The sequence below is a fragment of the Bufo bufo genome, chromosome 3, assembly GCF_905171765.1.
Source record: "Bufo bufo chromosome 3, aBufBuf1.1, whole genome shotgun sequence".
Lineage (NCBI taxonomy): Eukaryota > Metazoa > Chordata > Amphibia > Anura > Bufonidae > Bufo > Bufo bufo.
In genome coordinates, this window is record NC_053391.1 from 599,350,005 (window position 1) to 599,494,183 (window position 144,179).

The 144,179-nt window shown below is 42.8% G+C and overlaps 3 protein-coding genes across 3 annotated transcripts; all 3 read left to right on the top strand.

The window, feature by feature from the left end:
• The first annotated feature begins 6,328 nt into the window (after nucleotides 1–6,328).
• LOC120996162 (chymotrypsin-like elastase family member 1) lies at nucleotides 6,329–32,243 on the top strand. Its single transcript, XM_040425915.1, has 8 exons — nucleotides 6,329–6,368; nucleotides 6,815–6,918; nucleotides 19,642–19,742; nucleotides 22,316–22,441; nucleotides 24,726–24,862; nucleotides 29,742–29,887; nucleotides 31,513–31,662; nucleotides 32,180–32,243. The coding sequence occupies exons 1-8, from the start codon at nucleotides 6,329–6,331 to the stop codon at nucleotides 32,186–32,188; spliced, it is 813 nt and encodes a 270-aa protein (XP_040281849.1). The 3' UTR covers nucleotides 32,189–32,243.
• An 8,321-nt stretch (nucleotides 32,244–40,564) lies between these two features.
• On the top strand, nucleotides 40,565–50,926 carry LOC120993953 (chymotrypsin-like elastase family member 1). Its single transcript, XM_040422415.1, has 8 exons — nucleotides 40,565–40,604; nucleotides 40,923–41,020; nucleotides 42,149–42,249; nucleotides 43,723–43,848; nucleotides 49,176–49,312; nucleotides 50,051–50,196; nucleotides 50,424–50,595; nucleotides 50,841–50,926. The coding sequence occupies exons 1-8, from the start codon at nucleotides 40,565–40,567 to the stop codon at nucleotides 50,924–50,926; spliced, it is 906 nt and encodes a 301-aa protein (XP_040278349.1).
• Nucleotides 50,927–73,222: 22,296 nt separating this feature from the next.
• BIN2 (bridging integrator 2) lies at nucleotides 73,223–125,636 on the top strand. The gene is made up of 11 exons (XM_040425916.1): nucleotides 73,223–73,354; nucleotides 81,269–81,349; nucleotides 84,745–84,799; nucleotides 86,832–86,926; nucleotides 94,377–94,472; nucleotides 96,854–96,961; nucleotides 105,871–105,956; nucleotides 110,543–110,618; nucleotides 115,627–115,709; nucleotides 118,774–119,948; nucleotides 125,347–125,636. The coding sequence occupies exons 1-11, from the start codon at nucleotides 73,277–73,279 to the stop codon at nucleotides 125,376–125,378; spliced, it is 1,965 nt and encodes a 654-aa protein (XP_040281850.1). The 5' UTR covers nucleotides 73,223–73,276; the 3' UTR covers nucleotides 125,379–125,636.
• Nucleotides 125,637–144,179: the final 18,543 nt, after the last annotated feature.

Genomic DNA, 144,179 nt, shown 5'->3' on the forward strand with positions numbered 1-144,179 from the left:
GGGTGCCAAATTTCTTAAAGAGCGAATTTATAATCTTTCTAAGGGCTCTTTCACACCTGCGTTCTTTTCTTCCGGCATAGAGTTCCGTCGTCGGGGCTCTATGCCGGAAGAATCCTGATCAGTTTTATCCTAATGCATTCTGAATGGAGTGAAATCCGTTCAGGATGCATTAGGATGTCTTCAGTTCCGGAACGGAACGTTTTTTGGCCGGAGAAAATACCGCAGCATGCTGCGCTTTTTGCTCCGGCCAAAAACCCTGAAGACTTGCCGCAAGGCCGGATCCGGAATTAATGCCCATTGAAAGGCATTGATCCGGATCCGGCCTTAAGCTAAACGTCGTTTCAGCGCATTGCCGGATCCGACGTTTAGCTTTTTCTGAATGGTTACCATGGCTGCCGGGACGCTAAAGTCCTGGCAGCCATGGTAAAGTGTAGCGGGGAGCGGGGGAGCAGCATACTTACCATCTGTGCGGCTCCCGGGGCGCTCCAGAGTGACGTCAGGGCGCCCCAAGCGCATGGATCACGTGATCGCATGGCACGTCATCCATGTGCATGGGGCGCTCTGACGTCATTCTGGAGCGCCCCGGGAACCGCGCGGACTGTAAGTATACCGCTTCCCCGCTCCCCGCTCCTACTATGGCAACTAGCGTCCTGGCTGCCATAGTAACACTGAAAGCATTTTGAAGACGAATCCGTCTTCAAATGCTTTCAGTACACTTGCGTTTTTCCGGATCCGGCGTGTAATTCCGGCAAGTGGAGTACACGCCGGATCCAGACAACGCAAGTGTGAAAGAGGCCTAAGCCCGAACGCAAGGCTATGGAAGATTATATTAAGGAGAGCCTTGCTAAAGGGCATATTAGACCTTCAGTCTCTCCTATGTGAGCAGGGTTTTTCTTTGTTAAGAAGAAGGATGGTGGTCTTAGGCATGGTATTGATTACCGGAGATTAAATAAAATCACTGTCCAAAATAGATACTCTCTCCCATTGATTCCGGATTTATTTAACCAGGTTCTAGGGGCATATCATTTCCAAGATTGACCTGAAAGGGGCATATAATCCGAATCAAGGAGGAAGACGAATGGAAGACAGCGTTCAATACTCCAATAGGACACTTTGAATATCAGGTGATGCCTTTTGGACTCAGCAATGCCCCAGCTGTGTTCTAAAACTTAATGAACAATATTCTTACAGAGTTCTTAGGTAAATTTATTATTGTCTATCTTGACGACATTTTGATATTCTCTCCTGATTTCGAATCTCATGTGTCTTATGTCAAACAAGTATTAGAGGTGTTGAGGGAGAACCAGCTATCCGCTAAGCAAGAGAAATGTGTCTTTGGTGTACAGGAGATACTGTTTCTAGGGCATGTTCTGACTTCTCACGGCTTTAAGATGGATCCTGGTAAGGTTTTGGCAATTAAGGAATGGGTAAGGCCTTCATCCTTAAAGGCCTTACAACGGTTTTTGGGTTTCACTAATTACTATCGTAAATTTATCATGAATTTTTCTATAATTGCTAAACCATTGACCGACCTTACTAAGAAAGGGGCGGATTTGGAGAATTGGTCTATCAAGGCCATTTCTTCATTTGAAACATTAAAAAAGACATTTAGTAGCGCTCCCATTCTGATCCAGCCTGATCAGGAGAGACCCTTTATTGTGGAGGTGGAGGCGTCTGAGGACGGCGCAGGAGCAGTCCTTTCACAAGGTCCTGCTAGCCTCACTAACCTGAGACTGTGTGCCTTCTTCTCCAGGAAATGCTCTCCCACAGAGAAACTACGACATAGGGAATAGGGAGCTGTTGGCTATTAAATGGGCATTTGAGGAGTGGAGACATTTTTTGGAGGGGGCAAGGCATCGGGTAACTGTTGTCACTGACCATAAAAACCTAATGTTTCTCGAGTCTGCTAAGAGGTTGAATCCCCGGCAAGCCCGATGGGCTCTGCTTTTTACCCGTTTTGATTTCTCCATTACGTTCAGGCTGGGAAGTAAAAATGTGAAGGCAGATGCATTATCTCGGAGCTTCCATGCTTTTCAACCCACTGAGGCACCGCCTGAATCCATCCTACCAGCCAACATCTTCTTAGCGGCTCTAACCCAGGATATCTCGGCTCGCATTAAGGCTGAACAACATCTGGCACCGGCATCCACCCCAACAGATAAGTTGTTTGTTCCCGTACAATTTCGTCTCCAGCTGTTGGGGGAGTGTCACGATTCTGCCTTTTGTGGACATCCGGGTTTTGAGGGCACTAAGGATCTGGTTTCTAGATCTTATTGGTGGCCCACTCTGACCAGGGATGTCAAGTCCTACGTGTCAGCCTGTGAGGTTTGTGCCAGGTCCAAGACACCTAGGACTCGCCCTGCTGGTAACCTACGACCCCTACCCATTCCCAGTAGACCCTGGTCCCATATCTCGATGGACTTTATAACTGACCTACGGCTGGTGGAGGGTAAGACTGTGGTTTGGGTAGTGGTCGATAGGTTTATCAAGATGGTTCATTTCATTCCCCTGTCTAAACTTCCGAATGCAAAAACCCTGGCGTCTATTTTTGTGAGAGAGATTGTTCATTTACATGGCATCCCGGAAAATATTGTTTCTGACAGGGGTGTGCAGTTTGTGTCCAAATTCTGAAGGGCCTTCTGTCAAAGATGTAAAATTTAATTGTCTTTTTCTTCCGCCTACTATCCTGAGAGTAATGGGCAGACTGAACGCCTTAATCAGTCTGTGGAACAATTCTTGAAGTTGTATGTTGCTGATGACCAGCAATTATGGGTCAAATTACTTACGTTGTGTGAATTTGCTTTGAATAACCATGTCAATTCTTCTGCTGGGGTCTCCCCTTTCTTTTGTAACCATGGTTTTAATCCCCGTTTTTATTCTGGGTCGTCCGTCTCCTCCTCTAACCCTGAAGCTGATAAACTCTCCTCCGAACTGTGCACAGTTTGGGCCCGGGTTCAATCGAACCTAGAAAAGGCTCAAAGTTCTCAAAAACTCAAGGCCAATAGGAGACGTTCAAGGGGGGTGAACTTTCAGGTTGGGGATAAAGTATGGTTGTCCTCCAAGAATCTATCTCTCAAGGTAGCTTCTAGAAAATTTGCTCCTCTTTTTATCGGACCGTATAAGATCACGGAGGTGATTAATCCGGTATCGTTTAAGTTGGAGCTGCCCGAGTCGTTCCACATTCATAATGTATTTCATAAATCTCTACTTAAAAAGTATTTTGAACCTGTTGTACTGCTGAAAGCCTCGCCTCCGCCGGTTCTTGTTAGTGATGCTGTCGAGTATGTGGTGTCTAAGATAGTAAATGTCAGGAGAGTGCGTAATTCCTTACAGTACCTGATTCACTGGAAGGGGTATGGACCCGAAGAGAGATCTTGGGTACCCGTCAGGGAGGTTCATGCTCCTAGACTTGTTTGAAAATTTCCTTTAAAACACCCTGAAAGGCCATCGCCTGAAGTCTTGGGTCCGGTGGCCCCTCGTAAAAGGGGGGGTACTGTCATGGGGTGCCAAAGGCGCACTCGGTCTCCCATCAGCCGCAGACCTGCTGCTTAGCTTCGGGAGCGAGGATCTGTGTTTGGCCTCGTTCCCAGGGCGGTTTTGCTAGCTAGGAGGCTCCCTGCTCCTAGGTCTGCTTTGAGCGCCGAGCTGATCACTCGGTGCTCGACTTGTCTGTCTGTCGGTCATGTGACGCTGGCCACGTCACATGACCCTCAGACCCCACTATAAATACAGGCAGCCTGCTGGCCACAGGTTGCCTGTTAATTCTAGGTTCCTGGCTATTTGTTGGACTACTGAATACTCACCTGATCCTGTTCCCTGACGATCCTTTGCCTGCTCCTCCTGTACTGCGCATCCCTCCTGGTATTGTGACCTCGGCTCCCACCTGACTACTCTTTGCGGACTCCTCTGGTACTTCTCTACTCTCCTGGTATTTGACCCCGGCTTCTCCTGACCATTCTTTGCTTAACCCTTTGTACTGCGTAGCTCTCTTGGTTTTGACCCGGTCCGTTCACGTTCCGTATTTTGTCTTGTCTGTCTTCCCTGCACATATCCTAAGTAAGGGACTGTCGTCCAGTTGTCCCCTGTCACCAGGACTCGTGAGGCAAGTAGGCAGGACCAGGGGTGAGGGTGGAGCGCAGTGGTCACTATCCTTCCCCCTGTGTGTGTGTGGACGTGACCATTACATCCAGTTTATTTGGTATGCAAATGAGCCAGTAAGGTGCCCAGAAGGGCATCATTTTTAGCAGGAAGGAGCCCAGACTTAAAACCCCGCCCCCAGGGCATTCTAAGCCATGCCCCTGGTCTAGTTAGGCCACTCCCTCTCCCACTCCTGAGCCGACGGGGATTGAAAAAATGAAGTTAAAAATCAACTTCTGTCAGCTGCAGGGGTGGGAGGGAGGGTGACTTTCTCCCTGCAGCTTTGACTCAAACTGCACAGTGCTGCTATCTTAGAGTGAGCTATTCAAAAGAACATGTCACCGATCTGGTTTGGCCACGCCTTCTCACACTCCTTAGCCGACTGAGATTGAAAAAATGAAGTTAAAAATCAACTTCTAGGTCCCAATAAGCCATGTCCGTATCTGGTTAGGCCATGCCCCCTCCCGCTCCTGAGCCGACAGGAATTGAAAAAATGAAGGTAAAAATCTACTTCTGTCAGCTGCAAGGGTGGGAGGGACGGTGACTTTCTTCCTGCAGCTCACACTCAGTACAGTGCTGCTGTCTTAGAGTGAGCTGTTCAAAAGGACACGCCCCCTATCCAGTAAAGGCCACTATTAAGGGGGCGGGCCCCTGTGGAGGTCACTGTCAAGAGGGTGGTATGCTGTGAAAGTCACTGTTAAAGGGGAAGGCTGCTATAAAGGTCAAAGTTAAGGGGGTGGGCTGCTGTGGAGGTCTAATTTTAAGGGACAGGTCACTGTGGGGGGGGCAGTGTTAAGGGGTGGGGGCTGTGGAGGTCACTGTTTTGGGGGTGGGGTGCTGTAGATGTCACTGTTATAGTGGATAGTGTTGATATAATTTAACGACACACACAAACATTAAATGAAATAGATTAAATATACCCCAGCGAAGACGGGTTTTTTAGCTAGTATGAATATAACTTTCAGTAAGATCAGAATCTCAGCACATCTGCTTCTGGCTTTCTTCTCTCTCAGCTCTCTCTCTGTACTTGTGCAGCAAGTCTTCCCCCCTCCCTGCCTCCCTGTGCACTAACTATCACGGCCCATCACCCTGCCTATCTGACTTGTTACACACAGGCAGAAGACTAAAGACATACTCTCCTCAGTTATGCTCAGTAACAGCTTTGATGGAAGACTCTTTAAAACGAAGTGACAGTTACACTTTACGCATTATTATTATTTTTTTTATGCATACTGTGTTATTATTATTAAACTGCTATGTACAGTACAAAGGGCGAAGTCTCTCTCCCTCATATTACACCAACAATTGCAAGAACCTTTGAATGAAGTACTGTAAAACTCAATGAGAAAATGAGTATACCATATACAGGATGCACAAGTTCTTTTAGTGTCCATGGCAAACCTGGCAATCGTTCAGGGTTGCCAACTACCCAGAAAAAAAGGCATTTTTCCTTCTGCCTGCGTTTGGACTGCACATGTGACAGTTTGTAACATGCACAGTACAATCTGAAGCAGCTTGAGCCAAATCATGTAGGGAAGGAAGTGGGATGATGCAATGCAAGGAACAGAGGATAGAGAATACAGATGTTGTAGAAACACTTAGTCGGCACTCTGGTTACAATAGTGTGTTAGAGCCGAAACGCGTCACACGTTGGATGCATATTTAACAATAAATTGAAAATGTATTGAACGATACAGTGTCAGTCTTTTTCCGCTAAGGAGAATATAGATGTGTCATTCCGTACCTTTCCTCTTGACTAGACATGTCCTGATATGTGTCAGGAGATGACCAGCTTTTCAAACAACATGATTTTTCAATATTGTGTTACAAGATATCTAGCATGTTGTGATATTGTATTGAATTTGTTTCATTAGAGCTAAGGTAAGATTGCACAAATCTGTATATCATCCTCCAGTCCTCTTTCTATGGCTGCAACAGGGTGACTGAGTCAATCCCACGCAGTGTGGCTAATTATAGTCAATGTTAATAAATGTATATAACATGCTTTGGAAACTAAAAACTATACTTATAACAGCATATTTATAAACTGCTTGTCCTTGTGAAAAACTCGACCTAAATGATACCTACAACACCTGGCAATATTCCCACTGTCAGTTAGCATTTCTCAATGGTATATAAGGAGACGCCATCGATGGGTTTTCACTGCAGAGTTCTCAGGAATCATCTCACAATGCTCAGGCTTCTCGTGCTTACTGCTCTTGTCATTTGCGGTAAGTTCTTCCGTATTTTGCCATGCCATGTTGGATTTTTTTATGTGTAAGACAACGTACTGATCATTAGCAGTCGTTCACACGTTTGCACATGCACATTATAGCCGGCGCACCCTGCCATGTCGATGGGGGGAGCTCTCTATCTAATATGTGTGTATGGATATCATAAGTTTCCAAAAAGTATTGAAACTAATTTACACTGATCATTTTCACTTATATACTGTAAATTGACAATGTCATTTTAAATGTAGATTCTTCTTATTATAAGTAACATTATAAGTAACATTGTGGATATATTGTTTACATCTGAACTCTCTCCAAATACAAAACCTCTTTTAGATAACTACTGTTGATCCACAAACCTAGAAGATATGCAGCATGCCCTTAAATTTAAGAAAGGCTTAAAAAATGTTTTCCAATTTTCATATCTATAATTCTGGCCATAGGACAATGTCACGATGATGACATCCGCTATTTAGAAGACATTGACAATGAAAATGGACGTGTAGTAGGAGGAACTAACGCAGGAAAGAACGCCTGGCCCTGGCAGGTCTGTGTTCATTTTTATGTACTGAAGGATTTGACATGCTATATATATAAAACTATACTGTTAACCAATATTCACTACAGTGATTAGAGAAAGAAGAATCATGGTTTTCCATATCCATATTACACCTTTTGTAGGCTTATTTCTGTTGTCTGATGACCTAATAGTGGTTTAATTGCTGCTAATTTTCATTAGTAGTAACTGAAATAAATTATTCACATGCTGACTTCCTGGTGAGCTTGCGCATATACATAGCAGCCAATTAGAACGGGGCGAGCTAATAGAGTAAAATCTATAGGGGCAACAACAAAGAATCAACAGCAGCATTAATTTCCTTCGTAAGCAAACAGGTAGGGAGACTCTTACTGCCAAAGAAACTGATAGAAATTGTAAATATGCTGCAGTCGCCAATCAAAACTGTGTTCTATTAGAGCTAAGAAAAAAAGCAGCTCTATTGGTGTTGGAAACTCCATTCAGGGCTTCCTTCACACAGGCGGCACTCCAGTGAATGATCCTTTATTGCACCAAAAGTGATGTTTCAGCTCTCTGTAAGTTTTTTTCAAGATAAAAATTTCAAAGTGAATGTTCGAAATCTTTGCTAATTTATTGAAAAGGAAAACATATATATTTATAATATATAAAATATTGCCTTGACATAAATATTTAGACCTTTTACTCAGCACCTTTGGCAGTGATTTCAGCCTCCGGTCTTGGGTATGAGGCCACAAGGTTTGCACACCTCAATTTGCAGATTTTTTACTCTGCAAATCTACTCAAGCTCTGCCAGTTTGGATGGGGCCCATCAGCAGACAGCCATTTTAAGGTGTATTCAGAGATGTTTGATTTGGGTTCAAGTGAGGACTGTGGCTGGGCTATGTGCTTAGGGTCATTGTCTTGTTGGAAGATGACCTTCAGCCCAGTCTGAGGTCCTGAGCATACTATCTCTGCACTTGGCTCCATTCAGCTTTCCCTCAACTCCCACAGCATGATACTGTCACCACAATGATTCGCTGTAGGGTTGGTAATGGGCAGGTGATAAGTGGTCCCTGGATTCCTCCAGACATGATGCTTAGAATTGAGGCCCAAAAGTTTAATCTTGGTTTCATTAGACCAGAAAATCTTGTTTCATACAGTCTGAGAGTCCTTTAGGTGTTTTTTGCAAACTACAGATGGGCTATCATGTGTCTTTTACTGAAGAGAGGCTTCTTAGGCCATTCTGCCATAAAGCTCAGATTGGTGGAATGCTGAAGTGATGTTTTACCTTCTCGAAGTTTCTCCCTTCTGCACTGAGGATCTTTGGACCTCAGCAAGAGTGATGATTGGGTTCTTGGTCACCTATCTTACAAAGGAGCTTCTCCCCCAGTTACTTAGTTTGGTGGGGCAGTAAGCTCTAGAATCTTGGCTCTTCCAAACTTCTTTAATTTAAGAATTATGGTGGCGACTGTGCTCTTGGGAACTTTCAAAACTCTATCCCTGAGCTCTATAGGCAGTTATTTCCTCCTCGTGGCTTTTTTCTTTTTATTGCTTTGATTTACATTGTCAGAGCAAATAATACTGTATATCAGATCAGGAGAGAAGACCAGGATATCGTCCAGAGATAAACCACAAGACAGACATACAGTAGGTCACAGAAGAAATTGTGAACAAATTCTTGGAAAACTGCAAGAGCATTGCAGAGGCCAAAGGGCATCACAAGGTACTGGTAGTGGTTGTCATAGGTGTTAAAATTTGTTTTCTATTCATCACTTTCACAGATAGGCATCAAGTTGTAAGCCCCTCGGAGATCCAATCTTAAACGTCCTGGCAGATGATATTTGTTCTTCACTGTGATATTAGTCAGACCACAGTATTCAATACATAGCTGAACAGAATCATTTCTTCCTGTTCACAAATGAAAATCTAGCTACAGCTGGTGAGGAGGATTTCCAGATTAATCCACTGTCACGGTTATCCTTAAAATAGACAGACATAGCCTGGGTCTCAGGCAAAGATAGAAGGTGAACATAAACATGTGAGGGTGTGGTCAATCACAGGAGCATGGAGTCAGAGCCACGGCAATCCCAGCAGGAGAGAACTAATAGACACTGGCAGTATATAGAAGGTGATCTTCTCCAAAAACAGAACTCCTACCTGGAGACTGTGAAGGTGGTACCACCGCGGAGCCCAGCAAAGCAGGGATAGTGTTTAAATATTGCAGGAGTTGCTCTTTGTATACTTTAGGCAAACCCAACTTTAGTGGGGCAGTGGTTCCATGGCCTGAGCAAACTTTAACTAAGCGGATATGGATTAATTGTGTAACATGAACACATAAGGGTGTTATCTAAATGGCTCCCCAGGTCTTCACTATTTAGCCCATGTACAGGGATCTGGACTCTGCTGCAGGGGAACCACCAGGCGGCTACCTATTGGAGTAGTCTCTCTTTGAGTGACTGCTGATCCTATGGGGGTCAAAAGACACCACTGAGGGGCACCAAGGGATCAGACAAAAGCATATTCAGGATCAGGCTAAGGCCAGGGAAGACAGAGTACAGGAAGTTGACTAAACATTTCGAAGTCAGGGCTGGTAGCACAGGAACAGTATGGAGATTAGGCAAAGGTTAGAAAAAGCAGAGATGGTTCAAAATCCAAACATCAAGCAGAGGTCAGTACACAGAACAATCAAACAAATTGGCACACCTTCACAGGAAACTAGCAAACTAGAACTAGGCTGCAATCTTCCCACTGGGAAAATTCTCTAAGGTGGCCATCCATAGGCTGGAGAGAAAGATGCTTTGTACCTGAATTGATCCTGCAGAGCGATTTTCTTGAGTCTGACCTGAAACTAATTTAATCTCTAATATTCTCCTTTAAGATGAGTATGACAAAAATGATTCACTGACGTAAGTGAACCTTAAATGGATGCTAAAAGTAAATAGTAGCTAATCTTGTCTTCATAGTTTGTCAGTCTGCAGGATGTTTGAATGTCTGTGAAGCAAACAAAAATCCTGCAGAAAACAGGAATTAATCTAATGCTGATATGTTGACATATTCAGCTGATAAACTGATGAAGAGTGGTGTATAGCTAAAGAGATGTGGCTTAAGAATCTTTATGCCCTACTGAAGAAAAAATATGAAAATTATCTCATGTCAGCCAAAGAGACTCCTCTTGTGTAAACAACTGTTTTGGAGTTCTTGTCCCTCATCATTACAGAGCAGGGCCCTGTTTGGACGCATGAGATTGCCTCTATGGCATGTCCATCCAGCCAACCAGAACCCTGATCTACACTGCCAAGAAGCAAGCACCCCAACACGGCTCTCTACACATAAGTAGCTCTTCTCTTTTTTTTCAAAGGAACCTCTTTTGGTTGACATTAATTAATTTGTATCAGTTTCCATTGCAAGTGTCTAAAAATAGTATCAAATGCAAGCGTGAGAATAACCCCTTACAAACTGTTGCATGAATATATACATTGTGACTGTAGGCTATTAACTGTAACCTGACATATATGTAAGTGACAGGTTATAGTACGATCTGTTGGCGCCACCTACCGCTGTTAATACACAGCTTCAGCCTCAGTAAAGTTCTCAAGAACCAATGAAAGTGGTTCCCAGGCTTTTGATCTAAAGGGGCAGTCTAAAGTTGAAAAAATGTAACCAAAAGAAGGCTATAAAACTCAGCAAGGTCCCTTTCTCTGCTGTATTCATTTTATTGCTTGGAGTGAGAGGGACCCTGCTGAGTTACATAGTTACCTCACGACACAGTGTAAACTGTTCCTGCTGTCATTACATTAACTCCCTTCCTGCCCTGAATCTAAAAAATCCCCACATCTCATATATATATATATATATATATATATATAAAATTAATATATATATAATATAAAAATATTTAAAAAGTACATTTGAAAAGTTAAGCTAAGATATAGTTAGTGTAGGTAATCTTTTTATGTGTATAAAATATACAAAATACATTTTCGTCATTTAAAAATTGTTTTAAAAATAGTTATAGTTATTAGTTTTAGCTGTAGTTAATATACCATATTTGTTGCCCTATGAGATGCACCTGTCCACAAGACGCAACTAGGTTTTAGAGGAGGATAACAAGAAAAAACATATTTTTCATTAGACCTCAGATCAGAACCCTAATCAAACCCCCAATGTTAATCTGACCTCCGATCAGACCCCCAATGTTAATAAGCCTCCAATTAGACCCCCGCTCAGATCTCCAATGTTAATAAGACCCTCAATCAGACCTCAGATCAGATCCCTAATGTTCAAAAGAGCCCCAATTCAGACCTTGGTCAGACCCCCAATTTGAATGACCCCCAATCAGACCTCAAATCAGACCCCCCCCAATGTGAATGACCCCCAATCAAACCTTAGATCAGAGCACCAGTGTGAATAAGAGCCCCATTTAGACCTCAGATCAGACCCCCATGTTAATCAGAGCCCAGAGCAGAAAAAAAAATTCCTGCAATGGATGCCCCCACGCCTAACATCAAGCGCTCTTCCTGGTCTTCCTGCCACGCTGTGCTGGGACCTGACGTTGCACAGTGTGAGGTCAGAGAGCACGCCGATGTCTTCACACTGTGTGCAGGTGACAGCACAGTGTGCGGAGACCTGCAGAAGACCAGGAAGAGCTCCTGTACTAATGGAAGCGCTCATTAGTATTTGCTCCATAAGATGCACTGACATCTTCTCCCACTTTGGGGAGAAAAAAGTACATCTTATAGAGTGAAAAATATGGTAAAGTCTTTAAAGAGGCCCTTTCACCTATCCTTAATTTAAGTTGGTTCAGGTATTTTCAGATACATTGAGCACTTTTTAGTGTAAAAGAAGCTCTATTGTTGGAGATAGACACTTCTTCACCTTTGAATGTTGTGATAGAGAGTCTAGGCCAGAAGGGCAAGATCTCCTAACTATATAAATTATTGGTTAAGGCACTATTTAATAAGGCTGTCTCCCTGGGTCAGAGGGCTTGGGGAATTGATTGTCCAATGGTTACGTTACAGGAATGGGGAAAGATATTTGCTTATTTAAGATTAGTATTGTATAATTCGAATCACATATTGGTACATTTTAATATTTTGCACAGAGTGTATATCACGCCGAGTTGGCTCAATAAATGTGGTTTAAGAGAAACTTCAAATTGCAGATTTTTTCCACATGCTTTGGTTGTGTCCAGATCTTAAAGTTTACTGGGGTTCAATACAGAATTTTATCACCCAAAACTGAGGGTAGTAATTCCGTTTACACCTGAGTACTGGATATTGAGTGACCTAGCTAAGATAAACATCCAAGTACAAAAAGATTCTTTTTATTAGAATTATGTTTTTAGCCAGACTGTTGCTTATTAGTCTGGACTTCAAAAAATACTCCAAAGCTCAATGAGTGGTTATATTTGGTTAATAAGGTCAAGAGATACAAGAATGTTTTATATAACCAAAGAAATTCTGAGGAAAAATGATCTAGGATATGGGGAGATTGGAAGTGGTAGCTTTTTTTTTTATTGTTCTTCCCCCACACACACACAACACTTTCCATATCTATTTTTTCTTTTTTCTTTTTTTTTTCTTTCTTTTTTTTTGCCTTCATTCTTGAGGAGGGTTTAGAGACGCATCGCAAGAGAGGGAGGGTAGGTTTGGGAATAGAGAAAAAATGAGAGACAATAATTATAATGCTATTGATTAATTATGCATTCGTTTTAACTTTGTTGTTTCTTAAATAAAATGTAAAAAAAAAAAAAAAGAGAGGACCTTTCACCACTCCTGACATGCCTGTTTTAATAGCTTCATGCATTCCCCATGTAATAACAATTCTGGAGCATCTACACTTATGACTCTATGTTATGCCATTCCTTTATTATTTCTACTAGAAGTTATAAATTAATTGCTAGCAGTCTGCAGTAAGGGTACAGAGGGGAGGTAACCAGTTGGGGGGGGGGGGGGGTGTACCTGCACAGTCTCACTCTATCCAATCAGTGCTGCCATTTGAAGACTGTGCAGGTACACACGCCCAACTGGTTACTATCCCCATGTACCCTTACTGCAGACTGCTATCAATTCATTCATAACTTCTGGTTGAAAAAATAGTAGAATAGCACAACACAGAGCCGTAAGAATAGATGTTCCAGAATCGTTATTATATGGGGAACACATGAAGCTATTAAAACAGGTATGTCAGGAGTGGTGAAAGGTCCTCTCTAAGTCTTTTGTGTGTTACTTTCTTAGCATTGTTTCTTTACAATCATTATTGTATAGCAGTCTTTTATGTATTATATAACTAGAACTGAGCGGGCCCCATAGCTGTCACTATATATAATGTGATTGTATAATACTGTTGAGGGGGCATTGGCACTAAAATCTTTTAGTCCTCCTCCTTGGCAGGCCCCTTCTGAGTTCAGGCCCAGTAATCAGCTGCTTTCTCTATAGAAAAAAACAAGAGGCGCAAAATTTTAAAATTTTCCCAAGATAAATACCTCAGTGGGTCAACACCTTAACATCTTGTTGGTGTTTCTAAAGTTTTGGTACTGTACACCATCTGTTCTGGCAGTGCTCCAGTTATTTGAAGTCTTCAAGTCATTTTAAAATATACAGTTGAAACCAGAAGTTTACATACACTATATAAAAAGACACATATGCATGTTTTTCTCAATATCTGACATGAAATCAGAATTCCTGTTTTTGGTCAATTAGGATTACCATAATTATTATTATTTGCCAAATGCCAGAATAATGAGAGAGAGAGAATGTTTTAAGGCATTTTTATTACTTTCTGCAAAGTCAAAAGTTTACATACATTTCATTAATACTTGGTACCATTGCCCTTAAACTGTAAGACTTGAGTCAAACATATTGGATATCCTTCCACAAGCTTCTCACAATAGTCGGTCGGAATTTGGGCCCATTCCTCCTGACAAAACTGGTGTAACTGAGCCATGTTTGTTGGTCGCCTTGCTCGCACCTGCCTTTTCAGCTTTGCCCATACATTTTCAATAGGATTTAGATCAGGGCTTTGTGATGGCCACTCCAAAACATTCATTTGTTATCCTTAAGCCACTTTGTAACCAGTTTGGCAGTATGCTTCGGGTCATTGTCCATTTGAAAAACCCATTTCTGCTCAAGCTTTAACTTCCTGGCTGATGTCTTGAGATGTTGCTTCAGTATTTCCACATAATCTTCTTTCCTCATGATTCCATCTATTTTGTGAAGTGCACCAGTCCCTCCTGCAGAAAAACAACCCCACAACATGATGTTGCAACCCCCACAGTTGGCATGGTGTTCTTAGGCTTCCAAGCTTCTCCCTTTTAACTCCTCACATAACAATGGTAATTATGGCCAAAAAGTTCCATTTTAGTTTCGTCAGACCACAGAACATGTCTCCGAAAATGTAGGTCTTTGTTCCTGTGTGCATTTGCAAACATTAATCTGGCTTTTTTATGTTTCTTTTGGAGTAATGGCTTCTTCCTGGCAGAGTGGCCTTTCAGCCCATACTGATACAGTACTTGTTTCACTGTGGATATTGACACAATCTTACCAGCTTCCTCTATCATCTTCACAAGGTCTTTTGCTTTTGTTCTTGGGTTGATTTGCACATGTCGGACCAAAGCACGTTCATCTCTGGGACACAGAACCCGTCTCCTTCCTGAGCGGTATGATGGCTGGACATTCCCATCTTGTTTGTACTTGCGTATAATTGTTTGTGCAGATGAACGAGGCACCTTCATGTATCTTAAAATTGCACCCAAAGTTGAGCCAGACTTGTGCAAGTCCACAATTCTCTTCCTGATATCTTGTTTGATTTCTTTAGACTTTCCCATGATGCTACACCAAGAAGCAGTCTGTTTCAGTTGTGCATGTAAATACATCCACAGGTGTGTCTCTAATTAACTCAGATGTTGCCAACAAACCGCTTCCAAACACATGACATCATCATATGGGCAGTCCAGAATTGTTTAAAGGCATAGTAATCTTAGTAGGAGTTGAAGACGTGGTGGGACTGCACATCCCTGAAAAAATACCTAGACAAAAATATGGTGCCAAGGGGATTGCGGCTAAGAAAGCAACCTACCACGACTTACTCTGATTCTTTTACCACACAATGGTATAACACTCTATCTGAATGTTCCATCAAATTAATGGAGTTAATTATCTCACATGAAGAAACCGCTCTAAAAGAAACCCATGATGAAATCAAAGTATTGCAAGACGACTTGAAACAACATGAATTAAATGAAAGCTTTCAGGACATGGATGCCAAACTGAATGAAAACCTGAATAAATTGGAGGACATGCTTATTGAGTTCAAACAAAATAAATTTAATCGAGATCTCCTGGACTACAGTACTAACTGTGTATATACCTGGCCTAATAATAAATCAGGAACTCCCCGTTCCATTCTCAAAAAAATGAATCGGTCCAGGTCAAGAGCCAAACGCAACACAGGTGTGTCATTCAGTTCCACGGACATGGACTCTCTGGAATCTAATTCAGACAACGCGGAAAGCTCCAGCACCCATATGGAGGCCTCAGCAACAGGAGGTTCTACTCACCGCAATCAGGCAAAAAACGCAGGGCGGGGAGAAAGCACCGAAAAAAGCAGGCGATATCCGAGCCGCAAGAAACAGCCAATGACATACAGGTGATCAACCTTTCCTCAAGGCCTATCTCCCTGTTCCAGGAGAGGGTTTTGAGAAAGGGTTTTACTTTCTCCCCCTCCTGCAGTTTTGACTTGTATCATACAATAATTGATGTTAACAAACTTGCTAGGAAATTGACACTAAAGAAACATTTCTCGTCTATGGATGAGGATATTAGTGTTATAACAGAGAATACATCAAATGTTAATTGTGATGTTATGATTGAAAATATGTGTCCATGTTTTACCTTTGCAGACCTGGTGCAAATTGCCTCACTCCAGGAGATGTGTGGGGACCCGGATGGGGACTGTTTGTGTAATAGATCTACTACATATAAAATCTCTAATAGGAGCTTTTACCCTATACAGTCCCGATCCGAGGTCCTTGACAGATTCCAGGATTTGATCCAGCGGGATCTATGTGCTTTGAAAGCTATGTCAAATGAGAAAGTGTTGAAAAATAATCTGACAAAAAATGAACATAAAGCCTTTCTGGAATTACAAAATATGCAAGATGTTGTGATACGGAAAGCTGACAAGGGAGGAGCGGTCGTAATCCTTGATAGTGAGCTTTATAAGAATCAGATTCTGGAATTATTGAATAACTCCAACATTTATCTTTCATTGGATTGCAGCCCTCTCCTCCCTTGTCAGAAAATACTCAATACTATTTTGGATAGGGGTCACTCTCTAGGCATATTATCTAAAAGAGAAGTTGAGTACATGTATGTGGAACATGCAATTACACCCATTTTTCACGCGCTCCCCAAAATCCATAAACCAGGTTTCCCTCCTCCACTACGCCCAATTGTGGCTGGTATCAGCTCATACTCTGAAAATTTATCGGCGTGGGCTGATTCCCTGTTACAACCACTTGTGCCTTTAATACCGGGGTATCTAAGAGATACTGGCACAGTCTTGGGAAATTTTCTCTCTTTTGACTGGCATAAAAATTACACATGGGTAACAGCAGACATCTCTTCATTATATACAAATATTCCTCACCAATCTGCAATTGTTGCTTTAAAATGGTTTTTGGAACATTACAGTAATTATACTTTGGAGCTGCAGGAATTTTTATGCTCGGTTATTGATTTTTTGATGAGACATAATTTTTTTATGTTCAACAAAAAATATTATTTACAACAGTCAGGAATCCCTATGGGAGCTAAATACTCACCGTCAATAGCAAATATATATATGGCGTGGTGGGAAAATAATTTTCTTTTTTCTGACCACAATCCCTATAGAGAAGATTTCAAATGGTATGGTCGTTATATCGACGATATGCTGTGGGTGTGGCAGGGGGACACAGAGAGAATAGCTGAGTGCATAGAATATTTCAACAATTGTACTACATCAATAAAATTCACCTTCTCCAGCGACCCAGGGAAAATTGTTTTTCTGGATTTATGTCTGGAGGGTGACAATCATACCAGCAGGGTGGTTACATACACCCATAGGAAGTCTACAGCTGGTAACACTATTCTCTCTGCCTCCTCCTGCCACCCACCACACATCCTGAAAAATATCCCAAAAGGAGAAATGATAAGGGCCAGGAGGAATTGCTCTACTCATGAGCTTTTTGAAAGAGAGGCTGAAAATATTGCAGTAAGATTAAAAATAAGAGGTTACACCCAAACGAATATCAATAGAGGTATTAATTTTGCCAAATCAAAAAACAGAGAAACCCTCATTTTTTCAAAAAGTAATAAAAATAAAAATAAGAACATGGACAATGAGAACAAAAATGAGAATGGGGATACAGATGATAGGGAGTGTAAAAATACATTGAAAAAAGAAGAAAAAAACACTAATAAAGAAAAACCTATCATTTTCACCACTAATTATAGCAGAGATTATTTTAAGATCTGCAAGATCATACGCAAACATCTTCATGTTCTAAATTATAATGAAGAATGGCATAATATAGTATCCACAGGGGTAAAATGTGTAGCAAAAAGAGCCCCCACAGTGGGCCAAAAAATCAGCCCCAGTCTGTTTAGGGAAAATTTTCCCAGAACAAGCATTTGGCCTAAAATAAACGGGAACTATAAATGCGGCAGCAAAAAATGTATCTGCTGTCGACATATGTCCATTTCAAAAGAGGTTACATCCATGGCAAACAATAAAAAACATCTGCTGAAACAATATATAAACTGTAAAACAGATCATGTGGTATATGTTATAACGTGTAAAATATGCAATTTACAATATGTTGGTTGTACCACTAATGAACTGAAGGTGCGTATAAGAAAACATTTGAGCGATGTCCCTCATTTCATGTCTCGTAATGTCTCAGCGGCAACAAGACATTTTGCCACTGTTCACAAGGGCGATACCTCTGCGTTTTCTGTACAGGGAGTGGAGGTGGCCTCCACACCTGTCAGAGGAGGTGATCGCAAACAAAAACTTCTAAGTAGGGAAACATACTGGATGTTCATTTTAGACACTTGCATACCAAAGGGTTTGAATAGAAAGCATGATTTAACCCTGCAGTACATGTAGTGCACTATTATATATATATACATTTATTGGCTTCTTTGTATGTGAAAGTTTTGTTTGAAGTACTGTGTCCCCACCCATGTGTTCCTGGGAGGTTCTCCTAATCTAGTAACACCTGGGTCTGGGACACAGTCTCCAATCAATTCAGAAATTGAAGAAGGAGGAGCATATCCATTTGTGTGGTATATAAAGCTTTTGTTTTTAGTACACCATTGTATTGTCTTGAAGAAGGGCTCAATACCATAGCCCGAAACGCGTCACAATCTATCTGTGTCTCTCCATGTGACTTTGTGTCGTATTTTATACTACAAGCTGAATAAAGAAAACTTTTATACGCTGAAGCTGGAATCAACCTTTTCTTTTGCTCTTAGTAATCTTAGTGTATGTAAACTTTTGACATTGCAGAAAGTAATAAAAATCCCTTAAACATTCTCTCTCTCATTATTCTGGCATTTGGCAAATAATAATAATTATGGTAATCCTAACTGACCAAAAACAGGAAAGGTTTGTTCTGATTTCATGTCAGATATTGAGAAAAACATGCATATGTGTGTTTTTATATACTGTATGTAAACTTCTGGTTTCAACTGTATGTAAAAAGCACATATAGGGCATCATTCCAAATGGCAGGAGTATATGAATGTGTGGTAATGTGTGTTGTTTTTTTTTTTTCAAGGCCACCAAATCAAAGCATTTCTAAAAAAAAATGCTATTTTAATTTTCGCCTCCTTTTTGCTTAGGCAAAAGTATACAATGTCCAAATTTCCCGAAGATAAATAGCTTGGGGGGGGGGGGGGAGGAGGGGGGTCAACATCTTAAAATGTCATCACTTTATGGGTGTTTCTAAGGTTCTGGTACTGTACAACATCTGTTCTGGCAGTATGGTGCTATAAAACCAGCAATAGAAAAGTAGGCCTCCAAAATCCAAAATGTGGTCCCAGGCTTTAAAGCCTTTCAACCTTTTATGTGAAAAGCATATATATGGTATTATTCCAAACAGCAGGAGTATACCTGTGTGAATGTGTGGTACTATGGGCCAGATTTACCATTACACTTACGTCTTACTCCACTTTTACACATGTCCAAAGTCACTTTTGGCTAAGTCAGATTTATTAATGGTCTTTGTGATAAATGTGGTTTGACGATAGCAGTTTATCCTTCAGTAAGAGGCTTTACAAAAGTCGCACGTCTTTACGAAAAGGTCGCATGTTCTATTATAAAGTCGCATAAGATAAACATGGTCCTCACTGGAGTGAAATTGCGCAATTTTTTGCGACTGTTTTAAATTGTCGCAATAGTAATCTGTCTAAAGATTAATTTACATAAGAAAACACGCCCACTTTCAGAAAACTGGCGGGCATAGCGCAGAGCCAATAAAAGTCGCAAATTTTTGCGCAGTTTTAGCGATTGCGCAAAAATTTGCAACTTTTTCACTCCATTTTTTTGACTTGAGCTAATGATAAATCTGGCCCTGTGTCTTTTTTCAAGGCCAAATGGTGAATGTGAAAAATAGTCCACTAAATCAGAAACATTTTAGAAAAAAAATTATATTTTAATTTTCTCCGCATATTTCCATTTAATTTTCCTATTATTGGCTTTCTCCAGGTTTCTCTTCAGTATCAGTCTGGCTCCAGCTGGTACCACACCTGTGGAGGCTCCCTGATCCTTGCTAACCGCGTGCTGACCGCTGCTCACTGTGTGGACAGGTAATCATGTCGTTTTTTATATTTTCGGGGGGATAGATGATAACTGATGTAAAGGAAAATTGTCTTCGTTGCCCACAGCAACCAATCAGATTCCACCTTTCATGTTCACAGCTCTTTTGGAAAATGAAAGGTGAAATCTCATTGGTGGCTATGGGCAACTAAGCTAGTTTCACACTATCATCAGACATCTCTGGCAGGGAGCAGCCTGCTGGAAATGTCTGGATCCACTGGCACTGCCAGATGTTACTTGATACCTGCCGGCTCATTTAACTATAATGGGGACCAGTGTAGATCTGGCTACTACCCGGCAAACATGGCAATACTCGGCTAGACAAAAAACTCTGTGCAGGTTGCGGCCGGATCTTCACTGGTCCCTATTATAGTTAATGGGGCTGGACGGCAATGCAGTAGCTTCCGGCAATGCCAAAATCCCCAGAGATCCAGCAGGCTGTGCCCTGCTAGAACAGCCTGCCGGATCTAAAAGCGCTAGTGTAAAACTAGTCAAAGCCAGTTTTCCTTTATACCAGTTTGATAAATCTCCACCATTATGTTATATTTTTCTGGGGTATAGTTCAGTGTTGGGGCTCATGCACACGACAGTATGGCTTTTTCAGTGTTTTGCGGTCTGTTTTTTACGGATCCGTTGTTCCGTATTTTGTTTCCGTTGTGTTTCCGTTTCCTTTCCATTTTTCTGTTCCGTTTTTCCGTATGCCATATACAGTATACAGTAATTACATAGAAAAAATTGGGCTGGGCATAAAATTTTCAATAGATGGTTCAGCAAAAACGGGATGGATACGGAAAACATACGGATGCATTTCCGTATGTGTTCCGTTTTTTTTGCGGACCCATTGACTTGAATGGAGCCAAGCACCGGAAATACTGAAACGGAATGCACACGGAGACACTTCAGTTTTTATTGCTGAACCATTGAAATGAATGGTTCAGTATATGTACCGCATACTGAACTCAAAAAACGGCCAGTGTACTTAACGCAAAATACTGTCGTGTGCATGAGCCCTTAGTGAAACTGCTGGAAGCCCTGGTAGTATGGCCAAAATACATACATGTATGTCATGCACTTAAAACTTAAAACTAACCTGATACATATCAGCCCCTGAAGTGAAGTGTTTTTAAATTATGCACCCCACTTTATCTAGGTCTGCTTCTCTTTCTTGAATGTGATGTTTGTGAGAAAGACAGAACATACAGAGAGATATGGAAAATACTGAGAGATACATAGTGAAAAACATACAGACACATTGTAATAGCAGATGAAGCAGATAGGGATAAACCAAGTGCATACCTCCCAACCTTTGAAAATTGTAAAGACGGACAATATATGTCGGCACGCATCGCAGCAATTAGTTTCCGTCTAGGCCACCCCCCTAACTCCACCCAAAGCAAAATTACTGACTCCGTCAGAACTGGAGCAGCTGGGGATCGGTGAGTTTAAGTTCATTCATTTTTTTAAAGCATGTAAAGCCCCTGGGACAATTTTTTCCTTGCGCTTCAATACCCATTTAAATGTTAGCATATAAGTCATCGGATTATTGATATTTTAAGAGCCATATTGCACAAAATTATGAAGTTATGGTCTAATATACAGGTACAAGCCATATAGATAGTTTAGTAGTGATCAATTTAGTAAATGTATTAATGCAGATTTAAGCATTAATTCCCCAGGTCAAAAAGAGGGACTTTTAAGGTTCAAAGAGGGACAGAGGGTGAAAAAGATGAACCATCCCTCCAAAAGAGGGACAGTTGGGAGGCATGCAAGTGGCACTGAGCAGGATCTACACAGGCAAGCTAAAAAAAAGAAACAGAAAAAGCTACAACAATACCTCGGCTTCCTGCTACATGTCTGGGTGATTCAGCAAGCCAGCTTCAGGTGATGTAGAGCACCGCTCCCTTACTTGCCTTGTGGAATCAGCAGACAGCTCCCCCTCTCGGCAGACAGGAAGTTCAGAGCAGAGAAGCCCCGACCAGAGCTAGTCCCAGGTGCACACGGAGTGCTTTAAGTATCTTTTGCGGCCCCATTGAAGTAAACGGGTCCACATCCAAGCCGCAAAAAATATGGCTCGGATCCGAACCCAAACAACGGTCATGTGAATTAGCCCATAAGCAGATATTACTAGACAGTGCAAAAACTTTTATTACAGTATAATAGACATTTCGACCACCCTGCAATCCATCAGCGGTGGCCATGCTTGCACACTATAGAAAAAAGCATCAGCTTATGCGTGCTCCCACGGTCCCAGCCACCAAATAGTCTGGATTGCAGGGTGGCCATAATCCATGGAAACGAGCAGTGTATAATGAGATGAATCCAGCCAGCAAAGGAAGCAATACAGATAATAACAATATATTAGTGAGTGCCTTGTATTAACTTCGACCACATGATAAATACCTCACTAGAGGGAAATACGTGTGGTATTATGCAGCACACCTAGTAACCATGATTCTGCAGCATGCAATGTGTTATTGCTCAACAGAATATGGAAGTGGTTTTCCATGACTGAACATATATTCTCTATATGGTTTATAAATGTCATTCTTGTTTTCCTTCAAAGGGTTCTTAACTTCCGTGTGGCCCTTGGAGAACACAGCCTTAGTGCCAGCGATGGCACTGAACAGTATATTTCCGTCTCTTCTATCAAGCAACATAATAGATGGAACTCCAACAATGTTGCTGCAGGGTAAGAAATTGACATGCAAAAAGTTTTCACAAGCAAATAAATGGACTTACATTAATATATAATACAAACTTTACTATTAGACTATTATTAAATAAATAGTGATGCAAAGTTATCAAAAATTCTGCATATTATTAAAATGCTGTTTTCTCTGCAATGCGGCCATGGACAGAGATGAGACCAGCGCCATTAGATTCAGCTGAAAAGGGCACATCTTCCATGTTAGCTGGTGTTCTTGGTATTTAGTGAGAAATTCCCTTCAAGGCCAATAGATTGAAGCAAATTGTATAGTAGTTGGTGGTCTACAGTGTCAAATACTGCAGAGAGATCCAGAAGAATGAGTTGAGAGTGCTTACTATTAGATTTAGCCATCAGGAGATCATTGACACAGAAAAGAGCAGCTTCTGTAGCGTGTAGGGAAACCAGATTGTAAGGGGTCAAGGAAGGGTTAATAGAGAGATAGCAGATAGTAGCCCAGGCATTTCAGAACTTTGGAGATGAAAGTGGCATTACAAACAGGTCAGTAGTTAATAAGTATTATTATTATTATTATTATTATTATTAACACTTACACTACTATACTGTTTTTATTACTACTATTATATTGAGTGCTGTAGTTATTTTTATCTTTTTTTATTAATCGTTGTTTATTTAGCGCCCACCGTCACATAGGCTGCAGCAATGTACTTGTAACACTCACCCTCTGTAGGCAGTGTAGGGTGTAACTCACCTCACTATGGTACAGTGCCTCCACCCGAATCTTGCTGGGAGCTCTGTATGAATGCATGAGTCTTCTTTTTCTGCCATGGGCCGACTCAGGAAGCCCCCAGTTAAATGAATAAACTAATTTATTTGGGAAGAGTAAACAATGTGAGCTGAATAAGAATGATGGAAATGACGAAACCGAGCACAGAGCACATAACAGCACAGTTACAGTTCTGTAGGATGGAGCCCCATAGTGGTGGGAATGGACTATATGCCAGGTCTAACTGGTATAACTAATAGTAATGTTATCTGAGATAATATGGAAGGATTACAAAGGGTTAAGATACTGGGGGGGATTTATCAAATTGATGTAAAGGAAAACTGGCTTAGTTTCTCATAGCAACCAATGAGATTCCACCATTCAACTTAGGCAGTTTTCCTTTAAACCAGTTTGATAAATCACTCCCACTGTCTTTAAGGTGGAACTTAGACTGCCCAATTTTTGGGCAGATTATCGAGAACGACTGTTCTCGATAATCTGCCCATCTACATGTGCTGTCGATCACTTGATGAACCAGCGAAACGCACGTTCATTGGGTGATCCTGTCGTTCGTGCAGGCACCACCAATCATCAATTCTGGGCAGGAGATCGTGAGGTCTAAACAGCGATCTCCTGCCCAGAAACAATTATTCTGTATGGGGATGAGCGATAGTAATAGCCACCCCTCGTCCTCATACCGTGAAGGAGATTGCTTCTGATTGTGTCCAAACATTGGGATCCTGTTGCGGTGGACATTGACACACTTTTTTTTAGAAACCATTGGTGCACTTAATTACTGCTGGTGAACAGTTCTCTCACTAAATCCTCAGTAGCAGTACAATAAGTTCCAGAAAGGTGCACTCATGGGTTCTTGCAGCTAACACAATAGTACCCAAGCATCCAGCTAGAGGCCACAGCATTCAGAAGTGTGGACACAAATGGAGTGAGGGGGGCAGAATCCTCCTGTGATGCAGACCAAGACCTCCTTAGAATCAGATTGTTTTGCAGAGATTGCTGTTTCAGGATCCCCTCCTCTCTCACAAAGAGCCGGTGGGCCGTCATGGCTGTCTTTTGGTCTCTGTGCTGTGTGCCCAAGTACAGGAATCTCTTCTCTCTGTAATGCACTTAAAGTCTACTCTCCATGCAGCTGCTTTCAAGATGACCCCTGCGTCTCTTCTCTCTCCAGCCTTGTCCAACAATCCCCTGCTCAGCCAATCAGTCCTCCCCCCTGCTACTCCTCCTCTAGGCTGCAGGGGCTGGAAGGGGAAAGTATTTCTGAAACGTGTAGTCCATTTCAATTCAGAAGAAGAGCTAATGTCTGCTTATGTGAGTTCATGCTTGGAGTCAACTGCAGCATTCACTGTATACAATGCTTTATCTGCAGGGGTTACAACCAAACATTTCAAAATCTGCACCAGTAAAGAACGTCATATGACATGAGAAACAAAGCTAATATAGTCACAATGCCTTGATTATATTTCAATGATTAAAACTCTCAATTATGTCCATGAATATTGTATGTTTGTATCATCTCCCATACAGATTTGATATTGCTATCCTGTGGCTGGCCTCCAGTGCTACCCTGAACAGTGCTGTGCAACCGGCCACTCTGCCAGACAGTGGAGCTACCCTGGCCCACAACTACGACTGTGTTGTTACTGGATGGGGAAGAACCAGCAGTAAGTTCTTTGTATACACTGACTTCTAAACAAGGAGGTTGACTATATTTTAAGAAATCAAAGGAGTTGTCCAGGATTTTGATAATGATGGTCTAGTCTCAGAATAGGCCAGCAATATCAGATTGGTGGGGGTCCAAAACCCCACACCACTGCTGATCAGCTGCTTAGTTGTAATTCCTGTGCCAGATGTCAGCACCACAACTAAACAGCTATATCCATTCTGTAGTGAGTAAACAGAGCTGGTATCTCCACACTGCTCTCATTCACTTCAATCCATCTCATCCCACTACACAATGGAAGGAGCTGTGAAGGTCCGGTGCAGAATTCCAAAGCTGAAAGGTAACAGTTGATTAACTGGGGTGCAATATGTTGAACCCCCATCGATCTGATATTGATGGCCTAACCCTGCATCACATTCATCATCCAGCCTGAGGCCCTGTGATAAATCTGGTGGAGGTCTAGACAGCCTAAGCTTATGTTGTTCATAGGATTAATGTCACGGGTGAAGTTTGCAGATAGCTGGAACTTATGAATAAACGAGCGACTGGCTTGATCCCAAACTAAGGAGCTTATAGGTGAGCCCTATACAACCCTAAGAGCTCTCCCTGACTGCTATGCACATGCAAGGGTCTCGATGGTAGACTATTGTATGCCCACGTACCTAAGTCTGTGTGACACCTGAAAACCCTATAATAGTGAGGGGACACGACCACCGGCTCCCTGCACTTAATACGGACGGAGTCAGGGTCACCTAGAATCAAGCCAGCAAGGAAACACAATAAATAAAGTAAAGGACTTATCTGAGTGAGGCAGTATGAGAGGGAATATAAAGGAAGACGATTAGTCTAAATAAGTGACACCTGGCAGAAGGAAAGGAGATGAGAAAGTAAACCCAAAACAATGAACATCATACAAGAGGTAGAGAAGAACGTCTGCCAGACCTTCTCACAGAACTGGCGGTGACAATTAATCTGGGCCACACACTATAGATTCATATACTCGGGTGAAATGGCCAAGCGCAGTGCCCCTAAGGACAACGTTGTGATTTCCTGTTAAAGCACTTATTTCTTTATGCACTATGCGTACCTAATAGCAATATATGGAAAATATATGGTTAAAACTGGCAGACTGGTTAGGTTACCAGGGTGATAGACTGGGTCAGCCTCTTGCCTAATTAGAGTATAGTCTTAGCAGAGCTACAGATAAGACCTACATGTGCAAATTAGGCCCAAATCCAGAGAACCTTTCTTTCTTCGACTACAGCTGCCGAAGAAGCAACTTTATCATCAGTGTGCCCTTGAAGGAAACAAACCAGCCATCTTAAAAGGTCCAGAACCCCAAAGCTGTGTGAGATAAAAAACACCAAGGTAGTTGCTTGTTTATGGCAGAAAGACTTTGCTACTGTGGAAAAGTTATACTACCTCCAGTACTCACACTTTGGGATGGACTGGCCATCCAGATCTAAATTAAGCACCCCTTAGCCCAGGAATTGCAGAAGGAGTTAACATGTACAGTATAGCATACCTATGGTTGCTTGGAGAAACTGCAAAGTTTCCTTAGAAGGAGAGTCAGGGATTACTACTGCCATCATAGTTTCGGCCCACACACATCAAGTGGATGGAGACCGTGATATACTTTGGAACTGAACCTTTTGTGACTATATGTACTACAACTCTCATCATCAATTCAGTAGAGAAAGAGCCTAAGCCTAAGGGCCTGATTATCAACTCCATCATGATTCCACTAGCCCTGCATCCATACTTCTGCCTTGCACCCTGCCAACCACCTAAAATCAAGGGCACTCCAACTACCATCAGGCAAGAGCCACAGAAAGTCTGGGAATGCCCTGAAGGAAGCAAGGGTGCCCCAGCAAGTGCCAAAGTGAGGACTACCACTACCCATCTCAAAGCCACAACTACCACTCTCATCCTCTCTGCCCTGCACCTCACCTGTTGCTCACTCCACAAGTTATTGCAAAGTGGTGAAAATTTGTAAAGCTCAATATCATATTAGATACTGACCTGCAAATGACATAGAACCTAGGTGCCTGTGGACCACCCAAACTCAAACTCTGACACACGTTATGCATCCATGCTTCATCTGGAAGTTTTTAGGTGGGTCTTCAAATATACTTGAAAATATTTATATCCTTTCACTTTCCACCCATGTTGAATAAAGCTTAGCACAGTTACCACCACTGCTAAACAAACCAACATTTATTGGCTTAAGGCTACATGCACACGACCGTGCCGTTTTTTGCGGTCCGCAAACCGCGGATCTGCAAAAAACGGAAGCCGTCCTTGTGCCTTCCGCAATTTGCAGAATGGAATGGGCGGCCCATTGTAGACATGCCTATTCTTGTCCGCAAAACGGACAAGAATAGGACATGCTATATTTTTTTTGCGGGGCCACGGAACAGTGCAACGGATGCAGACAGCCCACGGAGTGCTGTCGGCATCTTTTGCGGCCCTATTAAAGTGAATGGGTCCGCATTCGAGCCGCAAAAACGGCGGCTCGGATGCGGACCCAAACATGAGGCCTTAGGCTGTGATAGCTAACCTTGCTTGGCTGTCCTCAGAACTCCATTGAAATGAATGGAGCATGTTGGGAGTCGTAGTTTCACCACAGCTGGAGTTCCGGAGGTTAGCCATCACTGGCTTAAGGTGTAACTGTCATTGAATTTTTTTGTAACGTGTAGGGGCAGTAATCATGACCATTTTTGTATTATACCTGCGCTCCCTGGACTTTGTGTGGCTATCATGGCCCATAACAGGTAGGTACTAGTGTTAGGGACCACTCATAGAGGCGACCTTGACGTGGTGAGTGGCTTATTACGCTTTGGCCAAAATGTACAACAATGCCTCATTCAACATCCAGCATAGAGACAGGGCAGAATGCTGGTTGCAGAGTGCTATTGCATTTGTGTTTTTGCGTTTGTATGTGTATTTCGCCATAGCGATGTGCACCTGCATACAGGGTTGTGCTGACTGAACCCCCCACATTTTTGTATTATACTTTAGTTACTGAAATTGTACATTTCAATTAGAAAACTAGTCTAGTTGCAAATTTTCTACTGTTAATAAGAGTACAAATAAGTGTATTTTCCTGCGTCACAGCCAGCGTATTTGTTTTGTCCTATTGCACCTTTTTTTTCCGAAAAACTGTTGCCAATTTTCCTCATTTACTAATCAGTATACCAAACCTCTGATTTCTTATTGTTTAAATAATGAAAAATGAAAGACCAGGGCCACATGAATAAGAATGTGGGTGGCTATAGTAGTGCAGACATCAGTGGCACTGTTGTCACCAGCTGTCCAGCCAGTAGTAGTAGCAGCAGGCCACATTTCTCCCTCACTTCCACTAGGCAATAGATTATTATTAAGGACAAAGAAGATGACATTGTGAACTGGATGGCTCTCTTGTCATTTCAGTCACAGCAGGATGATGTTGATGATGTCTGAGTCTGACACTGTGCCTTTTAGCCAGGGTTCAGCATATTCCTCCTGCTCCTCCTCCTTGCAGACCCCAAAAAAACTTTCATCATACCTGGCTTTACTGCCCCCTCCTAATGGGGAGCCTTGTCTTGTCTTAAGAAGAGCCAACAACACCCTATGTGCTATGGAAAATATTCAAGATAGTCTTCCTGTTGAAGAGTTGTGTGAGAAAAGTCATGGTTTGGACTACCATGAGGAGGAGGTTCAGGAATTCATAGCTGTGTTGGTGGTGGCAGCAGTGGCCCTGATAGCCATAGTGACAGTGGCACTCAGGGCAAATACAAAGGATAGAATTGTGAGGGGCACCAAGAAGCTGATGAGGAGGAGATGACATCCGAGGAGGAGAGTAGTGGTGACGGCAATAAAGAGTAGAGCCAATGTGCAGCTAAAAGCTCCAAAAAAACGATTATTGTTGTAAGTTTGGGAACAGGTAATAACGCTGATACTGTTAATGCAGACTCAAAACATGTCGGACCTAGACCAAGCTTGCCTGCTACAAGCTCTTTGTGGATATATCCTGTATGGCAACTTTTCTCCACAGTGCCTGCAGACTAAACTATTGCCTTACGTAAGATCTGCAGGATGAAAATAAGCCATAGGTGTTCCAACACAGCATAGGCACCATGGCTCTATTGCAACATATGAATTAGCATGAGAATTAGACCCAAATTGAATTTCAAGAAATACACTGGTTTCTAGTTATGCATGTTAGGTTAGAGATGGCTACATTTATAACGAAATGTAACTTAAACAAGAGAATCACATTTTATTGCAATGATTATAATTAGAGATGATCAAAGTATTGAAAAATTCGATAAGGCTGCTTCGCTAAATTTTACAGAAGAATTCGCTTCACGACGAATGACTTTGTCACAAAGCACATTTCTTTGTAAGTAGTCGGTGGAATGACAGGAAGTGACGATTGCGCCACTCCCTATCATTGTACCCCTCAGATACCACATTCATCGCTGATCGGGGGCATCTGACATTAATGTTAACGTGTAAAATAAAATAAAAAATAAAGAAAATCATACTTACCTCATTCATTTGATCATGAAAAACCAGCCGCCGCCATCTTGATTGAAGATCCAGCATGAAATCTTGCACAGCCCATGATAATGTCACCACGTCAGCCTGCATGGTGACATCAATAGTCACCGCGCATGGGATCTTCAATCAAGATGGCGGCGGCTCTTCGCGCTTAAAAGGATGGTTTTTTTTTGTTTTTTTTACTGCCATTTCAGGGAAAATCGATTCGTTACCATGAAGCATTAGGAAATTCGGCTGTGCGGCGAATTGAATTTTCCCCGAAATTTGTGCTTCTTCAATTCACTCAACACTAATTATAATATATAATAATAAAATAAATTATAATTTCCTTACAGCTGGTGGACCTCTTGCTACTATTCTCCAGCAAGCCACCTTGCCTGTCGTTGCCCACTCAACCTGCTCTCTCAGCTCCTGGTGGGGCACCAATGTCAAGACCACCATGATCTGCGCTGGTGGAGATGGGGTCAAGTCTGCCTGCAATGTAAGTTGCATCTTCTTACAATGTTTACCTTTTACAGATGTAGTAGAGTTAAAGGGGTTGCCTCACTTCACCAAATAGCATTTATTATGTAGAGGAAGTTAATACAAACCACTTACTAATGTATTGTTATTATCCATATTGCATCCTTTGCTTGCTGGATTAATTTTTCCATTTTTATTATACAATGCTCGTTTTCAGGGGTTACGGCCACCCTGTAATCCAGCTGCGGTGGTCGTGCTTGCACACTACAAGAAAAAAGCACTAGTCTATGTGTGGTCCCACAGTCCCGACCAGAGAAGCCAGAGCTTTTTCCTATAGTGTGCAAGCAAGACCACCCCTGATGGAATGCAGTGTGGTCGTAACCATGGAAACGAGCACAGCATAATGTGAAGGGAAAATGACAGCAAAGGAAGCAATATCCACAATGCATTAGAAAGTGGCTTGTATTAACTTCCTCTACATAATAAATGCTATTTGCTGAAGTGAGACAACCCCTTCAACACACATGCTCAACCCTTGGGCTAATCTTTAGTTTTTATTGATGCCATTTTGTTTTTTGTTTTTTTTAAGGGTTAATTGTGTGGGGTTTTTTACATGATGATCTTTAGTTTTTATCGATATCATTTTGTGTTGTTTTTTTTTCCCATTATGTGGGGGATTTTGCAGGCTGATCTTTAGTTTTTATTGATACCATTTTGGAGTGTGTGTGTCATTTTGATCATATTTTATAAAATTTTGGGGGTAAGAGAAGTGATGAAAAACTGGTGAATCGGACATTTTGATACTTTTTTCCGTTACACCATTTGCCTCATTGAAAAAAAAAATAGATTTTAATATTACGGGCATTCAAACGTGGTATTTATTTTTTTATTCTAGGGAAAGGGAGGTGATTTACATTTTTATATTTTTTTAATGTTTTTTTTACTTACTTTTACTATACTCCCATAGGAATATAGTAAAATCTCTAGTTGCTGATCTCCTATGTTGGCCTGCCACCTTCTGTCCAACATAGGAACTGCAGCTCTTATATGCTGGGTCTATTCAGAGATACTCAGCGTATTAGAGTTAATGACTGGCCGCAAGGGGGGGGGCGCTGGTTTTTCAGCGTTTAGATGGCGTGGTTGTGCTTGACCAGGCTTTAATGACTGCGATCAGCATTATTGTAGGTCACAGACATTAGCCATGGGCCTCTGCTGTTTGAACACCAGAGACCCGCAGGCTATGGCATCCACTGCACGCTCGAGCGGGCGCCATGTTTGAAGACCCTGCCAGGGTGCCACTGTACATGTACAGCACTGGTAGCGAAGGGGTTAACTAGATGTGTTAACTAAACTAGTTGTGTTAAGCCGACACCTTCATTTCCTTTTCAATGGCTTTTGTTTCAGGATATCACGATGAGTTAAGAAATTTTAGAGTTTGAGTGTTAACTGTGCTACATCCGTAGTTAGTGTAAGCATTACCCGTAATTCTTAAATCTGTTCTACCAACATGAGATGAAGTACATGAATCACCTGGAGACGTATATGTTGACCATATGATGGTCATTGTTTAATTAATTCTACATTGTCCTGTAAAGCAGATATTAGTATTGTCAAATGGAATTTTTGCTTTATTCTATATCGAAGGGTGATTCCGGTGGACCCCTTAACTGCGCTGTTAATGGTGTGAACCAAGTCCATGGTATTGTCAGTTTTGGATCCTCTCTTGGGTGCAACTACTTCCAGAAACCAGCCGTATTTACCAAAGTCTCCGACTACATCTCCTGGATTGACAGCGTAAGTGATGCATATGAATGTTGATATTATGCCCAGAAATACCTGCTTTCGCATCAGTATAGACTATGATTGCAAAACATTGGATTGGAGTTACCTTGGATTACGGTGCTTTAGAGAAGAGGTGCCATGAAACCATGCGTAATAAAACCTTCAATAATACATACAGTTAGACAACACATTAGATCTTTTAAATCCAAATTGGGCAACAGTACTACTTCATGGATGCCAAGCATAGCTCTATATCACTTGAGTCAGATGTATGAAGCTTTACTTTATTATGGGCGATGCTTTAATCTTCCAGACCTAGGAAAAATTACAACCATAATTTGATAGGTAAGCACAAGAATCATGTATTTTAAAAATGAGCAACCGGGATTTGACATGATAGAACCATGATAAGGTTATTTAGGCTAAGGGTTAATCGATCTGTTTTAGAATGTCCAAACTATAAAATAATCTGCAGAGATATAACATATACAAATTAAAACAGACATTTTATACATGCTTTCTTTTGCAGAACATCTAAATGGATCACCACTTTTTCCCTAGAAGGAAACCTGATAACGACCTACAACCTACCTACAAATTCCTAATAAAGTACTTACCTCCAGTAAATGTTTCACTCTTTTCTTTTATGTACTGTATGATACATGGGGTTATATAGGGAACATCTCACTCAACATTTAAGAAATACAGTTCATTCTTATTATCAACTTTGTTTCAAGAAGCTCACTGATGCCAGCTCCTGGCATCCGATGATTTTTTGCCCTTAGACCCAGGTCGCATGTATCATGTTGCCCCACTCCTTGGTGTCCATTGGTTTGTTCCCTCTAACCGCTGGTATTCAAATAAGTATCCTCCTAATTCATGGTGTACAGGAGTTTCTTGGGAAAAAAACTACGATTTCTGCCTCACTGTTTTTGGTAAATTTTGCAGATATACCATTAAGCAATGTGCATATGTATACTTCTTCTTAAAACAGTGGCAATATATCATGAGAGCATAATCACCTGACTTATACATGATGGGCATATTGTTAGTTTTAATTAAATCAATAAATAAAACAAGCACTCACCACCTGGTAAACTGTTGATGGTTTATCTGTTTAAAAAAAATTTGATTACAACATATATAAAATATAACCTAAAACATATACACCATTGTATAGATTCCTATATATTGGTAAGTATATCTAGGTCTTGCTGCTGTTAGTATCTGGAGATATAATGTTCTGCCTTTGGTATTCCTATAACTTATCCATAGTACATTTGCACCATGTGTATCAACTACAAAATATCAAATAAATATCAAAAAGTGTCCATAATGTGCCAAACTTATTAGTGAATCCAATGTAAAGATGGTATATCAAAAATATGAGGAAAATGAAAAAAAGATGAAAAAAAGATGAAATTTTTTTTTTTTGAAAGGTGTGGAAGTATCCAATTTTGCAATCTGTAATAAAGTCCTCGTACAGTGTTTAAACCTCAGGACAGACGTATTCAAAACTCAAGATAGACGTATAGGTCTCACAATATCCATCAATATTCCTCCAATATTGGCAGTCAATATAGCTTAGAGGTTAGATATTAGTATATGGGGTTAGGTATTAGTATATAGGGGTTGCGTCTGGGGCGTCCCCCTGATGCGCGCCCTCTTACCTTCCCCTGCGCGGTGTTTGTTCCTTTGAGTGATCCGCTTCAGTGGGATTAGCTGTGTAATATCGCTATATTTCGTCCCCGTATAGTATAGTATACAGTCCTCCTTAAAATCTGATGGTTGTTCGCGGGATCTTCGGCGTTCTTAGTGGATCACGTGGCCTCCCTCTGAGGTCATCAAACCTTGTCTGGTTTGCGTGTCATTATCCCGGCAACTCTCGTATTGACTCGCGATAAGCCAGATCACCGCTCCTGATTATAAATGAGTGGATATACCAGTCCGTTCAAGAAGCGATTTTCTCAAATGCGCTTTCTTTAGGTGGGTAGTTAATCCTCTCCAAATCGGCCAGACGCGTTTCGAGGGTTAATCCTCTTCCTCAGTGGCTATGATATGGGATCCAACTACCCCCTCCTTATATACTGTGTGGTTCCCAACCACCAGTGGCGTAGGGATCGCCATAGCAACCATAGCAGTGGCTATGGGGCCCTACGCCACTAGGGGGCCCGTCCGACCGCATTCAAATTTTTTATTTTTTTTTATTAACACACACAGACACTACACACAGGCAGCCAGGAGGTGGCGTAACTACCGGGGAAGCAGCTGCTTCGGGGTCCGACAATTTATTTTCAAGTTAGTTAAATATCGATGTCTTACTGTTCAGGGCCCCTTCACAGCAGCGGTCTTAATGTTCAGGCCCCCTCGCTAATGTGCTCTCTAATCTTACTGTATATACTAAAGTCTCCTGATGTGTCTGGGATTCAAACCCACAACCGTCCAATGTATCAGTGTATCAGAGGCAAAGCATTAACCCTCACAGCCATAAAGAAGGCATTGCAACTGACTGAAAAAATTTGACACTTCTACTGTTATAGCTGGCTAAGTGTACATCTATACACATGACAGCTGCCCCAACACACCCAGCACTGCTATATCTCTATATGACAGCTATCCCAGCACACTCAGCTCTGCTATATCTCTATATATGAGCAGCTGTCATGTGTATAGATGTACACTTAGCCAGCTATAACAGTAGAAGTCTCATAATTTTTCAGTCAGCAGCAAGGCAGCTGTTATGGTCTTGAGGTTAGGTGCTCTGCCTCTGATACAGAAAGTCGTGGGTTTGAATCCCAGCAGAAACCTTTTCTGAAATACAAGCAGTGACTCCATATATGGACATACAGGGCGGGACACAGGAAGAGGCTGCATCGCATCGCTGACATGGAGGTAAGTAGAAGTGTTTATTTTATTTTTTTTAATACCAGACTGTTACTGCCATGGGGGGAGCGGGGGGGGGGGGCACTTGATACTGGCACATGGGGGGGGGGGGGGTGGCACCTGACCTGATACTGGCACCTGGGGGGGGGGGGTTGGCACCTGATACTGGCACATGGGGGGGGGGGGGGGAGAGAGAGAGGCACCTGATACTGTGGATGGCACTGTTCAGGGGAGGGGGATCTGTGTATGGCACTATTTAGGGGAGTGTGGATGGCACTATTTAGGGGAGGGGGGATCTGTGGATGGCACTATTTAGGGGAGAGGGATCTGTGGATGGCACTATTTAGGGGAGAGGGATCTGTGGATGGCACTATTTAGGGGAGGGGGGATCTGTTGATGGCACTATTTAGGGCAGGGGGGGATCTGTGGATGGCACTATTTAGGGGAGGGGGGATCTGTTGATGGCACTATTTAGGGGAGGGGGATCTGTGTATGGCACTATTTAGGGGAGGGGGATCTGTGTATGGCACTATTTAGGGGAGGGGGATCTGTGGATGGCACTATTTAGGGGAGAGGGATCTGTGGATGGCACTATTTAGGGGAGAGGGATCTGTGGATGGCACTATTTAGGGGAGAGGGATCTGTGGATGGCACTGTTTAGGGGAGGGGGATCTGTGGATGGCACTATTTAGGGGAGGGGGGATCTGTTGATGGCACTATTTAGGGGAGGGGGATCTGTGTATGGCACTATTTAGGGGAGGGGGATCTGTGGATGGCACTATTTAGGGGAGGGGGAACTGTGGATGGCACTATTTAGGGGAGGGAGGATCTGTGGATGGCACTATTTAGGGGAGGGGGATCTGTGGATGGCACTATTTAGGGGAGGGGGGATCTGTGGATGGCACTATTTAGGGGAGGGGGGATCTGTGGATGGCACTATTTAGGGGAGGGGGGATCTGTGTATAGCACTATTTAGGGGAGGGGGGATCTGTGGATGGCACTATTTAGGGGAGGGGGATCTGTTGATGGCACTATTTAGGGGAGGGGGATCTGTGGATGGCACTATTTAGGGGAGGGGGATCTGTGGATGGCACTATTTAGGGGAGGGGGATCTGTGGATGGCACAGAGGGGGGGGGGGGGGGGCCATAATTTTTTTTTGCTATGGGGCCCATGCATTTCTAGCTACGCCCCTGCCAACCATCCACCTAAACCCCGGCATGGATTTATGTCACATACATATTTATTTTAGCATTTATTTAAAGATCAAAAGTTCTCCAGTTTCATATGTAACAGTCGAATCAAACTTATACAATCAAATCATTTAGAAAAATAAATCATTTAAAACCTTAGAGCCCTCATCCTATTGTTATATTTAATTTCATTGTATCTCTTCTCCACCTTTTAGTTGTTTCCTGGTGGATACTTCTCAATAGAGAAAGGGAAAGGGAATGGTCACTCTCTACCAAAACGCATGTTCGATTATAGTGCGTTTTCTATTATCTACGTGTCTATCTTTTCATAATTCTTCGTTTGTAGTTCTTTTCATTATACTACTTTATAGTCAACCTTCTATATCGGAAGTATATCTTTTATTATGATCTTCCTAATTTTTTTACCTCATTTTCTTAGCATGAAATTAAATATAACAATAGGATGAGTGCTCTAAGGTTTTAAATGATTTATTTTTCTAAATGATTTGATTGTATAAGTTTGATTTGACTGTTACATATGAAACTGGAGAATTTTTGATCTTTAAATAAATGCTAAAATAAATATGTATGTAACATAAATCCATGCAGGGGTCTAGGTGGGTGGTTGGGAACCACACAGTATATAAGGAGGGGGTAGTTGGATTCCATATCATAGCCACTGAGGAAGAGGATTAACCCTCGAAACGCGTCTGGCCGATTTGGAGAGGATTAACTACCCACCTAAACCTAAAGAAAACCTAAAGAAAGCGCATTTGAGAAAATCGCTTCTTGAACGGACTGGTATATCCACTCATTTATAATCAGGAGCGGTGATCTGGCTTATCGCGAGTCAATGCGAGAGTTGCCGGGATAATGACACGCAAACCAGACAAGGTTTGATGACCTCAGAGGGAGGCCACGTGATCCACTAAGAACGCCGAAGATCCCGCGAACAACCATCGGATTTTAAGGAGGACTGTATACTATACTATACGGGGACGAAATATAGCGATATTACACAGCTAATCCCACTGAAGCGGATCACTCAAAGGAACAAACACCGCGCAGGGGAAGGTAAGAGGGCGCGCATCAGGGGGACGCCCCAGACGCAACCCCTATATACTAATACCTAACCCCATATACTAATATCTAACCTCTAAGCTATATTGACTGCCAATATTGGAGGAATATTGATGGATATTGTGAGACCTATACGTCTATCTTGAGTTTTGAATACGTCTGTCCTGAGGTTTAAACACTGTACGAGGACTTTATTACAGATTGCAAAATTGGATACTTCCACACCTTTCAAAAAAAAAATTTTTTCATCTTTTTTTCATTTTCCTCATATTTTTGATATACCATCTTTACATTGGATTCACTAATAAGTTTGGCACATTATGGACACTTTTTGATATTTATTTGATATTTTGTAGTTGATACACATGGTGCAAATGTACTAGGGATAAGTTATAGGAATACCAAAGGCAGAACATTATATCTCCAGATACTAACAGCAGCAAGACCTAGATATACTTACCAATATATAGGAATCTATACAATTGTGTATATGTTTTAGGTTATATTTTATATATGTTGTAATCAAAAAAAAATTTAACAGATAAACCATCAACAGTATACCAGGTGGTGAGTGCTTGTTTTATTTATTGATTTAATTGGAACCTCTTGCATATTGGGTGGATAGGTGAACCACCCGCAAAACAGAGCACCATTACCGTATATCAGATACGAGTGAGCCACGATATACATTTTTACTATATTGTTAGTTTTACATTATAAAAGTGATTTTTGCTCAATTATAGAAGATGAACAAAGCCTAGGTGGCTAATGACAAGGTGTGATTAATGATATGCAATGTCTATTAGTCTTATTAGTATTCTTCCATTATCCATGTGCCTTATACATCAGGCCTATGTACATGGATCCATTACATGCACAACTGGAAAACAGATTATAACTTACCACTACTGTGCTACAGCTACTATTACCTATTGAAGGACATCACAATATATCATGCCTAGTACCTTAGTTCAGTTCGGCAATCTTCTGGTCCTCAACTTGATTACTTCCGGTTGAGGTACAGAAGGGGACACGGGGGCTGCTGCAGCCAATGACTGGCCTCAGTGGTGACATTTCCCCAATTAGCATGTGACCCAGGAGTGCCATTTGTGGACATACGTGACACATTTTTTATCGTGGATGGAAGTAAACAAACCAAAGACCAGAGGATAGTTGAATGGGAGCCAGAGCCTAAGACGCAAGAATGGAGTATGACTGTTTTATTTGGTACCACACTCTAGGGGGCTTAAGTAAAAAGGGGCCAAATCCTAGAAAACCCCCTTAATCCTGGCATCCGAACAAATCCAGATCTGAAATGCACTCTTGAAATCTATGTAGTTAAAAAAGGTCAACATGCTCAACCCATGAGGTGCCTGAAAAAACAATGCTTCTCTACCATGGTTATGTTGATGCTACAATATCTTTGGGGGGTACTTTATTAACCAGAAATACGCCTATATTAGGCATATTTATGGCGCAGTTTGCAGGGCAAATGTCCTTTGCGCCACAATCTATGACTTTTCCCCGCTCATGCTAGTTCTAAAAAAATGGACGGGCAAGTCGACAGACCGGCAGGCCTGTCTCATTTACTATTTTTTACACCTGGTTTAGATGTAGGAAATGGTCTAACTGCAAAACAGCTAGGAAGCTGTCTTACATTTAAAGGGTTTCTACCACCAGATTTTCACCTATTTAGCTGTCTGACACTAGCGATCTGCTAGTGTCTGCTGTACCTAACCATGTTAATGTATTACCTTTGTCTGGAGCGGTTAAGCTTAAAAACGTAGTTTTATTGACATGCAAATGAGCCTCTAAGTGCTATGGGGGCGTCTTTTCAGCACCTAGAGGCTCCGTCTACTCACCCTTTATCCCGCCCAGCGCGCTCCAGCCCACCCCTCTACTCTAGATTGACAGCCTACTTCTCTCCATCTCGGTCGAATTCTCGCGCCTGCGGCATGTGCTTCTGTATTCGGCTCTTTGTGCCGTAATCGGCGCAGGCGCAGTGAAGATGCCGGCGCAGGGAGCGGTCCAACAGTCACTGCGCCTGCGCCGAATACAGAAGCACACGGCGCAGGCGCGAGAATTCGGCCGAGATGGAGAAAAGTAGGCTGTCAATCTAGAGGAGAGAGGTGGGCTGGAGGGACTCGCTAGGCGGCAGAAATAGTGAGATAGTGAGTAGACAGAGCCTCTAGGTGCTGAAAAGACGCCCCCATAGCACCTAGAGGCTCATTTGCATATCAATAAAACTAAGTTTTTAAGTTTAACCGCTCCATACAAAGGTAATACATTAACATGGTTAGGTACAGCAGACACTAGCAGATCGCTAGTGTCAGACAGCTAAATAGGTGAAAATCTGGTGGTAGAAACCCTTTAAAAGCGGAGCCGTATTCGCCCAAAGTTATGTAGAGGCCTGTGCCTCTACATAACTCCGGCGGATCCACTGCTAGCTATAGGGTCTAAAACACCGGTCTTAATAAACGACACCCTTAAAATCCATTCCTCCATGCATCCCAACAGGTCTTGGATTGAGCAGAGGATATCATAATTGTCAGTAGATTAGGAGATCCCACAGTTGTTTCATCAGATATCCTCAGATCAAAACCTGTTGGGTGTACTGGAACTTACCATCAACTCTGACCAGTTTAGTTTTCTGCCACACATAGCGCTTTACATTTAGGCCAAAAAATTCAACTTTGGTCTCATCTGATCAGAGTATTCTTCTTCCACATGTTCGCTGTGTCCCCTACATGGCTTGTGGCAAACTGCAAATGGGACTTCTTATGGCTTGTGTTCAAAAATGGCTTTAAAAGACCAGATTTGTGGAGTAAACGACTTATCTTCCACTTCAGCTGTGGATCTCTGCAGCTCCTCCAGTGTGACCATGGGCCTCTTGGCTGCTTCTTTAATTAGTCCTCTCCTTGCCTGGGCTGTCAGTTTAGGTGAATGGCAATGTCTTGGTAGGTTTGCCATACTCCTTCCATTTTCGGATGATGGATTGAACAGTGCTCCGTGAGATGTTCAGAGCCTAGGATATTTTTTTATAACTTAATCATGCCTTATACTCCACAACTTTATCCCTGAACTGGCTGGTGTATTCTCTGGTTTTCATGATGGTGTTTGATAACTAATTCTCAGTAACAAACCTCTGAGACCTTCACAGAAGAGACTCTATTTACTAATTAGGTGACTTTTGAAGGCAATTGGTCACACTGGATTTTATTTAGGGGTATCAGAGTACAGGGAGCAGAATACAAATGCACCACACACTTTTCATATTTTTGTTTATTAAAAGTTTTGAAAAACATGTATCATTTTCTTTTCACTTTACACATACTTGCTACATAAAATCCTAATAAAATACATTTAGGTCTGTGGGTTTAATGTGAAAAAATTTGGAAAATGAAGAGATACTCCATGTGCCAGAATTTTCGTACTGTATGTAATCAGTAGTCTATTTTTGACTAGTCAAAAGGAAAAATAAGACAATGGAAGTGCTGCACACATCGCACATTTAAAAAAGTTTGATAACCTTTTTTATCAAGCTTTTTAATATTTTCTTATTATTTGCCAATTGTGATACACTATTTAAAGCAACAAATTTGTTATTTGCCCTTGAGGAAAATTGGACATATTTTTGCCAGCAGTTTTATCCTCAGCACCTGGAGATATTCTCACAGTTAGCGGGCACTATTCAGTGGTATATAAAGAAAGACCTCACTGGTAGTGTCCTACAGAAGATTTCTGGTGGAATCATAGCACAATGCTCAGGTTTCTTGTTCTTGCAATTCTTGTTCTTGGCGGTAAGTAATCTACCTAGGAAGATGACCTCATACAGGGATAGAAAAATAAAGTGGATGCTGTAATAAATTGGCAAACGTTAAGATAATATTTGTTGCAATAAGTAACATGGATTTTGTCATAGCCTGAAATGCCAGAAAGAGCTTGGCGTTGGCCCTGTATGTCCTGTACAGACATTAAGTCATACATAGGTATGATTGGATTGACCTATCGCTTTACATATTTTGTAATGGAGGATCCCACATGAACCATATTGAAAGTATATGAAAAGTCAGTCTAGAACTCCACTTATCTCAATGTCTGTATTATTCTACACAAAGGCTATTGTCATGATGATGACATCCGCTATCTTGAGGACAATGAAAATGGACGGGTGGTAGGAGGAACTAATGCAGCAAGGAACGCCTGGCCCTGGCAGGTCTGTACTGATGATCATTATATGGAGAAGGATAAGTCTTACTACATTCAAATAATATTTCAATACACATTAATAATAGAATATTAACCTGTATTTAGCAAAGTTTGATGTCATATTGGTTGCTGTTGAGAAGGTCATTCTAAATTGTATGGTTATTAAAACTGATTGTGGCTGCAATAGTTTCTCATTTCTTGGAAAAAGTGTGATCATTTATATCACATATACTGTATAGCATTTTAATTACTATTGTCCCTTGTGTTTATTAGGGCTCACAGCCCTTTTTTTTGCAGCACCCATCACTTTGTGACTACAATGAGTGGCACATATAGGTACAGCACAATGCATTGACTTAGGTTAAAGGGGTTATACAAGTATTTTATACTCAGCATAGTATTTTATCATTGGGGTTTTGAAATCTGACACCCCTACCCCTTAGATCAGCAAGTGCTGCAGCCTCTTCACAGCTCACCAAATGCAGCACTGTTCCTTGGATAGCTGCAGTGCTTGGTATTGCATTCATCGCCATTCACTTGAATGGGACTGAGCTGTGCCTAGGACATATGACCCATAATGTAACATCACTGGCCTAGGGTAAGCTGCGAGAAGGCAGCGGCTCTCAGTCAAGAACCATAGCCTCCTCAAAGAGTTCATCAGCAGTGGTCCCGGGTGTCAGACTCCCACCAATGAGATACTGATGAGTCCCGAAGATAGGTCATCAGTATAAAACAATGGGAAAACCCTTGAATTACAAAAGTATTACTTAAAGAGTTTACGTCAAGCATTGAAGTTATCCCCTATCCACAGGATATTCCAAATGATTCATTATTTATAATCTTTAGAGAGTCCAAGATCATTGGACAGTGCATATTTAGTGGTTGTCTAAATATTTCCTCATTTGATGAAAGCAAAAAAAAAAAAAAACAGTCTTCTGTGGAGTATCCATGTGTTACTACAACATATAGATCTGTCTTGTTTAAAAGAAATATCCAAAGTCCATATGCTTATGCCAAAAGTACGCATAAAAGGCAGAATTGTAGAACATGGATCAGAAAAGAGGAAAGGTAGGACGGCTCCAAGGACTATTAAAAAGGTAAAAATAAATACTGTACTATTATTCTATTCTTCTAGGTTTCTCTTCAGTATCTGTCTGGCGGCAATTGGTACCACACTTGTGGGGCTTCCCTGATCCGTGCTAACCGCGTGCTGACCGCTGCTCACTGCGTGGACAGGTAAAAAACTAAAATTACATAATACATTGTATTACAATTTAAGAATACCGCTCAGTTTTCAGTTCATTTCTCCCATAAAGCCTAGATAAGAAATTCTGCAATATATCTTATATAAATGCTTCTTTTTCCACCTATCAGAGCCCTTTTCCAGCTTCCCTGTCTCATGCACTGACCATAACCGATCAATTATTCTCAATTCACTAGTAAACTCATTGTGACAAAAGCACTGATGCAAACAAATTGACTCACTGAAAGAGCAGATTGATGCTGTTGCCCAAAGATGTGTGTGAAGGGGGAATGGAGGAGAAGATGGGTGCTGCTGCACTGAGATACAGGCAGCAGTGCTGGTCCTAGTAAGTGTTCTTTTGTCTCACCCCAGAGCTGGATTCACAACAACACTGCTCATTTCTTCTGTATAATATTGCTTTTGCTTCTCTGGGATTGATAGTGGAGCAGGATCTCCTCTTTTCTACGTGTGGCAGATAGTTTCTGTCTCATGGAACACTGACATTTAGATATGGAGCCTGCAGAAGGCAGACAATAAATGCACAATACAAGTCATATAATGGCGCGCACACACAATGCCTGAAAACTTACCTGAATCAGTAGACATACAAGTACAAGTGAAATGTCATTCTGTGGACAGGTGCTCATTCTCTGGACAGGTATCTATTCACATTGCATTCTAGAGGTGTAGTGTGCTCCTGGTGATAAGGCCAGATATAGTGGATCATGCAGATCCTTATGTGGATATTACGTTTTTTTCTTACAAATCTGCTGCAACTCTACCATGTCTCAACATACACTTTTTTCCAAGCTGTTGCTCTACAGCTGCTGAAAAATTACAAATCCCATCATGTCATGAGCTGTATTTATGCGTGAAGGACAATAGCGGGACAATGGCCCTGCGGGCGGCCCAACGTGCACAGCATCATTGTAATCAATGATGCTGTGCGGTTCCGTGTGCATGATGTATGCTGCTCTGGGACATATGGCCCGCTCACGGACCGTATGTCTTGGAGGGCATACGGTCATGTGCATGAGCCCTTATACTGTAGTTTTGCAAAAGTCTAAAAGAGCACAAGTTGGAGGAGTTTAAATGGAGTGGTTAAGCAAGCACACTATTGCTCCATTCATTTCATATGCTAGTTTGGTAAAAAGCCTATAGGAGGAAGATCTGGTCAATTTATTATTAAATTTGTCTAATCTTCTGCTGTCCATGTGCCAGTTTTTTTTGTGTAAATTATTGTTAATGTGTCAGAACAACGCGGACCCCCGTCCTCTCAGCTAAGCTCCACCCACTTTTTAAAAAGTGGCGAGAGTGTTGAAAAATAAAAAGTTGCTAAAGTTTTGTTCAAAATGCCCCTGGCACCTAATTTTGCTACTTTATATGCCCAAAAACGGGCATATTAAATGACCCCAATGACAGATAATTGAGCACTGACAAAATATAATTCTTCTCCTTCTCGGCAGAACTGTTTCCTTCCGTGTGGGCCTTGGAGAATACAGTCTTAGTGCTAACGATGGCACTGAACAGTACATTTCAGTCTCTTCCATCAGGAAACACGCTAGCTGGAACACCAACAATGTTGCTGCTGGGTAAGTCGACATCTTTTAGCATTTACATTTTAATAATGACAGGTGGTTTCTCTTAAAACAAATTCGAATTCTCTGAAAAACAAATTATTCATTGGTTATGGCCACGTAGGGCAGAGTTTCTGTGAACTAAGAGTAGCAGAGTGTAGCAGAAAAATCTAAGTGTGAAGCCTTGAAGGATTGACCATTTCCTTTTTTGCATGCATTTGTGTTTTTTAAAAAACATTTAGAACTAGTAATAATAACCATATTATCCCAAAATGTGACATTTACAGTGAAATTTATTTTCTATAACAAGAGTCATTTAACCAGTTCCAGACCGGACCATTTACCCCCTTCCTGACCAGGCCTAATTTTGCAAATCTGGCATGTGTCACTTTATGTGGTAATAACTTTGGAACGCTTTTACTTATCCAAGCCAGTCAGAGATTGTTTTCTCGTGACACATTGTACTGCATGTTAATGGTAAATTTGAGTCAATATGTTTTACCTTCATTTATTTTTAAAAAATCCAATAGTTAACAAAAATGTGAAAAAATTCACAGTTTTCTAAATTTGAATCTCTCTGTTTTTAAGGCCTCTTTCACACGGGCGTGTGTGCTCCGTGGTCATGCGCAAAATGCGGGTCGCAATGCACGAGCACAGTGCGTGGGGCAGCCGCAGCGGATCGCGGACCCATTCACTTGAATGGGTTCGCAATCCGGCCATCCCGCAAAAAGATAGGACATGTTCTATCTTTTTGTGGAACGGAAGTACGGGACGAAAGCCCACGAGAGCACTCCGTACTGCTTCCATAGGGTTCCGTTCCGTTCCGCACCATTCCGCATCTCCGGATTTGCGGACCCATTGAAGTGAATGGGTCCGCATCCATGATGCGGAATGCCCATGGAACAGCACCGGTGTATTGCGGATCCGCAAATGCCTGTGGGAAAGAGGCCTAAGACAGATAGTGATGCTTCATAAAATATTTATTAATTAACATTCCCCATATGTCTACTTTATGTTGGCATACTTTTAACATCATTTAATGTAATTTTAGGACGCTAGAAGGTTTAGAATTTTAGAAGCAATTTTTGAACTTTTTAAGAAAATTTCCAAAGTCAACTTTTTTAAGAACCAGTTCAGTTCTGAAGTCACTTTGTGGGGCTTACATAATAGAACCAACCATAAATGATCCCATTTAAGAAATTACACCCCTCAAACTATTCAAAACTGGTCTTGGAAATTACCCTTTAGGTATTCCACAGGAATTAAAGCAAAATAGAGGTGAAATTTCAAAATGTCAAATTTTTTGCAGATTCCATTTTAACAATTTTTTTCCTGGAACACATCAAGGGTTAACAACAAAATAAACCTCAATATTTATTACCTTGATTCTGCAGTTTGCAGAAACACCCCATATGTGGTCGTATACCGCTGTTTGAGCACACGGCAGGGCACAGAAGGCAAGGAGCGCCATATGGTTTTTGGAGGGCAGATTTTGCTGGAATGGTCTTTGGGCACCATGTTACATTTAAAGAGGCCATGAGGTACCCCCACAGTGAAAACCCCCAAAAAGTCACCACATTTTGTAAACTACACCACCCAAGGAATTTTTAAGGGGAGTAACGAGCACTTTACTCAACAGCTGTCTCATAGAATTTTTAATACTTGGATGTGAAAATGAAAAATATATATTTTTTTTTTTTACAAGAAAATTGTGCTTTAGGACAAAAAATAACAGAACATCCCCCCCCCCCCATTTGCTACCCACTTTCTCGTGAATACAGTAACACCCCAATTGTGGTCGTAATTCGTAAACTATTATTTGGGGATACGCCAGAAGGGAGGGAGCGGAATCTGGATTTTCTAACATGGAATTTTCTGTCATGGTTCTTAAGAGCAATAACTTTTTTTAATTTTTTGTTGAATGAGCTGCGTGAGGGCTTTTTTGTGCGAGACAAGCTGTAGTTTTTATTGGCACCATTTTGGCGTACATTTTGCTTTCTGGTTGCTTTTTATCTCATTTTTGGGAGGTGAAGTCACAAAAAAAGCTATTTGATGTCATTTTTCCAATTATATTTTTACACTGTTAAACTTCATGGGGTAGATCATGTGAAATTTTTATAGATCCAGTCATTACGGACGCAACGATACCAAATATGATTATTTTTTATTTTTAAGTTTTACACAATAAAAACATTTTTAGAAAAAAAATATCATGTTTTTGTGTTTCCATTTTCTTTTCCTTTTTCTGGCTATAGTCTTGTGTGAGGGCTTGTTTTTTGCAGGGCGAGGTGATGTTTTTATTGCAACCATTTTGGGGCACATACTACTTTTTTATTTAATGATATTATGTTTTTTGTGAGGTGAGGTGACAAAAAAAAACTGTTTTGGCATAATTTTTATTAGTTTTTTTACACCATGCACTTGATGGGGTAGATCATGTGATATTTTTGTAGAGTCAATTGTTATGGATGCAGCGATACCAAATATGTCAATTTTTTGTGAATTCTTTTACATTTTACACAATAAGAGCATTTTTTGGAAACAAATCATGTTTTTGTGTTGCAATTTTCATAGAGCCATTTATTTTTATTTTTCTGGCTATAGTCTTGTGTGGGGGCTCATTTTTTGTGGGATGTGGTAATGCTTTTATTGCTACCATTTTGGGGCACATACAACTTTTTGATTGATTAACATTATGTTTTTTGGAGGTGAGCTCACTAAGAAATCTGTTTTGGCGCAATGTTTATTTATTTTATTTTTTATGGCGTTCACCTGATGGGGTAGATCATATGATATTATTATAGAGCAGGTCGTTGCTGACGCATTTATACCAAATATGTCTATTTAACTTTTTTCCTTCTATTTTTTAACATTTCTGAAATAACAGATTTGGGGGAATTTTTTTTTTTTATGTGAAACTTTTTTTATTTATTATTTCAAAACCCTTTTTTTTTATACTTTGTGCCCGCCATAAGGTCATACAAGACCTCTGGGGGACATTTAACTTCATTTTTATTAATTTTTTACAATTTTTTTTAACTAGGCTAACTACTATGTCAGCCTCAGTTATAGGAGAAATACACCTCCCAGAGAGGCTGTACAGCATAAGGCTAAGTTCACACGAACGTGTGTGATCCTTGGCCGTATTGCGGCCCGCAAATCGCGGGCCGCAATACATAGCCACAGTTCCATGTGCATTCCGCATCACTGATGCGGACCCATTCACTTCAATGGGTCCGCAAATCCGGAATCGCGGAATGGCCACACGGGACGGGACCCCTTTGGAAGCACTATGGAGTGCTTCCGTGGGGTTACGTCCCGTACTTCTGTTCCGCAAAAAGATAGAACATGTCCTATCTTTTAGCGGAACGGGCGGATCGCGGACCCATTAAAGTGAATGGGTCCGCGATCCAATGCGGCTGACCTACGGCCGGCGATCGTGCATTGCGGCCCACTATTTGCGGGCCGCAGCACAGGCACGGGTCACACACGTTCGTGTGAACTCGGCCTAATACAGCGCTGTACAGCCTCAGTGCAGGGCTGAACAAGGTCTGTGGAAGACCCGACAGCTCCTGCACTCACCCGGCCCATGACCGCCAGGCCGGTACAGGAAGCGCATGGTGCTTCCTGTTCTGTATACATAGCGCTCGTTGAGCGCTGTGTATACAGCGATCTAGAAGGCAGGGACACCTGGGAACTGTCCTTTCCTTCTCTATGGGTTGCCCTGCTGTCACTGACAGCGGCCCCCCCCGCTCGGCAGCTGCACAATTAGCGTGCAGCTGCGATCTCTGAATGGACGTTCCAGAACATCTATTCTGAGATAAATCGACCGCCCAAGAACGTTTATAGTCAATGGGCGGTCAGGAAATGGTTAAAGAGTGTCTGTGAGCAGTTTTAACCCCTCAAAACTGCTGACAGAATTATACAGTTGAGAGCAGTGCAGACATACCTAGAGTGATGACAACAAACAAAATACATATGGCAGCACACCGTTATACATGCAAACAATGGAACTAGAGATTACATATTATTATAGATTATATTGGTACTATACTTACTAAACATGAAAAATGGAAGCTCTTTGCGCACATTTTTATTTGTCAATAGTTTTTATTGTCATTTTCAAGAAAAGGTAATACAGGAACATATATTTCGCCATACATTTCTGTTTTACAATATAGATCAAATAATACATAAACAAAGGATAAAGGGGGAGGGGCATACATAGAGGGGGGGAGAGAAGGGGTATAGGGGTTAGGGTTTCCTGTATGGTGAGGATATACGAAAGACGTAGCATATCCTGGCAGTACATTATCACATTACATTGCCCCAGTCATTGCTATAAGACCTGAATATGGGTGTCATGACTCGCAGTAGAACACAGATGGGTTAACCCGCCCAAGTATCCTGAATATTATTGACTAGGACCATGCTCGGGTGGGGTTCTTGCCCGCTCCTGTATAATATCCCATTTTGCCCACTCTATCTCATACTTGCTAGTTCTAGCGTCCTTATATGCCATCATTTTTTCGTATACCGAAGTAGTAGCCACTAATTCAATTATTTCAGAGAGGGACGGTATTCTCCTACTTTTCCAGTAGGTCACTATTCGTAGTTTTGTAGCTAGGAAAATGTGCAAGCTTATCACTCTAGCTTCTCTGGGAATCTCGTTTAACTTTAAAAATAACAGGGCTAGAGCAGGATCAGGCGAAATTGGGGCTTTAGTCAGAAGCGAAATAGTTTGAAAAATTTGGGCCCATAATTCTTTGAGGTTGGGACAGTCCCAAAGGATATGAAACAAGGATCCTTTCCCTCCGCATCCCATCCAGCAGGTATGTGATACCCCCGGATAAATTTGCCTAAGTCTGAGAGGAGTATAGTACCATCTCAACAACGTTTTCATATATGATTCCAAATGAGTATTTGCGCACATTTTTGACCAAACGTGTGTCAGGCCTATCTACCATCTATCTCCACCGCCCTGAACATTGTAGGCTTAGGCTAGGCCCAGGAGAGGCAGTTCTTTTAGTATTAGGTACCCATCTGCAGAGGCCACTTTGATGTTGGTAGATGGGCCCGACACACGTGGATGTGGTAATATTAATCTTCTTGCAATACCTAGAGTGATGGTCATGGAGGTTGCATGGCTGAGAAATCAAAGTATTCATTCCTGCTCATGCTCATGTCCAGTGCTCTGGGTACTCTGCTCTGAACACACAAAGTGACAGCTAATCAGGAGACCGCTAGGAGGCTGACAGATCCCTTTAAAGCTGAATAACCTATTTAATATTATAACTTTCATGGGGTACCAGAGAACCATCTTTTTTTGTCTCTCAATTCAGATATGATATTGCTATCCTGTCGCTGGCTTCCAGTGCTACCCTGAACAGTGCCGTAAAAGTGGCCACTTTGCCAGCAAGTGGCGCTACCCTGGCCCACAACTACAACTGTGTCGTTACTGGATGGGGAAGACTCAGCAGTAAGTTCTACCATTGTTTATCAGACAATGAGCTTCATTCTGCTGTACTAAGTAATCCAGCATTAAAGTTTGCAGATACTATTCACTAACTAAGGCTACTTTCACACTTGCGTTTTTACTGGATCCGGCAGGGTTCAGCAAAAACGCTTCCGTTACTGATAATACAACCATCTGCATCTGTTATGAACGGATCCGGTTGTATTATCTTTAACATTGCCGAGACGGATCTGTCATGAACTCCATTGAAAGTCAATGGAGAACGGATCCGTTTTCTATTGTGGCAGATTCGTCCCCGGATCCGTCTTGTTCCGCATCCCAGGACAGAAAGCAAATTACAACATGTTGCGGTTTGCTCTCCGGTCTGGGAACGCAACTAAACGGAACGGAGTGCATTTTGGAGCATTCTGTTCTGTTCAGTTCAGTTGTGTCCCCATTGACAATGAATGGGGACAAAACTGAAGCGTTTTTTTCTGGTATTGAGCCCCTATGACAGATCTCAATACCGCAAAACTAAACCGCTAGTGTGAAAATAGCCTAATGTACTGAATATTTTGGCACACCTTTATGATGTGCCAAACCATGGTGCTACTTTTCAGGCAAAATCTTTCCCTATTATACTCTTACATGTTTCTGCATGTGTTACAGGACATATTTTGCATAGGCTGGTATAGATGTTAGTGATAGACACAGTTATGAATGGGCTTTACAGTGATTGTAATAAAAGACTTCTTTTTGCAGCTGGTGGATCTCTTGCAACTATTCTCCAGCAAGCCACTCTGCCCGTCGTTGCCCACTCAACCTGCTCTCTCAGCTCTTGGTGGGGTAGTACTGTCAAGACCACCATGGTCTGCGCTGGTGGAGATGGAGTCAAGTCTTCCTGCAATGTAAGTTCTATCTTAAAATGTATACATCTAACAGAGCATATAATCAGTGAAAGCAGAAGTCATAATCCCTTCTACCATCATTCTAAACATAAGATGAAATACACAAATGACCTAGGGTTGTATGTTGGCTATATGATGGTCATGTATTCTGCTCTGTCTAACTAATTATGCATTGTCCTTCAGAGAAGACATTAGTATCAAACGGAAATTTTTAATCTGTATCATAGGGTGATTCCGGTGGACCCCTTAACTGCGCTGTCAATGGTGTGTACCAAGTCCATGGTATTGTCAGCTTTGGTTCTTCTCTTGGATGCAACTACTACCGGAAACCATCCGTATTTACCAAAGTCTCCTCTTACATCCCCTGGATCAACAGCGTAAGTGAACTAGATGAACATTGTCCAATAATAATATCCAGGATAGATATATATATATATATATATATATATATATATATATATATATATATATATAGGCTTATAATTATATATTTATACAGTGATTTTAAAATAATTGGCATTAATCATTCTGAACCTCTGTATGTCACATTTTTATATTGGTGCTCAATATCTGAAACAGCCGATCAGCTGTTGCAGAGTGTGTAGCTCAAGATCAGGAACTACACATGTCTGTCCTTTGTATAGTGGACAATGCTGGTAGCTACAGCACTGCTCCCACTAAAGTTGCGATTACCAACTGCGTCCACTACACAATCAACAAAGCTGTGTAGTTTAAGTGCTGGAGCTACTCTGAAACAGCTGATCAGCAGGGGTAGGGGATGGACCAGTGGCATAGCTAGAACTGACTGGGCCCCACAACAAATTTTTGAATGGGCCTCCACCCCAACAACGACCTTCTCTTGTGCAACCCTCATTCAAGATAGCTCTCTGACCAAGCCAGGCAGATGCTCTGTCCATTTTCTACAAATATATACTGTATGTCATGTCACTATATATAGTGTAACTGTATATAATATCATTGTATAACACTGTTGAGGGGGTCTTCATATTAAAATCTTTTAGTCTTCCTGGGCAGGTCTTTTCTTAGTTCGGGCCGCAAAGCAGCCGCTTCCTCTGCCTTCCACTATAGCTTCACCCCCGGGGTGGACTCCTGGCAATCGATATTAATGGTCCATCAAAATTAAATACTCCTTTAATATGTGTGTAAAAAAATAGTACAAAAAGTTGTCTAGGTTATTGTTTTTTTTATTTTCCAGTCTTGCTTGAAAAAAATGACATACTGTAAAACACATTGGCACTGATTTATCATGTCTTCACTCCAGAACTCTGTCGTTGCAAAATAGGGCTTTTGCTTTCGGGCTCACTTGTGCAAACATTTTGCAACTTTTTGCAGTTTTACACCACTCACTACAGTTTTGAAATATGGGTTGGAAAGTGGACGTGGTTAGCTATGTTAATGAGCTTCACCCCAGATTTATTATTGAGAATTTTTTTTAAAAGTCACACAAAAAGTCGCAATCTCACTACAGTAGGAGGGTGGAGTAGGAAAACTGGAGTACCTCTTCTAGATAAAATTGTTAGGTTTAGGGCTCATTCACACAAACGTAAAGGCTCCATGGCCATATTGCAGACCACAAAAGGTGGTGGGTCCGCAATCCGCAAGATACGGCAAGGGCATGTCCTATCTTTTGCGGAGTGGAGGCATGGATCTGAAGCCCACAGAAACACTGGGAAGCACTTCCGTGGATTTTTGGGTCCATGCTTCGCCACCGCAAAAAATAGCACGTCTTTTCTTTTGCCATATTTTGTGGATCGTGGACCCATTCAAGTCAGTGGGTCCACACTGCAATAAGGCATTCACATGGCTGGTGTCTGTATATTGTGGACTGCTATTTGCGGTCCGCAGCAGGGGCACGGAGCCCTTACGTTCAAGTGAATGGGCCCTTAAGGATAGACAACTTTATCAAACAACATGTGACTTTGGTAAATGTGGCACAAAGTACTCCAACACAGACTCAAGCAAAATTTACTTCAAATATTCCCCTCATAATAAATTCCCCCTCATGTCCCTACTGTCGTTTAAAAAAAAAGTTATGTCATGGTGGGCTTTAGCTGCATCAAGCTTCAAAGTTATCAATCTCATCATTTTATGTATATAATTACTCCAAAATTGATGTTCTGATCTAAAATGAGTATGTGTAATGAAAGTAAGACAACATGCATGCAACCATATGTATTTTGCGGTCTACAAACCGCAGATCCATAAAATACGGATACCTTCCATGTGCCGTCTGCATTTTTTTTGCAGACCAGTGCATGACATGTTCAATAATTTACTGCGAAATGTGGACCACAATAAAATGCAGATGACATACAGGTGGTATTTGTATTTCATGGATCTATGGTTTGAGGACCACAAAACAGATACGATCGAATGCATGAAGCCTAAGACTTGATGGCTCCACAATTTTCTATCAAGAATCATTGGATGGAAAACTCAAAAGCTGTGTGTAATGTACGTATTTGTTTTAGATAATATCCCTCTTTAGGTTTTACATTCATATATATTTTTATTATTTTTAGAACATCTAAATGGATGACTTCTTCCATATTTCATCCCAGAGGAAAACCTATCATCAGCGACAAAGCATCATTTACTGTATTGGTTCAGATGAGAACAACTTATAAATAAAGAACCAGCAAAAAATGAGTGTTTTATCATTCATAATACATACCTTATATAACTATCAATCAAAAAACAGATTTGTGTCTTGTCTCGCTTACTGAATATTCGTGACTCCTTCTCATAAAAGTAACTTCACCTCCAGGCCTGCAATATTCCACTGGGCTCCCTAGATGTCAACACCTGGTTTGACATCTCCAAAGCCAATCACTGGCCATGGTATTGTCACGGTGGGGAGTGGGGGAAACACCCTACCATACAATAAGGTGGGTATACAAGAATACAACTAGGCCTGGGGCCCGGATAAGGAAGCAGGTCACCTGCATCCCTAATCCTCGCCCTAACTCCTCCCTGTATGAGCTAACCTGAATGGTAGGACGGCTCATACCTAGGAAACCTAGGACCCTGAGTCGCCCTGATAATCTATCAAAATAAGAAAAGGGCTGAGACGACCTGTTCATCCTAGATTCAGGCAAGTGCAGGCAGTGCACAGCTACTGCATCGGCAGGTAAGAGCCCTGAAACTGAAGAATGGACCCCCATGTGGACAGGATGCATGGCGGCCACAGCAGAGCTGCACGCTGACTTGTGATTCCCCCTCCGGGGAACCCTGACACCCCTTCCGGAGGTACAACAGACAGGGGAAATGTCTAGCAACCATGCTGGGTAACAACGCCAAACATACCAGACATGGAACACCAAACTAGACATTACAACACACCCAAAACATAAACCCACACCAATCATGTAAGGAAGGGTACAGAACAGAGGGAACAAAGGGAAGACATCATGGTGACATCGATGTCCAACTAGGTGGCCCTCAAACTGGATCGATGACATATCCAGGACAGGAGCAACTCCAGCACACACCAAGGCTGGAGGACAACAGACTTCAGCCTAGAAGCCACAGGCAATATGAACCCAGTGGCCACACCCAGCTAGATAGTTAACCCCAAAGACACCAAACATGGGAGGAACCAGGTAAAGGGGAGCAAAGCACATACATGCTGCGACAACAACGGGTTACCCCTGGCAACCAGCATGCATGGCTAAAGTGTCATGGGGCACAACACCGAGGCCGTGACAGGTATAGACTGGATCCCCTTGTGTCATGTGACATAAAGGGAACTGGCCCTCGCCATTCTTTCACAACCTTTTTATGTGGGTGGCCCATCTAAAGTACAAGTTTCCCAAAGGCAGTTCTCCAGGGAAAGATGAACTGGGCTGTTGGATTTCAACATGCCCAATACTTTTGTTCTCAGGAAGATAGGTTCCTGGCAGCAGCAATCTCTTCCCTCTCCCCATTCAGAACCTATGCACACTTGGCTGCACCATCGGAAAAGTTGTATGGGGGGATGGGGAGTTAGCTGTAGCTATCAACTATCTAAAATGTATCTACAGTCTTAGGCTACATGCACACGAACGTTGTTTGTTTCCGTGTCTGTTCCGTTTTTTTTGCGGATAGGATGCAGACCCATTTATTGCAATGGGTCCGCAAAAAATGCAGATAGCACACCATGTGCTATCCGCATCCGTATGTCCATTCTGTAGCCCCACAAAAAAAAATAACATATCCTATTCTTATCCGTTTTAGGCATTGTTACAATGAATCCGCAAAAAAAAAACAATGGCATACGGATGTCATCCATTTTTTTTTTGTTGCAGATCCGCAATTTGCAGATGCAAAACACATACGATCGTGTGCATGTAGCCTTAGGCCAAGTTCACACTTTAGCTATTTGGTCAGTTATTCCAATCAGTGATTCTGAGCAAAAACCTGGAGTGAAACCTCCACAGATAAGGTGTAAGGCCTCATGAACACGACTGTATGTATTTTGCGATCCGCAAAAAATACGGATGCCATCCGTGTCCATTCCGTATTTTGCGGAACGGAACACCTGGCCTCTAATAGAACAGTACTATCCTTGTCCGTAATGCAGACAATAATAGGACATGTTCTATTTTTTTGCAGAACGGAAATACGGACATACGGAAATGGAGTGCATACGGAGTACGTTCCGTTTTTTTTGCGGACCTATTGAAATGAATGGTTCCGCATATGGTCTGCAAAAAAAAACGGAACCGACAAGGAAAGAAAATACGTTCATGTGCATGAGGCCTAATGGAAAGATCTGCACCTGTTCTGTGTTTTTTACCCACACCTTGGTTTTGGCTCACAATAAGGCCTTTTTCAGACGGGCGTTGCGGGAAAATGTGAGGGTGCGTTGCGGGAACACGCGCGATTTTTCCGCGCGAGTGCAAAACATTGTAATGCGTTTTGCACTCACGTGAGAAAAATTGCGCATGTTTGGTACCCAAACCCCGAACTTCTTCACAGAAGTTCGGGCTTGGGATCGGGGTTGTGTAGATTGTATTATTTTCCCTTATAACATGGTTATAAGGGAAAATAATAGCATTCTGAATACAGAATGCATAGTAAAATAGCGCTGGAGGGGTTAAAAATTTTTTTTTTTATTTAACTCACCTTAGTCCACTTGATCGCGCAGCCCGGCATCTCCTTCTGTCTCCTTTGCTGAACAGGACCTGTGGTGAGCATTCATTGCAGGAACAGGACCTGTGATGACGTCACTCCGGTCATCACATGATCCATCACATGATCCATCACCATGGTAAAAGATCATGTGATGACCGGAGTGACGCCACCACAGGTCCTGTTCAGCAAAGAAGGAGACAGACAAGATGCCGGCAGCGCGAGCAAGTGGATTAAGGTGAGTTAAATTTATTTATTTATTTTTTTAACCCCTCCAGCGCTATTTTACTATGCATTCTGTATTCAGAATGCTATTATTTTCCCTTATAACCATGTGGATGCTTGTGGATGCTTGTGATTTTCACGCAACCCTATTCATTTCTATGGGGCCTGCGTTGCGTGAAAAACGCACAAAATAGAGCATGCTGCGATTTTCACGCAACGCACAAGTGATGCGTGAAAATCACCGCTCATGTGAACAGCCCCATAGAAATGAATGGGTTGGTATTCAGTGCGGGTGCAATGCGTTCAACTCACGCATCGCATCCACGCGGAATACTCGCCCGTGTGAAAGGGGCCTAACTGATGGAAATAACTGATCAAATAAATAATGTGTGAACTTGGCCTTAGGGCTTATTCACACGAATGTAAGGGCTCCGTGCCCGTGCTTCGGGCCGCATACGGCGGTTCCGCAATACACGGGTCACTTGAATGGGTCCGCAAATCCGGAGATGCGGTGCGGAATGGAAGCACGGAAAGGAACCCCACGGAAGTACTACGGAGTGCTTCTGTGGTGTTTGTTTCCATGCTTCCGTTCCGCAAAAAGATAGAACTTGTTCGGACGAATCGTGGATCGCATTTTAGTGAATATGTCTGTGATCCGCATGTGGCTGCCCCACGGTCGGCGCCCGTGCATTGCAGACCGCAATTTGCGGTCCACAGCACAGGCACAGAGCCCTTACGTTCGTGTGAATAAGCCCTAAGTATGCCCTCACTTTCCTGTATCCAACTAAAAGATATGAGAATGTAATAATCTATCCTGTTTAAACTCATCTCTCACTTTTGAAATGCCGTGGTTACCCATCTAAACGTAATATAAGAGTGAATAGAACAGGGTCATTATCCAAACATTGTCTATAACACCCAGCTGCCAAAAATAAGCACCAAACTGTTCAGTAGAGTCTCGATGGCACTCCATTTACCAATCACTCTCAGATATGTCATCATCAGGGCTAGACTGAGGGTTAACTAGCCTCCTATTAGAGAGGTAGCTACAGAAAGATTACCACCTGGAATTCACCACCATCTACCCACACATAAAAATGATTTGGAGCTCTAGCTTTTATAACATACCGTAGTACAGTTGTCTCTACATCGATCAATTTGCCCTTGATCTGATCAGAGTTACAAAAAGAATATTATTTCACATACACCCATTCTAGAGATATGGGGGAGGATTCGCTAATACTGTCTAGAAGAAAGACAGTGAGTACAAAACTGCACCAGATTTATCATAGGGACTGATTCTGGATGAAAAATTGGTGCATCTATACACTGTTTAGTCTAGTTTTACACACATATCAGTTGACTCAGTTTTCTCCAAAAATGCACAGAAAAATGTGCGATATGAAGGTGCATTTAAGCCACGCCCCTTTCCGTTAAGCAATGCCCCCTTGTTCCTTTTTGGATGAAGTGTAAAAATGTTAGAAAAGTGTCTAAAACACTTTATAAATTCAGCACAAATAATGTACGCCAGATTTTTGGCAAAACTAGCAAATCTGCCCAACTGTATGCTATTCAGATTAACTGAACAAATGCAATGATTACTTTTTCTGTCGAATTATGATCCATATTCTACATAAATATGCATTCTTGTAAAACAGGCCTATTGTTGTTTCTTGGAAGTGATGGTCCCAGAAGCTGAGCGTCAGCATATATTTCCTGGCAGAGTAGTCGGCACAGTTATACACCACCAGGGTCAGGATCTAGGCTATAAGTATATCAATACAGGCGCTGTGCAGCCCCCGTAGTCTCTGAGCAACTCTTAAAATAACATACTCAATATTGGCTTAGCGTCATACATGTGTACAGCCAATTAAATGCAAGCAGGGTCTATTGCTGCTTTTATTACTGATATTTATAATAATTATATATTACTAGAGATGGCCTTGCGGTTTGCCCGGCGGTCGTTTTGCGGTGAGCTTTGCTCAATCGCGGTTCGCCAAAAGGGCGAACATATGGCGATGTCCGCCATCGGCATATTCTTTTACATTGTGAAGAACTTTGACCCATGACACATCAATCAGGTGGTACGGGACAGCCAATTGAGACGTTTCAGCACATGGACACACCCCCTACCTTATAAATAAACCTGATCTGGCCGCCATTTTACATTCAGTCTTTTGCCAGTGTAGAGAGAGGTTGCTGTGTGGAGCAGAGTTAGAGACACCAATTGCTAGCTAATAGGGCCACAAAAGTCCTTTTAAGGACTGGTATAGGTGTGCTATCGATAGGTGTGACATACGGAGGGGTGTAATATACTTATAATATACTTTCTAACATAGGAAGTATATTATAGTGCATTTGTATTGTGCAGCAGTTGTGTGCGTTTCTGCTGCGATACTGCAGCTATACAGAGGGGCAAACGGTCTTGGAACAAATAATTTCAACTGGTGTGATATACCAGTTGCCCCCCCCCCCCCCAAAAAAAATGATTGAGGCAGGGGTGTGATATACCTATAATATACTTTCTATACATTGCATTTGGGTAGTGCAGCATTTGTGTGCGGGTTTGTTGCGTTACCGCAGCTACACAGAGTGCAAACCCTATTGGAACAAAAAATTTCTACTGGTGTCATGTACCAGTTGCCCCCCAAAAAAACTGATTGAGGCAAAGGTGTGATATACCTGCTTTTCACAAATACTGCTCTTCTATAGGGACTTTGTCACAGGGTCATTTTGAAAATGACAAGCAGAGGAAGAGGCAGGCCATTCCGCAGGGGTGGTAGGGGTCGGGCAGGTGCACCAGGCCGGAGCCTAAGTGGGAAGTTGGAGAAGGTGCGTGCGATTATGTCAAAGGACGCACCAGAGTTGTTTCAGTGGCTCACTGAGCCTTCCGCTTCTGCACCCCCCTCACTCTCTGCTGTGTGCACCCCAAAAACACCACCACCACCAAAGCCCCTCCACTCGAGTCAGAGGAATTATTCTCTCATCCATTCCCAGACCTTACCGATGCGCAGCCATTCTTGTCATCGGATTTGGAAGAGGAGGTAGCAACGGCCGCCACCCAGCGGTCTGACGACAGTACCCTGATCAGCCCAAGGAGGGAGGTCCCCGCTGTTGCTGCCTACTCCGAGATCTCTAATGTCAGTGGTGGTGAAGATGACGATGGTGACGTGTCGATGGACATCACGTGGGTGCCCACAAGAGAGGAAGAGGAGGGGAGTTCAGAGGGAGAGACGGAGCAGCAGATAGGGAGGAGAAGAAGGAGACGCAGGCAGAACTTACAGTGCACAGGAGGCAAAAAGCTGGCTGCTAATGTATCTGGAACGAGCCATCCACCATCCATGGTCACATCTGGCGCTCCAAGGACGCTGGCACATGGCTCCGCAGTGTGGGCTTTTTTTAACGTGTCCGCTGCTGACAATAGTGTTGCCATCTGCAGCTTATACTGTCAACGCATAAGTCGCAGTAAGCCCAACACTCACCTAGGGACGACCACCTTAAGAAGGCACCTGGCCTCCCATCACCGAGCCCAGTGGGAGCAACACCGTCACAACCACAAAGCCACAATCCTGGTGCTCCACGTCCTGCCTCTTCTCCTTCTCCTCTCTCCTCCCATTTGTCCTCCACCTTCCACCTTGCCGTCGTCACGTTCATCTGGCAAAAGGCAGACTTCCGTGACCCAAATGTTCGAGCGCTCACTGCCAAGTGGTCGGAAATGCTAGCCCACCAACTACTGCCAAATAAACTGGTTGACTCAGAGGCCTTTAGAAAATTTGTGGCCATTGGCAAAACCGCAATAGGTCCCCGAAAGGAAATATTTCTCCCAGAAGGGCATACCGGAGCTATATGGCCACGTTCAGAGGCAAGTGAATGTATCTCTGGCACACAGTGTCTGTGCCAAGATACATCTGACCACAGACACGTGGTCTAGCAAACACGGGCAGGGAAGGTACATAACTTTTACTGCCCACTGAGTGAACCATCTGACGGCTGTCAAGCATGCAAACGGTGGCACCCGTGTGGATTTGGTGTTACCGCCATGGATTGCATGCAGGCCTGCCTCTTCTTCTCCCCCTCCTACTCCATCCTCCGTCTCCTCCTCGGCTGACTCCTCCTTTTCCACTGCTACTGCCTCTTCCGCTGCACCCCCCAAGCTCCCCAGAACCTATTTGACGTGCCAGGTGAGACGTTGCCATGCTGTGATGTTGCCATGTTGTGCCTGGAAGCCAAGAGCCACACCGTTCCTGCGCTCCATTCAGCTTTGCGGTCACAGGCCGATCAGTGGCTAACCGCGCTCAATTTGCCAGTTGGTAAAGTGGTGTGCGACAACGGTGCCAATCTGCTGAGCGCGCTGAAACAGGGCAAAATAAGACACGTGCCGTGCATGGCACACGTCCTGAACCTAGTCGTGCAGCGATTCATTGTCAAAAACCCCGGGGTCCAGGACGTCTTGCGGCAGGCCACAAAAATCTCTGGCCATTTTAGATCTTACACGGCCATGGCTCGCCTTGCTGACATTCAGCGGTGATACCACCTGCCCGTCAGACGTCTAATATGTGACTGCCCAACGCGCTGGAACTTCACCTTGTATATGCTTGATAGGCTGCTCAAGCAGAAACGTGCAGTTAACGACTACCTGTACGAACTTTGCGGCAGGACAGGTTCTGGAGGAGGATGGTGCCATGGCGGAGGAGGAGGAGCAACTTTTCTGGGATTCATGGTGTTGTCCGTGGCTGGGGGGAGGAGACCGATGACTACATTATCCTGGACGATGAGCAGGAGGCAGGCCACTCCACCACTTGCAGTTTAGTGCAAATGAGGGCCTTCATGCTCCAGTGTTTGAAGAGGGACCCCCATATAAAAAGCATAAAGGGCAAGGACCAGTTCTGGGTGGCAACGTACTTAGACCCCCATTACAAACACAAAATGGCGGACATGTTACCAGCATCACAGAGGGCTGTCAGAATGCAGCACTTCCAGGCCTTGCTTCGAGAAATGCTGCATTCTGCTTTTGCGGGCGCTGGCAGAGGGCTGTTTAAAGATGTGTTGTTCACTTTGGATATGAGATCATTCTTGCAGCAAACCCATCGACAGCCGCCCTCCTGATCCAGCCTCAGGGAACGCCAAGACCGACAGGTGTCCGACTACATTGGGTTAACGGCCGATGTGTACGCTATGAGAAGCAAGGAACCCCTGGACTACTGGGTGTGCAGGCTTGACCTGTGGCCAGAGCTGGCACAATTTGCAATGGAACTCTTGGCTTGCCCCTCCTCCAGTGTCCTGTCCGAAAGGACGGTCAGCACAGCACACGACAGTGTGGATTACCTCACATTTCTAAAAATGAATGAGGCATGGATCTCGGAGAAATTCGACACCTGTGACGACCACGTTTAATTGAATTTCCTCATGCCAGCCCACACATATCCTACAACACCAAGAACAAAGAATGGTCCCTGTCTTATGTAAATAATGAGGCATAAAAGACCTTTTCTGTCTGTTGAATGCCTGCGCCTCGGAGGAATTCAACACCTGTGACGACCCCAGTTTCAACTATTATCATTAGGGTTTTTTTCAAGAGGGGGGATTTTGTTAGCTATGTTTTTAATCCAATTTAATATTTTTAGTTCTTTTAAACATCTGTATTTGTACTGGCCTTCAGTAAAATTTATATCCATTGACCGTTTAATATACCTTCAGCCACATAATCTCTTGATCTTTTCTATACGGTGAATGCATAATTTTTGGGGCCTGTAATACACTGGCCTGCAGTAAAATTGATATCCAATGACCGTGTAATCTACCTCCAGCCACATACTTACTTGTTCTTTTCTGTCCGGTGAATGCATAATTTTTGGGGCCTGTAGTCCCCTGGACTGCTGTAATATTGATATCCAATGACCGTGTAATCTACCTCCAGCTACATACTTGTTCTTTTCTGTACGGTTAATGCATAATTTTTGGGGCCTGTAGTCCCCTGGCCTGCTGTAAAATTGATATCCAATGACCGTGTAATGAAGTGTAGATCCGCAATTCCGGATCCGAGCGGGACAAAGTCTGTCCCCATAGAAATGAATGGGTCCGCAATTCCGTTCCGCAAAATGCGGAACAGAATTGCGGACGTGTGAATGGGGCCAGAATTGCGGACGTGTGAATTGTTAGGTAGTTAGCGCCCAGCCCACCGCACCGCAGTCACTGATTAGTCGCTGATTAGCATCATCGCTGTCGCTAATCAGCACTAGTACTATATAGTATCTGTAAGTGATCAAAACTGATCGCAATCAGATCTATATCAGTACATTAGGGTCACCTTAGGCGCTACAAAAAACGCAGTGTTCGCCCGATTAGGCCTGATCTTGTGCGCACACTTGCGTTCAGTCCGCCCCACCGCAATGACAGAATTATTTTTTTCTGATCACTGCAAAAACACCGTAAAATCTCTTCGCCGCTATAAAGATCGCTTTTCAGCTTTTTGGATCTTTATTAGCGATCGCAGCTTTACTTTGCAAGCACTCCTATGTCCTTTACCCTCTTTTTATTTTTTGCACATTTTTTGGCAGAAATTTTTTCATCCACATTGATCGATGCGGAACGGAAAAAAAAAAATCTCATTACCCGCATGCTCAATATAAGGCCTCATGCACACGACCGTGCCGTTTTTTGCGGTCCGCAAACCGCGGATCCGCAAAAATCGGAAGGTGCACGTGTTGACTTCCGCAATTTGCGGAACGGAATGGGAGCCGGCAATATAAATGCCTATTCTTGTCCGCAAAGCGCGGACAAGAATAGGACATGTTATATTTTTTTTGCGGGCCTGCGGAACGGAGCCACGGATGCGGACAGCACACGGAGTGTTGCCCACAACTTTTGCAGCCCCATTGAAATGAATGGGTCGCATCCGAGCCGCCAAAACGGCGGCTCGGATGCGGACCCAAACAACGGTCGTGTGCAAGAGGCCTAAGGAGAATAGCAGAAACTCCTAATGCTGGCCATACATGTAATGATTGCAGAGACCCTCAAATGCCAGGGCAGTACAAACACCCCACAAATGACCCAATTTTGGAAAGAAGACACCCCAAGGTATTCGCTGAGGGGCATATTGAGTCCATGAAAGATTGAACTTTTTGTCCCAAGTTAGCGGAAAGGGAGACTTTGTGAGAAAAATATAAATAAATCAAATTCCGCTAACTTGAGCCAAAAAAAAAAATCTTCTATGAACTCGCCATGCCCCTCACGGAATACCTTGGGGTGTCTTCTTTCCAAAATGGGGTCACATGTGGGGTATTTATACTGCCCTGGCATTTTAGGGGCTCTAAAGCATGAGAAGAAGTCAGGAATCCAAATGCCTAAAAATGCCCTCCTGAAAGGTACTCGTTGGACTTTCGGCCGCTTTGCGCATCTTGGCTGCAAAAAAGTGTCACACATTTGGTATCGCCGTACTCAGGAGAAGTAGGGCAATGTGTTTTGGGGTGTATTTTTACATATACTTATGCTGGGTGAGAGAAATATCTCTGTAAATTGACAACTTTGTATAAAAAAAAATGGAAAAAGTTGAGGGGGTATGGTGAGTTCATGTAAAATTTTATTTTTTGTCACAAGTTAGTGGAATATGAGACTTTGTAAGAAAAATATATATAAAAAAAAAATCAATTTCCGCTAACTTGTGCCAAAAAAAAAAAAATCTTCTATGAACTCGCCATGCCCCTCACGGAATACCTTGGGTGTCTTCTTTCCAAAATGGGGTCACTTGTGGGGTATTTATACTGCCATGGCATTTTAGGGGCCCTAAAGCGTGAGAAGTAGTTTGGAATTCAAATGCGTAAAAATGACCTGTGAAATCCTAAAGGTACTCATTGGAATTTGGGCCCCTTTGTGCACCTAGGCTACAAAAAAGTGTCACACATGTGGTATCACCGTACTGTGTGTGAGAAATATCTCTGTAAATGACAACTTTTTAATTTTTTTTATACAAAGTTGTCAATTTACAGAGATATTTCTCTCACCCAGCATGGGTATATGTAAAAATACACCCCAAAACACATTGCCCTACTTCTTCTGAGTACGGCGATACCACATGTGTGACACTTTTTTGCAGCCTAGGTGCGTAAAGGGGCCGAAAGTCCAACGAGTACCTTTAGGTACAGAACAGTAAACACACCCCACAAATGACCCCATTTCGGAAAGTAGACACCCCAAGGTATTCACTGAGGGGCATAGTGAGTCCGTGGGAGATTTTTTATTTTTTTGCCAGAAGTTAGCAGAAATGGAAACTTTATTATTAATTTTTTTTTCCTCAGAAAGTGTCCTTTTCCGCTAACTTATGAAAAAAAATTAAATCATACATGAACTCACCATGCCCCTCCGCGAATACTTTGGGGTGTCTTCTTTCTAAAATGGGGTCATTTGGGGGGTATTTATACTATCCTGGCATTCCTTCACCTCAAGAAACATGACAGGTGCTCAGAAAGTCAGAGCTGCTTCAAAATGCGGAAATTCACATTTTTGTACCATAGTTTGTAAACGTTATAACTTTTGCGCAAACCAATAAATATACACTTATTGGATTTTTTTTTATCAAAGACATGTAGCACAATAAATTCTGACACAAACTTGTATAGAAATATAATTATATTTGAAAAATTTTACCAGAAAAAAGTTCAAAATACACATTTTTTGAGAAAATTGCGGTCTATTTTGATTAATATCAGAAAAACGAAAAATCTCAGCAGCAATCAAATACCACCAAAAGAAAGCTGTATTTGTGAGAAGAAAAGGATGTAAAATTCATTTGGGTGCCAAGTTGCATGACCGAGCAATAAACCGTTAAAGTTGTAAAGTCCCGATTTGTAAAAAAAGGCCTGGTCACTAGGGGGGTATAAACCTGTGGTCCTTAAGTGGTTAATGCATGAATTAAGACGTGGATATGTATTATAACACTATGAATTGATTTTATATGTATAATCATGTATTTTATGTATATTTGATTAGAAATTAATTGAATTAATTGGGGGCTGCCCTATTTATATGATGTCACATGATTACGGTTGCTTGAAAATTACTGCATTGAGCAGTTGAAACGTTGCTTTTCTGACACTGGATGAATAAACTGATTTATTGCATTGTAGTGCTGCTTCCCTTTGCTTTTGTACTGGTGAAAGTTTGAGCCTGATACAGCCTCGTGGTTGTCACAGTGCTGCTTCATACCTGTTTTGGGGTTGTTTATGGTCCTGGGGGTCAGTGCAGGGGTTACTATAGAACTTTTTTGTGAATCTGTGGCTGTCCTTTGAGATACAGTAGGTCTTCTTATGCAGTGATCTTGGCATGCATCTGTCTGTCTTGACCATCCAGAACCCTCTCCACGTGTCTAATTGCTCTCTTCTGACCACTGTTATCACCACCTATGCATTATCTCATCCCCTTTTCAAACTCCATTAACTGCACATATGGTGCACTCCTTCATTTAGCAGGCATAGCCAGCACTTCAACAACAGCCAATCAACAGTCCTGTTAGGGTACTTTCACACTTGCGGCAGAGGATTCCGGCAGGCATTTAAATACCGTATCCGTCTCTCTGGTGTCATCCAGGAAAATGGATCCGGTATTAATATTGTTTGCATTTTTAAAGGTCTGCGCATGCGCCGGATCTGTTTTGCCGGAACCCTTAATGCCGGATCCGGCACTAATACACTTCAATGTAAATTAATGCCTGATCCGGTATTCCCGCAAGTGATCAGTATTTTTGACCGGAGAGAAAACTACAGCATGCTGCGGTATTTTCTCCGTCCAAAAAACGTAAGAGGGACTGAACTGATGCATCCTGAACAGAATGCTCTCTATTTAGAATGCATTAGGATAATTTTTTTTCCGGTATTGAGCTCCTGTAAAAATACCCTTAAAGAGAAGATGAAAAGCAGCGCAAAATACAACAGTGATACAGACAAAAAAAAAGTCTGTGGAACATCTGTAGGTAAAGAAAGGGTCCTGGAACTCGCTCGCTACATGTAACACCCTCCAACACAAGAAAAGACGAGTGAATCAATGACATGGAATTTAAATTAACTGTGAAAGAGAAATCCACAACGCCATCCACAGCTTTTTCAGGCATTTGGAGCACTTTCGATTCTGGGGGAATCATTTAAGGTCATAATAGTGCAATATACAACACAAACCTATACCATGCTGCTGCCCATCAAACAGATTTCATACAATCCAAATATTCCAACTCTGGTATCTTAATAACATCATATTAATAACATCAATATTAGTTTTATTGATTTAAGATTATAGTGGTATATTCACCTACAGTTAACTCTGGGCAGAGGAGGGGCCCAGGGGACACAGCACTCTTTCCCATGTGAAAACATTGCATTTTTAAGTAGCCGCCACAAGGAGGACCTCAATGCAAAGAGATTATTACAGCTTCCATGATAATTACATAAATTCCTTCACACCCCCTAGTGGTGGCTGGAGGCACCCAGCTTAGTAATAGAAGGGAAGCAGAAGATTTATCAATGTATTTTTGCCAGTTGTCTGATGTAAATACATTGAGAAATAAGGTGATCAAAACGAGCTGCAGAATTTTGAAGCACCTGTTCCAATTTTTCCAACATTAAAGTACAATAAAATGTTGAGGCCAAAGGAATTGTTTATTACAGTTTGTAGTTAATTAAAATTTCTTCTGCTTCATAAAAAAATAATAATAATCTTAATGGAGTGTTTGTCAGTCCCTGGTAATGACTGACATATGCATATTTGGAAACTGGAAAAAAGACAAAAGGAGACAGGAGGCCGCGCTTCGTGTGTGTGGCTGTATTACAGTCTGAATGCACTTCATACAAGAAGCGCTTACCATGTGATGTTGTGTGGAGCCACAACAACTTTATAAAGCTTGTGCCGGTATTCTCCCGTCCAGCATGCGGGTTCCTGTACTGCTGCCAAGGTTCCTTTTCTCTGCCCCAGTTGTGGCAAAAGAGGTAAAATATTAAAGATAAAATGGAAATTTTTCTGAACCTTTTTCTGGCGCTGAACACAGGAGGCGTAGATGCTTCTTTTTTAGAAAGAAAGTTGTTTTTTTATTTTTGTCAACGCGTTTCAAGGGCGTACAGCCCTCTTCATCAGGACAATAAAAAGTATATGCTGAGAGATAACAGAACACCGTCTTTTAAACAGTATTTTGGTGCGCAGGCCAGTGTTTTTTGGGGGGGCGGGGAGCTAGTAACTATGACGCTACCCGTGATGTCAGGTCGACACACCCCCTATCTATTTGTCTGTCACCGGGAATACAGCGCTGCTTGTTGTGTGATGACTAATTGTTATACAGGGTGGGCCATTTATATGGATTCACCTTAATAAAATGGGAATGGTTGGTGATATTAACTTCCTGTTTGTGGCATATTAGTATATGTGAGGGGGGAAACGTTTCAAGATGGGTGGTGACCATGGCGGCCATTTTGAAGTCGGTCATTTTGAATCCAACTTTTTTTTTTTCAATAGGAAGAGGGTCATGTGACACATCAAACTTATTGGGAATTTCACAAGAAAAACAATGGTGTGCTTGGTTTTAACGTAACTTTATTCTTTCATGAGTTATTTACAAGTTTCTGACCACTTATAAAATGTGTTTAATGTGCTGCCCTTTGTGTTGGATTGTCAATGCAACCCTCTTCTCCCACTCTTCACACACTGATAGCAACACCGCAGGAGAAATGCTAGCACAGGCTTCCAGTATCCGTACTTTCAGGTGCTGCACATCTCGTATCTTCACAGCATAGACGATTGCCTTCAGATGTGCAGCACCTGAAACTACGGATACTGGAAGCCTGTGCTAGCATTTCTCCTGCGGTGTGATCTGCTGGCCGCGTTCTAGATATCGATCTTCTTGTTATTTGTGTACAGGTCAGTTACTGGCAGGGGGACGGGGGGCGGGGGGCATCACAGGTCACAGTGCCGCAAACCTTTGTGATGATTTGTAGAAGCTACTGTTTGATTAGAGCAGCAGTTGCGGTGGTTAAATTTGGGTAGGGATTTTATCATTCTGCTCTGTAGTACAGTGCCGGCCCGTATACTTTTTCTTTTGTGATGACCGGACCCTTACAAATGAGGGGAATAGTAGAGGGGTTCATTGCCAGACAAATGGTATGGGACCCCCAGCGCCAGGACCTATCAAAAGAAAAAGTATACGGGCCGCCACTGTACTGAGCAGAATAATAAAATCCCTACCCAAATTTAACCACCGCAACTGCTGCTCTAATCAAACAGTAGCTTCTACAAATCATCACAAAGGTTTGCGGCACTGTGACCTGTGATGCCCCCCGCCCCCCCTCCCCCTGCCAGTAACTGACCTGTACACAAATAACAAGAAGATCGATATCTAGAACGCGGCCAGCAGATCACAGCGTACTATCTGCAGCATCCTTCAGTGATACCAAAGCCTGACCCAACCCCACTGCTTTACCGTTTCTGGCAGCAGTAAAATACACAAGAGCGAGATAATAATACAAAAATAGGACAGCCACAACAATTCTCTCTGAAACACAAAGATACCCAGTAAATACAAATAAAGCCCTGCTAATAGACAAATTAGATATATAACAATTAGTCATCACACAACAAGCAGCGCTGTATTCCCGGTGACAGCCAAATAGATAGGGGGTGTGTCGACCTGACATCACGGGTAGCGTCATAGTTACTAGCTCCCCGCCCCCCCAAAAAACCACTGGCCTGCGCGCCAAAATACTGTTTAAAAGACGATGTTCTGTTATCTCTCAGCATATACTTTTTATTGTCCTGATAAAGAGGGCTGTACGCCCTTGAAACGCGTTGACAAAAAAAAAAAAAACTTTCTTTCTAAAAAAGAAGCATCTACGCCTCCTGTATTTGGAAACTGGGTGAGAGTGGCAGAGGGGCCCATAATAAGTTTTACTATGGGACCCTATGAGATCTGTGGATGCCCCTGACAGTGACACTGTACTGCTTGTAGATGCGGCCTGGCTGCTACAATGAAGATGGGGATGAAGATGACAGTCTTGTTTTGATTGCTGACCAGAGAGATTTTTCCACTGGATCTGGTGATGCCGCTTCATGTGCTGCAATAGAGCTATGGTGCTTATGTTTGTGTTTTAATGCCCATGGCTTATTTTCATCCTGCAGATCTTGCACACGACAATGGTTTTGTCATCATGTCCCAATCATCTGCCTCCTCCTCCTCATGGCAGTGGAGAAAATTTTTAAAATGGTGATACCCACACAGAGCTACCAGAACTACACAAACAGGTATCAGCATTCTGTCTGACCACAATACAACCAGATCTCTTCCTGGCAGTTTTGTGGATGTTTTGGCTGTACATTGGCTCTGTTCTCTGTTGCTACTGCCCCCACTCTCCTCTTCATCATGCTGATCCGATTCCCAGGTCCTGTCCACACATACAGTTATAATCATAGCCATCATCTTCCTCACCACTTTTCCCAAGACTGTGATATATCACGGGTTGTTTGCAGGGGTGCACCTAGCCTTTCTACTGCCTGAGGCGAAAACTGAAATGGCGCCCCAATCCACAATGCCAATTTCTTAACCTAACCTCTTCCCTCTAGCCCTATTGTTAAAGACATACTTGGAAAACAGGGTAATACAGCGCTACATACTGTGCCCACTGCGCTTCCCAATAGAAGCAGATAATCCCCCTTCTGCTGACCCTCTCTTGCCCCTACCTGGTGCTGCCTGAGACAATTGCCTCACCTCGCCTCATTGGTGGTCCACCCCTGGCTGCTTGGCCCTCCTTCATGATTCCTTCTTATGTATTTGTCCAGAGTGCCACTACCACTTTGGCTAACAAAGTCTCTTTCACGACCACCACTGCTATAAGTGCCACTACTATCACCACCAACATGGCTTTGCATTTCAGTTGTCATGTCCACTGCCTCCACCTTAACCTCCTCCTCAAGGCAGTCTAAACGCTGACTGTTCTCATACAACTAATCAGCAGAAAGACTATCTTGGGTTCTGTATATTCCATAGCACCCTGGGTTTTGTCTCTTTTTTTAAGAAAAAAAGAAGGTTCCTGTCACGGCCTATGGTCGTGACTCTTTGTGTCACATGCAGTTGTCAGCAGTCTGCTTGTTGTCTACCACAGGTTAGGACAGTTTGTATGTTTGTCTCACGTGTGGTTGCCGCTGGCAACATAATTATGTTTGGCAGTGTAGCAGCCTGAGTTGGTTAGTAGGCGGCTCGCTGTCAAGGCATGCGGTTGCTTCTGGCAACATTTGTATGTATGTGTTCACTTTCTATGTTTGGTGTGCATGGGATTCATGTTATGTGTACATTTCTCCTTTAAGTGACACTTACCTTGTCTGGTGTTGGAAGGGTTAACTCCTTTGCTAGTTTGTGTGTGTGAGTGTGGCTACTTGGGCTATTTAACCTCTGCTGGATCCCTGTAGCTGAGGGGTACTCCAGCCATGCCTTATGCTGGAGTCATCCTCTTGGTCTTATACCTTCTGTCCAGTGAGGGCCACCCTTGTGGTCATAAAACATGTACTGATGTTAAGCTTATGTTTGTGTGGTCTTTTACCTTTTGCAGCTATGGATCTGGTTCCTGTGTGTTTAATGTGTGTGTGCTGTCTCCCTTTGTGTTTGGTGTGGACATCAGCATTTGAGCACGGGTTCCAGTCAGTGTGTCTGTGGCAGGTAGGTGTGGAAGTGGTTTCACTCAACTACCATATCCATATGTTGTATATGTTTCCCTTTCCTTGCAGCTTGGCCAGTTTAGACTCCTGTTCGTCCGTATCTAGGAGGATCAGGTCGTCTTACCCTGCTCCTAGTCCAGGGATTCTCTGAGGGCTAGTAGGAACCCAAGGCTCCTGAGTATGAGCCCTCCTACCATCTGGGTTGGCTCATACTGTTAGGAGTCAGGGTCAGAGTTAGGGACGCTTTAGGAGGTGACCTGCTCCCTGATTCTGTTGTCCTGGTTGTCCTGATAACTCACAGTTTTGGTACATTGGTTATTAAATGAGGAAACTATGCAACAGGTTTTTGGGAAAAAAGGGCACATTTGAACACCCTTTGCAGCCAAAACATATCCTGCTGGTGACAGTCAAATATGCTTATCTGTATACTTATTAACAGCAAACAATTTACATCAGGTTTTTCAGAAAAAAAAAGTGCAATTGCACAATGCACCCATCATGGTTAAAATATCATAAGTGATTAGATTTTGATTTTTTATATTAATTGGGATGCTAGCTGGCTCCTGAACATTAAAAAAGAGTACTGTCTCTTTAAAGGGAATGTGTTGTCATGTGTCATCATGACCTATTGTTCAAATCATATTTTTATGTTTAACATATTTTAAAGAACTTTTGGTGATGTGATTTAAAATTTTCCATGTCAGTATCTATGTTTACAAAAAAAATATCATACATTCCTGCGGTATTCGCAAAGGCCACTAAGCATAATAATTGGCACCATTTTTTGGGCTGTACTGATCACTTTACTGCAGTTACCTGTTTATCTGTCATTCTAATCTTGCCTGTAATGATATCACCTCTGTGTACAGATAAGACAGGATTCACCATTCACAGAAGATGATTCTCAAAGTTTATCTATTCTTTCCTTGTACAATGACCTCTGCAGAGGGCACAGAGCATGACTAGTAAACTCTCCCATAGAAGTTAAGGCAAGATGGCCAACCCCATAATCATGTTCGGTAAAAAGAATAAGGAAATATGCCATCAGAAAATAAAAACTAATTAGAAAAAGTGATATGTGGCATCTGGTTTTAACTGGCAGATACAATTTTTGGTGACACATTTCCATAAAAAATTGGTGCGTAGTGCAGTAGAGTCTGTATGTATGTGAACAGACCCATCCATGTAACACACACAATAAATTAACTAGCCAGTCCCTAGTACTAACTAAATATGTCTTCCCAATCCCTAGCACTGTCCCTGTAAGACCCTAAACTCGCTGTCTGTGTGTCTTATTGCTGTCTGTGACAGACACGTTTTATCACATTAGTGGCTGGGCTGAGATTGACGTCTCTACTTTGGATCTTGCATACCCTGTTTCCCCGAAAATAAGACAGTGTCTTATATTAATTTTTGCTCCCAAAGATTCGCTAGGTCTTATTTTCAGGGGATGTCTTATTTTTCCATGAAGAAAAATACGGTACACATTTATTGTTGAACAAAAAAAAAGGAAATCAGGGTGGGGAGGGGGATCACTTAAAATGGCTCAGGGGGATCAGAAGGGGGAATCAAAATGGTACAGGAGAATCAGAGGGGGGCGGATTACTATAGCATTTTAGTACCCCCTTCTGATCCTCCTGTGTCATTTTGATTCCCCCCTCTGATCCCCCTGTGTCATTTTAAATGATCCCCCTCCCCACCCTGATACCCCTGTGTCATTTTGATTCCCCCCTCTGACCACCCTGTGTCATTTTAATTACCGTTTTTAGTCTCTCCACCCCCCCATCTTAACCAGACATCCCCCACCTTCCATCAGATATTCCCCCCCCCCCCCCCCCACCTGTCACCCCGTCCCCTGTTTGTCCGTGCCAGCCAAGTTGTGAGACTCCATCAGGGCAGAGCGAGCAGCGGGCGGAAGAAGGCGGCAGCTTGTCCTGGCGGCGGCTGCGGCCAATCAGTGAGCTCCTTACATTCTGGGGTGGCTTGCTTTATAATCGGGGAGGCATTATGTCCGGCCGATGCTTTATAATCGGGGAGGCATTACGGTATGTTCGGCGGATGCTTTATAATCGGGGAGGCATTACGGTATGTTCGGCCGATGCTTTATATTCGGGGAGGCCTTATTTTCGGGGGATGCTTTATTATCGGGGAGGCCTTATTTTCGGGGGATGCTTTATTATCGAGGAGGCCTTATTTTCGGGGGGATGCCTTATATTACAGCGATAGGCAAAACTAGAGGTAGGTCTTATTTTCGAGGGATGTCTTATTTTCGGGGAAACACGGTAGTTCCTAATACACAAGTCAATATTGTCCTACCTGACTGGATGTAAGGCTGATTGCAAGGCATTATGGGCAAGCCTACAGTCCATATGATTTCCGTCTTTATCTTCCCTGGCCTGTTTCCCTCACTACTGTACTGAATTTGATATGAAAAATATTGATCGTCTTTTTGCTCTATTTGACCAAACTAATTTGACAAAACTTGAAGTGGGAGTAGAATTTTTAGGAAATTCCCAACAAATCTTCATTTAGAATCAATTTGCTCATCTCTAATTGTTTCAATAGGAACACAAGTATTTTCTAAAACTAAGCCAAATCATTCCTACTTAGGTAATACATTCAGATATTGTGAATATTGTGAATGAACAATGTAAAGGCTGCACTAGCATAACAGGAAAGGAAAAGGATAAGAATTTCACATTATATTTACATTTATTATAAGGCAAATGCAAATATATATATAAATATATATATATATATATATATATATACACACACATATAGTATTACTGGTTTACATACATTGCACAATACACATTTTGCATGGCATATTACGGTAATACGCTGATTTTCATTTTGGTTCCTGCACAATCCTGTTTACAGTACAGAGACTGAGGGTTATTCAAGAGAAAGAAATACAAAAAGTGAAGTGGTTTTAGAAATCTTACAGCGGAAGACGTAAATCTTGGGAGGAGCAGACACTTCTCTCTTTAACTGCAAAAATCCCCTCACAGCATTAGGAAACCACATATGCTGTCAAACAGCTATGGCAGAGGCCAAGCAAGGAGGCGCAGGGGTGTTTGCCAAAAATGTCCAGAAGAGATTCTCCCGTGCACAAGAAAAGGTAATGTAAACTACAGGGTCGTAGCTATAGGCTCATGGGCCCTAAAGCAAGAGTTCAGCTTGGGTCCCCCTTCCTTCAGTGCTTTGTGGCCACGGGCAGGGAAGCACATTGCCTGAGGCAAAAATTTAAACAGCCCCCCCCCCCCCCCTTCCCCATGCCAAATCCCTGACCTAACCCCTTCCCTCCAGCCAGAGGTGTAACTTAACCTTTATGCACTTTCTATAATTCTGGTGTCTTCTTATGCTTCACAAGGGTCTTTGGACCCCCTCAGGCTCCTGGGCCCAGGAGCGGCTGCTACCTCTGCACCCTCTATAGCTACGCCCCTGTTAAATTATCTATCTATGGATCTATCTATCTAGAGCTGTCTATCTATCAATCCATCTACCGTATGTCTGTTTTTCTATTATTTATTTTACATTGCAAATGTTGAACATGTTGACCTTACAAATTGTTTAAAAAAAATCATACCAATATATTTTAATGACAACACAACAATTGAATAAACTGGATAAAGTACAGAATTATGGAATAAAAAAAAGGATTTCCTCCATCTTCCCAATCATTATACATTAGGGTGTGTGTTCCAATGTGTTATAATGTAGTAAAGTTGTACTATTACATTCAATTTACTTAAAGGAGTATTCTCATCTGTACATTTATGGCAGATCCACCTGCAGGTATCTCAAGAACATGGCGCCAATCCAGTGCTGCAGGAATAGAAGAGGTAGCCATGTACTGTATGCGCAGTTCTCTCCATTCACTTTTATGGCAGTACTTGCTTCTCTATTTTCAGAACTCCTATACAGGTGAATGGAGAGACTGTGCATGCGCAACTACCTCTCCATTCCCCGCGGTACTGGACAGGGGCCTTGTTCTCGAGATATGTGCGGTCCCGAGGTGGATATGCCATAAATGTACAGATGGGAAGCTGGAGGATATAGGCCTTTTTCACGTGAAAGTGATTTTTCCATCAGGATGAGATGCTCGTTGTAAGCGGATAGAATCAGGACTGAATCCTGACCAATTCATTTCAATGGGTTTGTGTACATGAGCATAGTTTATCACTGGTCATCTCTGCGTTCAGAGGCATCCGGATGACACAAGTGGGACCCTCACCAAACATTTATGACAAATCTTGTTGACCTATTTAAATCCAGTGCCTATATAATGAGCTTCTATATGGATGCGCTAGTAGGTGGCTCTCCTTTATCGATCACTGCGTGCACTGACAATGCCTCTATATCAACGGGGCTACGTATTTAGTCCAAAAACAATGATTAGTCAGCTCTCAAGACCCAAATAGTAATAGCTGGCAGGATATGTACTTAATTTCACTAAATACAACACAATAAAATATAAATGATAATAGTAGTAAGACAAAAGTTAAATGTAGAAAGAACACAGCATGAAATAAAATGGAATAAAATCAACTGGTTTGTATACATGATGCATAAGTCTACTGATATACAAGCCTGACACCAATAGGGATAAACCGCTAGAAATATTGCTGTAAATATATCAGATGAACATCCCCAAAAATGTCCACTTGTAGTTTGTTACCGGTAATTTAAGAATCGTAAATAGTCTTGTTAATATGAAGTAGTCGTATTATAGGTATCTGTTAGAATAAGGATGTAGGCACACTTGCTAGAAATAGAAACCCAGCTATTCATTTTGAAATCAATTGTATCCATCACATGGACAAATGGTATAATGAGTCATGTCCCAGCTTGAAAATGTAGAAGAATTAGCGCACAGAGTGTTTGTTATTGGCTGTATGTTCACGGTGACCGGCTATCATACGTGTCTAGTATGCTAGAGAATACGTATGCTTGAAGTGCTGGAGAATAGTTCAGGTGTCTGTGCAGTACCCCAGACCTGAGGGTATCTGCAAAGTTTGATTTAGTAACATAGTATATAAGGCCAAAAAAGACATTTGTCCATCCAGTTCGGCCTGTTATCCTGCAAGTTGATCCAGAGGAAGGCAAAAAACCCCTGTGAGGTACAAGCCAATTTTCCCCACTTAAGGGGGGGAAAATTCCTTCCCGACTCCAATCAGGCAATCAGAATAACTCCTTGGATCAACGACCCCTCTCTAGTAGCTATAGCCTGTAATATTATTACACTCCAGAAATACATCCAGGCCCCTCTTGAATTCCTTTATTGTACTCACCATCACCACCTCCTCAGGCAGAGAGTTCCATAGTCTCACTGCTCTTACCGTAAAGAATCCTCTTCTATGTTTGTGTACAAACCTTCTTTCCTCGTCACAGTCACAGTCCTGGGGATAAATAGATTATGGGAGAGATCTCTGTACTGACCCCTGAAATATTTATACATAGTTATTAAATCTCCCCTCAGTCGTCTTTTTTCTAAAGTGAATAACCCTAATTTTGATAATCTTTCAGGGTACTGTAGTTGCCCCATTCCAGTTATTACTTTAGTTGCCCTCCTCTGGACCCTCTCCAGCTCTGCTATGTCTGCCTTGTTTACAGGAGCCCAGAACTGTACACAGTACTCCATGTGTGGTCTGACTAGTGATGTGTAAAGTGGTAGGACTATGTTCTCATCACGGGCATCTATGCCCCTTTTGATGCAACCCATTATCTTATTGTATTTTCACAAGTGGACACATACAGCAACAAGTGCCAGTTTACAGCTGTTAGCCAGATGTTGTGGAGAGAAACATCAGCAAGGTAGCATGCCAGTGGTGCTACTATCAGCTACTTTGCCAGCCACTATACCTCATCATCTGGGGAGAGGAATTAGGGAAAGTAAAGCGAGACTTATACTTATACTTTTACTTCTGGTCTAATTCCTTAAACCACCAGTTCACTGCACAGATCACCACAGAGCAATGGCCTGAGGGAGTACAAAGGGACACATCATCTCATCAGGATCACTATCACTCCCATCCTCTGCACTGGCTCCTCGGGGGCTTGCTGCACCTGCACAGGCGTATTGATGTTGTTAGAGTGTGCGCTTGTGGCGCTTTCTGGGACTCCTAGTGCCACACAGAAAGTGAGAAAATGCACATAGAATAGGTTTATTGCTCTGTAGGAAAATATAGTATTATAGTGGCCACTGAAGGTAATACAGGGGAATGGGACTCATCTGCTTATATGCAGCAGTACTGACAGAGTCTTCAAGTGTATCGGCTAAACACGTTTCAGGGCCACTGGAGACAAGAGGTGCGCACTGGAACCAGGTAGCTCTAACAAAGTGAATAAGGTTTTTTATCTTATTCTGAGCACACGTCCAGCCACCACTACATTTCTATATATTTCAGTCAACCCCTTTAATGTGTGATAGTAAAAGGAAAAGTAGACCAAAAAGGTTAACAAGTGGTGATGTGTAAAAGGGAGGCTGTAGATAACTTCAAACTGGGGCCCCAACCGCTGAGCATATCATCTCCAGCAGACAATTTACACATACTTTATATTACAAACATTAGTGAAAACCTTTAAAAAGGCTGTTATCTGTGTTGGCGTTGTGGTAAATTAAGTAGATATAGAGAATAACTTTCTTACTGCCAGGCGCTGTGGGTTTAGTGAGTGGTAATTATGTATTGACATATGTTTAACCCAGTAAGCTTCCCAGACTGCACTAAATATAATCATGTACTGTCATATGACTGGGTTATACTATGAGAGCAATTCTTTCTGGAGGTCCCACAGCAAACTGTGAAAATGTTGCTGCCTTAAGTGTGATATTGTGGTTTCAGCTTCCTGTTAAATGCAAAAGGTTTAAAAGAGCAATAAAACAGGAAGTTTACTTCTATACAACTTCTAAACAATGCAGATTGACTTTGTAAAAAAAAACTATAGGAATAGGCCTTCCATTATAGTACAGTATATTTGAACTTAAGAGAAATAATTCAACACTCACCAATCCAGGAAAATTTTACTTTACTCCAAAGTCATAGATAATAGACACCAGGTATGAATATAGGAAAACAAAGGCATGGCTGTTTCACATATCTCACACTCTATAGGCCCCAGATAGAGAAAACATGAGAAATGTCCATTGCCTGTGTTTGCACATGCTCGCTCCTTGTAAAGAAGCAGAGGAGCGGAAGTGTACTGGGTCATCGTTCAGGACCACCACCAGCATACTCTAAATCTGCTACAGTACCTAACTTCCTTTAGCATTCCAGTTAGTAGATCTAAAGTTTTTCCTAGGTGTTTACCTGAGTATGCGTGAGGCCAGTTGCGGGTTGCGTCTAAAGAGTAAGGCAGTAAAAAACAGGTGTGAGCTTACAGGTAAGAGACCTATTAGATGCCAAGGAGCAGTAGGAGAGTAACTCACTAAAACAGAGTCTGTGCCAGAAGGGGTCAGTAGTAGAAAAATAGCAAAAAAGGGGTTAAACTACAAAAAAGCTGAGAAGTCAAAGCCAACAGTTAACGCCTAATCAGTAGACAAGGGGTTAATACGGAATCTAGTCCAGGTCAATACACGGGAAGATCCAACCAAAATACAGCACTGTTCTGAGAACAGGAGCCAGGACAATGGACGAGTGATGGACAAAGGTAGTGATGGACGAACTTCAGCCGGGACGCAGACCGCGCTTTTGTGGCAGGCCCCATTGACTTTAATGGCAGGCGAACCTGAAAAACCTGAGGTCATATTTGCAGCCACGAAATACTTACTAGAAGTGCACAAATAGTCCCACAACATGGACAGTGACATACCAGAGGGGGATCATTGGCAATAATTCCCACAAAAAATATGTATTTTAATCAGGGGCCATTTTTATGCGTCTTAAAGAGAAACTCAAAAAAATGTACCCTGCTGGAGACTAGAAAAAAATTATTTTAGGCCACGGGAGTACAGGCCCCAAAAATTAGGCATTCATCGGACAGAAAAGAACTTGTGATTATGTGGCTGGAGGTACATTATACGGTCACTGGATACAAATTTTACTGTAGGCCACTGGAGTACAGGCCCCAAAAATTAGGCATTCACTTGACAGAGAAGAACTTGTGTTCAGTATTTTGTGGAAGCAGGTATATTGCAGGCCTCAATCAATATTTGGTAGAAATAGGTATATCAAACCTCTCAATCAATATTTTGTGAAAGCAGGTATATCGAACCCCTTAATCAGTATTTTGTGGAAGCAGGTATATCACAGCCCTCAATTTTATTTTTTTGCCACAACAGTTATATCACACCACGCTGTTTATTTGGGGCAACAGGTATATCGCAGTCGTCAATCAGTATTTTGTTGAAGGTATATCACACCCCTCAATCAGTCTTTTGGGGGGCAACAGGTATATCACACCCGTTGCAAATAGTTGTTCCAATAGCGCTTGTCCCTCTATATAGCTGTGGTATCGCAGCAGAACCGCACACAACTGCTGCACAGTACAAATGCACTATATACTTTCTATGTTAGAAAGTATATTATAAGTATATCACACCCCTCAGTATATCACACCTATCGATAGCACACCTACATCAGTACTTAAAAGGACTTTTGTGGCCCTATTAGATAGAGTTTGGTGTCCCTAATAGTCTGTCCCTGCTCCACAAAGCAACCTCTCCCTACACTAGCAAAAACACATAATGTAAAATGGCTGCCAGATCAGGTTCTTTGATAGGGTGGGGGTGTGTCCATGTGCTAAAACGTCTCAATTGGCTGTCCTGTCCCACCTGATGGATGTGTCATGGGTCAAAGTTCGGCGCAATGCAAAATAATATGGTGCCGGACTTTGCCATATATTCGCATGTTCGGTGAATCGCAAACGTGCAAAGTTCGCCGCGAAATGACCGCTGGGCGAACCGCAAGGCCATCTCTAATCACAGGCACAAACAAACAGCATAAGCCAGAGTTAAATCCCCTACCTAACTCTGGGATTGAACACCGATCCAAAAACCTGATTGGCTTGGCCTCCAGGCTTATATATAGGTTGACAGCCAGCGCTTGGTTTATTGGCATAGCAATCCTCGTAAAACATCTGTGAACTTTATCATGGCTAGGTAATTTCCTGACATTCCAATTGTCTATAATCCATAAATATGGAATGTAGCACAGTTTTAAATGGACTGGTCAGTGTTTCTCTCATATTTGGATGTACTATGTAAACTGTTGATGTCACAGTAGGTGGGGAACGGAAGAACACCAAATAAACAAACTACAACAGTAACACAGACTAGGCCCCAAAGCTAGTGAGGAAGGGGGAGGTAACCTCCTAGTAGTAATCCCTGAGCCTCTCCCTGACTGCTAACTGTATAAGCAAATCCTAATGGTGGAAGAACTCATACACCGGAACCTAGGCCTACTGAAACTGACACAAACCCTAAATTAGGGAGCGGGGATGAGACTGCCGGGACCTTCCACCGTGAAGGGACCAGCGTCTTCCTGAGACCTAGACACAACACACACACAAAGTATAAACAGGAGGACTTAGCTTGAGATGAGTAAGAAGTAGGAGAACGTCTAACAACCAGCTTGGAACTCCAGAAGGAAATAACAACCGCAAGGACTGCAGTGAGAGGCGGGCTAAAATAGAGTCACTAAACAGCAAATGAGCAAAACCTGTGGAGAGGTGAGATCCTGCCCACAACAACAGACAGCAAGGAAAAACAGAAAGACCTGTCAGATAGACTCACGTCCTGCAAGTCTATCTGATCTTCTCAGACCTCTCACAGGGCAAGCAGTGACAGTTGATTAGTAGAGCACCACAAGCTTTTTGTTTGTTAGAAAATGGTTGGAGAAGTGCCCTATTTGGTCCCTTTTAAAAAATACTGTGTTGGATAAGTGGATGAATGTTCTTGCAATATCATAGAATTAGCAATATACTGTACCTGACCAGGGAAGAAAGATTAGGGCCACCCCATTGTTGACTGAATTTTTTAAACACCTCTCCAAGAGAAGTATTGCATTATGCTCCCCTTCCCACATTGCCAATATTAAGGTGCCTGAAGAAAGAAGGAGCCCTGTTCCTTATCACATTGCCAGTGGAGAAACTAGTGAACAACCTACTGTATCTACGGGTCACATAGCATTGCCAGGAGATACCTCTGTGGTTTGTTGGTTCATATGTTCTCGAAGTCATCTGTAACAGAGACACGGGCAAAGATTAACTTTTCTTTATTCAGCATTAGAAGATGATGACCTTTAACAAGGTGATTTTCTAGATGTCGTTCACCTTGCACAAAATGGAAAAAGGAGAGCAGGATATGAAACGGTCTCTGAAACACTTACTAGCAATCTCCTTTTTGAATACAGACACATTGAGCTGCCTCTTTAAAACTTACTCATCTCCTTGACACATACAATACAGGTTTTAATAGGAGTTGCCTACAGAACAACAATGCATTTTGTTCACAACAATGAATAGTTCTCTTAAAGTTACAGTTACACTTGACTTGTGTAACACTTGGCTTCCCAAAGCACTACATGTGGTTTCAGAAACACACTCTGCATTGCTGCCACCAGGTACTTGCTACACTCTGTCCCCTCTACTTCTCGTGCATAACATGCCCCCCTTCCTGCCAATTGCATCCAAACTGAGTGCTGCTCCACATGTTACTACTGAAAATAATTTGATGAGCGCTGATGATCTGCTACCTGCTAGTTCAAAATCTGGTTCCCTCCTCTGGTATATTTTTATGTAGAAGAGGAGCATTTGAATTCCCTTAGCCACCAGGGCCCAGGACAGATTAACTATAACTACACCACTGCACCACTGTTCAAAGCCAGTCAATTTTTCCTTAAAATTTTAGTAACTAATAATATGACTGAAATATTCAATGTGGCACTGTTTCTATAAGGTACAATAACCATTCCCCAGGGAGTTAATATTAAATAAGATAATTTATAAAGCATTCAATATTACAGATCATTATTGTAAAAAAAAGTATTGTTTCTTTTAGTTCTAGATTTTCATTACAATTTTGTTTTCTATTTAGGTTCTACAAAAGTTGGGAAGAACAATAGAAACCAAGGATGATCTGTTTGAGCAGTGTGCTTATGATTTCAACAAGCAGCAGGTAACTCCACAGAATCCAAAAGTCCATTCTTCTGCAGTGAAGTAGTCTAGAGCTAGACAGATGTATTTTGGGGGGGATGTATATATCAGTAAAATATGGTTAATTTAGGATATTCCTACAAATTATGTTGTGGGAATATATTTTTTTTACCACCACTTGATGATAATAATAATAATCTTTATATAGCACCAAAATATTCTGCAGCACTTTACAATCATAGGGTACAAGTACAAACAAAATCAGACTTTACAGAGTAACATACTAATTAGCAATTGGTATACTCATAAGAGCTTATAATCGCTGAGAAAATAGGGGTGAAGCAAAAGCTAAAAATTGCTTGTTTTGTACAGCCATCTTTAAACTGAGTAGGGTAGTACAGTCGTGGCCAAAAGTTTTGAGAATTACATAAATATTGGAAATTGGAAAAGTTGCTGCTTAAGTTTTTATAATAGCAATTTGCATATACTCCAGAATGTTATGAAGAGTGATCAGATGAATTGCATAGTCCTTCTTTGCCATGAAAATGAACTTAATCCCCAAAAAACCTTTCCACTGCATTTCATTGCTGTCATTAAAGGACCTGCTGAGATCATTTCAGTAATCGTCTTGTTAACTCAGGTGAGAATGTTGACGAGCACAAGGCTGGAGATCATTATGTCAGGCTGATTGGGTTAAAATGGCAGACTTGACATGTTAAAAGGAGGGTGATGCTTGAAATCATTGTTCTTCCATTGTTAACCATGGTGATATGCAAAGAAACGCGTGCAGCCATAATTGCGTTGAATGAAAATGGCTTCACAGGCAAGGATATTGTGGCTACTAAGATTGCACCTCAATCAACAATTTATAGGATCATCAAGAACTTCAAGGAAAGAGGTTCAATTCTTGTTAAGAAGGCTTCAGGGCGTCCAAGAAAGTCCAGCAAGCGCCAGGATCGTCTCCTAAAGAGGATTCAGCTGCGGGATCGGAGTGCCACCAGTGCAGAGCTTGCTCAGGAATAACAGCAGGCAGGTGTGAGCGCATCTGCACGCACAGTGAGGCGAAGACTTTTGGAAGATGGCCTGGTGTCAAGAAGGGCAGCAAAGAAGCCACTTCTCTCCAAAAAAAACATCAGGGACAGATTGATCTTCTGCAGAAAGTATGGTGAATAGACTGCTGAGGACTGGGGCAAAGTCATATTCTCTGATGAAGCCTCTTTCCGATTGTTTGGGGCATCTGGAAAAAGCCTTGTCCGGAGAAGAAAAGGTGAGCGCTACCATCAGTCCTGTGTCATGCCAACAGTAAAGCATCCTGAGACCATTCATGTGTGGGGTTGCTTCTCATCCAAGGGAGTGGGCTCACTCACAATTTTGCCCAAAAACACAGCCATGAATAAAGAATGGTACCAAAACACCCTCCAACAGCAACTTCTTCCAACAATCCAACAACAGTTTGGTGAAGAACAATGCATTTTCCAGCATGATGGAGCACCGTGCCATAAGGCAAAAGTGATAACTAAGTGGCTCGGGGACCAAAACGTTGACATTTTGGGTCCATGGCGTGGAAACTCCCCAGATCTTAATCCCATTGAGAACTTGTGGTCAATCCTCGGGTGGACAAACAAAAACCCACTAATTCTGACAAACTCCAAGAAGTGATTATGAAAGAATGGGTTGTTATCAGTCAGGAATTGGTCCAGAAGTTGATTGAGAGCATGCCCAGTCGAATTGCAGAGGTCCTAAAAAAGAAGGGTCAACACTGCAAATACTGACTCTTTGCATAAATGTCATGTAATTGTTGATAAAAGCCTTTGAAACGTATGAAGTGCGTGTAATTATATTTCATTACATCACAGAAACAACTGAAACAAAGATCTAAAAGCAGTTTAGCAGCAAACTTTGTGAAAACTAATATTTGTGTCATTCTCAAAACTTTTGGGCACGACTGTACATCTAAAGCTGCAGGAGACCAGACAGTATCTGTGTATGTACAAATATGAAGTGCACTTGAGTGCATGGAGCATGGGGAATGAAAGGATCAGGTCCTGAGGAATGATATTATAAGGCGTCAATGGAGAGGAGTCAGATTAAGGAATATGATTGGCCACCCTAAAAAGATGTGTGTTAGAGCACGGGAAATGGTGTAGCGCATTTCAGAGAACTGGTGCAGCATGACAAAAAGTCTTAGATATGGGAATAGGAGGTTCAGACTATGGAGGTTGTTAGTCTTTAGATCATTGGCAGAAGACAGAGCACAAGTAGGGTGGTAAACAGATGATTGAGAAGATATAAGGGGTGCAGCACTGTGGAGAGATTTGTGGGTGAGAGGTATAATGATAAGTTTAATTTGTATACTATACTGAATGGGTAACCAGTGTGGTGACTGGCACAAGGTGGAGGCATCAGGGTAGTGGTTGGGCAGATGGATGAGCCTGGCTGCACTCAGGATAGACTGAAGAGGGGAGAGTTTAGTCAGAGAAAGACTGATTAGTCATGAGATGCAACAATCAAGACAAGAATGGTTAATGGCCAGTATTAAAATGCATGCTGTTTCCACAGTAAGAAAGGGGTAGATTCTCAATATGTTTTTGAGGTGCAGGTGACAAAACAAACAAAACCCCAAGACAGTGGGCATGCAGACTAGAAGTTATGGTAGTACCACACACTGAAATGAAAATACCAGGTTTATGTAGGTTAGTAGATGGTGAAAACATAGACTTTCCGTTTTTGAAAGATTCAGTTTCAAATAAAGAAAGAACATTATATTAGAGACAGCAGACAGATATTCACTAGTGTTTGGAAGTAGTGCAGGTGTGATCTCACAGGCAGAGGCATATATTGGAGTTTCATCACCACAGGGAAGGTTCTGAAAGCCAGATATGCTGATAGTTGTCCAGTACGGGCTGTGAACAGAAAAGAGATGAGGACCACTGACTGATCTCTGAGGAACAGCAACAGCAAGAGAATGAGGAGAAGAAGAAGAAGAAGAAGAAGAAGAAGAGTCAGCAAATAATACACAGAATAAGCAGCCAGAAAGGTAGATAGAAAACCAAGACTGTACGGTCTCCTTGAGGACAAAAGATTGAAGCGTTCTAAGTAGGATTTAGTGGTCTACAGTGTCAAACACTGTAGACCGTTCCAGAAGAATCAGTAGTGAGTAGCTGCCATTAGATTTTCATTTGAGGCTTTGGTTAGGGACGTTTCTGTAAAATGTAGAGTGCAGAAACAATGTTGTAGGTGGTCAAGAGGACAGGTAGCAGAGAGACAGCAGATGAGTGTAGAGCAAGCGTTCCAGGAATTTAGTAATGAAAGGGAAATTAGAGACAAGTAAGTAGTTGCAGATTCTGGATATGTATTTTGCTTTTTATTTATAGCTGAATATAAGCCTTATGATTTCTCATCTCTTTTTTATATTAGAATGAAGGTAACAGGTTGTATAAGGATTTAAAGGCAGCTTTCAGTGCTGTGAAAGGTAAGACAATGTGTCTGGATATTAAAAAAAAATTAACCTTGTCAATGCACTAGGCCAGGTTCACCCCATGCATGTATCATGTCAGCACCATCACATCGGTGCTCACATCAGCATGACATTTGACAGAAAAACTGCACTTCATGCAGACCCCATTATAAGTCAGTGCACTGCCTGTGCCTGTCTAAAGGAAAGCACAAGCAAATAAAAGTCATCCAGCATTCTTAAAGAGGTTCTTCAGAGGTTTACATTTTCAAATACTAGGGAATTCAGAATTAACAAAAAATGTGTTGCATGTGGTCCGCTGCCGATATCCTCCATTGTATGCAACGGATCACATGCGGAGGAATTGCTTCCGCGGTTATAAACACGCCATAGTGTTTGGGGTTTTTGAGCATTTCCTCCCATTTAGACCACTTTATTTCAGTTATTTTTCTTGATATGTTTAGAATGTGCCATTGCGTACGGCTGGTAGCATTCTGTTGCACCTGGTAGCCTGTGTCACATGGCCTGTTATAGGTGGGGCTCACAGCCTTATCATCTCTCCCACTACCTGAGTGATCTCACTATGGAGGTATGTGGGAACTTGGCTGTAAGTTGTATCTTAGCACCTCTCAGACCATGTTCACACTCCGTAGGTAGTCTAGTGGTAGGAACCCATGCCACACTGAGATACCATGACGGTGGTGCAAAAGGGCTTCGATGTGTTCCTGACAGGAATACATTGGTTAAAGTCTCAGTTCTTAACATCAGCTTGAGGAATTAGCCAGTGTCGTCAGTTGCATATCATTGTGGTGCACCTTTCGCAGTGATTTATGAATTCAGAATTAACAAAGAAAGGTCCCGCATTCAGGAGCCCCATCTGCTGGCACTCTGGAGGGCCAGACATGCCTGTGTCCAATGATTTAATCCCTTTAGGACTGGGCGATTTTCTGTTTTTGCTTTTCCAGTTTTTATTCCCAGCGTTCCCTGAACTATAACTTTTGTATTTTTCCCATTCACACAGCTGTATGAGGGCTTGTTTTTTGTAGTTGTACTTTCTAATGGCACTAAGTAATACTGCATATGATGTAGTGGGAAGCTGGGGAAAAAGTCCAATTGGGGTGGAAGTGGAAAGAAAATACAATTCTGTCATAGTTTACTGCGTTTGGTTTTTTATGCTATTCCCTATGCAGAAAAACTGACCTGTTCTCTTCATCCTCCGGTCAGGACGAATACAGTGACGACAAATTTTTTCTTGTGTTTTAATAAAAACTTTGGAAAAAATATTTCTTTTCTTTTCATTGTCATATTCAGACCCCCGTAACTTTTTTATACTTATGTCTACCGAGCTGTGTGGGGGCTCATTTTTTGCAGGGCAATCTGTAGTTTTTATTGATACCATGTGTATGCTTTTTTGATCACTTTTATTCAAATTTTGGGGGAGGTGAAATTTTTAATTGTTTTTCCATGATGGCATTTGCTGAACAAGATAAATACATTTATTTTTGAACAGTACACTTGTTTTGAGATACCACTGTGCAAATCATTTTTATCTTTTTTTTTTTTTGCTTATTTTATTTTTATTATGAGGATGGCAGGTGATTTGAATTTTTATATATTTTTTTTACTTTTTATACTTGTTAAAAGTCCCCCTAAGGGACTTAAACACGCGATCATCAGATCACTTCTCCCATAGACTGAGTGTGAAGAGTGCGTGTGTGCAGAATAGGAAGAAAGGAGCCATCCACTGCCATGGCTTATCTATTGTACGTTTAGGAGAGAGAGAAAAAAGTTCAGCATGACCGATACCTTTTTTTTTCTAATATGTCAAATGCTAGCCAAAGATGACAGTTACAGTTCATTAGATGGTTGGTCAGCCCCAATAAAAACACCTTAGTCTAATTTGTATGGCCTTCTTATGATACAGATTACCAGTTCTTGAACATTATATTTTATTCAAAATAAAGTATGTTTATGTTTGCATGAATTTATATAATATGGCACAAATTGTAGAGCTCCTAACCTGTACATGTGATAACCTGCTTATTTTCAGCAATGCATGAAAGTTCTAAGAGATTATCAGAAACCCTTCAAGTCATCTACAGACCAGACTGGGATGGATATGATAACCTGAAAGCAATTGTAGAGGTAAATTGTGGATTATTTACGTATGAATTCACAGTGGACTCTCTACTGTACTCTTTGTGTGATTCATTCAATCAAAACATTCCAATCCATAAAATAATGTCAGATAAATAACCATATTGAGGTTGTATAAATATATATTCTGAGGTTTCGCTCTGGTAGACATGATTAGTGGACGCAGTATAGAGGCAACAACAAGTTATTTGGATCAAACAGTTCAGTGTTTTATTCACACTTTAGGCAAGCGACAAAGCCAGCAGTCATAAACAAGTCTTGCGGTGTTGGTAGTAATTCACACCTTACGGCAATTCTGCCTCAAAGAGTCCCTGAGCATAGCAGCGCCAACCTGTTTTCACGCCAAACAGGTAGCAAGCCTTCAACCAGACACAAGGCTCCCAGATCCCAACACAGAGACCTCTTCTGAGCCCAGCTGCCTATTTAAGGACAGCCAGGTGCTGCCAAAACCCAGACCGGCACTTAAAATCCGGTCCGGTATTTGACCTCACCTGGCTGTAAATCAGCCCAGCAGCACATGCTGGGAGGAAAATGCCTGTTTTCCCAGACCAAACCTCTCACTGTGTCACGATATGTACAGCATATGGTAAATGCATCCAATGTCTGTGTCAATGACATCAAAAACTGTATCACTTTTTTCCACCAAATTAAGACAGCATACACTTGGGAGAAGCATTTTCATGGAGACTGCACACTGTAGTGTACTGTGATTTTTTTCTGTGTCAGTTTAACATCCAGTCTGTTTAGTTTTAGTAACATCAGTCAGTCCAGAAGCTATGGCTGAGGTCAGCATTTGGAGACACTGAGATAGAAATGAAATGTGGACAGCCGTGGGGTGTATGTGTTCACCACTACTGAAATCTCTGCCTGCTAGGATACAGTGTAGATTTCAAGTACAATTTACATTACTTCTCTGTCATAAATTTTAATAAATATGTCTAGGCCCTGAACCCCTCACTTAAATAGTGGGCAATATAGCGTAGATAGATAACCGTGACTTGAGTGAAACTTGGGGTGGAACGAAGGGAAGGGTTAGAATGTTTTTTTTCTTTTTAATTCTTTAAATTGCATACTGACTTATGCGAGAAGTCTCTGAAGTATCTGAGGCCTATCACACCTATGTTCATGTTGCAGGGCTCCATAGGAACATAAATCATTGCAATCTGTGGGAGAAGCGAGTTGATGATCACATGCTCAAGTAAAAAAAAGTAAAAAAACAACAACAACAAAAACATTTTAAAATATTGTGAGATAGTGACAGATCTCACAGAGGTTAGAGGCAAGGAAGGGGTGGATAGTCTGGTCCACACCCCTAGTCCACCACAGGTGAGACCAGCTGGAGGTGCTCAGTCTGGCATAAAGCGCCTCCCAGTGTGTCAGTCTGAGGAGGGAGAGCGAGACTGTTTTGTGAAGCAGAGGCTCAGTGTGTGGTCTCAGTCAGGAGGACTGAGGGGCCACAAGGCTTTGAATAGCCTGAAGTTTGGGGGACCTAGCGACGCCTAGAGAATGAGGGCTGCACGGCCAGCGTCTGGAGAACTACTGGGCCACACTCCCCCAAAAGGTACTGGAGTTGCCACAGCCTGGAGGCTGCTGTATTGATGTTGGCTGAGGAAAGCCGCATATAATGTCCATGTGTGAACTGTGCTCTACGAGTGAGGTAGGGACGTATTTTGTTTAGGTAGCGCCTAGACGAGCAGGGGTTTATTTGTGTTTTAAGTGTTGGCGGTGCGGGAACCTCACCCCACCCAGTGATGTATAACTGGACTATCCTTTGTGAGAAGACTGTCAAAATAAATGCACAGTTTGGACATGAAAATCCGTTGTCTGGTGAGATATCTGTGAGTGTGACCCCCTGAAAAGAGACGATCCCTTACAATATATAAAAACACTTTACGAGTTCGGGTACCCAGACCCGAACCTGGACTTTTTCACTGAAGTCCGGGTTCGGGTGATTTTATTATTTTCTGTTATAACACGGTTATATCGTAAAATAATAGTATTCTTAAGATAGTGTAACATTCTTAAGGAGTGATCCCGGGTGCAGTGCTCAGCGGTGACCTGTGGTCGGTGCTTCCCATTTCACCGCTGCGGTCCTGGACTCTGTTTCTGTAGGTGGTATTGTTTTTGAGGATTCCGCTCCACAGCTTCCACTCAGCCCTGGACACAGCATAAGTTCGGCTGCTTTCGTATTACACTGCTCTAAGGGCAGAGCGCATCACTCCCTGGGCTGTGTGGGATAGGTCAGGTGATCTTGCTGACCAACGCTGGCTCTCCTGCAGGTATTTAAGTGGCTCAGGCCCCTTCCCAGATGCCTCAGTGTCAAGGTCCTTGAGTTTGCTGGTTCCTGATACTATACCTCATTCCTGGACTCTGCTTATTGTCCGATCCCTGCCTGCTTGCCTTATCTCTCCTGCTGCCGACCCGGGTTGTCTGACCTGTACCTGTGCCACCTGCCCTGACCTTTTGCCTGTCTGACTACGCCTCTGTCTCATCCTTCGGTACTGCACTGTTGCTCCTGGTAATGACCCCGCCTGCCTGACTACGCGTGTACATCTGGTACCCAGGCTCGGACTGGCCCACAGGGGTAGAGGTGAATTCCCCAGTGGGCCCCTGAGCAGGGTGGGCCCCTTGTCTTCCGCCTCCTGCACAAAGGGCACATGACAAAGTAGACTTACTGCACTAAATATAGATAAGCACTGTACAGCACCTCAACCATCCTAAGTTTATATAAAAAACTGAGTAGATTATTTAAGGAACTCCCCAATTTATTATTATAGACACGTTCATGTGGCTGAGATGACTTCTAGGTTCAGAGGCAGGACAGCCAGTATCCCCCTTTCCCAGGGACCTGCCTCTCAAAATTGCTGCAAGGACCCCATAATCAATCATCTGGTAGCATCTTGCTGCTGTGTGAGCAGGTAATATTTGGATGTATCCATATGGTGGGCCCCAAAATAAATTTTACTGGTGGGCCCTAGACCAGCTGCCACTGACTCTGGGATTGCTCAGGAGTAGCCCCTGGCAACTACCCTAATGGCTCAAGTCTATCCTCACCATCTGAGGCTCTAGTGAAAACCAGGTAGTTGCTTAGACACGCCCCTCGGCAATTCCTCTCCAATATTTTCATCCCTTCCATCTTTGATTTTCGCTGTTACTAGGAAAGTGGTGAATGCCGAGGACTGGACTCCTGAGTCAGAGGCAGCCTTCGTCCAATTAAAGAAGTTCTTTGCTTCCGTACCGGTTCTGCGTCACCCAGATGTCTCCCGCCAATTCTTTCTAGAAGTGGACACCTCTTCCATAGGAGCCGGTGCTGTTCTTCTACAGAGAGGTTCCAAGGGCAAGATGATTACCTGTGGGTTCTCCTCCAAACTCTTCTCACTGGCTGAGAGGAATTACTGTATAGGAGACAGGGAACTTCTAACCATAAAACTTGCCTTGGAGGAGTGGCGTTATCTGTTGGAGGGGGCCCAGGATCCGGTGATAATATTCACGGATCACAAGAACCTCACATACCTGCAGACAGCCCAGCATCTGAACCTTCGCCAAGCCAGGTGGGCTCTCTTCTTCTCTCGTTTTAATTTTGAGTTGCACTTTCGCCAGGCTGAGAAAAACATCAAGGCGGATGCTCTGTCAAGGTCATTTGATTTCGCAGACCAGCAGGAGGAGCCCCAATTAATTGTAGATCCTGCTCGCTTGATCACAGTGGCTCCTGTCCTAGTAAGAGACATTCCTCCCGGGAGAACATTCGTGCCATCTGCCAAAAGTAAACGTATCCTAACGTGGGGCCACAACTCCAAACTGGCCGGTCACCCAGGTATTTGCAAGACCACAGAACCGGTGTCTCGCCACTACTGGTGGCACACATTATCCAAGGATGTGCGTGATTATATCTCTGCCTGCACCGTCTGTGCTCAAAATAAAATCTCCAGGAGCACACCGCCTGGTCTGTTGTTACCGCTACCTGTTCCTGATGCTCCATGGCAACACATTGCCATGGACTTTATTACAGATCTGCCCTCTTCGGCCGGATGTACCATGATTTGGGTGGTCGTGGACCGCTTCTCCAAGATGGTGCACTTCATTCCTTTGACTGGATTGCCCTCGGCTGTGGAGCTTGCTAAACTATTCGTGAAACATACTTCTGACTTCCAACTGCTAGAAGTTGACCTGGACTTCTCCTCCGGTTATCACCCCCAAACCAACGGGCAAGTTGAACAGGTCAATCAGATATTGGAGAATTACCTTCAGCATTTTGTTTCAGCTCAACACGACAACTGGGTACAATTGTTACCTTGGGAAGAGTTCTCCTACAATAACCATACTAGTGAGTCTACGGGATCATCTCCTTTCTTTGTCGTTTTTGGACAGCATCCTCGTACTCCTCTCCCTGTTCCTATATCTTCTGGGGTACCAGCGGCAGATTCCTCTTTTAGGGATTTTTTGAAGATCTGGCAGGACACCAAGATTTGCATCAATAAAGCAGTGACCCGCATAAAGACGTATGCGGACAGGAAAAGAAGAAAACCGCCTCAGTTCTCACCGGGAGATAAGGTATGGCTCTCCTCCAGAAACATCTGTTTAAGGGTTCCTAGTTTCAAGTTTGCCCCTAGGTTCCTGGGACCATTCGTAGAGTTGAAGAAGATCAATGAAGTGACCTATAAGTTACGGCATTGTGTCCCCAATGCTTTCCATGTATCCTTGCTCAAACCGGTAGTCCTTAACCGCTTCTCTACAGCTTTGTCTATGGCGACTCCGGTGTCTGAAGACTCAGAAGAGACATTCGAGGTCAAGGACATCTTGGACTTCAGGAAACGTGGTAAGAAAACCTAGTACCTGGTGGATTGGAAGGGCTTCGGAGCCGGAGGAGAATATTCATGTTCCGGACCTGATAAAGAGGTTCTTGTCCTGATTTGGACTCAAGAAAAGGGGGCGTAAGGGGGGGTACTGTAACATCGCTTATCGCCGCGGTCCTGGGCGCCACGCTCAGCGGTGACCTGTGGTCGGTGCTTCCCATTTCACTGCTGTCGGTGCTTCCCATTTCGCCGCGGTCCTGGGCTCTGTTTCTTTAGGTGGTATTGCTTTTGAGGATTCCGCTCCACAGCTTCCACTCAGCCCTGGACACAGCATGAGTTTGGCTGCTTTTGTGTTACACTGCTCTAAGGGTGGAGCGCATCACTCCCTGGGCTGTGTGGGCTGTGTGCGCTGACCAACCCTGGCTCTCCTGCAGGTATTTAAGTGGCTCAGGCGACTTCCCAGATGCTTTAGTGTCAAGGTCTTTGAGTTTGCTGGTTCCTGATACTCTTGTGTGCTCCTTATCTATACTTCGTTCCTGGACTCTGCCTATTGTCTGATCCCTGCCTGCTTGCCTTGACTCTCCTGGTGCCAATCCGGATTGCCTGACCTGTACCTGTGCCGCCTGCCCTGACCTTTTTTTGCCTGTCTGACTACGCCTCTGCCTCATCCTTTGGTACTGCACTGTTGCTCCGGGTAACGACTCTGCCTGCCTGACAACGCGTGTACTTCTGGTACATACCTAGGTATCTCCTGGTCCACCTGGATCAGCTGCCACTAACTCAGGGATTACTCTGGAGTAGCCCCTGGCAACTACCCTAATGGCTCAAGTCTATCCTCACCATCTGAGGCTCTAGTGAAAACCAGGTAGTTGCTTAGACACGCCCCTCCAGAGTATAGGCAGTGGGTGGCACAGTGGGTTCACACCCGCTGATCCATGACAGACAGAATGCAAAACAATATGGCCATTTAGGTATAAAAAAAAAAAAAAAGAACTCGCCTCATCCACCTGATCGCACTGCAGCAGCTTCTTCTATCTTCACTGAACAGGATCTGCCAAAGGACCTGTGATGTGCGCAATGACGTCACTGCTCTATCCCACGTGGTGACGTCATCACGCATATCGCAGGTCCTTTGGCAGGTCCTGTTCAGTAATCCCAATAAAGTATAGGGCTCCAACAAATTTAATGCACTCTGTATATAGAATAACAACTATAACGCCTATAGAGAGACACAACATAGAGTGCTACCCCAATATAAAAATGTAAATTTTATTAGTTCAAATACATAAAAGTATATACAATATAGTTGGACACAGTGGCGGTCAAGTACACATAAAAAACACACTGTCCGCATGTATATATCATAAACTACTGGGATGCAAGTAATAACAATAATAATAATAATAGCGATATCCTGAACCTAATATGTCTCATACAACTTAGTAAAGTGCATAGTGCAAAACATACTGTTTTCAATGGTACAAAAGATCAGGAAAATATAAAACAATAACAAAGTGATCAAAGCATACCAGTAGTGAGTAACATAAAAATAATACCGACCAGTGATCATAAACCCCCGACATTCGTTTCGCATCTAGCTTCTTCAGGTTCTGTTCAGTGTAGATAGAAGAAGCTGCTGCAGCGTGATCAAGTGGATGAGGTGAGTTGATTTAGTTTTTTTAACCCCTAAATGGCCATATAGTTTTGCATTCTGTTTTAAGAATGCTATTATTTTCCGATATAACCATGTTAAAACAGAAAATAATAAACTAAATGTCGGGTCCCCATTGACTTCAATGGAGTTTGGGGTCAGGTTCCATGGGTTCGCTTATCCCTAATCATAGACATTTTTACATCCCAAAATGCCAGAACTATTAAAATATAAATGAACTTATCTCTTACGGTGAAGCTGTAACAGGAAAGAATTCAAAATTGACGATTCACCATTTTCGTTACTTTACTTTCCAAAACAATTAACAAAAATTTATCAAAAAGTCATACACAATCCAAAATGTTATCAATTTATGCACTTTACGCAAGGAAAACTATATAATTGTGGTATTGCTGTAATCGTACTGATCTGTAAAATGAAGGTAATAGGTCAGTTGTACTGCATAAGGAACGCCATAAAAAGGAAATCCATAAAACTATGGTAGAATTGCGTTTTTTTCCAATTCCACCCCACTTGGAATTTTTTTTCCAGTTTCCTACTACATCACTTGCAATATAAGATAGTGCCATTAGAAAGTACAACTTGTTCTGCAAAAATAACAAGCCCTTGTCTGTGTGAAAGGAAAAATAAAAAGTTATTGCTCCGGGAAGGCAGGGCATAAAAGACAAAAAAAACTAAAATGGGTTTTCGCCCAGTCCTTAAGGGGCTAGGCCACTTTTACACAATGAGTATTTGTTGAATATTTTGCATCAGTATTTGTAAGCCAAAACCTGAAGTGAAAGTATAATGGAAAGCTTCATGCCTCTGTTTTGTTTTGGACCGACTCCTGGTTTTGACTTAATTACCGATGAAAAATATCAACCCAATACTAACCATGTGAAAGCAAATTGTCTATTGTATATTATCTACTAATCAGACTATGTGTGAATCATTTTGCTTTCATGTATACTGAGCTTTTATGATTTCTTTTTAGAACAATGACCTTCTCTGGAGTGATTATGAGGAGAAATTAGCTGACCAGGCCGTCCACATCATGGAGAATTACATGTCTCAGTTCTTCGACATGAAGGTGATATAATATTGAATAAAAAAATTACTGGTTGCTGAATTGTTTAAATATGCGGTAATTTAATTATGAAAACTCATAAATTCAAGAAGGGAATACATTTAAGTAGAGAATACGCCACACTGAAATCACAGAATTGACAAATCGAAATTTTAATCGGTAGGGGTGACAGTGTTGAGACCACCTCCGATTGCTAACATGAGGAGAAAGAAGCACTCACACAGAGTGCCCTCTATCCTTGCTGATGAACACACAGTGTACCTCCTCAAGCTTCTAAACTCATGTAGAGGTTTTAGTGCCAGGTTTAATTTAAAAAAAAAAAAAACACGTTCATTATATACTGCAATGTGCAGTATCCCAGGACTGGGTTTGTACTGTTGTAATGTTTTGCAATCATAATGTAATGCAGGGGTGGACATACCATATGTACAACCTGTGCAGCTGCACAGGGGCCCAGGAGGTAGGGGGGCCACCGTCATCTTAAAAGTTACTTTCTGCTGCCTGTTAGACTGTATGTAATGGACTGAGCTAAGAAATTTCATTTTCAGGCATCTGTGGATGGCTTGAGAGGCATTGAGGGGCTCGATAGTGAGCGGTTTTAGAGCAAGGGGCCCCTTAGCTGGTCTTGCACAGGGGCCCTCTCTGGTCTGGTCTTGCACAGGTCTGTGACTTTGATGTAATGCAACTTACATCCAGTATGTTCATGCAGGAGCTAGGTGTGGCCATAACTAACAATCCCGATCCAGTTCTCTCTGCAGCTTAGGGTGTGGGCCTCACCCCCAGAATATTCCAGTCAGAGTAGCTGTAGAGAGGGAGAGGGAAAAGTGCTCCTCTTCTGAATTCTCCAGCTCCCAAGCCCTTGTGCCTCTGGCACCTCCACTAGCTCAAGGAGATAAAAGCAAGAGAGAGCTAGAGGAAGATGATTTGCATGGCTACAGCGAGAGATAGTGAGAAACAGCAAGGTAAACAGGTTTAAAGCATTCCAGACCATGCTGCTGCAAAGGGGAAACAAGTTAAGAATCCTATGCACCCCAGAATAGTGAACACTACAGCCATGTTTGCCAAAACAGAGCCATTAGCCAAATATCCGTGTAGCAGATTTTTTTTAGCCAGAGTAATCCGAGGGCCAATGCTGTTCTCATCTGCTTAGCTCATGCTGGAAGATCTGGGAAGACTTTGCACTGTGTAAAGAGATTTGCTGGATGTACTTCAACTTCTGTCCTGCAAACAGTAAAGACAGACTTTTCTTAAGTTGAATCTGGCCTGATCTCTAAACGCTCTTGACACAACACATAGGCCATTGCATTTCCATCATGTGCCCTGCCTAGCACCCACATGGACATTAAAACTATGGGCTGCCCCGAACTACCAACAGACAGGGAGTCCACGGCTAGAGGGAGTGCCCTGAGGCAACATAGGGTGTCCCTTCTTCACTGCACCGACTCTGGGGAGCGACACATTATCATCAGGGCCACTACCACTCCCATGCCTTGCTCCTCAGAGGCTTGCTGCACTTGCTTCCAGGAGACAGTAAAATGCTTTCTAAACATGCCATAGAGAGGACACAGATTGCTTATGTTTCTGGAGTCACATTCTCCTTCACATGCTTGATATATCTCTAGAGGGAACTTGCTACTTAATAAAGTCCTGTGATTACAGCAGCCTCTGCACTGACTGAAGCAGTGTGTAGGAACTTTGAATACGCTCACATCTTCATTGGAAGCTCTTTCAAAGCATGTGTCGCAGATTCTGTCATATTTGCTAGACAAAATAGCACAGCATGCAGCAATATTTTTCAAGAAAAATAAAAGACACTATGACAGAACCGCTCAGACCACTTCATAGATCATTGGGGTCTGTGGGGCACTGGTGGGGTTCTTAATGTGACAAAAGCAGCTCTCTCTTTTTTTTCTGCTTCTGTGATGGAATAAAAAAAAACATAAAAGACAACTCAAGTATTAAACTCAGTGTCAGTTTGGCATATGTGCTGGGAAAGCTCCCAGTACATACGCCAAACATATCCATAGGGTCTCATTCATGCAACATCCGTATACCTTTTTTAATAGTAAGGAAAAGCATAGTTAATGCTTTTCTATGCAGTTAAAAGAAATAGTATACCAGACACAATGTGAATTGATCCTAACATGTCAGATAAGGTTACAGCAACCTGCTAGGGAACTAGGAGGAGATCAAATTTTTATTTTTCACTGGAGGTACAATGAAATTACTGTTCACAATTCACCCAGACAGTAAGTAAATGGAGTATACAGGCATGAGACTTCAGTTTTAACTAGATCTATTATAGGTTTTAACAGGACTAAAAATGGTCAGCAACAGCTACAGTACATTCTGGTACTTACTACACTGTATTTTTACCTGTACAGGAAAGAATAGCTAAGCGTGGGAGAAAACTGGTGGATTATGACAGTGCAAGACACCACCTGGAGGCATTGCAAAATGCTAAGAAGAAAGATGAGGCAAAAATTGCAAAGGTAAGAGCAATGCCGATCAGCCACTATCAAACATTTTTTCAAAGTTTTATCTACAGTACGTTGAATAAAATCCCAAAGCCTGATCTCCATGTCATCCATGTCATCCATGTCATGCTGTGTATATATGAGCTCCACTCCACTTCTGCCCAAACAGTAGAGAAAGAGCAGAGACTTCACATGTCGTTACCCTAATATGCCAATAAAGAGTGCCATTTTGCCTTGGGGAGTTTCAGGTGCTGGAACTCTCTACACCTCATGGGCACGGGAGCAAACAAATAAATAACTTCAGCTCACCCTTACATGCCACGGCCGTGCACGGAAACCCCGGCTTAGGGAACAATCCAGCCAAAGTGCAAAACTGCGAAAATTCCAGCAATCAGGCCACTGTGAAAATTCCAGCGTTTATTGCATCATCTTAAAATCCATTAGCCAACCGGAGAGAAAAACGGTCTACGTGTTTCGACATAAGGTCTTAATCACGACCATAGTACGTTTACACACTGGTTTAAAATCAGTACTCCACAATCCCCCTCCCCTCAACAAGTGTTGCTAATTAATCACAACATGGGAGTAAGTATTGTGGAGAAATTGGGACACAAAATTCTTTTGTACAAACGATAAAATAAATCAAATTTAACATAACCCAGCATTGCAGGAACTATATTAATATTCAAAAATTAAATCATATCTACTATTCATGCCGTTGGGGACTCTGCTATTTAAGGACAAAAATTCAGAATGACTCCCTATTAAAAAGTAACCTGCTGGTATCACCCCCTCGAACTGGTCTTTGAATTTTCTTAATCCCCGTGACATTCAGATCAGTAACGTCCCCCTTGTGGACATCTCTGAAATGTCTGGATAACATGGAAATATTTACCAATTTGGTGTTTGAGACATCAGAGAGATGTTTCCTAAATCTCATCTTGAGGCTGTTGGAAGTACACCCTACGAATTGAGTATGACTCCGTTCCGTGGTCCGCAAAAAAAATATAACCTGTCCTATTCTTGTCCGTTTTGCGGACAAGAATAGGCAATTATATTAATGGCTGTCCGCGCCGTTCTGCAAATCGCCATCGTGTTTTGCGAATCCGCAATTTGCTGACCACAAAACACACAACGGTCATGTGCATGAGGCCTTAGTAGCATGTGACTTCTCCAAAAATAAGCAAGGAGATAACATAGAAGCTAGGGTGGGGGCTTTTTGACTGACAATGTTAATCCCTGAGGTCAGAATATTCCGCAAACTATCATCTTGATACAAGACAGGGAGATATTTTTTCATAATACCTTGCCCTTTCTTAAACTGCCGACTATATGATGTCACGACTCTCACTTTATTTTGTTTTATTTAATTTTGTTCATTATTTTTATTGTTTAAAATTTTCATTAACATTTACTTTGGCGTTATAATTATGATTTATCAAAGTTTGGCTACATGCACACGAACGTTGTTTGTTTCCGTGTCCGTTCCTTTTTTTTTGCTGATAGGACACGGACCCATTCATTTCAATGGGTCCGCAAAAAATGCGGACAGCACACGGTGTGCTGTCCGCATCAGTATGTCCGTTCCGTAGCCCCGCAAAAAAAATGTACTATTCTTGTCCGTTTTAGGCATTGTTACAATGAATCCGCAAAAAAAAAAATGAATGGCATACGGATGTCATCCGTTTTTTTCTTTGCGGATCCGCAATTAGCAGATCGCAAAACACATACGGTCGTGTGCATGTAGCCTTTGTCTGTCGATTCAGCTGACTTTCTCTCTGGCCTGTTTGAGAATATGTTCACTATACCCCCTAGATCTAAATCTACTCTAGTGCAAGACTTTCTTGTTCAAAAAACGAGTCTTCAGAACAGTTTCGCTGGATTCTAATGGTCTCCCCAAAAGGAATCCCATTAATCACATGTTTGGGATGGCAAGAAGGAGTTGGCAGCACAGTATTGCTGCTAGTATGTTTCCTATAATAGAAAAAAAAAAAAAGAGTGTTTAATGTCAAGAAAAGGGATGTCTTTGGTAGTGATGAGCAGCATAGGCAATATTCGTTTTCACTGTATTTTGCAAATTTTTAGTCTAATATTCGCTATAAATTCGCAAGTTCTAGAATTTGTGATCATCAGTCATTATTTTCTCGATTGCGAAAATCGACAATGTAATTTGCGCGTATTGCGCGCGCAATACAGGCGTGTCTCACTTTTGCTACATTTTTCGAGCTGCTAGAAGAAGCCCCTGCACTAGAACCTATCAGCTACACTATATCAGGATCTAACCTACACTGACTATCTCCCACTAACTATCTGTATTATATACAGTCAGGTCCATAAATATTGGGACATTGACACAATTCTAGCATTTTTGGCTCTATACACCACCACAATGGATTTGAAATAAAACAAACAAGATGTGCTTTACCTGCAGACTGTCAGCTTTAATTTGAGGGAATTTACATCCAAATTAGGTGAACGGTGCAGGAATTACAACAGTTTGCATCTGTGCCTCCCACTTGTTAAGGGACCAAAAGTAATGGGACAATTGGCTTCTCAGCTGTTCCATGGCCAGGTGTGTGTTATTACCTCATTATCCCAATTACAATGAGCAGATAAAAGGTCCAGAGTTCATTCCAAGTGGGCTATTTGCATTTGGAATCTGTTGCTGTCAACTCTCAAGATGAGATCCAAAGAGCTGTCACTATCAGTGAAGCAAACCATCATTAGGCTGAAAAAACACAACAAACCCATCAAAGAGATAGCAAACACATTAGGCCTGGCCAAAACAACTGTTTGGAACATTCTTAAAAAGAAGGAATGCACCTGTGAGCTCAGCAACACCAAAAGACCCGGAAGACCACGGAAAACAACTGTCGTGGATGACCGAAGAATTCTTTCCCTGGTGAAGAAAATGCCCTTCACAACAGTTGGCCAGATCAAGAACACTCTCCAGGAGGTAGGTATATGTGTGTCAAAGTCAACAATCAAGAGAAGACTTCACCAGAGTGAATACAGAGAGTTCACCACAAGATGGAAACCATTGGTGAGCCTCAAAAACAGGAAGGCCAGATTAGAGTTTGCCAAAAGACATCTAAAAAAGCCTTCACAGTTCTGGAACAACATCCTACGGACAGATGAGACCAAGATCAACTTGTACCAGAGTGATGGGAAGAGAAGAGTATGGAGAAGGAAAGGAACTGCTCATGATCCTAAGCATACCACCTCATCAGTGAAGCATGGTGGTGGTAGTGTCATGGCGTGGGCATGTATGTCTGCCAATGGAACTGCTTCTCTTGTATTTATTGATGATGTGACGGCTGACAAAAGCAGCAGGATGAATTCTGAAGTGTTTCGGGCAATATTATCTGCTCATATTCAGCCAAATGCTTCAGAACTCATTGGACGGCTCTTCACAGTGCAGATGGACAATGACCCAAAGCATACTGCAAAAGCAACCAAAGAGTTTTTTAAGGGAAATAAGTGAAATGTTATGCAATGCCAAGTCAATCACCTGACCTGAATCCGATTGAGCATGCATTTCACTTGCTGAAGACAAAATTGAAGGGAAAATGCCCCAAGAACAAGCAGGAACTGAAGACAGTTGCAGTAGAGGCCTGGCATAGCTTCACCAGGGAAGAAACCCAGCGTCTGGTGATGTCTATGCGCTCCAGACTTCAGGCTGTAATTGACTGCAAAGGATTTGCAACCAAGTATTAAAAAGTGAAAGTTTGATTTATGATTATTATTATGTCCCATTACTTTTGGTCCCTTAACAAGTGGGAGGCACATATGCAAACTGTTGTAATTCCCTCAAATTAAAGCTGACAGTCTGCAGTTAAAGCTTGTTTGTTTTATTTCAAATCCATTGTGGTGGTGTATGGAGCCAAAAATGTTAGAATTGTGTCCATGTCCCAATATTTATGGACTTGACTGTATATGAGCTAACTAACTATCTAATGCAATTGGATAAGAAATAGGATCCAGATGAAAGCACAGGGCACAGCAATGACACTGCTCTCTCTTCTCAGAACTGCAAATAACAGCAGAAAATGGCTGCTGGGGAGGTTCCTATATAGTAAGGGGTAGGCAACTTTCATATTGGTTGCTAGGGATGTTACTAAGCGCTGACAAAGAGATTGCAGCCTTCTCATTGGCCCACAAGCAAGAAGGGAGGGTACTGATGAAAAAAAGAAATCTAGAATATTCGCGATTACGAATATATAGCACTATATTCTATATCTTCGCAAATTCTAGAAGTGCCGATAAAAATTTGCGATTAGAATATTTGCGCTCAACACTAGTCTTTGGCAGAAAATGAATATTTATGTTACATATTCATGTTACAAGACCCCCCTCCTGCCATGGAATAAAGTTACCTGCCTACAATCGGTTAGTGCCGCTCGTTTTTGTTTTCTCCTCTATTTAACATTCATGTTACAAGACATCCCTTGATTAAGACTTTATGTCGAAACACGTAGACCGTTTTGCTCTCCGGTCGGCTAATGGATTTTAAGATGATGCCATAAACGCTGGAATTTTAACAGTGGCCTGATTGCTGGAATTTTTTAATTTTTACACTTTGGCTGAGCTATCATCTACTGTCAGAATATACATTATACTTACTGTACTTTACACCTCATCATAATGCAAGTGCATCCTCCAATGGCACATGTTTTTTTTGTGGCATTTTGTTTATCACACCCAGAACATGCTGAGTTTTGGGAAAGAAACACCACTGACCCATAAATGCAAAAACAAAAAAACTCACAAACAAGCACTGGGCTGCACTATATTTCTGGTCACAGTGATTTAAAAAAAGCCAAACATTGGGAAAAAATGCAATAAAAAGATGCCATTTAAAAAATAACTCAAGGACGCTAAAAACGAAACAAAAAAGCTTTATTATAATGTAATGTTAAAACTGGGTAGGAAACACTCTTACTAATTTAACACTAATCCCTTTTAATTAAAAGATACCGTATATATTGTACCTGCATGCTTGATAATGCAACCCCTGTATATAGGATTGCCCCTACTTCTAGTTCCAAGGGGTACAACAGGTCAGCAGTATGTATAGCACACCTAAACAAGGGCAGCCCCCTGATACTGTCCTCGTTCAGTGTCAATATCATTCGTGAGGGTCCCGGTGGAGGATGATTATGTATTCCTGGTTAAGGCCTATTGCACACGACCGTATGGCTTTTTCAGTGTTTTGCGATCCGTTTTAAACGGATCCGTTGTTCCGTTTTTTGTTTCCGTTGTGTTTCCATTTCCGTTCCGTTTTTCCGTTCCGTTTTTCCGTATGGCAAATACAGTATACAGTTATTTCATAGAAAAAATTGGGCTGGGCATAACATTTTCAATAGATGGATCAGCAAAAAACGGAACGGATACGGAAGACATACGGATGCACTTCCGTATGCATTCCGTTTTTTTGCGGACCCATAGACTTTAATGGAGCCACGGAACGTGATTTGCGGCCAAATATAGGACATGTTCTATGTTAAAACGGAACGGAAAAACGGAAAAACGGAAACGGAATGCATACGGAGTACATTCCGTTTTTTTTGCGGACCCATTGAAATCAATGGCTCCGTATATGGACCGTATACGGACCGCAAAAAACGGCCAGTAAACGGGAAAAAAAAACGGCCGTGTGAAAGAGGCCTAAGACTGCTCTAACACTCAGTGTAAGGCCTCTTGCACACTTGCACACGACCGTATGGTTTTGCGGTCCATTTTAAACATCCGTTTTTCCAGTTTTTTGTTTCAGTAGTGTTTCCGTTTCCATTACGCTTCTGTTCCGTTTTGCAGTTCCGTTTTTCCGTTTGTGATCCGTTTTTTGCGGATCGCAAACTGAAACGGAAGTATACAATAATGTTTAGACAGTAAGTACATAAAAAAATTGGGATGGGCATAAAATTTTCAATAGATGGTTCCGCCCAAAACGGAACGAATCCGGAAGACATAACGGATGCATTCCGGATGCATTCCGGATGCATTCCGTTTTTTTTGCGGAACCATTGACTTGAATGGATCCACGGAACGTGATTTGCGGGCAATAATAGGACATGTTCTATCTTTGAACGGAAATACGGAAACGGAATGCATACGGAGTACCTTCCATTGTTTTTGTGGACCCATTGAAGTGAATGGTTTCGCATACGGACCGCAAACGGAGCCTAAAAAAAAAACGGAACGGAAACGGAAAAAAATACGTTTTGTATGCAAGAGGCCTAACTCAGATACTCCACACCACCTGTACAACAGACACTAAAAAAAATAGTATCACCACATGTATCCCTCACTAATAACTTAAATGAAACATAGTAACTAAGTATCGCATGCTAATTCAGTCTGATATAACTAGCTAAAGTCAGGCTCAGGCTCAACACGTTTCTGGTTCGAAAGAACCCTCATCAGGAGCCCTTTTGTTACTAAAGCTAAAGCCTATTCCAACATACAGACAGACAAACATAGATGCGCGCCCGCCACCTCTGCAAGTGGCTGCGTTTCCTGCACTATTGCACCCTTGAGGCGGCCGCCGACTCTCAGTGATTTAAATGATATAGCTCCGCCCATTGTTACCGACGTGACCATACAGCCGCAACAACACCGGAGATAGGAGCGCATCAACTTAGCCACTCCCCTTCATAACGCTCTTAAGGGTACATTCAAGTGTGGCAAATGCATTGCCTGCAGTTCAATCAAAAGGGGTAGCACCTTCACAAGCACACATACAGGCTATTCCTATGATCAGTGTCAGGCTGGAATACCTAGGGCCCACCAGTAAAATTTATTTTGGGGGCCCACCGTACAGATACATTCAAATATACACTGCGTGCAGAATTATTAGGCAAATTAGTATTTTGACCACATCATCCTCTTTATGCATGTTGTCTTACTCCAAGCTGTATAGGCTCGAAAGCCTACTACCAATTAAGCATATTAGGTGATGTGCATCTCTGTAATGAGAAGGGGTGTGGTCTAATGACATCAACACCCTATATTAGGTGTGCATAATTATTAGGCAACTTCCTTTCCTTTGGCAAAATGGGTCAAAAGAAGGACTTGACAGGCTCAGAAAAATCAAAAATAGTGAGATATCTTGCAGAGGGATGCAGCACTCTTAAAATTGCAAAGCTTCTGAAGCGTGATCATCGAACAATCAAGCGTTTCATTCAAAATAGTCAACAGGGTCGCAAGAAGCGTGTGGAAAAACCAAGGCGCAAGATAACTGCCCATGAACTGAGAAAAGTCAAGCGTGCAGCTGCCAAGATGCCACTTGCCACCAGTTTGGCCATATTTCAGAGCTGCAACATCACTGGAGTGCCCAAAAGCACAAGGTGTGCAATACTCAGAGACATGGCCAAGGTAAGAAAGGCTGAAAGACGACCACCACTGAACAAGACACACAAGCTGAAACGTCAAGACTGGGCCTAGAAATATCTCAAGATTGATTTTTCAAAGGTTTTATGGACTGATGAAATGAGAGTGAGTCTTGATGGGCCAGATGGATGGGCCCGTGGCTGGATTGGTAAAGGGCAGAGAGCTCCAGTCCGACTCAGACGCCAGCAAGGTGGAGGTGGAGTACTGGTTTGGGCTGGTATCATCAAAGATGAGCTTGTGGGGCCTTTTCGGGTTGAGGATGGAGTCAAGCTCAACTCCCAGTCCTACTGCCAGTTTCTGGAAGACACCTTCTTCAAGCAGTGGTACAGGAAGAAGTCTGCATCCTTCAAGAAAAACATGATTTTCATGCAGGACAATGCTCCATCACACGCGTCCAAGTACTCCACAGCGTGGCTGGCAAGAAAGGGTATAAAAGAAGAAAATCTAATGACATGGCCTCCTTGTTCACCTGATCTGAACCCCATTGAGAACCTGTGGTCCATCATCAAATGTGAGATTTACAAGGAGGGAAAACAGTACACCTATCTGAACAGTGTCTGGGAGGCTGTGGTTGCTGCTGCACGCAATGTTGATGGTGAACAGATCAAAACACTGACAGAATCCATGGGTGGCAGGCTTTTGAGTGTCCTTGCAAAGAAAGGTGGCTATATTGGTCACTGATTTGTTTTTGTTTTGTTTTTGAATGTCAGAAATGTATATTTGTGAATGTTGAGATGTTATATTGGTTTCACTGGTAAAAATAAATAATTGAAATGGGTATATATTTGTTTTTTGTTAAGTTGCCTAATAATTATGCACAGTAATAGTCACCTGCACACACAGATATCCCCCTAAAATAGCTAAAACTAAAAACTACTTCCAAAAATATTCAGCTTTGATATTAATGAGTTTTTTGGGTTCATTGAGAACATGGTTGTTGTTCAATAATAAAATTAATCCTCAAAAATACAACTTGCCTAATAATTCTGCACTCCCTGTAATAAATAATCTAACAAGTTTTTTATATGAACATAAGCTGTTTGAGGCGCTGTACATTGAATATATGTATGTAGTGTACTAAATCTAATGTGTTATGTGCCACATGTGCAGGGGGTAGGAGACCAGGGGCCCACCTTACTCAGGGGTCCACCGGGGGATTCCCCTGTACCCCTGTGGGCCAGTCCGAGCCTGCCTATGATATTAGATCATTTATTACCTGTAGGACTGTGGGGTTGGTATACCTTGCCACCTGCTCATGTGGGATCCAATATGTAGGGAGGACCCTGAGAGAATTCAAAATATGCATTGGGGAACACCTGGGCGATATGTCCTCATCCTGTAGTAACCAGGAACTAATGAGAAAATGATGTAAGTCAATAAGGAATAAGCGGCACCGCAATGGATGGTAGGTTTACCATTTTGCACATTCCCTTGTAATTATCTAAATGAACAGTGCAGAATATAATGTATTTTTGGTAGCTTGCACTTAATCATTCAAATGGTTGATTATTAAGGTAAATCAATATTTTGTTTAGGCAGAAGAGGAGTTCAATAAATCTCAGATTATATTTGAAGATATGAACAAAGAATTAAGAGAAGAGCTGCCAATTCTCTTCAACAGGTACAAATCGGGGGAGCAAAACTTACTTTAAAGTGTAACTGTCATGTATTTTTGCTAATGTGTAGGGACTGTGATAGGGAACTTTTTTGTAATATACTTCATTTAGAAAAATCCTACATTTAGGCCTCATGCACACGACCGTTGTTCTGGTCCGCATCCGATCAGCAGTTTTTGTGGCTCGGGTGCGGACCCATTCACTTCAATAGGGCCGCAAAAGATGCGGACAGCACTCCGTGAAAATTATGAGGCATGTCCTATTCTTGTCCGTTTTGCGGACAAGAATAGGCATTTCTACAATGGGCCGCCTGTTCCGTTCCACAAATTGCAGCAGGCACACAGGCGGCTTCCGTGTTTTGCGGATCCGCAATTTGCGGATCGCAAAAAATGGAACGGTCGTGTGCATGAGGCCTTATAGTAGAAAACTTGGCCAGAAATATCCCTTAGCAGCATTCTCTTAAATGAGCGTTGCTAAGGCACATCCATCTTCCTAAGGCCTCATGCACACGACCGTTCAGTTTTTTGCGGTCCGCAAATTGCGGATCCGCAAAACACGGAAGCCGCCCGTGTGCCTTCCGCAATTTGCAGAACAGGAGGCCCATTGTAGAAATGCCTATTCTTGTCCGCAAAATGGACAAGAATAGGACATGTTATATTTTTTTTGTGGGGCCAAGGAACGGAGCAACGGATGCGGACAGCACACAGAGTGCTGACTGCATCTTTTGCGGCCCCATTGAAGTGCGGACCAGAACAACGGTCGTGTGCATGAGGCCTAATTCAGTACAGTACAGTACTGACTAGAAAGACGGGCTGGGCTGGAAGCTGCCAGGCTTCTACCCTCACTGCTCCCTCATAGTGGACAGTAGATTAATATCTTTAGATATATATGCAAACTGTTGTAATTCCTACACCGTTCACCTGATTTGGTTGTAAATACCCTCAAGTTAAAGCTGACAGTCTGCAGTTAAAGCACATCTTGTTCGTTTCATTTCAAATCCATTGTGGTGGTGTATAGAGGCAAAAATGTTAGAATTGTGCTGATGTCCCAATATTTATGGACCTGACTGTATGTGTGTATATATATATATATATATATATATATATATAGTACAGACCAAAAGTTTGGACACACCTTCTCATTCAAAGAGTTTTCTTTATTTTCATGACTATGAAGGCATCAAAACTATGAATTAACACATGTGGAATTATATACATAACAAACAAGTGTGAAACAACTGAAAATATGTCATATTCTAGGTTCTTCAAAGTAGCCACCTTTTGCTTTGATTACTGCTTTGCACACTCTTGGCATTCTCTTGAGGAGCTTCAAGAGGTAGTCCCCTGAAATGGTCTTCCAACAGTCTTGAAGGAGTTCCCAGAGATGCTTAGCAGTTGTTGGCCCTTTTGCCTTCACTCTGCGGTCCAGCTCACCCCAAACCATCTCGATTGGGTTCAGGTCCGGTGACTGTGGAGGCCAGGTCATCTGGCGCAGCACCCCATCACTCTCCTTCATGGTCAAATAGCCCTTACTTTCAAAGTTTTCCCAATTTTTCGGCTGACTGACTGACTTTCATTTCTTAAAGTAATGATGGCCACTCGTTTTTCTTTACTTAGCTGCTTTTTTCTTGCCATAATACAAATTCTAACAGTCTATTCAGTAGGACTATCAGCTGTGTATCCACCTGACTTCTCCTCAACGCCACTGATGGTCCCAACCCCATTTATAAGGCAAGAAATCCCACTTATTAAACCTGACAGGGCACACCTGTGAAGTGAAAACCATTTCAGGGGACTACCTCTTGAAGCTCATCAAGAGAATGCCAAGAGTGTGCAAAGCAGTAATCAAAGCAAAAGGTGGCTACTTTGAAGAACCTAGAATATGACATATTTTCAGTTGTTTCACACTTGTTTGTTATGTATATAATTCCACATGTGTTAATTCATAGTTTTGATGCCTTCAGTGTGAATCTACAATTTTCATAGTCATGAAAATAAAGAAAACTCTTTGAATGAGAAGGTGTGTCCAAACTTTTGGTCTGTACTGTATATGTGTATATATATATATATATATATATAGGTCTTTCTCAGTGATCAGTGTGGCCAGCGCTGTCAGTGAGCTCTTCTCCTGTATTCCCGGCACGCTGTCAATGGGAGGCAGGGCAAGCTGTTCTACTGTATGCAGAGACAGTTATATTATATAACTGTCTATATATATATATATATATATATATAACACAAATAGTGCAGCAGCACAGTCAGAATTAGTGAACTGGGTGCAATTCCCCACAGAGGTCGGCCCTTCCTCCACGATGTATACTTAGCAAAATGACGAGGCAGCACTTCCAGCTTTAGGTGAACGGGTGAGGACCCCAAACTTTATTCCAAGCGACGTTTCGGCCTGCTCAATGAGGCCTTTATCAAGCTGATAAAGGCCTCATTGAGCAGGCCGAAACGTCGCTTGGAATAAAGTTTGGGGTCCTCACCCGTTCACCTAAAGCTGGAAGTACTGCCTCGTCATTTTGCTAAGTATATATATATATATATATATATATATATATATATATATATATATATGCAAACAGGCAGCACTCTCAAGTTAATACAAAATAATAATAAATGTATTTACCCACGTGGACGAGACGATTCATCTCAATGTTAGAGCCTTTCTCAACAGGGGTGCACCTAGCCTTTCTGTTGCCTGAGGCGAAAACTGAAGCAGCGCTCAGCCCCCCCCCCCCCCCCATACAAATTTCTTAACCTAACCCTTTGCCACAATGAAAGTGCTCATTGCCCATGGCCCTGCCAGCCTCTTGCCCCTAATACACGTGTTGTCTCTACCTCACCTATAGAGCGCCGTTCACACATGGGATTAGATCCGGCTTCCTCAGCCATATATACGGTCCAGCAGCCTCCAGGCTGTGACTACACCAACACCCTTGGGGGGAAGATGGTCCAGAAGTCCTCCCGACTCTGACCGTGCGACCGTCTTTCCGTAGGCGTCGCTGGGCCCCTTAAACTTCAGACTTTACAAAGCCTCGTGATCCCTCAGCCCTCCAGGCTGAGACCACACAGAGCCTCTCAGGCTCCCTTCTCTTTCAGGCTTCCTCAGCCTTTATCCCCCCAAGTCATACACAGAGGGTTGTTTTATTCCTCCTTGATTACAGCAGCACGCCTCATCTGCGATCATCTCCGGCAAAAGACAATACATGTAGTGGAAGGGTGTGGACTGGCAGATCCCACTTCCAAACCTATCCCCCAGTCTTCATGAAATCCAGCCCAGAACAACATCTAGACAAAATTATCTCAGCAAACTCCACTTTGCTGAAACCACTGCAGCTTTCTGGATTTCAGTTACAGTGACATGAAGTAGGAAATGGATGGAGTGGCTGCCTCGCCTAGTCTGAGAGAGTTATCTTGACTAGCCGCATGGGCTGCTGGTGGGGGCCCATTCAAAAATTTGCTGTGGGGCCCAGTCAGTTCTAGTTATGCCACTGATATACAGTAAACAGCTGCTATAGATTTCTGGCTTCATTTGCACCAGAAAAGTGACGTAAATGCAAATGAATTTGTTGTGGCAGTCGGTCACACTTCCTTACCACCCTTGCCACACCCCTTTCTGAAAAGTGGTAGGCTACAAAAATGCCACTTTCAACTTTTTTTTTTAAAAAGTCAGAAACCCACAGTTTGCGATCTTTTAACGCCAGTTTTCTAGTGCAGGGAGATGATAACTCTCCCCTTATATGTTGTGCAATTCCTCTACTATACCTCCTGGAAATATATGAATACATTGACATCTGGATGTTATCATTTGGGGGTGTATCCCTGCACAGCCTGAAATTGACCAACCAGTGCTGATAATGCCCGACTGAAACACTCCTTTAAAAGCTGTTAAATTTATTTATACGTTTCTTGGAGAAATAACAGAATAGTACAGTGCAAAGGTCCAAAGAAAGATGATCCAGGATAATTTGTTAATTTATTGGGAACACAGTTATTTACTAAAACTGACATGTCCTAAAAGGGTTGTCTGTGTTCTAGATATGGATGGCCCTCAGGACAGGTCATCAATATCAGATCGTTGATGGTCTGACACCAGGCACCCCCACAAATCAGCTGTTCCAGGTAGGCACCAGCAGGAGGGACCTTCATGACCAATACGCAATAGACAGAGGTTTCTGCCTCTGGCTCCATCCACTGTGTCATTTCCAATCTGCAGAGAACAGATGATCAGTAGGGGTGCCTGGTGTCAGGCCACAAAACCTTCTGATATCGATGACCTTATCTGAGGATAGAGCTCGGACAACCACGTTAAGACATGTAGGGTTTAGGTGAGGTCTGAAAAGAGCTTATTATTCCTTATGTTATCATTTGAAAAAATTACATTGGTATGTGTTTAGAAAGTCACTGTTGCCATCTAGTGGTATTGATTGTTTCTACTGCACTTTACCTGATCACAAAGGCATTCGACCTGCTCAATCTCATCTGACTTTTTATATCTCTACTTTTCAAATGTGTACATTTTTGTATGTTCTATAAATATATTTATAGTTCTCATTGCTCTTTTAACTTATGCTTTCTGTGTTCTGCAGTCGAATTGGATGTTATGTGACTATTTTCCAGAATATTTCCAATCTTAGCGATGTTTTCTACAAGGAGATGAGTAAGGTATTGTAAAATAACATTTGATCATATGTCACAAGCAGAAACTGGAACATATCACTTTGTGGTTAGTTGAATGCTGTATGTTTGCCGCTATTAGGTTCCCCAAAGAAATCAGATGACAGTGAGATTAGAATACACCGCATCTCTGACATCTCACACAAAGAACTGGAACTCTTACACCAAATTAGGCTCAATTTTCACTCACATTGCAGTCTTACATAGTACCTTTGTCTCCTGTTGACCCCTAAACAAACAGGCCCGTTTGGGTCTAAAGGCTAAGTATTTTTTTCCATGTTTTCATCATATCATTTTGAGGTTATTTTGCTGTTGACATACAGTAACTTTATGAGGAGTTTTCTTTTTCTAATGGAAAACAATGTATTGCAATGCACTGTACAATGGATCAAATCCTCAAAAGTTGAAGCCCCATAAAGGGACAAAAAAAGAAAAGTAAATAAACTGTTTTCTAAAAATGAAAAAATAAGTTTTCAGTAAAACACAAGTGCTCCTTACCCCTCATCAAGCCATTTACAATTGAAAAAAAATTATGAAAATAGACATATTTGGTAATACCAAGCCTTAAGGACCTGCCCTATAAAAATATCATGATCTACCCCGTCAGGTGAATGCCATAAAAAAATTATTAAAAACTGCAGCTATTTTTTGGTCGCCTTGCCTGCCATAAATGATAACATATAATGATCAAAAAGTAGTATCTACCCCAAAATGCTACCAATGAAAACATCACTTCATTCAGCAAACCACAAGCCCTCACACAAGACCATATTTAGAATTTTTTTTAAAAACGCAAAAACATTATTTATTCCCCCAAAAATGCGTAAAAGTAATAGTGGTAAAACGGTGGGAAAAAAATTTGGTAAAATTGGTATCTGACCAGCAGAATGAAGATTTAATATAAATTTTCCCACCCGGTGTACGGTGCAATAACAAAACCCAAAAAGCAATGGCAGAATTACTGCCTTTTCTTTATCACGCTTCCCAAAAAAACAAAATAAAAGGTGCTCAGAAAGTCATATGTACCCCAAAATGATACCAATGATAATAGCAACTAATCCAGCAAAAAATAAATACTCAAACAGATCTGTCTAAAGAAAAATAAAAAACATAGGCTCTCAGAAAATACCCAGAGGCTGTTCAAAAGCAATATGGTGCCTATAAACCAATCCATCAAAATCTGCTCAGCAGAAGATTTGCAAAATAGGCTCTGCCAGGAAGGCGTTAAGGGATTAGAGGAGATGTACACCTTTACAACCAGTTTTATTAATCTAATGCATTTATAATAAGAAATAAAGCAACTTTTGAAAGTACCGTAGTCTTGATTAAAAATGGCATCCGGGTACTGCAGTTTCCTCCTACACTCCAAAGACATACTGATAGGGACCTTAGATTGTGAGCCCCATTTGGACAGCCCGATGCTAATGTCTGTAAAGCGCAGCGGAATATAGTAGCGCTATATAAATGCATAAAATAAATGAATAACCTGTACAGCTGCTATGCAGATATGTGTGTCTCCATTGTAAGAGACTAACAAATTCTGCGTAGCCTGGTCCTGTAAAATTGCTATCTGTTCCCTGATTTTTACTAACCTACTGGATGCATGTTATCAAATATCTGGAGAGTGACTGCAGGATCAGACTAAGGACTCATACACACGACCATCGCTGTTTTACGGTCCGCAAATTGCAGATCTGTAAAACACGGCTACTGGCCATGTTCGTTCTGCATTTTGTGTAATGGAATGACCGCCCATAATAGTATAGTCCTACCCTTGTCAGGAATGCGGACAATAATAGGACGTTTTCTTTTTTTGCGGACATACGGACAAGTAACGCACATGACATGAGTCATTTTCATATTTTTTTCGGCCCTATTGAAGTGAACGGTTCCACGTACGGACCACACAAAAAAACGGAACGGACACAGACAAAAAAAACATTTGTGTGCATGAGCCCTAAACATGGTTTATAGACATGGAGACACATAAGGGGTGATTTACTCATTTACTAAGCTGAAATATGCCTAAATTAGGCGTATTTCAGGCGCAGATGGCAGCGCTATGGATAGTTGCGCCGCTATCTGCAACTTCGTCCCGCTCACGCCAGGTCTAAAATTGTGGGTGTGGCCTGGGCAGGGAAGGGGACAGGCCGTAAGGTCCATCTCATTCACCATTTTCTACTCCTGTTTTAGGCCTCTTTCGCACTGGCGTGTGCGGCCCGTGGTCGTGCTGCGGCCCGCAAAATGCAGGCCGCAATGCACGAGCACAGTCCGTGGGGCAGCCGCAGCGGATCGCGGACCCATTCACTTGAATGGGTCCGCGATCCGGCCGTTGCGCAAAAAGATAGGGCATGTTCTATCTTTTTGCGGAACGGAAGTACGGGATGAAACCCCATGGAAGCACTCCGTAGTGCTTCCGTAGGGTTCCGTTCCGTGGTTCCGTACCGCACCATTCCGCATCTCCGGATTAGCGGACCCATTCAAGTGAATGGGTCCGCATCCGTGATGCGGAATGCCCACAGAACGGCGCCCGTGTATTGCAGCCCGCATTTTGCGGGCCGCAATACGGCAACGGGCCGCACACGCCAGTGTGAAAGAGGCCTAAGGCGTAAAAAATGGTCTAAATGTAAGACAGCTTGGAAGTTGGCTTACATTTAGGCCTCTTTCACACTACCGTATGGCTATTTCAGTGTTTTGCGGTCCGTTTTTCACGGATCCGTTGTTCCGTTTTTTTGTTTTCGTTGTGTTTCTGTTTCGGTTCCGTTTTTCCCTATGGCAAATACAGTATACAGTAATTACATAGAACAAATTGGGCTGGGCATAACATTTTCAATAGATTGTTCTGCAAAAAACGGAACGGATACGGAAGACATACGGATGCATTTCTGCGTGCATTCCGTTTTTTTTGCGGACCCATTGACTTTAATGGAGCCACGGAACGTGATTTGCGGCCAAATATAGGACATGTTCTATCTTTGCACGGAACGGAGATATGGAAACACGGAAACGGAATACATACGGAGTACATTCTATATATTTTTTTGCAGACCCATTGAAATGAATGGTTCCGTATACGTAACGTATACGGACCGCAAAAAACGGCCCGCAAAACAAAACAAAAAAACGGTGTGTTCCTTTTTTTTTGCGGACCTATTGACTTGAATGGAGCCACGGAACGTGATTTGCGGGCAATAATAGGACATGTTCTATCTTTCAACAGAATGGAAAAACGGAAATAAGGAAACGGAATGCTTACGGAACACATTCCGTTTTTAATGCGGAACCATTGAAATGAATGGTTCCGTATATGGACTGTATACGGAACACAAAAAAACGATTGTGTGAACTAGGCCTTACACTGATGCTGGATACAACGAAGTTATGGCGCCTTCGTCGGATCCACCGCCAGCACAGGGCCGACCGGCATCTAAAGCGCCGGTTTTAATAAACGTGCCCCAAAATGGCAGAAAATTTTAAATGATAAATATCTGCAAAGCTTCTTTATATCAGATTCCAGCTTTTACTTTTCAGAGCTCCTTTGGAAAACAAAAGGTGGAATCTTAGCGGAAAAAGCGGCGTGGTTTGGTGCAAATGGGCATGTTTTACAGGGGTTATCCAGAATTAGAAAACATGGCTGCTTTCTTTCACAAACAGCAATACGCCTGTCCATGTGTTGTGGACAGTAGTTGTTCTAATCCTGGACAACCCCTTTAAGTTTACACTGCCTAAATATTAGACAGGATTAGTAAATCTGCCACATAACAAACAAATATTGCTAGAAGTTTATAGCACAGTATAATGAGTGGTGTTCTCTTATTAGTCCCTACAAGATACATGCACATGGCAGTGTAGTTCATGAAGATTTTCCATACAGATTTTTATGCGGATTCGCTGTATTTCCTCACCAAATCTGCACCAAAATCCGTATGTGGTACATGCAGATATTGCTGCAGATCTCAACATGGATTTACACCAGATTTCACTCCTTTCATTAGACAGTGACATCTGCACTGAAAATCATATATCAAAATCCGCCCCACAATCAAGTTAAGGGCTCATGACACGACCGTATGTATTTTGCAGTCCATAAAACACAGATCCTTACAAAAAAAAAATGGATGACATCAGTGTGACATCAGTGTGACATCAGTGTTACATCAGTTTTTTTTTTTGCTTTTGCGGATCCATTGTAACAATGCCTGTACTTGTCCACAAAACGGACAAGAATAGGATTTGTTCTATTTTTTTTTTTTTTTGCTGAACGGACTTGCAGACATACGGATACGGAATGCACACAGAGTCATTTCCGTTTTTTTGGCGCCTATTGAAATGAATGGTTCCTCATACAAGCCTCAAAAAAATAAAAATAAATGAACGGACACTGACAAAAAACGCGTTAGTGTGCATGAGCCCTATGCTTGTAAAATTTCCACACCACGTAGATGCTATTTTGAAAATCATCAAATCAAAATACCAAAAAAATCATAAAAAATCATAAAATACAAATATAATAGTTTATTCTAAATTAGGCCTCATACACACGAACGTATTTTCATTCTGTGTCCGTTCCGTTTTATTTGCGGACCGTATACGGAACCATTCATTTCAATGGGTCCACAAAAAAAAGGAAGTTACTCCGTGTGCATTCCGTCTCCGCATTTCCGTTCCGCAAAAAAAATAGAACATGTCCTAATATTGTCCGCATTATGGACAAGGATAGTACTGTTCTATTAGGGGCCAGCTGTTCCGTTCTGCAAAATACGGAATGCACACGGACATCATTCGTATTTTTTGCAGACCGCAAAATACATACGGTCGTGTGCATGAGGCCTTATAGCGCATAAGCCTGAAGTATAAAATCTTCAGCACAGAATAGGTAGAGCAGGTGTCCATATCAAACAATTAGTAATGCTCCACTTCTTGTGTGTTCTTTGTCTGCCAGTAACAATTTAGGTCGTTTCAATTAATTACTGAATGTATCTCATCCTCCCTGCAGCTGAACCATGACCTATATGAAGTTATGAGTAAACTAGAGAGACAACATTCCAACAAAGTCTTTGTTGTGAAAGGAGTCAAAAGGTATGTTTAGTTTACTTAAAGTGTAACCGCCATGTTTTCATCAAAAGATCAATTTTAGCATATGTTACTACTGCTGCTGCTGCTGCTGCTGCATTATACATAAAGCAATCTCTAGTTTCTTCACAAACAGTACCACTATTTTCTTTGAGTTTTTCTCTTAGTTATGGCTGTTTTCACCTCTACAATATGAGGACCTTCTCAAGATGGCTCCTCTGCCAGTTCTCTGAGGCCAAAACTTTCTTTCCTCACCTCACATACACACTTGCTGTAGCCAGCAGCTTTCTGCCAGCCAATCAGATTGGATTACTGGGAGACACGCCTCTGCACTCTGAAGTCTAATGCAGGCATGCAGTGTGAAGGACCGCCCCTCTGTCTTCTGTTTATACTAAAGGGAAGACAAACAAGGCATAGCAACGGTCTTTTAAGGGACCAGTGGAAAGGGACAGCGGACATTAAGGAAAGCTGTTATTATAAGGTAATTATAGATCTTTTGACAATCATTGACAGACTTAGGTTACTTTCACACTAGCTTTAAAGTTTTCCGGTATTGAGTTCCGTCCTAGGGGCTCATTACTGGAAAACAACGCTTCAGTTTTGTCCTAATGCATTCTGAATGGAAAGTATTCTGTTCAGTATGCATCAGGATGTCTTCAGTTCAGTCACTTTTACGGTATTTTGCCGGAGAAAATACCGCAGCATGTTGCGGTATTTTCTCCGGCCAAAATTCCGGAACACTTGCCGGAATGCCGGACCCGGCATTATTTTCCATTGAAATGTATTAATGCCGGATCCGGTACCAAGTGTTCCAGAAAAACGGATCCGGTTTTCTGGTCTGCGTATGTGAAAAAATTAGAAAAAAATAAATACCGGATCCGTTTTTTCAGATGACACCGGAGAGACGGATCTGGTATTTCAATGCATTTGTCAAATGGATCCGGAAACAAATTATATCCGTTTGCACGCGGATTTTCAGATCCGGCAGGCAGTTTCAGCAACGGAACTGCCTGCTGGATTTCTCTAATGCTAGTGTGAAAGTACCCTAACTCAGGTATACATGCCTAGCTCTAATGAACTAGCAAATAAAAAACTAAGACAGTTACACTTCAAGATCATCTTGAACTTGAAGGTAGTGTCACCAAATCAGAATGCGGCACATTTACCAAGTTCGCCTTTTTTTCGAGCAAAAAAAAAAAAAATGGTGTATTGTCAAATTGTGTCTACAATTGACCCGGAATAAATCTGGTTTGTCTTTAGTGGTTGTTTCTTGTAAGAGAGATTCATATTCACTAAAACTGGTCTAATTTGCATGAAAATGTTGAGCAAGTGAGATGAGTTTTGGCGCACGTCTTCATGAAAGTAGGTCAGGCTACTTTCACACTCGCGTTTGGTGGGAATACGTCATGGATCTGCACAGACGGATCCGTTCAGATAATACAAATGTCTGCATCCGTTCAGAACGGATCCGCTTGTATTATCTTTAACATAGCTAAATCGTTTTCTATTGTGTCATAGAAAACGGATCCGTCCCTATTGACTTACATTGTGTGCCAGGACGGATCCGTTTGCCTCAGTTTCGTCAGACGGACACCAAAACACTGCAAGCAGCGTTTTGGTGTCCGCCTCCAAAGCAGAATGGAGACGGAATTGAGGCAAACTGATGCATTCTGAGCGGATCCTTATCCATTTAGAATGCATTAGGGCAAAACGTATCCATTTTGGACCGCTTGTGAGAGCCCTGTAAATTGTGGGGCAACTCACCACCCATAAAAGAGACAAAAGTACGTCGCCCCGGAGTGGCATAGAAATTAGACTGAATCTGCCACAAAATAAGGCTCGCCTACATAAATAGGACGGAAATTAGGTGCAAAAGTTAGAAAACTTCTGAATTAGTCTTAATTCTCAAAATAGGCACAACAGGCACAAATGCCTCCAAAAGAGGCACAAAATCAGTTGGTAAATTAAACTTAAAAAATAAGATGGTCGGAAATAGGCTTTTTACTCATGAAATCAGGTGGAGACACTTTCGTAAATATGCCCCAATTTGTATTCATTCACTCTCCAGCAACTCTCTAGGCTCCCTATTACTACGGGCTCATGCACACGAGTGTAATGGCTCGGCGCCCGTGTTGCAGACCACAAATATCGGTCCACAATGACTAGAATGGAAGGACATGTTAAATCTTTTAGTGGTGCGGAGGCACTGACCTGAAAGCCCATGGAAGTGCTTCCGTGGGCTTCCAATCCGTGCCTCTAGTCCGCAAAAGATAGGTGTAGGCCTATCTTTGATTGTATGTTGTGGATCACGGACCCATTAAAGTCAACGGGTCTGCATCAGTACCACGGAGTAAACACAGCCAGTGCCCATATATTGCGGACCGGCCGTTTACGATCCGCAATACGGGCACTATGCGATTATGCTCGTGTGCATGAGTCCTAAGGCTGCTTTGACACTGTCAGTGTTTAGTCAGTGAACCCTAACCCCTAACCCTAACCCCCTAACCCTAACCCTGCATGCGAATAAACAGGAGATTTTGCTACCTGTATCTGCGCATTCGCTGGATGAGTTAATTTGCTATTCAGCACTGTTCAGAATAGAAGCTACACCAGGAGTAGCCAGAGGAATTGGTCACAACCATCTTGGAGCCCATGGAAGCAGAGGATTACAGGTGAGTATGTTTACTTCTGTAACACCAGGGCAGTCGGTGGCCTCTATTAGGATAGCTAGAGCACAGTGATATATATTTGTATGGAGCATGCATGACTATATGATATTTTCACCAATTACATTCTAAACTGGCTAACCCCTTTATGTCTCACTAAGGGATCATATTATTGTCTGAGAAGGAGAAGGGAAGAAGAGGATGCCTGCACATAGAATCCCCTGCTAGTTCATTAGAAGCATGCACATAATTGTGGGCTGTGGGAAATTGTGCAGTACACCTTAGTGTGGAAGAACATCATAGCAGAGAACAGGGGCAAAATTGCTGAAAATGCATCATATAGTTAACACAGACTTATTCTAATCTAGTATTTGATTCCTAATGTATACAATTCTCATTTTCAGTAAAAGAAGTTCACTGCTGATCTCATCACCCATAAGTTCTTCCAGCTCCTTTTTTATGGCTTCAATAGACCCAGGGACAAGCATTTCAATTAGTGATAAAGGTTCTTTAAATGAGAACTCTGAGGCAAATATCATATCTCCAACTTCAAATGACTCCAACACAGATGAAAACATCTCTACTTCAACTGATGACATGACTCATGAGGAATCTCACATACTTACAGATACTGAACAGTTGGAAGAATCTGTAAGTCAGAACACAGAGGAGAATGTACAGAATGATACATCAACACCTAAAGAAACTAAAGACTTGGAGACCAGAAGAGAAAGTGACTCAAATTGTGACCCAAAGGAAATGTCTCCAAAAGATCAAGGGGCAATAGATGACAAGGTGTCAGAATGTGTAACACAGAAAAACATTGACCTCATTAAACAAACTGGAACTAAAGAAAAGTCAACTCTTGTTAGTCCAGGCGATTCCAGTAAAATAATTAGAGATGAAAAAGCCCAAGAAGGTTCCACTGATGCAAAACAAGTAGAAACTGAGGAGATAAAAATTGGAGACAGTGATAAAGTTATAGAAGATAGTTTGATTGACAGTACCAAGAGAGAATTGGAAGAATCAGAAAATAGAAAGGAAAATAATTCCAGAGAAGTAAACAAAGAGGATGCCGAAGACAAAATAAGAAGTGATCAACATCATGTTGGAATGGAGGGCCTTAGAACTGAAGTGCCTACAGAATCTGAAAATATATATGAAGGCAATGATTCTGATAGACAGACAAAACCATGTTCTTCTGTGAAAGATCCCTGCCAGCCATGTCCAACTAATGACGTGAAGAAGATTTCAAATGATGAACCTTGTTCTTCTGTGCCAAATCCCTGCCAACCATGTCCAACTGATGAAGTAAAGAATCCAAGTGATGAACCTTCTTCTTCTGTGCCACATTCCTGTCAAACAAGCCCAACCGATGAAGTAAAGAATCCAAGTAATGAATCTTGTTCTTCTGTGTCAAATCCTTGCCAACCATGTGAAACTGATGAAGTAAAGAAATCAAGTGATGAACCTTCTTCTTCTGTGTCACATCCCTTCCAACCAAGCCCAACTGATGAAGTGAAGCAGAATCAAAATAATGAAACATCCAACAAAATAACTGGAACACAAACTGAATCAGGTATGCTGCAGTTTTATTACAGGGCAATAACACACATTTACTAACCATCCAGCAATAGAAATAACTGTTCTAAGCACATCTACACAGGGGCAGATTAAGTGCATGATAGGTTCGGGGCTGTCTACCCAACTTGGGCCACTCCCTCCATTTTATTTATTTATTTATTTTTGTATGAAGAGGCTGCAGTGCTTCAGACAAAAAAAAAATACCCTGAATTACCCCAAATTGGTTTCTAAACTTGGTCGCCAAATTTAAAATACATATAATTATAATAAAAAAGACTTGAGAATACAGCACCACATACCTCTTACATCCAGGGACATCTCCTATCATGTAGACTTTCTCTTTCCTCTTCTCCTCCTTTTAAGCCAGACCGCCATGGCAAATTCTTTCAGGCGCATCTCGTCTCTACAGTGTTTGTTACACAGACACGTTAGATTTCTAAATTTTTCCATTAACCCTGGTGTCCCCACAGTGTCATCCTGCTGCCACTCCCAATACCAATGCCTCAGGTACTATACTGCTGAAAAAATAATGACCCTAATAGACATAATTGGGGTCATTTATCAGAATGGTGTAAAGTAGAACTGGATTTCTAAAAGAGCTATCAAAAATGAAAGGTGGAATCTGATTGGTTACTATGGGCAACTAAGCCAGTTCCACTTTACACCAGTTTGATAAATTACCCCAAATGTCCCTATAGTGTCCACAGCAGTTATACTGTCCCCTAGAGTGCCCCCAGTAATAATAACACCCTATATTGTGCTCCAGGTAATAATCCCTGTATAGTGTCCCTAAAAATAATAGAATTGCCCTCACACTGCCTCCATATAGTAATTTCCCCCACACTGCCCCACGCAGTAGTTTCCACTGCCCCCACACTGCCCCACATAGTAATTTCCCCCACATAGTAATTTGCCCCCACACTGCCCCACATAGTAATTTCCCCCACACTGCCCCATATAGTAATTTCCCCCCAAATAGTAATTTCCCCCACACTGCCCCAACACAGTAGTTTCTCCCATACTGCCCCACATAGTAATTTCCACCACACTGCCCCCACACAGTAGTTTCCCCCACACTGTCCCCACACAAAAGTTTCCCCCACACAGTAATTTCCTCCACACTGCCCCACATAGTGATTTGCCCTCACATAGTAATTTGCCCCCACATAGTAATTTGCCCCCACATAGTAGTCCCTCCTATAATAATTTGGACACACACAGCACCCACATAGTAATCTCCCCATAATTATTTTCCCCCACATAGTAATTTGTCCCCATACAGAAGCCCCAATATAGTAATTTCCCCCAATGTACTTGATGTCTCTTCACTAATATGTCCTCCTGTGTGTCTCCACCCCCCATGTCCCCCAAAGTAGGCACATCAAATAAAAAAATAAGAAAATGGAAAATAATTAAAAGCTAAATACTCACCTATGTCCATGGTCAGGCACTTGCTCGCAGAGGAAGGTGGCATGAGGCAGGTGCGCACACATCACAGTGATGCGTCCCAGCACAGGCGTGCAATGATGTCATGAGCCGGGATTTCACTACCACATAGGCCTCAGGCCTACTAGGCCTGAAGCCTATGGTGGTGATCGGCGGCAGGATAGGGAACTATGTGCTCCCATGCCTCGCCGCAGTATGTGAGCGTTCAGGACGGCATCGGGCCCCCCAGCGGTGCTGGGCCTGCCAACCCGACCGCCCCTATTGTAATACGCCATTGCACCTATAGATAAGCATAAATCCCTAGATTAAGAATTGAGGTGCCCATACACATTCAACAGCTCTTGACTCAACCGGCAGCTATCTCTCACAACTCCTCCATACACATACATGCTCGGCACAGGGTGAGAGAACAAGGCCACTTCCAGACACTAATCTCCTGGACAAACAAAAGGATTGGGTGTGAAATTCAAAGCATTTAATCCTTCTCATCTGTTCGTCAGCTCTATATACACATTAGATTGTCAGCTGGTCCCATCGAGAGTTGACAATAGTCTAAGGCGTATAGGGCCTTTAGTGAGACACATGCTCTGATGGATCTATGGTCTAACACATACTGCCAGTACTGTAAATTAGGTGGCCTTGTCCTAAGATGCTATTGAGTCACAGCAGAACAAATAAGCATTAGGAAATACAATAACCAGCTGCTGTCTCAGATCACCTGGATTGTGTTCGTGCGTCAAAGAAACAGTCAAAGAAATTTTGCAGCATCATGACTTTAAAACGTGGCGCTAGAAAATGTCTTGGACAACATATAAGCAACCCTGCTTATCCTGGCTAGAAACATATTACCTCACACATACTTCCACATTGTGCCTGCTGTTTTCGCCTTCTGATCTCCCCAATACAGCAATTTATAAAAAGCACCAGCAATGTCTAGAAAAGTGCTTACAAGAGCCTCAGTAGAAGGTGCCCCCAGCTATAGATGAGGCAGAGCAGTTTTGACGTATCTCAGCATAAGCTGCACAGACTGTTCTCTGGCTCCAGAAATCTCTGTTTTAGTATTGTGCTTGCTTGTAATATTTTTCATTTTTTACCATGCTCTGGCTGGTGAGGATCCTTAGAAAAAATCTGAGAAGATCTGATCTAGAGAATCACCCCTCCGCCGTACTATTATTGCACAGTGGTGGTGCTGGTACAGTTACTCTATTGCATGTCGGCATCGTCTGTTTTATGCAGCCGACACCTGTTCTAGCAGTTGAGATCTGAGATAACTGCAAACCCAGACATTTAGCCATTAAAGATGCCGACCATCAATAGTGATTGTTGCACCTAAGTGGTTTTATAGAGGCAAAAGGGCTCCATCTATAAGCCTGTCAGCACCCCAGAGTGCTGATACATTGCCATGGCAGCCGGGGCCCTAACAAAGCCCCTAGGTCTGGCATGTACATTAGTGTTACACTATTGCATTGTATTATATCATTAGTGTAACAGCATTGCAATGTATTAGGGACGTGATCAGGATACATCATGTGTAAATCCCCTAGCAGGAATAAAAAAATGATCTAAAAACAACCTGGAGAATAAATAATAAATTATATAAGCACAACTTGTGAACAGTTTTAAGAATCCAGTATTCCCTCAAAGGTCTTCGGATTATTCCAAAGTTCTCCACATTTTCACAAAACTGTTTTGGGAACAAGCTGTAGTGAAAGATCATGCAGGGGAGGGAAAAATGACCAGATTGTATTTAAGACTTTCCTCTCCTCTATGTATATAGCTTGCAGTAAAAGTTGGAATTATTTGAATGTTCTTGGTTTGTGTTGAGAGAATCTGATATATATGCATGCTATGTTCTGTAGTAATAAAAAAATAAAAAAAATAAAGAATATAGCTGCTATAGGAGAGACAAGTCATCAGATATTATCATCCAATATTCCTACACCAGAGAAAATGACAGAAAAAACTTCTAGTGGTGAAATATTGCAGCACTCCAGCTTCTCGTAGGACGTGTCACGAAAAGGTAGGGATAAGAGCAGCGCTAAATTCCACCCACTCCCCTATCCCTACCTACTTGCATGGTCCGTCCTAACTGCCGGGGTACAACTGGGCGGCAGACCCTAGCTTACGTACATGCAGGGGCCTAAAGGAAGGAAACAACAAGGGGAGAAAACAAAAGACAAGGGCAGAAAACAGAGAAGCAACAAGCTTCCCAGGCTGAGTAAAACCACAACTGAAACCAATGGAAGCCAAGGTCAATAACCAGGAGGTAACAAAGTGCACAAAGGCGTAATTCAAGATCGAAGTCTTGGTCAGGAGCCAAGATGGCACATCAATACACCTGAGCGCTGACTCATTGACATCGGCGCTCAGTTCCCCCCCTGCTCGTTGTCTAGGGGACGAATGACGCCGGCCATGCTGAAGAGGCGTGCGTAGCCAGGTCCTCTCCGCCCCCTTGTTACCATGGAGACGAGGACGCCAGCCACGTCTTAGCTCTTCCTCACTAATGGGATTCCGGCGGCGTTGCAGGGAGGGAGCGCGTTGCCAACTCGGCGTTGGGGGCCATTCACACGTCCGTGGTGTATTGCAGATCTGCAATACACCCGGCCGGCACCCCCCATAGAACTGCTTATTCTTGTCCTTAATTGCGGACAATAATAGGACATGTTCTATTTTTTTGCGGAGCCGCGTCCCAGAAGTTTGAGGCCAAAGCTCCGGAAATGCGGATGCGGACAGCACATAGTGTGCTCTCCGCATCCCGTTCTGCCCCATTCAGAATGAATGGGTCCGCACCCGTTCCTGATATTGTGGAACGGATGTAGACCCATTTGCGGACGTGTGAATTGACCCTTACAGTAAGTTTTGCTAAACAAACTTCCAAGAGAAAGGGCATGTAATACAATAAAACAGCAATCAGGACAGGGACTCCTGTACATGGAACAACTAATTGTTTCGCTGTTACAGCTTCTTTTAAGACATGCGAAAAGCTGGAGTGCTGCAATATTTCACCATTGGAGGTTTCTTCTGTCTTTGTAAAACTTCTTCTATCATCCAAGATCTCTATACCACAGAAAATGAAGTAGAAAACAGCCATCATTAAAGTTGTTCCCAATGCTCGTTTATGCAATTATCTGATAAGCTTTTTGAGAATATTGGATTTTTTTACCTGTCCGTATGCTGCAGCGATCACATTTATTATTTGTACTGTTTTAGATTCCTTGACCTACTTCTGCAGTGCAGCTGCGCCTTAGACTTGGATCCCATAAATAGGTCTCTACTGAATGATTGATATTTTTGGAAATTGCAGAATACACAAAACACATCAATTATATCACACAGTGAAAGCTGTAAAAAATAGTATCATAACCAATGTAAGAATTGCTGTCACACGATGGTAATCCGATGGTAATCCGTATTTTTTGCGGATCCGCAAAAATTGCTGATTTTTTTTTTTCAACAAACCACACACGGATACTGCCTATGTGCAGTCCATTTTTTTGTGCACCTACTAACTATAATGGGTTAGTCTTGCAGAAAAGATTGGACTTAAATGATGCATTTTGCGATTTTCTCTGCACACATGAATTGGTCCTTTGGCTATAAGGCAAGGGCTACACAGCGACACTGGTTGTAAGAAATCCAGCCGTGTTGGATTTCTTGCGACTGAAGCAATCCCATTATTTCTATAGGATCACCGCTGCTCAGCGATCCTGGCCGTGACAGGTGTCAAGCGACCAGTGTCGACGTGTGGCCCTTGCCTAATGAGTCAGTGTTTAGTCAGGGTGCTATCCACTCTACACTTGGACAGCAACCGGATGTTAACACTGCTCATCAGAAAAAGCCCTTAGACATAGGTCAAAACGGTAAAATGGGTGCCAAGGGTATCAATGCACAAGCAGAATACTGCATGCTATATGTTACATTCCATGTTTTGTTTTTATCTCATACAGAATATCAGGACCAAATGATAACTCAGCTGTAAATCCAGACACCCAGTTCCAGAGCAGGAGCCAGTGCTGGTGCCAGTTACTCCAGAATTAGTCCACCCCTGGATTATACAGTCCGTCTGTAGGTATTGCTGTTTCTGAGAGAAATCCTCTTATGTGGACTTGCTATCCATATTTATATTACCCATTTCTTAGGTCAAATTTTTTTAAACTAATTTTGACCATTTTTATGTGATATCACTATGCAGCACCTTGTACCATGAACTTACAGTTAATAAAAGGCTATAAACATGTTTATATCTAAATTGCTCTGAGCTATAAGTGTATCCACACATCCAAACAGTACTTTCCATCAATGTAGTATCCACGTGCGCAACAGACTGTACACGGACAGCCCAAGACCCCCCAGAAGTCAGTGGTGCTATTCACACTACCACTGCACTTCCTATTTTGGTCTATGTCTCACAGAACACTGATCTGGAGGTCATTAGAGACAATTGTTCTGGGTATATGTCCTATGTGGACCTCACTGCCATATTAAATATCATCTTCGTGTTGCAGCAGACAAATGGACCATTTGTAATACAGATGTGTAAATAAGCTCTAAGCGCTTGACCGCGTGCAGTGGTCAGCCACGGTTGCAATGCGGCTGTGGAGGTTGCATTGTTGGACCCTCACCGATCAGATACAGATGACCTATCCTGAGGATAGGTCATCATAAAAATCTCGGAAAACCCTTTTAAAGAGATTTTCCTTCTCATACTTTTGGGATCTGCATCTATCCTATAGAACTGAGCCCGCAAAGTGAAGGAAAGCGGACTGCCCTCCATTCATTTCTATAGGAGTGCCGAAAATAGCCAAGCGGTGGACTCTCCTTTTTTCGGAAGTCCCATAGAAATGTATGGGAAGCACACTGCGCAAGCTCGGCCACCGCCCCATTTACATCTGTGGGGATGATGGAAATAGCTGAGCCAGAGGCTCTAGTACTGCTGCAGCTCGTATGGCCACACAATACTAGAACTCAGTGTGACCATGGCGCAACCGCAACATGACTGTGCTGTGTGGTCGTACCCTAAGGGAAATTTGTACAACTGTTTCATTCCTGTGAAAGGGGCTTGCAGAAATCCATGTGCTTTTACTGCAGAATCAAAACTATTCAGACTTAGGCTACTTTCACACTAGCATTCAGAGAGGATCCGTCTGGTGTCTGCACAGACGGATCCTCTCCTATAAGGCCTCATGCACACGACCGTTGTGTGCATCCGTGGCCGTTGTGCCGTTTTCCGTTTTTTTTTTCGCAGACCCATTGACTTTCAATGGGTCCGTGGAAAAATCGGAAAATGCACCGTTTTGCAGCCGCATCCGTGATCCGTGTTTTCTGTCCGTCAAAAAAAGTGACCTGTCCTATTTTTTTGACGGACAACGGTTCACAGACCCATTCAAGTCAATGGGTCCGTGAAAAAACACGGATGCACACAAGATTGGCATCCGCGTCCGTGATCCGTGGCCGTTGGCAACTTTCACACAGACGGATCACAGATCCGTCTGCATAAAAGCTTTTTCAGATATGAGTTTTCACTTCATGAAAACTCATATACGACAGTATATTCTAACACAGAGGCGTTCCCATAGTGATGGGGACGCTTCTAGTTAGAATATACTACGAACTGTGTACATGACTGCCCCCTGCTGCCTGGCAGCACCCGATCTCTTACAGGGGGCTGTGATCCGCACAATTAACCCCATCATCGAAAGAGAAGACGTCATCGGCGCAGGCGCACTGAGGGAGTGCTGAGGAGACGAGCCTCCTCATCTCAGAGCGCCTGCGCCGAATGACCAGAGGCGCGCGATTTTTTAATTACTGACAAGGCCGGCCGGAGGAGGAGATCACGGCTGGCCCTGTCAATCAACACGGCGAGGGGGCGGTTTTCTGCTGCGGCTACCAGCAAGTAGACGCCCTACTTGCTGGTAGAGCCCTCATTTACATATTATAAAACTTCGTTTTATAAAGAATCGGCCGCATGAAAGTAAGTAAGACTATTATATTCTCCTATATCGCGCTATGAGGAATCTAACTATCCAAAAAAAAAAAAAAGAGTTTTGTGGGGTGACAGAAACCCTTTAAGGAGAGACAACAAACTGCACTTAGTAATACGCTAAGGACTTTTCTATGTTAACAACCTCTATTAGGTCGAATTGCAATATTACTCTGTTGATACAACGGAGACTGGATACATTTTGCAAAAGAATATCAAGCACAAAGGAGAAGCAACATATGTGGAACGTTGTTTGCGTATTTGTGACACACTTTTAATAACCAAGAGTAGTCAGTGGCAATACAGCACATGTGTGCATTTTATATTTATATTTGAATATTGGATATATATGTAATATTTAATGTGTTCTTATGAATTGGATACTTATGCCATTTTATAAATTAATTGATTTACTTTGGAGGAATATTATTTGTTTGGATTGAGATTAACTGCACAATTGTCCTCCTCCCCCCCTCTTTATATATGGGGAAAGCCTAGTGAGGATTTTTGTGCTATTCTCACCTCCATCCAAAGGACATCAAATCTATTTGTAATTTTTTTTATTTACATACATTTTTAATTCAGTGTATTTTATTGTTATAGAATTTATGTTTGAATAAATTGCGTCCTATATCTTCATATATGAGTGCCCATCCATATCTTTTTACAAATTTGTACAACTGTTTCATTCCTGTGAAAGGGGCTTGCAGAAATCCATGTGCTTTTACTGCAGAATCAAAACCATTCAGACTTAGGCTACTTTCACACTAGCGTTCAGAGAGGATCCGTCTGGTGTCTGCACAGACGGATCCTCTCCTATAAGGCCTCATGCACACAACCGTTGTGTGCATCCATGGCCGTTGTGCCGTTTTCCGTTTTTTTTTTCGCGGACCCATTGACTTTCAATGGGTCCGTGGAAAAATCGGAAAATGCACCGTTTTGCAGCCGCATCCGTGATCAGTGTTTCCTGTTCGTCAAAATAATGTGACCTGTCCTATTTTTTTGACGGACAACGGTTCACAGACCCATTCAAGTCAATGGGTCCGTGAAAAAACACGGATGCACACAAGATTGGCATCCGCGTCCGTGATCCGTGGCCGTTGGCAACTTTCACACAGACGGATCACAGATCCGTCTGCATAAAAGCTTTTTCAGATATGAGTTTTCACTTCGTGAAAACTCATATCCGACAGTATATTCTAACACAGAGGCGTTCCCATAGTGATGGGGATGCTTCTAGTTAGAATATACTACGAACTGTGTACATGACTGCCCCCTGCTGCCTGGCAGCACCCGATCTCTTACAGGGGGCTGTGATCCGCACAATTAACCCCTCAGGTGCTGCACCTAAAGGGTTAATTGTGCATATCATAGCCCCCTATAAGAGATCAGGGGCTGCCAGGCAGCAGAGGGCAGACCCCCCTCCCTCCCCTGTTTTAATTTCATTGGTGGCCAGTGTGCCCCCCCCCCCTCCCTCTCTCCCTCTATTGTCTTATTTTCATTGGTGGCACAGTGTGCGGCCCCCCCTCCCTCCCTCTCTCTATTGTATTATTTTCATTAGTGGCTGTCACGGCTGAGGATGGGGGAAATCCTCAGCCGTGCGGTGAAGGAAGATGTCCAGTTGCTACTCGCCAGGAACACAGAATCAGGGCGCAGGTCACCTCCTGTTGCATCCCTAACACTGACCCTGTCTCCTACCTGCATGGGCCGACCTTGATGGAAGGAGGACCCATGCGCAGGAACCTCGGATCCCTGACTTACCCTCCGACCGGTCCCTGGGCTAAGGAGCAGGGTAAGACAACCCACTCCTCCTAGGCACGGAGGAGCAGGAGTCTCACTGGCCAAGCAGCATGAAGGGGGTACATAAACAGGACTATGGATAAGACATGTGAACCAAACAGTTACACACAAACCTGTCTCAGCCTTGCTGACTGGAACCCGTGCTAAGGAAAGGCTGTCCACACAGACAAAGGTAAACAGCACACACATGAAGACACACAGGGACCAGGACATCCATAGCTGCACAAAAACCAAAGACACAAGACATCAACAACACATCACGGTATTAGAACTTATGACCGGAAGGGTGGCCCTTACAAGAAGATGGAAATCACAGGAGGCTGCAACAGCAAAGCATGACTGAAGCAACCAACTGAGCCATGCCAAAGTGAGAGGCTTTATAGGCCTAAGAGGCCACACCCAACGGTCAGACACACCCAGTGACATCACACACACTGGGAAGGGAGTTAACCCTTCCAGCACCACAGGAAAGGGAAAACACCAACTTAAAGGGAAAGTGTCCAACACAACAAACACACTGTGGTTGTTGCCGCAGGCAATGACATGGGTGGCAACCGTGTCCTGAGAGTCAGCCCCAAGGCCGGGACACTGCCACCACATGTACACAACGACAAACGTTGCCACGGGCAACCACAGTGCAGGAAAGGTGTCCGTGCACACCACACACTACACAGAGTGCACACAGACAAACGACAGTGCATACATACACGACCACAAACTCCAAAAGGGACCGCACACATACCTGTTGTCCGCGGCAACCGCACTTGAGGCAAACATCAAGCCTCAAGCTGCTGTTGAAACAACAACCCAAACAGCGGGCAACTGTATGCGGCTCCCAAGGAGTCACGGCCAAAACCGTAGCCGTCGTGACACTCCCACCCCTCAAAGCCCCCCCCACCAAAAAAAAAAAACACGTGAGGGACTCACACAAGGGGATGGGAGAAGGGGACGTCCACTCTCAGACACGGTTCCCAAAAAGTCGCTGTCAGCTGCATCCTCTCCCAGCACACAACTCAGCCAGTTCGACGAGGCCAGCAGCCCGCACCAGCGACACAGGGGGGGGGGGAACCACAGAGAAATGAACGAGGGGACTCTCCACACACGTCCCCACTCCAGTCGCTGCCAGCAGACACTCCTAACCAGCACACAGCCGGACCACTTACGGAGTGCTGCCAGCAAACGACCAGAGATGGGAACATGGAGAGGGACGAGGGATCCCCAACACGGACACGGAAGGTAAGGTGGCGGGGAAAAGCCACCAACCGTGCCGTTAACGGAGATCCCCCGGAATGCTCTCCCTCCGGAGAACGCGCATGCAGGCCACAAGAGGATGGCACTGCATGCTGCACCCTCTTTCGAAGGTGTGCACCCGCACACCAAACAAACACACACACCGGTGCCATAAAATCAGGGGGACGCCAAACGAGGCAACGGTGAAGGGATGGCGGGGAAACGCCACTCACCGCACCGTCAGAGGCGAAACCCCCAGAACGCTCTCCCTCCGAAGAGCGCGCATGTACCCCTTCCGCAGACGGCGGTACATGCTTCACCCTCTTTCGAGGGCCGGATACTCCCACCCCTCAAAGCTCCTCCCAACAACAAAAGGGGAAGTTTGGTGAGGCACAAAAAACAATGGGAGGGGGGGAGGGGGGGAGGGGAATGACAAACAAGGAGACACCAACACGGACACGGTGAGAAAGGAATGGCAGGGAATGCCACTCACCGCGCCGTAACCGGTGATACCCCTATAACGATCTCCCTCCGGAGAACGCGCATGCACCCCATCCGTAGATGGCGGTACATGCTGCCCCCTCTTTCGAGGGAACCTCCAAGCAAGGAGCCTTTCCGGTCATACTGTCACGGCTGAGGATGGGGGAAATCCTCAGCCGTGCGGTGAGGGAAGATGTCCAGTCGCTACTCGCCAGGAACACAGAATCAGGGCGCAGGTCACCTCCTGTTGCATCCCTAACGCTGACCCTGTCTCCTACCTGCATGGGCCGACCTTGATGGAAGGAGGACCCATGCGCAGGAACCTCGGATCCCTGACTTACCCTCCGACCGGTCCCTGGGCTAAGGAGCAGGGTAAGACAACCCACTCCTCCTAGGCACGGAGGAGCAGGAGTCTCACTGGCCAAGCAGCATGAAGGGGGTACATAAACAGGACTATGGATAAGACAGGTGAACCAAACAGTTACACACAAACCTGTCTCAGCCTTGCTGACTGGAACCCGTGCTAAGGAAAGGCTGTCCACACAGACAAAGGTAAACAGCACACACATGAAGACACACAGGGACCAGGACATCCATAGCTGCACAAAAACCAAAGACACAAGACATCAACAACACATCACGGTATTAGAACTTATGACCGGAAGGGTGGCCCTTACAAGAAGATGGAAATCACAGGAGGCTGCAACAGCAAAGCATGACTGAAGCAACCAACTGAGCCATGCCAAAGTGAGAGGCTTTATAGGCCTAAGAGGCCACACCCAACGGTCAGACACACCCAGTGACATCACACACACTGGGAAGGGAGTTAACCCTTCCAGCACCACAGGAAAGGGAAAACACCAACTTAAAGGGAAAGTGTCCAACACAACAAACACACTGTGGTTGTTGCCGCAGGCAATGACATGGGTGGCAACCGTGTCCTGAGAGTCAGCCCCAAGGCCGGGACACTGCCACCACATGTACACAACGACAAACGTTGCCACGGGCAACCACAGTGCAGGAAAGGTGTCCGTGCACACCACACACTACACAGAGTGCACACAGACAAACGACAGTGCATACATACACGACCACAAACTCCAAAAGGGACCGCACACATACCTGTTGTCCGCGGCAACCGCACTTGAGGCAAACATCAAGCCTCAAGCTGCGGTTGAAACAACAACCCAAACCGCGGGCAACTGTATGCGGCTCCTAAGGAGTCACAGCCAAAACCGTGGCCGTGACAGTGGCACAGTGTGCGCCCCCGGCCCCCCTCCCTCCCTCTATTGTATTAATTTCATTGGTAGTCAGTGTGCGGCCCCCCTCCCTCCCTCTATTGTATTATTTTCATTGGTGGCACAGTGTGCGGCCCCCCCTGCCCCCCCTCCCTCCTTCTATTGTATTATTTTCATTGGTGGCACAGTGTGTGGCCCCCCCCCCTGCCCCCCCTCCCTCCTTTTATTGTATTAATTTCATTGGTGGCACAGTGTGCAGCCTCCTCTCTCCCCCCGATCATTGGTGGCAGCGGAGAGTTCTGATCGGAGTCCCAGTTTAATCGCTGGGGCTCCGATCGGTAACCATGGCAACCAGGACGCTACTGTAGTCCTGGTTGCCATGGTTACTTAGCAATATTAGAAGCTGTCTGTGACCGGCCGGGAGCTCCTCCTACTGGTAAGTGACAGATCATTAAGCAATGCGCCGCACAGACCTGTCACTTACCAGTAGAGGGAAAGCCTGTGTTTATTTGTTAGGCTAGTTTAACACTGCCGATACAGCTTTCCGGCAGACTGTTCCGGCATAGAATGGCATGAATCGACCGGACAAAAAACACTGATTTGTCCAGCCGATGCTCGGCATATTTGCCAGATTGCGGCCGAATCTCTGCCAGACCCCGTTATAATAGGAGCAGATGGCATTCCAGCAGTGTCAGGTAGTGTTAAACTAGCTTTATGGTGCCCCATCTGGTGCCCCATCTGCTCTGTATAACCTTTGGCAAAAAAAAGAAAGAAAAAAAATTCTAGTTTTGGAGGTTTATTTCCTGTGCATGCAAACACTTGTGCTATGTTGACTATAGTATGGTACATATGAGATGCTTTAGTTGAAAAAGCTTCAACTTTTTCAAAATAAAGTGAAGAATAAGCATGAGGCGGGGAAAGCGCGGGAAGAATTCAATCTTCAGATACAACGACAGAAATGAAGGAACATAAGTTCTTGCATTACTTTATTGCATTGCGTGGATAAACTAGAATTACAGTGTACAACGCAGGAGGCATATAATGGGAAAGCAGATGGTGCTATTATTTGGGCAGCCTTTTCACCAGTAATCCACTTTCAAAAACTATCTGGGGTCCAGTTAAAATCAATTATAGGGTTCACTTACAAGCGTCTAAGGCTAGATGACAAGTATAAAGAGGGGCGGCACTAATGATTCACAGTCCACCAAACAAAGACAAAGAAATACAGGACCGGTTGGGTAAGGGTATATATTTCATTTCTCTCAGGATTGTCATGCATTTGATTCAGTATGTACCGTATACGATGTGAATAATGTAGACTTCACAATGTGCCAAATGTGTTTGTACTTTGACCTTGCTGTTAACATATGGACAGTATTTGGTTGTTCAGTGTGCAGATGTTGCAGAGCTGACTTTGTCATTTGGCACAACCCATGGCGATATCACGTGTTCTCCGCAGTTGTTAAAAAGGCTGAAAATAAATCTCCAAACTTGAAATGTGTGCGCCTTAAGAAAGGGACAAAGGGGGAGATTTTTCAAAGTGGTATAAAGTAGAACTGGCTTAGTTGCCCATAGCAACCAATCAGATACCACCTTTCATTTTCCAAAGGAGCTATGAACAATGAAAAGCGGAATCTGATTGGTCGCTATGGGCAACTAAGATAGTTCTACTTTACACCAGATTGATAAATCTCCCCCAAAATGGTGGCTTTATGTGCAGCTATAACACAGTCTTTATCAAGGACAGAGTTGGAATTTAGTGGCAGTGTAGAAAAAATGTGTATTTATGATTTGGAAGTGTTGGGAAAGCAAGATACAGGACACTGTATAACATAAAGTTGTTAGATTAAAATTTTTCCCAAAGCTGGTAATTTTGCTTATCACATACTGTACTTACCAATGTTTAGGTTGCTAAAAATCAGGACCATTGAAATCCCGTCTCTGCCCTTTTCCAGCCAGGGACAGCCCGAATTTGCCGGAACTGTCTCTTAAAACCAGAGACAGTCCCTGCAACTTCGAGACAGTTGGCAACTATGGAATCGCAATACTCCCTGTTTCTGAGACCCATCCATTCTGCCTTGATGTGCCTGTATACCGCACATGACCGCTGCAGCACAATCACTGACCACAGTGGTCTCAAGCCATGTACCCAGGGGTGCACCACCAATAAGGCGAGGTGAGGTGATTGCCTCAGGCAGCACCAGGTAGGGGCAAGAGGGGGGCGGTGGAAGAGGGATTATCTGTTTCTGCAGTATAGTATTGGGAAGCACAGTGAGCACAGTATGTGGCGCTGTATTACCCTGTATGTTTTATAGCTCTGTATGCAATGTTTTCCAAGTTTGTCTTTAATAGTAGGGCTGGAGGAAGGGGTAAGGTTAAGAAATTGGCATTGGGGGGGTTGGGCGCTGTTTCAGTTTTTGCCTCGGGCAGTAGAAAGGCTAGGTGCACCCCTGTATGTACTGTACAATGTAGTTAAAGAGGCTGTGAGCTACAATGGGAGACCGAGTCTCCATAGTCCAGGAAGAAAAAGAACTGCAAGTAAAGTCAATGTCCCGGAGATCTTTGTATAACAAAATTACAGGATTATAAGTTTCCCCCCTCCATCTGTATGTGTGTTGATGCAGAGTAGTTTGCATGTCAGTCTCTTCACTCTATGCAAAGTACCGCAGGTAGTATAGATTCCCAGAGCTTGCTGCAGGTGGTTAATATTCTTGTGTATCCCTCCACTCAAATACAACAAGAAATGTTCGGTGAGCTCTCGCAGCACTACACAACTTCTTATTTTATTTAACATAGTAACATAGTACATAAGGCCGAAAAAAGACATTTGTCCATCCAGTTCGGCCTGTCATCCTACAAGTTGATCCAGAGGAAGGCAAAAAAACCCTGTGAGGTAGAAGCCAATTTACCTCACTTTAGGGGAATAAAAAATTCCTTCCCGACTCCAATCAGGCAATCAGAATAACTCCCTGGATCAACGACCCCTCTCTAGTAGCTATAGCCTGTAATATTATTACACTCCAGAAATACATCCAGGCCCCTCTTGAATTCCTTTATTGTACTCACCATCACCACCTCCTCAGGCAGAGAGTTCCATAGTCTCACTGCTCTTACCGTAAAGAACCCTTTTCTATGTTTGTGTACAAACCTTCTTTCCTCCAAACGCAGAGGATGTCCCCTCGTCACAGTCCTGGGGATAAATAGATGATGGGATAGATCTCTGTACTGCCCCCTGATATATTTATACATAGTAATTAGATCTCCCCTCAGTCGTCTTTTTTCTAACGTGAATAACCCTAATTTTGATAATCTTTCAGGATACTGTAGTTGCCCCATTCCAGTTATTACTTTAGTTGCCCTCCTCTGGACCCTCTTCAGCTCTGCTATGTCTGCCTTGTTTACAGGAGCCCAGAACTGTACACAGTACTCCATGTGTGGTCTGACCAGTGATTTGTAAAGTAGTAGGAATATGTTCTCATCACGGGCATCTATGCCCCTTCTGATGCAACCCATTATCTTATTGGCCTTGGCAGCCGCTGCCTGACACTGTTTTTTGCAGCTTAGTTTGCTGTTTATTAAAATTCCTAGATCCTTTTCCATGTCAGTGTTACCGAGTGTTTTACCATTTAGTATGTACGGGTGACTTGCATTATTCCTTCCCATGTGCATAACTTTACATTTCTCAGTGTTAAACCTCATCTGCCACTTATCTGCCCAAGACTCCAATCTATCCAGATCCCTCTGTAGTATTATACTGTCCTCTTCAGTGTTAATTACTTTACACAGTTTAGTGTCATCTGCGAAAATTGATATTTTACTATGCAAGCCTTCTACAAGATCATTAATAAATATATTGAAGAGAATAGGGCCCAATACTGACCCCTGAGGTACTCCACTAGTGACAGTGACCCAATCTGAGTATGTACCGTTAATAACCACCCTCTGTTTTCTATCATTGAGCCAGTTACTTACCCACTTACAGACGTTTTCTCCGAGTCCGAGCATTCTCATTTTATATACTAACCTTTTATGAGGTACAGTGTCAAATGCTTTGGAGAAGTCCAGATACACGACATCCATTGATTCGCCGCTGTCAAGTCTAGTACTTACCTCCTCATAGAAACTGATTAAATTAGTTTGACATGACCGATCCCTCACGAAGCCATGCTGATATGGCGTTATTTGCTTATTTCCCATAAGATGCTCTAACATAGCATCTCTCAGAAAACCTTCAAACAGTTTTCCCACAACAGATGTTAAACTTACCGGCCTATAGTTTCCAGGCTCTGTTTTTGGACCCTTTTTGAATATTGGCACCACATTTGCCATGCGCCAATCCTGTGGGACATTCCCTGTCAGTACAGAGTCCGCAAATATCAGAAATAAGGGTCTGGCTATGACATTACTTAATTCCCTTAGGATACGGGGGTGTATGCCATCCGGTCCTGGCGATTTGTCTATTTTGATTTTTTTAAGTCGCTGTTGTACTTCTTCCTGGGTCAGACAGGACACTTTTAATGGCGAATTTATTTCAACATTCAGCATTTCATCTGACAGTTTATTTTCCTCAGTGAATACATTGGAGAAAAAAATATTTAACAGCTTTGCTTTCTCCTCGTCGCTCTCTGCGACTCCCCCCTCCTTACTCTTTAAAGGGCCGACACCTTCAGATTTATACTTTTTAACATTTATATAATTGAAGAACATTTTAGGGTTAGTTTTACTCTGTTTGGCAATTAATCTCTCGGTCTCTAATTTGGCCGCTTTTATTTGTTTTTTACATGTTCTGTTTTTTTCCTTATAGTTTTTCAGTGCTTCCGTGCTACCCTCCTGTTTTAGGGTTTTATATGCTTTCTTTTTGTCATTTATTGCTTTCTTTACAGTTCTGTTTATCCACATTGGTTTCTTTTTGTTCCTTAACCTTTTATTCCCATACGGTATGTACCTCTCACAATGAGATTTTAGGATGTTTTTAAAGATATCCCATTTTTTGGCTGTATTTTTATTTTTGAGGACTTTGTCCCAGTTAGTTAGGCCTATGGCCTCTCTTAGTTGGCTAAATTTAGCTTTTTTGAAGTTTGGTATTTTTGTTTCTCCCTGTAGAAACGCTCTTTTGAATGATAATTGGAAGGTTATTACTTTATGGTCACTATTTCCCAGGTGTCCCCCAACCTGCACGTCTGTTGTTCTGTCAGGTCTATTGGTTAATATTAAGTCCAGTATGGCCGTCCCTCTAGTCGGGTCCTGAACCAGTTGGGAGAGATAATGGTCTTTGGTTATTGCCAAGAATCTGTTTCCTTTATGAGATATACAAGTTTCAGTTTCCCAGTCTATATCTGGGTAGTTGAAGTCCCCCATAATAACCACCTCATTATGATTTGCCGCCTTGTCTATCTCGTTTAGTAGTAGATTTTCTGTGGACTCTGGTATATTAGGTGGTTTATAGTAGACTCCTATTAGTAATTTATTGTTGTTTTTAGCTCCATGTATCTCTACCCACAGTGACTCCACATGTTCATGTCCCTCACTTATATCTTCACGGAGTGTGGGCTTTAGACAAGATTTTACATAAAGGCAGACCCCTCCACCTCTCCGGTTTTGACGATCCTTTCTGAACAGACTGTAACCTTGTACATTAACTGCCCAGTCATAGCTATCATCCAGCCATGTCTCAGTTATTCCCACTATGTCATAGTCCTCCTCACACATCACTAATTCCAGTTCACCAGTTTTATTAGTCAGACTTCTGGCATTAGTATACATACATATGAGAGGTTTATGTATATTTTTTACCCTACACCTTTCCTTCTGAACTGTTCTTGTCCCTCCTTCCATTTCTCCCCCAGTCCCACTACCTTGCCCCCGGTCTCTATCTGCACTATCTTCCCCTTCTATAGTGTAATTACCCTCCCCCCCAGTCCCTAGTTTAAACACTCCTCCAACCTTCTAGCCATCTTCTTCCCCAACACAGCTGCTCCTTCCCCATTGAGGTGCAGCCCGTCCCTACGATAGAGGCTGTAGCCGACAGCGAAGTCGGCCCAGTTCTCCAGGAACCCAAACCCCTCCATCCTACACCAGTTCTTGAGCCACTTGTTAATTTCCCTAATCTCCCGCTGCCTTTCTTGTGTGGCCCGTGGTACCGGTAGTATTTCGGAAAATACTACCTTTGAGGTCCTTGCCCTAAGCTTTTGCCCTAAATCCCTGAAATCATTTTTAAGGACTCTCCACCTACCCCTAACTTTGTCATTGGTTCCGATATGGACCATGACCGCTGGATCTTCTCCAGCCCCTCCCAGTAATCTGTCAACCCGATCCGCGATATGTCGAACTCTAGCGCCAGGAAGACAGCACACTGTTCGGCGATCACGGTCTTTGTGACAGATTTCCCTATCTGTTCCCCTAATAATTGAGTCTGATGTTCTGATCTCCCCGGGTTTAACAATATCTCAGATGTTCCGTTCCACCAGAATCTGCACTGAGGGATCAATGAGAAAGCACAGCACCTTTTGATAAAATTCAACAAATGGTCCTACAACTTGTATTGAGCTGAATATGCATAAGAGTCAATAAAACATTAATATGCATGCTCTGTCTTATGCCAACCAGATTTGTCATTCCAGCTTCATCAGTGCTTGGTAGGCTGCAGTCAAGAACATGACATCATAGCTGCAGGAGCGGGAGGATCAGAGAAGCACCACTAGAGCTCAGGGCAGAAATGACAGCTATCTTCAAATATTTATTGCCTTAACAAAATCAACTCAAACAACCCCTTTAGGCTGGGGTCGCACATGACTGATTGGTTGCGGATTTGCTGCCGTGGATTTGCACGTGGCAGATCCACAGTGTTCTGCAGTACCAGCAAAGTGGATAAGAATTCCTGAATTCTCATCCACATGATGTTTAAAAAACCGTAGTGGAAAATGTGCAGCATTGAGGATTTGAAATCTGCAGCAGTGGTTATCAATAGAGTTGAGCGAACACCTAGATGTTCGGGGAGTTCAGCCAAACTTTTAAGAAAAGTTCGGGTTCGGGACCCGAACTTGATCTGAACTTGGACCCGAACCCCATTGAAGTCAATGGGGACCCAAACTTCACTTTATTATTTTCCGTTATAACGGAAAATAATAGTATTAGTTTTTTCAGATCTGAGTTTTCACGATCGTGAAAACTCAGATCCGACAGTAAATTCTAACACAGAGGCATTCCCATGGTGATGGGGACACTTCAAGATAGAATATACTAAGAACTGTGTACATAACTGCCCCCTGCTGCCTGGCAGCACCCAATCTCTTACAGGGGGCTGTGATCCGCACAATTAACCCTTCAGGTGCCGCACCTAAGGGGTTAATTGTGAGGATCTCAGCCCCCTGTAAGAGATCGGGTGCTGCCAGGCAGCAGGGGCCAGACCCCCTCCCTCTCCAGTATTAAAATCATTGGTGGCCAGTGCGCCCCCCCTCCCTCCCCAGTATTAAAATCATTGGTGGCCAGTGCGGCCCCCCCACCCCCACCCTATTAAAATCATTGGTGGTCTCTTACAGGGGGCTGTGATGCCGCACCTGAGGGGTTAATTGTGCGGAACACAGCCCCCTGTAAGAGATCAGGTGCTGCCAGGCAGCAGGGGGCCGTTATGTCCACAGTTCTCAGTATATTCTAACTTGAAGCGTCCCCATCATTATGGGAACGCCTCTGTGTTAGAATATACTGTCGGATCTGAGTTTTCACGATCTAACTCAAATCCGATGGTATATTCTAACATAGAGGCGTTCCCATGGTGATGGGGATGCTTCAAGTTAAAATATACCATCGGATTGGAGAAAACTCAGATCTGATGGTATATTAAAGGGACACTGACAGGCCCAATAAGCATATTTAGCTATATATATGAATGCACAGGTCTTTTAATGTGTATTAAAAACATATAAGTATAACCCCTGTCCACCTTATAAATACAGCAAAATCATGTTTGATAACCTGATGTAATTGCTCTTCTTTCTGCTCAAGGGGCGGCGTTTCAGCTCCACATGGGCGCACACACGCGTCCCAACCGCCGTTTTCAAGCGCCGCCCAGCTCATCAATATTCACTTCGCTGGGCGGCTTCTGCTGTCCCCGACGTTCCGAGATCCCGCGCATGCCCAATAGAAAGATCTCGGAACGTCGGGGACAGCAGAAGCCGCCCAGTGAAGTGAATATTGATGAGCTGGGCGGCACGTGAAAACGGCGGTTGGGGAGCGTGTGTGCGCCCATGTGGAGCTGAAACGCTGCCCCTTGGGCAGAAAGAAGAGCGATTACATCAGGTTATCAAACATGATTTTGCTGTATTTATAAGGTGGACAGGGGTTATACTTATATGTTTTTAATACACATTAGAAGACCTATGCATGCATATATATAGCTAAATATGCTTATTGGGCCTGTCAGTGTCCCTTTAATATTACCCGAACACCGAACCCGAACTTTTACTGAAATGTTCGGGTTCGGGTGCCGAACACCGTAAAGTTCGGTACGAACCCGAACTTTACAGTTCGGGTTCGCTCAACCCTAGTTATCAACCTTTATACGCTAAGTAACCTCCAAGTTTGAACTGAGTAACTCCAAGGAAGCAAACAGTGGTAAATGTTAAAGGGTTTATCCATAATTACAACATTTGACGAGGGGAATACATAGAAATCATGGGGCCCCATAGCAAAACTCAGAATTGGGCCCCCCCACCCATAAAAAATACATGCAGACGTTGTCAGTACGTGTGTGTGTGTATATATATATATACAGTACAGACCAAAAGTTTGGACACACCTTCTCATTCAAAGAGTTTTCTTTATTTTCATGACTATGAAGGCATCAAAACTATGAATTAACACATGTGAAATTATATACATAACAAACAAGTGTGAAAATATGTAATATTCTAGGTTCTTCAAAGTAGCCACCTTTTGCTTTGATTACTGCTTTGCACACTCTTGGCATTCTCTTGATGAGCTTCAAGAGGTAGTCCCCTGAAATGGTCTTCCAACAGTCTTGAAGGAGTTCCCAGAGATGCTTAGCACTTGTTGGCCCTTTTGCCTTCACTCTGCGGTCCAGCTCACCCCAAACCATCTCGATTGGGTTCAGGTCCGGTGACTGTGGAGGCCAGGTCATCTGACGCAGCACCCCATCACTTTCTTTCATGGTCAAATAGCGCTTACTTTCAAAGTTTTCCCAGTTTTTCGGCTGACTGACTGACCTTCATTTCTTAAAGTAATGATGGCCACTCGTTTTTCTTTACTTAGCTGCTTTTTTCTTGCCATAATACAAATTCTAACAGTCTATTCAGTAGGACTATCAACTGTGTATCCACCTGACTTCTCCTCAACGCAACTGATGGTCCCAAACCCATTTATAAGGCAAGAAATCCCACTTATTAAACCTGACAGGGCACACCTGTGAAGTGAAAACAATTTCAGGGGACTACCTCTTGAAGCTCATCAAGAGAATGCCAAGAGTGTGCAAAGCAGTAATCAAAGCAAAAGGTGGCTACTTTGAAGAACCTAGAATATGACATATTTTCAGTTGTTTCACACTTGTTTGTTATGTATATAATTCCACATGTGTTAATTCATAGTTTTGCCTTCAGTGTGAATCTACAATTTTCATAGTCATGAAAATAAAGAAAACTCTTTGAATGAGAAGGTGTGTCCAAACTTTTGGTCTGTACTGTATATATATATATATATATATATATATACACTGCTCAAAAAAATAAAGGGAACACAAAAATAACACATCCTAGATCTGAATTAATTAAATATTTTTCTGAAATACTTTGTTCTTTACATAGTTGAATGTGCTGACAACAAAATCACACAAAAATAAAAAAATGGAAATCAAATTTTTTAACCCATGGAGGTCTGGATTTGGAGTCACACTCAAAATTAAAGTGGAAAAACACACTACAGGCTGATCCAACTTTGATGTAATGTCCTTAAAACAAGTCAAAATGAGGCTCAGTAGTGTGTGTGGCCTCCACGTGCCTGTATGACCTCCCTACAACACCTGTGCATGCTCCTGATGAGGTGGCGGACGGTCTCCTGAGGGATCTCCTCCCAGACCTGGACTAAAGCATCTGCCAACTCCTGGATAGTCTGTGGTGCAACGTGACGTTGGTGGATAGAGCGAGACATGATGTCCCAGATGTGCTCAATTGGATTCAGGTCTGGGGAACGGGCGGGCCAGTCCATAGCATCAATGCCTTCGTCTTGCAGGAACTGCTGACACACTCCAGCCACATGAGGTCTAGCATTGTCTTGCAATAGGAGGAACCCAGGGCCAACCGCACCAGCATATGGTCTCACAAGGGGTCTGAAGATCTCATCTCGGTACCTAATGGCAGACAGGCTACCTCTGGCGAGCACATGGAGGGCTGTGCGGCCCTCCAAAAAAATGCCACCCCACACCATTACTGACCCAATGCCAAACCGGTCATGCTGGAGGATGTTGCAGGCAGCAGAACGTTCTCCGCGGCGTCTCCAGACTCTGTCACATCTGTCACATGTGCTCAGTGTGAACCTGCTTTCATCTGTGAAGAGCACAGGGTGCCAGTGGCGAATTTGCCAATCTTGGTGTTCTCTGGCAAATGCCAAACGTCCTGCACGGTATTGGGCTGTAAGCACAACCCCCACCTGTGGACGTCGGGCCCTCATATCACCCTCATGGAGTCTGTTTATGACCGTTTGAGCAGACACATGCACATTTGTGGCCTGCTGGAGGTCATTTTGCAGGGCTCTGGCAGTGCTTCTCCTGTTCCTCCTTGCACAAAGGCGGAGGTAGCAGTCCTGCTGCTGGGTTGTTGCCTTCCTACGGCCTCCTCCACGTCTCCTGATGTACTGGCCTGTCTCCTGGTAGCGCCTCCATGCTCTGGACACTACGCTGACAGATACAGCAAACCTTCTTGCCACAGTTCGCATTGATGTGCCATCCTGGATAAGCTGCACTACCTGAGCCACTTGTGTGGGTTGTAGACTCTGTCTCATGCTACCACTAGAGTGAAAGCACCGCCAGCATTCAAAATTGACCAAAACATCAGCCAGGAAGCATAGGAACTGAGAAGTGGTCTGTGGTTACCACCTGCAGAACCACTCCTTTATTGGGGGTGTCTTGCTAATTGCCTATAATTTCCACCTGTTGTCTATCCCATTTGCACAACAGCATGTGAAATTGATTGTCACTCAATGTTGCTTCCTAAGTGGACAGTTTGATTTCACAGAAGTGTGATTGACTTGGAGTTACATTGTGTTGTTTAAGTGTTCCCTTTATTTTTTTGAGCAGTGTATATATTGTGGGGTTTCACTCTGGTATATAGGGTAAGCGGACGCAGTACAGAGGCAAAAGACAAGTTCTTAACGCAAAACTTAACAATGCGTTACTTTGCAGTCTTGGTGTTTACTTCACACACAATGGAAAGTACATCGTGATGTTACTTCACACAAATTGGAAAGTTCCTATAAGACAAGTCACCTTGATGTCAGCTGTGCCTCCAGCAGTCCACGGCAGGCTTTAGGGGGCCTGTTTCCTTGGCCCACGGGTCTCAGCCCTCCAACCTGGCACCACGCTTCAGATCCCAACACAGAGATCCTGCTGCTGAGCCCAGCTGCCTATTTAAGAACAGACAAGTGATGCCAAAAACCCGGACCAGCAATTAAAATCCAGTCCGGTATTTGACCCGACCTGGCTGCAAATCAGCCCAGCAGCACACACTGGGAGGAAAATACCTGTTTTCCCAAACCATTTCCCTCACTGTGTCACATACCACCCCCCCTTTGTTCAACCCTGAGGGGGTGAACACTCGCCAGAGAATGTACTCGGGACAGGGCATCCGCGTTTCCCTGCAACCGGCCTGCCCTGTGTTCCACTGTAAATTTAAAGTTATGTAGGGAAAGGAACCATCTGGTGACCCGGGCATTTTTGTCTTGTTCACTTGAGAGGGGAGTGGTCAGTTACCAGGCAGAATTTTCTCCCCAACAAATAATAACGGAGAGACTCGAGTGCCCACTTGATAGCCAGGCACTCTCTCTCCAC

What these genes read in the sequence shown, in the direction of transcription:
- BIN2 (XM_040425916.1), top strand. Translation starts at nt 73,277, where the DNA reads ATGGCAGAGGCCAAGCAAGGAGGCGCAGGGGTGTTTGCCAAAAATGTC. An exon ending in AGCTTTCAGTGCTGTGAAAG is followed by an intron (nt 84,800 to 86,831) that starts GTAAGACAATGT and finishes GCTTATTTTCAG; the next exon opens with CAATGCATGAAAGTTCTAAG. An exon ending in ACCTGAAAGCAATTGTAGAG is followed by an intron (nt 86,927 to 94,376) that starts GTAAATTGTGGA and finishes ATTTCTTTTTAG; the next exon opens with AACAATGACCTTCTCTGGAG.
- LOC120993953 (XM_040422415.1), top strand. Translation starts at nt 40,565, where the DNA reads ATGCTCAGGTTTCTTGTTCTTGCAATTCTTGTTCTTGGCG. An exon ending in TGGATGGGGAAGACTCAGCA is followed by an intron (nt 49,313 to 50,050) that starts GTAAGTTCTACC and finishes TTCTTTTTGCAG; the next exon opens with CTGGTGGATCTCTTGCAACT. An exon ending in GAGTCAAGTCTTCCTGCAAT is followed by an intron (nt 50,197 to 50,423) that starts GTAAGTTCTATC and finishes TCTGTATCATAG; the next exon opens with GGTGATTCCGGTGGACCCCT.
- LOC120996162 (XM_040425915.1), top strand. Translation starts at nt 6,329, where the DNA reads ATGCTCAGGCTTCTCGTGCTTACTGCTCTTGTCATTTGCG. An exon ending in TACTGCTCTTGTCATTTGCG is followed by an intron (nt 6,369 to 6,814) that starts GTAAGTTCTTCC and finishes TTCTGGCCATAG; the next exon opens with GACAATGTCACGATGATGAC. An exon ending in AGAACGCCTGGCCCTGGCAG is followed by an intron (nt 6,919 to 19,641) that starts GTCTGTGTTCAT and finishes GGCTTTCTCCAG; the next exon opens with GTTTCTCTTCAGTATCAGTC.